The sequence below is a fragment of the Cyprinus carpio genome, chromosome B7 (genome assembly GCF_018340385.1).
Source record: "Cyprinus carpio isolate SPL01 chromosome B7, ASM1834038v1, whole genome shotgun sequence".
NCBI classification, from domain to species: domain Eukaryota; kingdom Metazoa; phylum Chordata; class Actinopteri; order Cypriniformes; family Cyprinidae; genus Cyprinus; species Cyprinus carpio.
This window is the reverse complement of record NC_056603.1, coordinates 46,356,439-46,457,607: the sequence shown is the minus strand read 5'-3', so window position 1 is coordinate 46,457,607 and position 101,169 is coordinate 46,356,439. Positions and strand designations below refer to the sequence as shown.

The 101,169-nt window shown below is 36.8% G+C and overlaps 1 protein-coding gene across 1 annotated transcript; it reads left to right on the top strand.

Moving 5' to 3' along the window:
* Positions 1–19,927: 19,927 nt before the first annotated feature.
* On the top strand, positions 19,928–89,003 carry LOC122133858 (arf-GAP with Rho-GAP domain, ANK repeat and PH domain-containing protein 2-like). The gene is given in 29 exon segments (XM_042728871.1): positions 19,928–20,065; positions 26,943–27,734; positions 29,083–29,156; positions 30,478–30,554; positions 31,231–31,295; positions 31,700–32,089; positions 33,500–33,569; positions 43,025–43,145; positions 46,464–46,642; positions 51,364–51,470; positions 59,067–59,167; positions 59,170–59,265; positions 61,354–61,439; positions 62,002–62,187; positions 65,467–65,641; positions 68,132–68,257; positions 76,016–76,160; positions 76,625–76,727; positions 77,248–77,446; positions 80,954–81,017; positions 81,606–81,769; positions 81,926–82,138; positions 82,810–82,915; positions 84,088–84,235; positions 85,481–85,549; positions 87,382–87,425; positions 87,427–87,455; positions 87,813–87,934; positions 88,809–89,003. Coding segments are annotated over 28 exon segments (4,107 nt in total). The 5' UTR covers positions 19,928–20,065; positions 26,943–27,045; the 3' UTR covers positions 88,968–89,003.
* The last annotated feature ends 12,166 nt before the right edge of the window (positions 89,004–101,169 follow it).

Genomic DNA, 101,169 nt, shown 5'->3' with positions numbered 1-101,169 from the left:
ACAGACCACTTGTGCTTGGTAATGTGGAGGGGTTTTTCTCTACTGAATTTCACTGACAGACTCAATCTACACTCAATTTTTTTTTGCACTTTTTGGGTAAATAAAACTACTAACAACATAGTTGTCCCTGCACATTAAACTGGAAAGGGGAAAATAATTATGCATCACTTTTAATTTCCAGTACAACAGGAAGAAAATAACTACCAAGTAACTGGGACTCGAAGACTCAAATCACTCAAATGTGAATCTAAACCTAATAATCTCACTTTTGCTTTGATATGCAAAGAATGTTATTATAGACCTGAGATAGACCACACATTTTTACCAAACTGTCACCTAGTCTCTACATAACCAAACTTTCAGCTAAAAACATAAAGTCTGGATCCACTCTGCAGCATATTTTGCCAAGAGCTGCACACTTATACAGAAATAGACCGCCTGGTGAACATGTACAGCATGAATAGTCTGTCTGTGTTTTTACAGGTCATTTAGGGTCCCGGTTTATCTACAAATTGTTCTACAGTAGTTGACTTGAATAAGAAACTCATCTAATGGGACGAAAGTCCTAGTCCATGAACAGCTGCACAGAAAACACTGAAATAAACAGGAGAACAGAGACATCATGCCCATTCATTTTTGAGCCGAGTGGATTTTGAATGCAGCTTCCAAAAGCACAAAAATAGCCAAACAACTCTCTTTTTTTTTTTACATTTCATACAATCACACTGGTGTGATTAGAACGTTAAGTGTGCGGCACAGCATCAGCTGCTAAATTCAAATCTTGGCACAAATCACTTTGGTTGGCACAATGAGCCAGAAACAGACCACGTTTTTACAGCGCTTTTACAGCCCATATAACCAATCACGCACCATTCTGTTGAGCTTATGAATGCAAGTCCAAAGGCATTCACATGAGTCATCGCTAAAATTCCGGCGTTTTTCATCAGAAACAAACAAAGTGCATTGATGTGGCCTACGATGCAAGTAGGATATTTCTTTCACAGTGTAAACAGCTTAAGTGATTATAATGAGAGTTTTTGAGAGTGCTTAAAACGTTCTTTGACAATGTAAATGTTTTCTTTGCTTTCTTTGTGCAAATGAAACTGGTATAATTAGTAACTTACAATGTTTTTATTAAATTCACATTAAATGCAAAGTCAGTCGTGTTAAAAATATTTTATGGCACGACAACCAGGGTTTGTATGCATAGTTAATAGATTACACTATTAGACTACTTTTCCCATCGCCCATTATAGACCAACTAACATAATCTACAAAGGTGCAAAAAAATGCATTTACTTATACATATTTGAGAATCAAAAATTTTTCAGGATATAGTTAACAACATTGGGGAATATTTCAAATTAAAAAAAAAAATTAAAAAAAGAGAAATAAAACATAGGCCTATATCAGTCATACTTATATATTTTGAAAACCTCCCAGTCAAATACAGAGAATAAAAACTGGGGAAGTGGAGTACAGTAGGCTATATTTTGATTGTAATATTAATTGTCAGTTTAACATTTTATTATTTATTTAATATGAAATCCTTGAAGAATGACATCAATATCCTTCCTCATTAATTCATCAAATTTTGTATAAATAAAAGGTGTTACAAGTTAAACGAGAAAGTATCAAGTAGAAATTACAGATTGTAGCTTTAGACCAAGAAGTATTTTATTTTGATTTAACATAAAACTTATGACAAACATTTAGGATACAATGTCCTAACAAAAACTATGAAACATAAAAGAAGATCAGGTTCAGAAACAGCTCAGTATTTTTTTGTGCATACAATGAAAGTCATTGGTAACCAAAACAGCTTTCTTACAAGCACTCGTTCAAAATTTCCTTCTTTTATGTTCCACATATTCGGCCGACAAAAGCAGAATACTCGGGCACAATGCTGCTCTTCCTGCGTGACATCTTATGATATAAATATGAGACAAAATCTAATTTTTTTGGCACCAATATCTTGAATTTTAGGGCCATAACTGCATTTTTTATGGATTTGTTTATTGCCCTGCATCATATTTGTAAACATCAAGATGATGTACTAGGTCTGGGGGCGGGGGCCAGTGCGTTAACTGATCGCGTTTTTTTTTTTTCATACACTAATTAAGCTTACGCGTTTTAAACTGACAGCCCTAATATATACATAAAACAATTGATCTATTTTGGCACGTCAACATCCCCCTGCAGTCCCTTCATGAACCCCTAGGAGTCTGTGTAACTAATAGCATCACGATTTCCAGCTTTGTTAGTTTCAGGAGGTCAGTTGTGAATGCTTTACCACCTTACCACATAACAATATTTTTTTGTGACGATCATGATGATTACTTCAAAACACCCGAATGTAAAGATTACTCCATGGACTACAGGCCGTTTGGCCTCACTCTTTTCACACGGTTGCCCTTCTATTTCTCATATAAATACTGATTTACAATGTAACTTTCATATTCTTTTAACAAATGGATTTTGGGGGAGTCTGATGAAATACTAAAAAGCCAAATAACACTGTGTTTACTCCATGTATGCATGCTTCACAGTTTCATTTGACCTGTATGCACAAAGCTACGTCATCAAAAAAAAAAAAAAAAAGGTGGATAATCTTAAAGCAATGCATGGTAATTTAATAAGTAAATTAATTTTAAATAATTAAAAAAAATACTAATTCAAACATTAGTATGATGGTATGACCCAGGGTATAATGCAACGGTCAATTGCCTATCAATTATCGCTTATAATTCTACAATTCATCCAAATCAGCACCTTCTGTTGGACAAATGTAACGTAACCTTGTAAACATGTGACTAGAAATGCAACTCCACACCCGTCAGAAGTATAAGAGGTTAAAATCTAGACTAATCTTAGTGCTGGCCTTACCTTGTAGATCTTACTGTTCCGTTTCTCTTGAACAAGACGACAAATTTGTCATTCGGAAGAGTACTGCAATGTATTTACTGATCTTATGAAGTCGGCGGAATATAATGGGTCCAGTCCACTGACATTGCGCTTTACTATTGTGTGCTGGAGATTTGTTTCCTCAAGACATCAGACCACACACGAATACACGTGCTTTCCAATCTGTCCAAAAATCTCTTGCATCGCGGAATTTCTATTGGCTGTGCTCGTAGAACAACCACGAAATTTTAATTGGGTAACCCCGCCCATTCACGCGCGAAGTGTTTCGCTGATTGGCCACTGCCAAGGGCGCTCGGCACATGTTTATCTGCTGGTCACGTTGCAGCGCGCCTGTTGTTCTAATACATGAGCGCGAGCATGTATGGGCAGTGGCGACACTACATCTTGTAAGTGTTGATGTAGATTCACATAAAAAACAAGGATGAAGAACCAGTTTATCCCATGCAGCAGACTGAACTAGATCAGACTGAACGAGATCACATGCAGTTATATTCATGTGATAGTTAAACACCCTTATTATTAATAAAAAACATCCACAAAATGAAACGTACAGCAATGTGTGACTGCGTTGTTTTTTAATGAAGGTCCCTTTTAAAACTTTTCCATGGTCCCGGGGTTTCAGGGACACTACGCACGTGTCGCGACAGGTGGGTGACTTGAAGAGTACAGCTCTCGCTGAAACGGTTCTTTGAAAACGAGTGGATGCTATAGCAAATCACCCGTGGGGGGCACTTCCCAAAAACCGTAAATACACCTGTTCATGATCTCCCACACGCAGACACAGCGTGCTCTGCACAGGGCTACGATTCTGAAACTCCCGCCTCGTCACCTGGTGGGCGCGAACATGTGGAGCCAGAGCACGTGCCAATTGGGGCAGTTTAGCCCCCGAACCCCGCCCACGTGCCTCAGAGGCAGCCAGTTGGCTGACGGTCAAGCAAGCTTCTGCGACGCCCTCGAAAAAAAGAAAAGCAACTCAAGCGTGGCGGGGTGGCGTGGCTGGGGCTGGTGCTGTCGGTGCGGATGAATTTATCACCTTCGTCAGAGAAGCGGGCGGATGCATTATTAGGCGTCAGAGTACCTCCAGTTTACGGACCTCCATTGGGTACAATTGGGCCGTCTATGTCTGTCGAATAGGTATAGTTGGGAGGCCAGGCAGCCTGCATTAAATAACCCACAATTTGGCGGTTTGTAAAATTTGGCAGCAGGCAGCCAGCACAAAGCAAGATTCATTACTTTTCCAAGTAAACATACTATGTGCATTTTATATATATGGACTCTTGCCTAGACCACAAATATAGCTATATTTAACACCCACAGCATGGCAGTTTTCTTGTGCAAATGCCATCTAAGGGCTCAAAGGTCAAGCACATTCAACTGAGGTTTCCTGCTTTGCCAAACATGTACTGTGATTTCTCTGGACTCCCTGACCTTGTATGGTGCTTGATGAAAGACCTAATTTTTTTTTGCAATTTGCAGTGTGAAATGTGATTTTTGATTTTGTTCGACACTTCTTGTGAAATCTGGCACAAAGGTGGGGAGCCACATGAATCCAGCTTTTGCTTGGAAAGACTGAGATGCTCCTTTATACCCAAACATGATACCCTGACCCCTGGACCTATTTCCAGTTCACCTGCTTGCTGTGAACTTTTTTTCAAAACAGTTTAACGTGGATTTTCCTTTTCACTTTTATTTGGCTTCTGTCCCAACTTTTTTGGAGTGTGTGTTGCAAGCTGTCAAAAACAGAATTAGTAAATATATTACAAAATACATTTTACGTTGGTCAGTGTAAACTTTGGAAATCTTTTCTTTGTACTTTTTTGTTCAATTCAATAAAAGCTAAAGGAGAACGAGCAAATCACAGATTCTTGATTTCATTTTACAAATATCCCAACTTCTCTGGAATTGGGGTTTGTATATAATATATATACACTACTGGTCAAAGGTTTGGGATCAGAATGATTTTTTATGTTTTTTTTACAGGAAGTTTCTTATATGCTCATCAAGTGCTGCATTTTATTTGATAAAAAAATACAGGGAAAATATGTAATATTGTCAAATATTATTATGATGTAAAAATAACTTTTTTCTATTTTAAATATACATTAAAATCTAATTTATTCCTGTGATGCAAGGCTGAATTTTCAGCATCATTACTTCAGTTCTTCGCAGTATCACATGATCCTTCAGAAATCATTCTAATATAGCTGATTTATTATCAGTGCTGGAAACTGTTGTGCTCCTTCATTCTTTTTTGGGAACCTATGATACTTGTTATTCAGGATTATTTGATGAATAAAAAGTTAAAAAGCAGAGCATTTATTAAAATAGAAATATTTTCTAACAATATTACACTACCATTCAAAAGTTTGGGGGTCAGTACATTTTAGTTTTGCTTTCTTTTTTTTTTTTTTTTAAGAATTAAAACTTTTATTCAGCAAGTATGTGTTAAATTGATAAGAAGTGATTAGCAACGATTATATTGTTAGAAAAGATTTATATTTTTTATAAATCCTTCTTGTTCTTTTTTAACTTTTTTATTCCTCAAAGAATCCTGAAAAAAGTATTGCAGTTTCCCAAAAAATATTGTGGGCAGCACAACTGATGCCAACATTGATAATTCTAATAATCAAATTTTGAAGCAAAAAAGTATTAAAATGATTTCTTAAGGATCATGTGACACTTTATACTGGAGTAATGGCTGATGGAAATTCAGCTTTGCATCACAGGAATAATTTCGATTTTAAATCTTGTAATTGTAATTTTAAATTGTAAATCTTTATATTGTAATAACATTTTGCAAGATCACAAGATTTTTTTTTTCTGTATTTTTGGTCAAATACAGCCATGATGAACAGAAGAGACTTCTTTAAAAAAAAATTACAAATCGTACTGATCCCAAACATTATTGTATAGGTAGTGTGTGTATATCATATATATATATATATATATATATATATATATATATATATATATATATATATATGTGGTATTGATGTGTTACATGAATATGTGATGGAATATGAATATGGCATAAATCAGAGATAAACTTAGCAAAACCTAATGTGCCTTAAGTCTTTTTTTTTTTAAATTGCAGTTACTTTTATATTAACAAGTAAAATAGACAAAATGTACGCTAAACCTTTTAAAAATACGTCAAAGTACACGTTATTAACAGCATAATAGAACATCAATTACATCAAATGCTAGAGTGAAAACGACTCTAGTGAGACATTTTGTGCTTTCTTTTCTTCTATAACCATCCACCTCTCATACACACAGGGGCATAATAATTAATCACTTTTCTATGTTCTCTACCTTTACTTTTTGAGAAATGATTATTACTGCAAAACCCAGTAGATTAGGGATGGACTAAATCATCAGTGAAAAATGTTACAATTGTTCAGGGATAAGTGAGCATTATTTTCCATGTTCCCCCACCCTCCTGGCTCGACATTTGTAATGTTTTTTCTGTGATCGTGGAGCGGGAAAGTGTGTCCTCAGACTCCCCGGTATCCTTGCATTAGACTCATTCATCCTGAAAAAAAAGGCCCATTTGGTCTTTTTGAACATGTTTTTCTGCCCCAAAAAATGCTTTTTTATTTTATAGTTACATTACTACCTTTTTTTTTTTTTTGCTTCCATTTAGCTGCAGCAGATCTTCAATATTCTTTTAAAGCTTCTTTTTCATTGAAATGTCAGTGCCATCTACTGGTTACTTTCCATTCATACATTTCTGAAGAACATGGGTCTTCAAGGACCTCTTGGTGGATGGAGAAACAGTTATGTTATTAAATTCTAGGTCTGTTCTGTAATAAAAAAATCCTTTTGAATTTTAATTGTAGTTCATACACTATGTTTAAGCGTTTGTGGTCAGTTAGAATTTTGAAATAATTTTATATTTTTATTCAGCTGTAATGTCTGTTTTGGGGTTTGTTTCATGTTTTTGTTTTCATGTCTTTTATTTTGTAATTTGATTTATGCTGTTAGTGTCAAGCTTCCCTTGCCCTCTTGTATTCTTGCTATGGGTCCTCTGTTCAATGTGTCATGTTCTGATTGGTTATTGTCCTGTCATGTAACTCCTCAGTTCTGTTTGCTTATTGGTTGATTCTTGTCATGTGACCCATGGTGTTTGCTCATAACTATAGCCCTCTTGTTGCTATTGTTGTCTATATTGTCTCTTGTCATGTATGAATGTATGTAACCTGCTGTTGTGAATCTAGTCTGGTTTTCACATTTCTCCTGGTTTCTTCATTTTGTCATCTGCAGCTTCCCTGAGCAGTAGCTCTCTGGCAAGGTCAGGTCCTCCCTGCACGGGTCACAGCGGGCCAGCATGGGGCATTTCAGACTCGAGGAAGGAAGGCCCTGCCCTAACACGCCATCAAAAAATGTGAAAGGCCTGTTGTGAGAGGCTGTGTAGTACACGAAGTGGATTGATTTGAACAGTGGAGGCAACTGAGATTGAGAAACATAAGTGCTGCATTATCCTTAGTGAGCTCATCACAGAGCCATGACAACAGCTCATCTGAGAGAGGCTCTGGAAGACAAAGACTGTTAGTGTGAGTCCACACCTCCATAGCCCACCTCACTTATTTTGTCATTTTTAAATGATAGAAACTAGGAAAAGATTTAAACTAAGATTCTAACACTAGACACTTGATTTAAAGAAATGAATACAAGATTTGTTATTGCAAATTATATTCCTGCTGAACCGGTGCAGTAGCTGTTCTCTCTCCTTCATGGAGAGTTCAGACCCGGGCTCTGGAGGGCCCACAGTAATACAGGGCCTGGAGTTCACACAATGCCCAGCTAACATCTCTTGCTGGGGAGAGGGTGGCCACAACCACTCTGCTGGGATGCAGCCACTCATAATGGAGCACAATAGTCACAGATAAAATTTCTTTATAGCTTCTTCGCAGTTCTTCAACTAATGAAATCAGGTAGCGAAGATTTTTACAGAGGACTGAAGGCAAAGGACTATTAACCTGAGAACAGAGGAAGCAAAATGTTAATTTTTTTTATTTAGTACTTTTTTTTTTTTCGTTCTTTTTGAAAACATTTTCAGATTACATTTTGGTTTGGTCACACTATACCTTTCATTTAGCTCAAAACAGACCAAGCTGTTCTGTAGGTTCTTTATAGTGACTTTATCCAGAACCTTCCAACGGTTCTCTGTCCAGCCCAGCAGAGTCAGCTGCTCTTCGAGTCTTTGCTGAAGCACCATCAACCCTGTATCAAGAAAAAAAAAAAAAAACTTATTTTGTTTCTGCACTAATTTCAATACCATTTTTCCTCTCAAGCTCTGAATGTGACCTTGCTTGATCTGCTGGTGTGAAAAAGTGCTTGATATAAGAGTGGGTCTGTCAGTCTTTTCCTCCAGCTCTCCTCTTGTCAGAAATAGGAGGACAGGGAAGGATAAGTGTCATCATTAGTCATCTGAGTTTAAGAGTTGATAGATGGCTTAGGTAAAGTAAGGGGGTTTGAGGGTGATTAGGCAGCATGGGTAAGGAATCATTTTGGGTTTCAGAGAGGATAAAAAAGTCTACAATACACAGTATGCACTTAAGCTGCCTTTTCACTTTCTCTGACAAAACAGATAGGAAGTCATTTCATTCAAATCGCCATGGTTCCTTCGAGATCTTCGAGATTTTGTTTTTTTTTTTAATAGGGGTTTTATAATGGGGTTTTTTCAATTTATGATTAACCCATTTAATCCCACCGGTCCACAATAGTGACCGTAAAGTTTTTCATTTGTAAAGCTCTAAAACCTTACTGACTGATGTTTTAGTTGTGCACTTCCTGCAAATATGGAAAATATAAAGGGTCTCAATTAAATGTGTTGCAGTTTTCACATGATTAGTGGAAATTGTCACATGACCAGAGCAGTTTAGTTTTTCTGTTTGCACCACGAGAAGATGATGGCTGCATCAAAGCTTCCAAAACGCGAAAGGCTAGTAAAGCGTTAACAAAGATATTGACAAAGATTTTTGATACGCATTAACTTTAGGGTGTCTAGTAGTAAATATATGAATTCACATAGTTTTTTTGAGTGTGAGTCACAGAATGAGTAAACATTTTGATGGTCACATTTTTCGTGACCGGTGGGATAACTGAACTTAGGTATGGCAATATAAATCCAATTGCAGTTGTTAGTGAAAATGCACTAAAATGTTGCAATGACAAAATATTGCACTAAATTAAAAATTCAAATGTAAGATAAGTTAAAATATTAATGTTGTAATACTGGTTGCACTAATATAAAAATGTTATGATGTATGCCTGGAAAATGGAGCACACCTGGAGGAAAACAAAACTAGAAGTGATTTCGTATTGCTTTGGTGGGAAAGTAACCTATCCTAAAGAAAAGCATTAAAAAAAAAACTGCTAGATCTGATTACTTTTAGTCTCTTTTAGAAGAAAACAAACATAACCCCAGGTATTTATTCAATACAGTTGCTAAATTAACGAAAAATAAAGCATCAACAAGTGTTGACATTTCCCAGCACCACAGCAGTAATGACTTTATGAACTACTTTACTTCTAAGATCGATACTATTAGAGATAAAATTGTAACCATCCAGCCGTCAACTACAGTATCGCATCAGACAGTGCACTATAGATCCCCCTGAGGAACAGTTCCACTCATTCACTACTATAGGAGAGGAAGAATTGTATAAACTTGTTAAATTATCTAAACCAACAACATGTACTATATGTTAGACCCTATTCCATCTAAGCTCCTAAAAGAGGTGCTTCCAGAAGTCATAGATCCTCTTCTATTATTAATTCCTCATTGTCATTAGGATATGTCCCCAAAACCTTCAAACTGGCTGTTATTAATCCTCTCATCAAAAAAAAAACAACAACTAGACCCCAAAGAACTAGTTAATTACAGACCGATCTCGAATCTCCCTTTTCTTTCCAAGATACTAGAAAAGGTAGTATCCTCACAATTATATTCCTTCTTGGAGAAAAATGGTATATGTGAGGATTTCCAGTCAGGATTTAGACCATATCATAGTACTGAGACTGCTCTCCTTAGAGTTACAAATGACCTGCTATTATCATCTGATCGTGGATGTATCTCTCTATTAGTGCTATTGGATCTTAGCGCTGCGTTCGACACTATTGACCACAACATTCTTTTGCATAGACTAGAAAACTTTGTTGGCATTAATGGAAGTGCATTAGCATGGTTTAACTCATACTTATATGACTGCCATCAATTTGTAGCAGTGAATGAAGAGGTATCATATCGATCACAAGTGCAGTATGGAGTACCTCAAGGCTCAGTACTAGGGCCGTTACTCTTCATGCTTTACATGTTACCCCTGGGAAATAGCATCAGGGAACACGGTGTTAGCTTTCACTGTTATGCTGATGATACTCAGCTCTATATTTCTTTGTGGACCAGTGAAATAGACCAATTTGAAAAACTAATGGAATGCATAGCCTCGATTAAAAAAAATTGTATGATGAGTAATTTCTTACTGCTAAATTCTGAAAAAACAGAGGTGTTAATTATAGGACCTAAATACTCTGCGTGTAATAGCCCTGATGGCTGCTCTGTCAATTCTTCATCATCAGTTAGGAACCTAGGTGTTTTTATTTGATAGCAATCTTTCCTTAGAAAGTCACATTTCTAGCATTTGTAAAACTGAATTTTTCCCATCTCAAAAATATATCTAAATTACGACCTATGCTCTCAATGTCAAATGCAGAAATGTTAATCCATGCGTTTAAGACCTCAAGGCTAGATTATTGTAATGCTTTATTGGGTGGTTGTTCTGCAGACTTAATAAACAAACTCCAGCTGGTCCAAAATGCAGTAGCTAGAGTTCTTACTAGAACCAGGAAGTATAACCATATTAGCCCGGTTCTGTCAACACTGCACTGGTTCCCTATCAAACATCGTATAGATTTTAAAATCTTGCTTATTACTTCTAAAGCCCTGAATGGTTTAGCACCTCAGTATTTGAACGAGCTCTTGTTACATTATTATAGTCCTCCACGTCCGCAAAACTCTGGCAATTTGATAATACCTAGAATATCAAAGTCAACTGCGGGCGGCAGATCCTTTTCCTATTTAGCACCTAAACTCTGGAATAACCTACCTAACATTGTTCTGGAGGCAGACACACTCTTGCAGTTTAAATCTAGATTAAAGAACCATCTCTTTTAACCTGGTTTACACAAAACACACTAATACACTTCTAATATCCAAATCCGTAAAAGGATTTTTAGGCTGCATTAATTAGGTGAACCGGGAACACTTTCCATAACACCCCGATGTACTTGCTACATCGTTAGAAGAATGGCATAGACCTTGACAGCCCTGAATGTCAGTGGAGACCAGGACAACTAGATGATCCCCAGATACAGATCTCCTGTAAAGACCTTGTCTCAGACAACCACGAGGACAAGACCACAGGAACCAGTTGAGTCCTCTGCACAATCTGACTTTGCTGCAGCCTGGAATTGGAACTGCTGGTTTTGTCTGGTCAGAGGAGAACTGGCCCCCCGACTGAGCCTGGTTTCTCCCAAGGTTTTTTTTTCTACCTTTTGTCACTGATGGAGTTTTGGTTCCTTGCCACTGTCGCCTCTGGCTTGCTTAGTTGCGGACACTTCATTTACAGCGATATTGTTGACTTGATTGCAAATGACTTGCACAGATACTATTTAAACTGAACTGAACCTTGTTTACTGTCATTTTGCATTATTGACACACTGTTTTCCTAATTAATGTTCAGTTGCTTTGAGATGAGCTGTTTTGTTTAAAAAGCGCTATATAAATAAAGGTGACTTGACCAATGTTACAAAAAAAGTAACAATTTTTAAATATTTTGATGGTTGTATTTTTTTTGTCTTTCATCTAAGTATTCCTATCAATGTTGTATACTTTTTTTTTTTAATTCATAATTGTAGCCCTAGAATGTGATAAAACAGTTTAAAGGGGTCATATGATGCAATTTCATTTTTTCTTTTCTATTTGGAGTGTTACAAGCTCTTGGTGCATAAAGATCTGTAAAGTTGCAAAGACTAAAGTCTCAAATCCAAAGAGATATTCTTTATAAAAGTTAAGAGTCAACCACACCCCCCTAAAATGGCTCATTCTAACATGCCCCCACATCTCAACATCACTATGTGGGAAGATTTGCATAATGCCGCCCAAATGTTCACGCAAAGAAAGAAGGCATAGCTTTGATTCTCACTGTAGTACTGGAGACGCTGTGTGTTTCGTTGTGAAAGCGAAACTACTTTGTTTGGCCTTCCAAAAGAGGACACAACTAGAAATCAGTGGTTAAGTTGTATTTACTACAGTTTTGGAACAGTTCAACCCAAATATACAGATGTGTGCTGCACATTTAATGGAGGATGAGGACTGTTTCCTGTGAGAGCCTACAATGCCGGTGTCTGTTTCTATAAAGTGGGGCAGTTCCAACTTTGCAAGGACAGTCTGGTGCTTCTGACTCACAGTCTGTAAGTATGTTTTCATATTTAAAGGATTTGCCAATGATGATTCAAACGCGAGTTTTGAGCAGTGTAGGGTAGCATTTTATGTTTATGCAACGTGATATGCAACGCAACGTGTAAAAAGACAGTACAAGTCATTATAATCAGTATTTATGTCCCCCACTTTATGCAACAAGTACCTCGTTTTATAATGGGTTTTTATAGTTTTTGTTCTGGTCGCGCCGGGACACGGGCATCACAGTATTATAAGGGGCGTAACATTTCCATCACACGCTTGAGGTATTCGGCCAATCACAACACACTGGATAGCTGGTCAATCAGAGCACACCTTGCTTTCGGAACAATGAGCTTGGCAAAAATCGATGCGTTTCAGAAGCCGGGGCATAGAGGAGCAACAATAATGTGCAGTATGTGGAAAATAATGTTTTTTTCCCCTTAACCTTAAACCGCATAAACACATTTCATTTCACCAGATACACAAAATAATGTTCTTTTTTAGCAGCATCATATGACCCCTTTAAAAAATAGCTGGGCTGAGATATATAACAATTTTTATGCCTGCAGAAATATGGTAATTCAGAACACACATTATCCCACCGGTCACAATTATAACTGACCATAAAACACAAATTTTCATACACTTTTGAAAAAAAAAAAAAAAAAATCAGAAAAAAATTATTGATTGATTATTTCAGAGGGTTACTAATGACACATCATTTGGATATTTTCATGTCTGGGAAATAAATTAGGATTAAATGGGTTAAAATAAAGCCTGTGGACGATTTAAAAAAAAAGAAAAAGAAAAAGATTTTTTGTTTTACAACATCTGCACATAATCACACCCTAAACTGTCTTATCTAGTTACTTACTACAAACATACATTTTCAAAAAATAAACATAACTTCTTCAAAAATCATGTTTTTGTTTGGGTGTGTGCAGTTTACACTGTAGAACAAAATGTCAACGTATAAAATTTCACAAAAATTTTAAAGAAATGGCATATAACACATTGAATAAAAAATAAAATTGACGAAAAAACGATGACAGTTAGCAATATTTAGGTGGTCTTGAATAAATATGCCAAAATAATTGTTCTGTAATTATTAAATAATTATCACTAGAAAACCTACTATGCTTTCCTTTAAAACATGTTAGTGTTCATTTGTTTTGTGTGGATATATTCATTCATTCATTCATTATTATTATTATTATTATATTTTCATGGTGAATAACGTAATAGTTGTTTCACAACCAATTAGAAAGTTTTGAACGACTGCCACAAAAATGCAAGAATCTTATGAAAAGGTAGTAGTAGATAGTGGAAAGGTGGCTTATAAACAGCATCTTTGCAAAACATTAAATAATTTTAATAGCCAAATATCTTAGTGAGAAATTCATTCTTTTGGTAAGAACACTTCTGCTCAAATTTGTAAAAGAATGACGTTATAGGATGTAAGCAGACAGAAGAATCACACTCCTCATCTTTGTCTCACTACACTAATTGTGTTTTTGTGGAAAATTATCTTTCATTACAGATTTGGTTTACTTGTAAGCCATCACATATGGCAGCAATGTAGCCTGGTTGAAAAGAAATTCTGAATGTACCATAACTTGAGCGAGAACTGGTGCGGAAAAACAAGGCCAGGCAAGTAGTCAAGGCATATCCTTGGAATCCAGACTGAGTTTAAGAGACAGTCCTGACATTAATAAATGACATCAGTCACATGGTCTTGGTAAGAGTGAGTATTTTTTATTAACTAACATTAACGAGTATACATTTTGTTACAGAGTTTATTAAGTCTTGTTCATCATTATTCATCACCTAAAGTTAACTAATGGGACCTTTGTTTTTAAGTGTTACTGAATATTCAAAATTACTATATAGAAATTATCACCATGTCCAAAGGATCAATGAAGCGTTGTACTGTTATCCTAAAATATATTCTTTCTGGAAAAATGTAACAAAATTACACTAATATGTAACACTACACTAGTAAGGAATGTTGCAATCAAAGGGATGTGAGTTCGTGTGCCTAATGGTTAGAGAGTCGGACTCCCAATCGAAGGGTTGTGAGTTCGAGTCTCGGGCCGGCAGGAATTGTTGGTGGGGGGAGTGCATGTACAGTTCTCTCTCCACCTTCAATATCATGACTTAGGTGCCCTTGAGCAAGGCATCGAAACCCCCAACTGCTCCCCGGGCGCCGCAGCATAAAAATGGCTGCCCACTGCTCCGGGTGTGTGTTCACAGTGTGTGTGTGTTCACTGCTCTGTGTGTGTGCACTTCGGATGGGTTAAATGCAGAGCACGAATTCTGAGTATGGGTCACCATACTTGGCTGAATGTCACGTCACTTTCACTTTTTTTTTTAACAATGTTGTCGTCAGCGGGAAACCCAAAAGTTGCCCCATGTATCATCAGCCTAAGTCTTTTGGTCATGAAAGCTGCATTTATTTGATCAAAAATACAGTAAAAATTTAATATTATGTATTACAATTTAAAATAACTGTTTTTAATTTTTTGTAATGTATTTTAATTTTGTAATTATCCTGTGATTGCAAAGCTGAACTTCCAGCGGTCATTACTCTAGTCTTCAGTGTCAGAAATCGTTCAGAAATCATTCACTGATTTAGTGCTCAAGAAACATTTATTATTATCAATGCTGCAAACAGTTGTCTGCTTAATATACTTGTGGAATCCAAATACGTGTTTTCCCCCCCCTCCCCAGATTTTCTTTTTAAGATTAAAAATTAAAGCATTTATTTGAAACAGAAATCTCTTAAAACATTGTAAATGACTTTAATGTCATATTTGATCAATTGAATGCATCCTGCAGATTAAAAATAGTTAATTTCTTAACAAAAACAAAAACAAAAAACACATTAGAGTTTGTCATTTTAAGGGAGTCCCCTTGATTTAAATATGTATATATACAAACCCGATTCCAAAAAAAGTTGGGACACTGTACAAATTGTGAAAAAAGGAATGGAATAATTTACAAATCTCATAAACTTATATTTTATTCACAATAGAATATAGATAACATATCAAATGTTGAAAGTGAGACAATTTGAAATGTCATGCCAAATATTGGCTCATTTTGGATTTCATGAGAGCTACACATTCCAAAAAAGTTGGGACAGGTAGCAATAAGAGGCAGGAAAGGTTAAATGTACATATAAGGAACTGCTGGAGGACCAATTGGGTCAATTGGCAACATGACTGGGTATAAAAAGAGCCTCTCAGAGTGGCAGTGTCTCTCAGAAGTCAAGATGGGCAGAGGATCACCAATTCCCCCAATACTGTGGTGAAAAATAGTGGAGCAATATCAGAAAGGAGTTTCGTAGAGAAAAATTGTTTGAGTTTGAAGTTATCATCATCTACAGTGCATAATATCATCCAAAGATTCAGAGAATCTGGAACAATCTCTGTGTGTAAGGGTCAAGGCCGGAAAAACCATACTGGATGCCCATGTTCTTCGGCCCTTAGACGGCACTGCATCACATACAGGAATGCTACTATAATAGAAATCACAACATGGGCTCAGGAATACTTGCAGAAAACATTGTCATTGTGAACAATCAACCGTGCCATTCACTGTTGCCGGCTAAAACTCTATAGGTCAAAAAAGAAGCCATATCTAAACATGATCCAGAAGCGCAGGCGTTTCTCTGGGCAAAGGCTCATTTAAAACGGACTGTGGCAAAGTTGAAAACAAAATTTGAAGTTCTTTTTGGAAAACTGGGACTCCATGTCATTTGGACTAAAGAGGACAAGGACAACCCAAGTTGTTATCTGCGCTCCGTTCAGAAAACTGCATCTCTGATGGTATGGGGTTGCATGAGTGTGTGTGGCATGGGCAGGCTTACACATCTGGAAAGGCACCATCAATGCTGAAAGGTATATCCAAGTTCTAGAACAAAATATGCTCCCATCCAGACGTCGTCTCTTTCAGGGAAGACCTTGCATATTCCAACATGACGATGCCAGACCACATACTGCATCAATTACAACATCATGGCTGCGTAGAAGGATCCGGGTACTGAAATGGCCAGCCTGCAGTCCAGATCTTTCACCCATAGAAAACATTTGGCACATCATAAGGAGGAAGATGCGACAAAGGAGACCTAAGACAGTTGAGCAACCTAGAAGCCTGTGTTAGACAAGAATGGGACAACATTCCTATTCCTAAACTTGAGCAACTTGTCTCTTCAGTCCCCAGACGTTTGATGACTGTTATAAAAAGAAGAGGGGATGCCACACAATGGTAAACGTGGCCTTGTCCCAACTTTTTTGAGATGTGTTGATGCCATGAAATTTAAAATCAACTTATTTTTCCCTTTAAACAATACATTTCTCAGTTTAAACATTTGATATGTCATCTATGTTGTATTCTGAATGAAACTTCCACATCATTGCATTCTGTTTTTATTCACAATTTGTACAGTGTCCCAACTTTTTTGGAATCAGGTTTGTACATATATATATAATATATATATATTTTAAATATATTTATTTAAACTGGTTTTATGCACTTAGTACATAAGAATGCTATGCATGGCTACACCGTCACAGTCATGCCAACAGAGCTTTGAGACAAAGCAAGACACACACACACACACACACACACACCACACACACACACACACACACACACACACACACACACACACACACACACACACACACACACACACACACACACACACACACACACACACACACACACACAGTTTGGAAACACTCCTTCCTTCACAAACATCTCAAGCTTCTCGTGAAGCACTTACCCACATCAGCTGTTGTCTCTCGAGACTCAGTGTCTGGGTGTGTGTGCACCAAATTAGAGTACATCCTACGCTCAGTGAGTGTGTTTCCTGTACTGCAAAGAACCTCTCTCAGCACACACACTCTCTGGGTGTGTAGCTCACAAAATGTCCTGAGGACCTAGAAAAGTCTTCTGAAGAAAAGTCTTGTGTGAAGTCCAGCTGAATGTCTACGGCCATTAGAGGATTGCTCAGGTCCTGTTTCTTCTCCTGCTTTTACTGGTTGTAAAACTCTCAGTTCCTCAGCAGTTTCTTGTAAGAGGTCTAACAGATTGTTCTTATGTGAGAGTATCAGCTGGTTGGCTAAATCTACCATATTTTCAAGTGTTTTCATCGAGGGCCTTGGAGCATAAACTGAGGATCTGATTAGCAGGTGATACACAGTAGCTCTTCTCTCCGTCTCTCCTTCTCTCACTTGTAAACCACCACTCCAGGCCTGTAACATAGGGTCGTCATGGCAAATAGAATTCGTCACTGGAAACAAAAACGTCCCTTAGAGATGAGCAATTCTAAAGAAGAGTAATGTCTACATCTGTGAATGTATATACAACTACTGCATTGCTACTATGTATTGTTAAATGTAATGATATGTTTAAATATATATATACTGTATGTTCACCAAGGCTGCATTTATTTGATTAAAAAACAACCTATAATTTTAATATATTTAAACTGTAATTTATTCCTGTGATGGTAAAGCTGAATTTTTAACAGTTAATAATCCAGTCTTAAGTGTCAAATGATCCTTCAGAAACAATTCTAATATGCGGATTTGATGCTCAAGAAGTATTCATTATTATTATGTTGAAAACAGCTTTCCTGCTTTATATTTTTGTGGAAACTGTGATACATTTTTTGAAGACCTCACAGTTCAGAGTGGGCTTCTGATCATATTATCTAATATGTAATCATATTATTTTCATAAAAGCGACTGCAGAAAATTTACAAATGTAATAAGCCCCACGTAAATATTGGCAGTATTTACTGAAGGTAACAGAATTAAATGTTTTACATGTCTGAGAAAAAGGTTTTAAATAAGCCTGCAGACTAAATCCAATAAGTACTTGAAATAGCTTTATTTCTAAAAAAGCTACAGAACTTTAAAACCATCATGTGGTCAAATATATTGGACATACGACTGTAGACAACCACCGTAAATATTCTCTGATAGGACACCAATAGGACAATAAGAATATTGCACACAAAATTGGCAAAGGCACTCTTAAAATGAAGTGGTGGGATTTAGCTCCATCATGTGGTAAAATTGTTGAATTGCACAAGGCGTTTCTTCAGACGTTGACAAAGCTCTCATGACCGCTATTGTGAGTCAAGCTTGTTCTTTTATATTTTTAAATGATATATTTTATATCTCGGTCATGCATCTACATGTATGCACTTTTATATTTGAGTTTATGTTTATGCTTTTTTTCTTACTGCATTATGAAAGTCGCATTAAAAATATTTTGTTTTTCTACTTGCCGCATTTGTCTTTTATGTAAATTTTAATCTGAAAATGTTGAGATTTAAATAAATTTTTATACACAATACAGTACAAAAATACCTAAAAATGAATCCCTCAGCTGTCTCAAGTTTTTTACATCACAACCAACATATTTTTTTCCCTTTGAGAGTTGTACTAAAAAAAGAGACACCAGTGTCAGTGAGATTCTGTCAGATAATTCCCAATCATGCTGTAATTATTTTAAATGCAATTGTCAAATGTTTAAAATGTATTTTACACTGCTGTGATTTTGATCACAGAATGCTGTATAACACAATAAATTATTTAATTATTTATATAAATTATTTCTTGTGTTATACAGCATTTTGTGATCGATATCACATCGGTGTAAATTACGTTTTTGGTATAAATGCTGATGATGTTTGCCAAAAAAGCACAAAAGTACAGGACAGCATGCTTCTGGGATGCATGTATTGGCATTGTTAATACTCAAAAGCAAACAGGGCCAAAAGTCCCCCTAGTTGAAAAAACACTCTCATAACATACACTACATGGAACGCTGACACATAATATAGGCCAGTGGTGGTTCTCAAACCTGTCCTGAGGGATCCCTAGCCCTGCACATTTTGTATGTCTCCCTTATCTAACACACCTGAGTCAACTCATCAGCTCGTTAGTAGAGACTGCAAGACATGCATTGGGTGTGTTAGATAAGGGAGACATACAAAATGTGCAGGGCTAGGGATCCCCCAGGACAGGTTTGAGAACCCCTGACATAGGCTACCACACATTTCTGAATTCTGTCATCTCTCCGTGCTGAACTGTTTAACTGTTTTATATTGTGCTTCCAGGAATATAAAAAGATGCAAATAGTTTCTATGCTAAAGAAATATGTTACCCATGAAATAGAAATGTAAATGTATTTGAATATCCCAGCAGTTGTGTTATTGTGCGCTGTGCTTGGGTTGACTTGACATGAATCCTGCAGAATCCGTCGCTGGAGGCGTATCAAGCTGCAACATGCAGAAGAGTGGAGAGAAACGGTGTTTTACTGATTCAGAGACCGAGAAAGAGACATTTTTGCAAATTGAGCTAATTACCAACATTATTATATTTTGTCATGTTATTTGAATTGTAACTGACTTTACCTCAAGCCTGGGCATTTGTCCCACATGTCCACAGCGGTGTAGCAGAGGCGCGGTTGGCGTGGCCCGCCGCAGGTAGGCGTGGAGAGTCGCGCGCCTAGACTCGAAATCCGGAACGACCGCTGGATGGAAAGAAACTACAGCATGAAGACAAGCGTTTTCAAACTAAGCAGACAGTGGCAACTTCTCGTCAGAACTTTACAGCGACATTTTGACAGCAAGAAGGGTGGTTACAGTTTGAGGTAGGCTACGTTTCGAGAAAAGAACCTTAACAACAAGATTTCGCTTTGAGCGCTTCACTTTCGTTCATGGCGTTATGTTATTGTACTTATATTGTCATACATCAGTTTACTTAGCTAAAACAGACTAACTGGGATACAATCTTTTGTTTTGTACTGCGTTTTATCCAGACACTCCTTGAGTAAACACTCCCTCAACTTGTTAATATTGCACTCTTTCATAAAAAAAAAAAACTAAATCATAAAAAATGTGCCAAAGCAATGTTTTTTTTTTTAAATAAGTGTTGAAGTATAACAAGCACGAGAGCAGTGATGTGTGAACTGGATTTGGTGACACTACAGCGTGTTACTGTGAAGTTATTGAGTATTTTATTAGACACGTTTCGCACTTTGCAGACGGTCCCTTCGGACTCAGACGCCAGCGCATTGAGATCAATGTGTTTTGTACAGAGTGGAGGAATGCTTGTTTTGATGAAAACTCGCGTGTAGCTCGTTTTCTACATCACTACAAAAGAAAAGAGGCGTCAATTGTGTAGTAAAAACGTTTTGGCCGTGATTTATTGATCCGGAAAAGTCGAATCTTTGAATATCTTGCCCACTTTACCGAGCTCTCATTCACTCGGGCTGTCAAAACAAAAAAAGTGGCAAAAGTTAAAGAAACGCACTCTTTCACTAAGCGCAGAGTTCTCACTTATCCTCTACAAAGTTTTCATGCAAAATAAATGTTTCTGCAATACTGATAACATTTATCATAAAAGATAGCCTAACAAATAGGCTACATGTTGGCGGAAAAAGATTTACTTTGTTGTTTAAGTCTGTGCTGCTTTTAAAACTTTTTACGTAGGCTGTTTTTTACAAAAACAAATAATAGACAGCTTTATGCTGTTTATCATGTGCCATGCTGAAGATTTGATTATATTGTGACACCGGATATATTTATGTTGTGAAACATTTCTAATAGCTGGACTTTGCTCTTTAGTGGTGGATTTTTATGGGAGAGAAATGCTTAGTATATGACTCAAGAGTAAAATGGGGACAACAGAGAAGCCATGCAAAATATCTTCAAGTGAAACTCCTGTCATTATTTACTCACCCTCATAATGACTTTCTTCTGAGGAACAGAAAAGGAGATGTTAGGCGGAATGACAGTCTCAGTCACCATTCGCTTTCATAGACTGTCGTTCTGCCTTACATCCCTTTTTGGGTTTCACAGAATGACATGAGGGTAAAAAAAAATGAATTTAGGGTAAGCTGCTCCTTTAAGCACATTCTTTGTGTACATTCTTTACACTACAATCACTGTGGTTTACAGTGGAAGTCAGGCACGGGCCTACATGCTTATGCTTGTTATGAAGACAAGAAGATAGCATTGCAACATTTTTTGTAGGGTGAAGAGGAACATTTGTGTAGAACATAACCACATCCAAATGAATGCAGTTTGCAACAATGTTTAGGAAAAGTCTATCTGACAGATTAGCGTTCATGGGTTTTGTGAATCATTTTGGGTGTTCCAGTCCATTTAGAGTAACATTTTCTACTTGAAATGATGAGCAATTGATTAACCTGTCTGTACTGGTGGCATGAAGTTCAAATGTGCAAAGATTTCAAGGCTTTGAAATTATGATATTCTCATGAACTGCGTATGACCAACAATATGCAAAATAACAGAAATGGATAATTCTGTGAATGCATACATAAGAACAAATGTGATTTATGGTTTTTGTTGATTTGCTGTGTGTTGATTTACCTTGGATAGTTATTTTTCCATTGTTTTCGGAGATGAAAGCATGTCATACAGCCTGGATAATCTAAATAATTTGCCTGCTTCTGCCAAGTGACAGATGAATTTTCAGCCGAAATAACAGAACTGGTCTGAACTGGTAAAACTCAGATGCATGTCAGTGCAGGTTTAGAGGTTGTGAAAGCATTGGTTTGTGCCAATGCTGTGATGTTTTAGCCAGTTACCCAGACACAGATTTTCAGATCTGAAAAATCTGATTTGTTAAACAAGGCTTAAACTGATCTGAACAAAAGCAGCCCTTTATGCTCGTTAAACAATACCTTGCAGTTAGTCTGGTAGAGTTACTTTAATTATTTAGGTACACATGAACTGTTTTTATTGAAGTAGCCTATATTTAGTAACCTGATCTAATGAATTACTGTATTGCAGTAAATGGAATCTAATTTCCATCTTATTACTTTTTGGATTTCTTTTCTTGTTGAGGTTTTTATATCCAAATAAGGATAAGGACATTTTTACATAAGTTTCAATAATAAATTGTGAAATGTGCCTCATATTATCATTGGTTTATCTTGGGATAGCTCAAAAGTCTTTATTACAACCTCACAAAATAAAAGTTTGGTCTAACTTGAAGAAATTATGATAGAAATATATTACTGTTGTACAGAAGAATGTACTTCTCAATTTAAGTAGTGATAACAACAACAACAATAATAATACAATCTATAAAACAATATCACACAATTTTATCAGTGTTCATCACTGTAAACTTCTGTTGTGCAGCACTTTGTTTGCCAAAAAAATACAAATTTCAGTTTATTGCATTGAATTAAAATGTTAACGTTTTATGTATTTATTCGATTACTGTCATATTTTATAATACATTTGTATGGAATTATAAAACAAAGAAACCAGAAAAAAATAAAACATAATTTCTGGAAAATTAAACACAGTTCATAGGGCAGTATTATTGTGATATGTAATAATTTATTACATTGTTAAAGTTTTATGCATTTAATTAAATAGAAATATCTTTTGATTATTAAAACTTACCTGCCATTGCAGCACGGCCTACAACAACTCTGACAGCTCCTAAAATATCCATATTAATATCTGCAGCCTATTCTGTAACTTAAAGCGGTCCTATTATGCTCTTTTACATAGTCTTGATTTTGTTTTGGGGGTGTACGAGAACAGGCTCTCATACTAGGTAGTTCAAAAAACACATTATTTTTCACATATTTTACATTATTACAACACATCTCTCCCCAGTCTAGCATGATCGGCTCGAATAGTTCCTGTATCAAATGAAGACCCGCCTTCTGGAATACGAGATGGGCTGTGATTGGTTAGCTGGGCCAGCGTGTGTTGTGATTGGCTCCACTCGGCACCTGATCTGGAAATGTCATGCCCCTTACCATACCGGCCTGCTGCGAGCTTCACTGTAAATATTATGTGAAAATCAAATCAATTTGAGCATGATTTAAACCCGGGGAAGTCGTGGCCTAATGGTTAGTGAGTTTGACTCCTAATCCTTGGGTTGTGGGTCCGAGTCTCGGGCTGGCAATACCACTGAGGTGCCCTTGAGCAAGGCACCAAACCCCCAACTGCTCCCCAGGTGCCGCAGCATAAATGGCTGCCCAGTGCCCACTGCTCCGGGTGTGTGTTCACAGTGTGTGTGTGTGTTCACTGCTGTGTGTGTGCACTTTGGATGGGTTAAATGCAGAGCACAAATTCTAAATATGGGTCACCATACTTGGCTGTATGTCACGTCACTTGTAACCACTGTAAGTTCGCCTGCCTTGGGAAAGCTAGTGTTTCTCCGACATAGTGATAACACTCATTGCCTTCTCTAGTGCAGCTCAACCAGGTCTTGTCCCATTCATTGATATTTGTGATATCACAGATCCCAGAATATATGCATTGTAGTCCAAACGAGCCGTTCATTGTAGTTTTTCCTTTTTGAATTGGAGTTTGAGCTTTGTAACTTTGCAGATCTTTTTTTTATGCTCAAACAGCAACATTACAGACTAACTAATGTTCAAAAAGTGAAAAATCATAATAGCACCCCTTTAAGCTATTTCTCATTCTGAAAATTATAAGCTTAAAAGCAAAGGACCATGTAACAATGTGAACACGCAAGCTATGCTGTCTTGTCGTTAACATCTATTGTTATATTTATCTGGATTTAAAACATTTTGACAAAGAACAGATATGAATTTAATATTATCAGAATATCTTCCCAGTATACAGAATCCGTTTATATTTTTAAGAAGCAAGAGAAAGACTGATCCTAATGTAAGTATGCTAATGTGCTAATGACATGTTGAGGGAATCTTGATATTATAGATATACTTAGACACTTGTCCAGGATTGATAAAATGACTAGAGAAATTATCGAAAAAAAAAAGTGTTGCAGTTCTCAGACATAACAGTTGATCGTACACCATGTATGCAATGCATCAAAAGATAATAGAAGCCAATAATCATTAATTCTGTCTACACTGGATGTGGTGCGACACAACAAAATTGTATATATATATACGTTTACAATATATATATACAATGAGTTTAAAAGCAAAATACCACAAGACTTTGGTTTTACACAGAGTATGTATATATTATATCTTTGAGACTGGTGTTGTTGTTTTAGCTAAATGAAGAAGTATTGCTGAGAAAAGGAGAAGCCGAGAACACCATAGAGTACTGAAAGAACTCTTTAAATGCTGTGGAAATAATATTCACAACACTGATAAAGTTTACTGTCACTCTATTTTAAACATCTCTGCAGTGGAAGAACAAGTTGAAATGAAACTGTTAATTGATTTTTAATGAGGAATGCAGATTAGGGTTTCAAAGGGGATTTTACTCATTGTCATTATCTTTCTTGTCATGGGAATAATGTCAAAAACCCATATCATCCTGAAATGTGCTTTATTTTTATTAAGTGTTTAATATATACAATTCATATTAAAATAAAGCAGCTAAAACCAGAACATAGCTCAGTGAAATACCATTGTCTTGTTTGGATTAATAAACATGGTTATCTTGTGCATAATTTGGTTTTGAAAGACAGCTGCAGTCATTTTCCATAACCAAAGGGACTACCTGAAATTTACAGGAGTGAGAAGCAAATTTTGAGAGTGAATTCATTTGATAAATGCTATATGAACAGATCACAATGGACAGATAGTCATTTATCATGCCTTTGCACCTGTCAACCTTCCTTCACACATTTATCCTGTGATTATACAAACTATTTCTAACATGGCAGAAAATGGATCTACTTTGTGAGTGGGACAAAAAGGGTTTGAGCAGTGGATGGCTAGTTATCTGATTATACAGACACAATCCAATCTATTTTTGTCTGCTGTATCATGTGCAGAACTATTTGAGGGTGACTTTTGCAAAGTGATGGTCAGTTACAGTAGCTGGTTGTGTTGAGATTTGAGGATGGCATGCTTATTCTTTTCATACATTTCAGAATGGAATAACAAAATACACTGGTGCTTAGCCATTCAGAGATCTAGAAGCTAGCAAAATAACAGAGATCTATCCATGATACTATGAAATGAGTGAAGCAGAAACAAAGATGATATGTAAAGCCTTCTTGTTGTTCTTCGGATCAGTGCTTTTGCAGTTCATTCTGAACAAGATGCAGAAGATTTATTGTTTTTTAGAGAACCTTTAAAAATAACAACAATAATCAATTCTGCTTCCAACAAAGTGTTCTTGCATCGTCTTTGTATAGAACTTTGTATAGAATTTCAAAAGTTATACATTTTAAAATACACCCTTTTATGAGTAACGTAAGGTCTAAATCTACATACAGTATAAATACTCAGATTCAGCTTTTGAAGCAATAAACCAAATGTTTTATATTTAGGGTTTTATATTTATAACCACTATCTACATCTCATTCCCATCCTGATTTTATTGTAAAAAATAAAATAATTAGCAGAAAATAGCTGGTAACTATAAACAGAACTGGTTTTTGTTGTAATTGCCTTATTGTTCAAAATGTTGCACCAAATAGAAGAGTACAGAGACGAGAGCTGAGCCTGGATTTTTTCTCTGCTATTCACTGTTGCTTAGCAAAATGTCTATTTGTGTGTGCCACCAAGTCACATTTTTATATAACCGCAGCGTCTATGGGTACATGACTAAAAGTGGCCAGTTGATGCATGCAAATTTTTGTGTAAATTAAATGCTGTTCATTCAAATTAATGTTTATTGCAATAAAGTTTCAAACTTAATATTTGTCTTGGTGTGAACAGACATTAAGCGTTGATTCGTGTTCAGATGACACAACCATGTCACACATCGCACACAAAATTGGAAACTCTTCAGGAGTTTTGAAGACATTGTCGGATTGTTGAATTATACAGGATTTTTGTGAGACGTGTGTTGCATTCTTTAACATTCTGCCTGGAAACAAAGATGCCGTGATGCCAAACCCATTCATGGAAGAAGAAAGCTGTTGTGTTTACAACTGTGACGATGAGGGCTTATTAAAATCAACTAAACACTGTGGAATATTTAAAGTTTGCAGCAGAAATATCTTTAAAATATGTTCAAGAGTTTTACACACCAGTCTGTTATTGTGGGAACATTTCAACGCCCCTATACAATACATGACGCGGCACAAAACTAAACATGATTGGTTGCTTTAACTGTCAGTCATATGGCCTCTTGGGAGGGCCTTGGCCATTCAAAGTGACCAAGGTTCTCAGAACTTCTGCCATCAGTCTGAAGGTCTGGCTATCTAAGACTAATTCTTTGTAGATTCAGACCTTATGCTGCTCATAAAAGGGTGTATTTTATAACTTATGAATCTTTGAAAACTGTTGGTCCAATTCTTGTTATTAACAAACCATTAACTATGACGTTTAACTCAAAGTCTTAATCCTAAGCACTAGTGTATTGTGTTATGCCATTCTTATATGTTATGTATGTGTGACCTCTGCAAATACCATGTTATACAGACGCAGGTTTTTATGCTACAAAACTTTCAAATGTATCATATTTTATTAGTTTGTAAAGACGATTCATACTTAAATCAGATAATGGTTGTTCAACTCCTAAACACCAGCTTGTTTGTTTTATGCAAAAATAATTTATTTAGTTTATTCTCCCTAGGGTGTGTTCCTACATCTTTTCAACTTGCCTCAGAGTTACCTGGTCATCCAGTGGCATATGGTAGACTTCATGACCACTGAAGACCCCATGTGTCTACTCTTCTATGGAGCCCGAACAGGAAATTACTCAGTGGCTGACCAGTCTGCACCTGCTCCAATATGCCTCCAGCTTCGCCCGGGCTGGCTACCATTGCTTTAAGGACCTCAGGAGCCTAACTGAGGAGGAGCTTCTCAAGATGGACAATATTCCCACAGGACACCGGCGGAGAATCCTAAGCAGTCTGGAGACCCTGATGATCAAAGTGGATGGAGGTGAAGTGCCAGTGAGGAGAAAGCCGATCCCAAGACCTAGAAAGGTGTTTCCCAAGGCTAAGCAGAGAGGAACATCTTGTCAGCATTCTCAGGGCAGTAACATCCAGATGACAAGGCAAACTCTTCCTTCAAGGACTATTGCTGATTCAGAACGGATGGCCATTGGTTCTGCTACACTTCCTCATACACTTCCTAGTGTTACAAGTCACACTGCTTCCTCCAGCTCTAGCTCCTCCTCTGATCAAGGCAGCAGCGAATCACTGGAGAACTTTTCAGAAGAACCCATTCCAGATGAGAATGATGACTTTTCCTCAGAAGGAGCTTCTGTAGGGTTTCAGGGAGAAATGGTCGAAAATGAAATATATGAGCAGTGCACCTTCATTAAGGAACCCTCCGAGCCGAGGTCCACCCGGTCCTTTAAACTACGACACAGGCCTGTACCAGAGATCCCTGAGCATCCCTTCATACCTCCTTATGACTGGTGAGTAAATGAATGAAACATTTATTTGTTTGTCATTAGTGATGCATTGAATTATTTATTTATTTATTTTTTTTTTACAGAAATCAAAGTTTTCATTTAGCCAAACACAGAAACCAAAAATAAAGTTTCGGTAATTCAATTTAGGGTAACTGCATTACATGATTTTTCTTAGATCATAATTTAAACCGGTTGTAGTAAAGTTCTTTGGCCATTTTTGGTCATGGTAAAGTGTGTTCAGAGTGCTGCCATGTTTACCTGTTGTACCTTTTCCACAAAATAGCTGCTGACACAGGCAAATCGCGCCAACAGAGCAGCACTAAAAGTAACCGTTTTGGTCGATGATTTCATCACTCTAAAACTATTTTGTTTTGGCCTTTTTTTAAATTTGTGTTGAATATTTTTGGTTGCTGACACAGCAACACAGACTTGGTGAACATGGTGAATGCCAGCATATCATAAATAGGGGTGCGGCGATACACAATATTGGGTTCACGAGAATGAGACAAGACAATATTTTCACACTATTTTTAAGAAATCTTCAATCATGAAAAATAGTCTTTCATTTAAATAAATGTCACAAAATGCAAAACAATGGAGGTGCATTTTGACTGCACCTGATTTGTTCAAACAGTTGATTCATTCAGTAAGATTTTGTTTGGAACTATTTCCTTGGCGAAATTTAGTACATAATGTACATAAAGCCTCCTATATCACATTATACAGGCTAAGTTGTGCTGGTGGACAAATTAAAGTGTTTTGAGAGACCGCATATGAAATAGAACAAAAGCAGTCTGAAATACTGCGGCTAAAATTTAAGCAACCTAATATTATTGTACTTGCTTATTGAACTGTTTATCGAACTACTGAATGTTGTGATGGTAAAAATATGTTGTAATGTTGCCTATCTAACTGTATTTTAAATATAAAAACATTCCATTTAGAACTTTTACCTCAGCGTGCTGAGTTTCTTTGTGTTGTGTGTTCTGATTTCTCTTGGAGAGGCCGCTTGAACCTCGCCTCGCCTCAGCAGCGCAACCTTATACCATCAGTACATGCATTATATACAGTAGCTATATCCACTATTCGCCACATACTCTAAATGTAAAAAAAATCTGAATAATACTTGCGTTTTGTTGATTGCCTATTTATTTTTGGTTATTAATGTTTTAATCAGGTTACTTGTGTGGTGTTAATGAAGCGTTAATGTCTAGCCCTAGAGTCTATGTTCCAGGGTTTAACCCAGTTTAAACCCTGGATGTCACTGAATGGGACAGCAAAATGTTTATTTTCTATCCATTCAGAAATGCAGAAAACATTCACACTTTTCTCCTTACAAATATGTGTGCAGGAATGCGGCAGCAAACAACAATGACCACCTCACAAAGTCTGAGGGACTCATCTGCCCCACAGGCAGTCAGAAAGGTACACTGCACTTCACTTTATTTCAGCTTCAGCAGTTTATATCTTTTGTTCTGATTTGTGATTGAGTCAATGAGCCATTTTTACCCTTTTAAAAAAATGGGATGCAGTCTTTTAGAGCAATATGTTCTTATCTCCTCATGCATGCATGTGGAGAAGCCTAGTTTGCCAAACTTACAGCAGCTTGCTTGTGTGTGTGTGTGTGTGTCTTTGAAACAGCCTTTGGCTTTGAAATGCTCCATTGTGTCCCCGTTCCGAACATGTCGCAGTGTTTGTAATTGTGACAAGAAAGGTGCTTTTAGCGTCCTAGAGGAATAGTTTGGAAATTGTTTCAGCGAGATGTGTGTGTGTGTGTGTGTGTGTGTGTGTGTGTGTAGTCGGGAATTGGGAGTTACACTGAAGTCAGAAACCAGGCTTAGGTGTAAAAGAGGTTTAATAAAGTCTATATCTACTAGATCTACAACCTAATTCTGTTCTTATTCTCTGGAGACTAAAATGTAATAGAAAGGTAGATGTTTTAAGTTCCAAAAGTTTTAAGTACTGGGAACAGGGAATTAGTTTGCAACAGAGAAGAACTTGATGATCAGAAAATACGATGAGAAAAATCGATGTTTAATCAACAGTTTTAGAATATTTTGGCTTTCAAGTTAAGGATGACAACAAAGAATGGGGCAAAAAAGGACTGTGGTGTCTTACGAACATTTCCAAAATGCTCAGTGAGCGATTTACACAATTATCTTGAAACGGGTTCTTGTAGAAGACAGATAAAACAGGACAGAGAGAGAGAGAGAAAGAGAGAGAGAGAGAAAGAGAGAGTGAGCGTATCATCTGTAGTTAGAAGGTCAACACTTGATGATGATAAATGATGACACAGATCTGAAATGACACCTTTGCTACTGGGTTAAGATGTGGTACAATACAGTACAGTTCTATCATAGATAACATAGTGGCGTCTAGATCAAACACCCTACAGTAGGGTCTTATCTAGCGGGGGGCCCTGTCTATTAGCGCTATATCTATGTGTGTGTCCGTCCAGAGGGAACAGTCTGGAATTCATGCTGCCCCTTACTGTCTCTGCAGAGATATGGTGGTCATTTGTCACCTTGACAACCAGTCACCCAAACTGCTCCCTCTTTGGTACATTTTTCAAGCTGGCTACGCTAAAGGACAATGTGTGGGATCTCATTTTATGCTTGTTCTTTTCTCTCTCTTGCCTTGTTCTTTCTTTGTCTTACTCTTTCTCCTTTGCCCTCCTCATAGAATCAAACCACAAAACCACAACCTGCTTTGTCATAATGCTTCATTCCTGTTGTGTTAATTACAGCATCACTTCAAAGGACCTTGTCCCCCATTGCCCCATATGGAGAGCTTTTTCTGTACAATTCAGCAGAAAAGGAATCGGTGAGTGTATACAAAACCTGCCTGTGCTGGATTTTAAAAAAAAAATGAAAGCTACATATAAAGTAAAATGATTTACAATGACCTCACATTTAGAGCACGAGTTACAGTTTTAGTAAAGACATTTTCACATCTGTAACATTTGTTTTTAGAACCTGCCTTGTTTTCTCGCCTAGTTCAATTTATTTAGCCATATATGAACATGGCAATTGCACTTGGATATGCACCAAAAAAAAAAAAAAAAAAAAGTGGTCTTAGCTTGATTGAAAACAAATTCTGGAGTGGTTTGCTTGTGAGTAAACAGCAATCTGACCCAGCAGTACATTGAAAAAAGCTGTGTCATCAGTGTCGTAATTCAGAATTGAAAATGTGTTGCGTAAAAAGCAGCAGTGTTTATTCCTGTAGGTGAGCACATTACTTACTGCACTTGAAAACCAAAGAAAAAAAACATCATAAAATGTCATTGCTCTTCTCTGAAGCAAAGCTGTGATTCTCCCTCTTACTGATAAATTGTATATACATTACTGTATGTAACACATTATGGTATGATTAAGTCCCTTTAGCCTACAGGTCTTGAAAATGCCATAAGACATTCATAACAAGGGTGAATGGTATTTGAAAGCAGAATTTAGAATATAGACTTGCTTTTAGTTTCATCTTGATTGCTTTTATTTTTCAGGATGTGGGCAACGAGGTTATGTCTAGTCAAGGAGTAAAAGAGAACCTGGATCAACAGAAGTTAAGGTGAACAATTTGGAGAACTTAAGTGTCCTTTAGCCTGTTTTTTAGCAACCTAATTCTAAAATAATAAACTTGTACGTGAAGTCCTCCAATTCTTGATGATTTCAGTGATTTTAACACGGTTTGTAGATTTTCATATGTCCACTGTGGTACTTGGAGGATCTCTGTAGACAACATTGTTGTTTGAAGGATATGATGGCCAGGTGTAATGGGCAATCAGCATCAGCACCTTGGGTGTGAATTCATATTCATTGATGAAAGTGTTCATTATCAAATATTCTTCACATATCCTCTATCTATTCTTAAAGCGATAGTTCACCCAAAAATAAAATTCTGTTGCAAACCTGTATAACTTCCTTTCTTCTTCCTTCCTGGGTGGGTAAACAAAAAGTTTTTTTTTTTTTTAGAAACAAGCAGACACAAAACCAAGAAAGCACACACAATAACAAGAATCAAGACCTTTCCAAGCAACATTATATCCATGATGATGATGATGATGATGATGATGATTACTCCACTGTCCAAGAATACACGCTTAGTCAGCGATTGGCTACTGAATGCTCTTTTGAACATCCTACACTGCCTGCTCTTCTCTCGAGCACTGGACCATCAGCTTTGGCCAAGCCTCAAACAGATGTGAAAGACATATACAGTATGGCACAAGATGACCTACCAGGCCTACTGAGACCAAACCTTCATTCTCTAACAGAAGTTTCCATTTCTCCCTATGCCTGCTTCTATGGGACCAGTAATGCTGTCACCAAAGCAGGCTGGCTAGACAAACTCTCTCCTCAAGGGTAAGGACTTCGCAGGCCTCTGGTTGCTGCTCTGCACTCTTTGTGTATACTCTTTTTAAGAATAATAAGGATCATTCTTGAGAATACTGTAAGTCAAGCACTAAAGCACATAAATGTTAAGGAATAGTTCACCCAAAAATGTTGTTCTCCATACACTGTTATTTTATATTTTGAACACAGAAGATGCACTTCATGCAGCTCTTTGCCATTCGGTTCATATGACCTCATGCCCACGATAGTAGTCTGCATGACTCATGCACTATATTTCAAGTCTTCTGAAGCCACACAACAGCAGGAAACTTACTTCACATTGCAGTGAGCTGACTGCAATGAGCCCAAACCTTTGAAGCTTGAATCTACTGTAATTCTCATGTCACAATACATATTTCACATTTAGCAGATCATAAAAAAATGTCTTCTGCTTGATATATAATTATTTATTCAAATTCAGAGAATCAAATTGTGTTGGATTTTTGTTATCTTTATTAGCTTGACATCACATGTTGAGTCTGTAATTGCAAAGTGGCCTTATTCTGCTTAGGTTTTTAAAATGAATGAAAATTTGTCATTAAACTATATAGTACATGAATATAAATTAAGATGAAGGTACCACAGCTGTTTCTGGTTTTTCTTTTATTTGTATTTCCATTTGTATTTTACAACTTGGATTTTAGTTGTAACATTTCCCCTTTGTTCAAAAGTTTAGTGTCTTTTTTATCAAAGAATCCTGAAAAATGTATGACTGTTTCTTCAAAAATATTAAGCAGAACAACTGTTTTCAACTGATGATAAGTTTCTTGAGCACCAAATCAGCATTAGAATGATGTGATACTGAAGACTGAAGTAATGGCTGCTGAAAATTCAGCTTTGCATCACAAAAATTAATGTAATTTCAAAATATATTCAAATAGCAAACAATGATTTTAAATTGTAATAATATTTTACAATATTACTGTTTATACTTTATTTATTTTTATCAAATAAATGCAGCCTTAATGGGCAAAAGAGACGTCTTTTAAACCATAAAGAAATCTTGCTGACCCCAAATAGTAGAGTATGAATAATTTTTGAAAGCAAGTGTACAATGGTTCAGTAGAGGCGGGCCTTAACTTACAGCATATTTCACACTTTATTTTCGTATCAGTTCCCATACATGCTAAACCAACTTGTGAAAGTGGCCTTCCTGTTTTAGTTTTTTTTTTTTCCTCTTCCTCTTCCTCCTTTTGCTTGATGCTTTATTTTGCTAGTTAACACACCACAATGCCAGTTGGTCAGCACTGGCCAAATTTATTCATTTTGTTTCAAATGGCCCTGATAATAAACCCTCACTGATAGTCAGTTTAATATTGTAACATTAAAAATGATGTGTTTTGACTTTTGTCAACATGACACTTTATTTTGTACTTGTAGAAACTGTGTCTTTCAGAGAAGATGGGTGAAGCTTGAAGGAGGAAATCTGACTTACTACAGCAGCGATAAGGTGACACACACACACACACACACACACACACACACACACACACACACACACATTTTCGCAAATTCTCACACACAACATGGTTCTGCCATGTCATGTTCTTATTTCAGTTTGAATGCGGAGAGCAGAGACAAGCCTAAAACCCTGGTGTCAGTTTCTAACTCAGCATGTACAATCAGTTTAAAGTTATCTCAGTGCGTCCAAACTGCTGCAAATCCCTCTCTTAATTTCCACTTCCAGTGGGATAAACCTAAAATGTTCTTCCATAGCTGTCGACAGTCACTCACTCTTTTTGCAGATATAGTATTATCATCACAGTAGGACAGAAACAGCACTGGTTGCAGGAACAGGGTGATATCATCAGTGTAAAACAGTGGGGGTAGAGGACACTGGAATAGAAATGGAGGAAGGGGCATTGGGTGAACCTGCATGTACCATGCTTTTGTCTTTCTTTTAGACCTTTAAGCCTAATCAAAAGAGGAGCATCAGTGGAGCGGCCTGTTGTGGCTTTCAAACATACCAGTTGCTCTTTACTTTCTTTTTCATACCCCGTTTACTTGTTGACATATAATTGGGAGATATTATTACAATTTAAAGTAACCGTTTTATGTTTTAATGTTTTTTTTTATTTTTTTTATGTAATTGATCCTTCGGAATTCATTCTTATATGCTGATTTGCTGCTTGAGTAACATATCTTATTATTATCAATGTTCATTTTTATGGAAACGGGGATAAATATGTTTTGTAGATTCTTTGTCGATCATAAAGCGCAAAAGAACAGTATTTAAAATAAAAACATTTTATAACTTTATATATGTCTATGCTACCACTTTTGATCAATTTAATGCAGCCTTGCTGATTAAAAATAAATAATTTCTTTAAATAAAAATTGGGTAACACTTCAGTATGGGGACCGTTTCTCACTATTGCTTATTAGAATGCATTTTATTAACATATTGGCTGTTTATTAGTACTTATAAAGCACATATTCTGCATGACCATATTCTACATCCCTACTCAATACCTAAAGTTAACAACTACCTTACTAACTATTAATAAGAAGCCAAGTTGGAGTTTATTGAGGCAAAAGTCATAGTTAATGGTTTGTTAATAGCAAGAATTAAACCTTAAAATAAAGTGTGACCAAAAATTGCATTGCCCCTAAACATTTGAACGATAATCCAAATATATCTTGTAAATACAGTTAGGTCCATATATTTGGACACTGACACAATTTTCATTATTTTGGCTGTGTATGCCATCAGAATAGAATTAAAATGAAACAATCAAATTGAAGATCAGACTTTAAGCTTTAATTCAAGGGGTTGATCAAAAATATAACATAAAATGCTTAGGAATTACAACCATTTTTATACTCAGTCCCCCCATTTTCAGGGGCTCATATGTAATTGGACAACTAACAGTAATTATAAATAAAATGTCCTTTTTTTAATATTTTGTTGAGAATCCTTTGCAGGCAATGACTGCCTTAAAGGTGCAGTAGGAGATCTTGGAAAATGCTAACTTTAGCATGATAGCACTGAAAGCGAACATCCCTGCAAATCGCCGTCCAAAGCCACGCCCCCTGAACGCATGAACGTGAACTGATCAGACGACCAAAGACAACATTACTACAATACATCATGTGTCATTCACCGGTGGGAAAACTTTATACAGTAAGGAAAAGTACTACAATACCAGGGAGGAAGGTCGGGTTGTTGATGTTTGTTCTCGCTCTGTCTGCATTGTGTATGTGAATGTGCTGATGATGTATCCTGTCTGCGTGAACCTGGTGCGCAGAGGTATGCAAATACATATGAGCGTTTTGATTGGACAAACATTTCTTGGTCCTACGCCTTCCACAGAATATATAAATACATATAAATACATTTAGACCACTGAAGACTGATGTGAAGAGAATTTCAACCAGAATAACTATAAAAAATTTTCTGAAGACAATCACCTATGGCACCTTTAATGGACATCACCAGAGACTGGGTTTTCTTCATTTGTGATGCTTTGCCAGGCCGTTACTGCAGCTGACATCAGGTGTTGTGTGTTTGTGAGTCTTTCTACCTTTTTTTGTCTTCAGTCTTGTCTTCAGCAAGTGAAATGCATAGGGCTGTAGTCAACCAAAGAAATGCTTAGTCGACTAAAGTCCTGTCCTGCGCAATGATCAGTCGACTAAAAAAAAAAAAAAAAAAAAAAACGCGATGTTTTGCATTTTGATTGCCCAGTTATTAAAAAATTGTCATAGAGCATTTACAAAACAACAACGAAAAAACATCAATAATACATAAAACTATAATAATAATAATACAATTCTTTGAAAATTAAGTGATTTTTTTAACTGCAAAGTGAGGAGCTCTGTACTAGGTCTATAGTGACAGTCACAATCATGCACCTGACCACACCACACGCTACAAAAAAATATAACTGCTAAAACTGCCAAATAATGAAAAATCCTAACAAAAGCTCTCGTTTATACAGGCTGTATATTCTTCTTTACTTTCAAAGCTATAGGTTAACTTTTGTCCAGCCGATCTAACGTTAGGCGTTTTCAAACAAACAAACAAAAAACCCAAATAGCCTAAAACACGCCTGTGGCAATAAAATATATAAACTTTTCGACATTAGACATAGCAAGCTGTCTGACACATTTATATCTCGCTTACCACTTTTAGGTGATAGGTCATATTGGTCGTTGAGCTATGGTAAGTTAGCTTTAAACCGCATAGCTTGCACTCCACAGTCGTGTCGTCTTTTTTTGTAAAATGCAGCCAGACAAAAAGATTTAGATTTTCTTGGACATTTTGTCAACTAAAGCCAAAACAAGTAGCATTCTAACTGAATGAATACAGCAAACCTACCTTTATTCCTTACTGAGCGCGAAGCAGCAGTGCTGCCAGACACCGGTGCGGTTCCCGAGTGTTCACGTGGTGGAAAATTTCTTTATTGGTGAAAAGAAAAAAAAAAATTATGCAACTGGTCGACCAATGAGAATGTCAGTCGACCAAGACGGCATCGACCGATTAGTCGACTAAACGACTAAAGTTGACAGCCCTAGAAATGCATGCTCAGTGACTTTGACATTGCAGAATAATACTATTTTTTACCCACAAAAACTCCTGGGTTGCTTTTGCTGTATGTTTTGGATCTTTGTCCATTTTCACAACATCACAAACAAATCAAAACATGCCCTCCCACTCATAATACACAACCACAAGTAACACAGAGCCATACATGCTCATGCCATCACACTGCTCCACCATGTTTCACAGATGATGTTGTATTATTTCGATCATGAGCTGTTCCAAGCCTTCTCCATACTTTTTTCTTCCCGTCATTCTGGTACAGATTGATCTTAATTTCAGCCGTCCAAAGAATGCTTTGTTACATGTTTTTTGGCAAAGTCTAATCAGGCCTTGTTTGCACCTTGTGGTGAACCCTCTGTAACTGCTCTCATGAGGTCTTCTCTTGATTGTAGACTTTGACAGTGACACACCTACCTCCTGGAGAGTGATCTTCTCTTGGCTGGATGTTGTGAAAGGGTTTGTCTTTACCGTGGAGAGGATTCTCTGATCATCCACTACTGTTGTCCTCCGTTGACGTCCAGGCCTTTTTTATGTTGCTGAGCTCACCAGTGCGTTTTTTTTTTCTCAGAATGTACCAAACTGTTGATTTGGTCACTCTGAATGTTCCCGCTATCTCTCAGATGGATTTGTTTTGTTTTTGAAGCCTAACAATCGCCTGTTTCACCTGCATGGAGAGATCCTTTGACCACATGATGTGGGTTCACAGCAACAGCTTCCAAATGCAAATGGCACGCTTAGAATCAACTCTAGAACTTTTATCTGCTTAGTTGATGTGGAAATAACGAAGGAATAGCCCACACCTGTCCATGACACATTTTTTTGAGTCAACTGTCCAATTACTTATGGTTCCTTGAAAAAGAGGGAGGTACATATTAAAGAGCTGTAATTCTTTAACCTTTCCTCCAATTCTGATCAGAGAGTGCACTTTAAGCCTGTATTCATAATATAACTGCAACTGCAGTTGCCCGGACATTAAAAAGTTGGTCCTCTTAGCAGTTTTTATTGCACTTAAGTTTATTTGCTTGGTAGTTGCTTACTGGTTCCTTCTATATATTAAAAAATAAAGCAAGCAACAGAATTTGCCTTAACAAGCATCACTTATCAAGAATACTACGGAAAGTTTCAAAGAAAGTCTCCTCCAACTTATTGTCCTCAGCGGGCACATTCTCTCCTCAGTCTCTTTTCTCTGATTGAAATGGTTAATCTCAATCACTGCTCGCTTCTTGACATCAGATAATGATGTCATCAATCAGAGACCTCCTTAAGCGTGGGAGAGAGGCAAGCACGGCACTCACACTGGATCTCTGTAGGACCCACGGGGACAGAGAGGCATGGTCTCCCCCAAACTTACCTGATGTTTCATCAACCTTGCGACCAGGTCTGTGACGTCTAGGGATCCAAGTAACACTTTCATGAGTTTTAGTTTGTATGTGTGAGTGAGAGAGGTTTTAGAGTGTTACCTGTCAGTAGGCAGGGTGTGTGGAGATGTTTGGGTTGGGATCAGTTACCTTGTATCTGAAGTACAACTGTGTGGAAAATCCAGAAAAGCTCAAAAGTCCCCTGGGAGTAGAGCCCTGCGCGGGACTGTTTTCTTCATCCCACGCTCGCCGAATTTCTGACCATTACCGCCCCGAATCCCCGCAACGTATGTGTTACACTCCCGCCCGCTCCCGCAATATGTATGTCCACTCCCCCCTGCGCACCCGCAAAATTCTGAGAATTTATTCCCGCACAATAATAGAGATGCATTGATTTTGTGTCTTCTCCCGTCCCGTCCAGCAGAAAAAGAAAAAAAAAACAAAAAAACACGTATTTGTATTGATATTATTAAAGAGATTCATGGGGTTGTTTGTTTAGTTTCCCTGGCCTGCATGTAAAAAAAACACACACAATACATTCAAATATAATTTCGTTTTTATCAAAAACTTTGCACATAAAAATAGACTGCTTTGCAAAAAAAATATATATATATATATACATAATATGATAAACTAGGCTACATGAAAAACAGCAGTTTTACAATTATTAGCCAAATGTCGCAGGTATTCTGTTTGAAAAATACAAATAAGAATAAAAACATTCAAACTTAGGCAGCCTGCTCAATAAAAACTGGCATCATCACGCCTCTTGACCTAATTAACAAATGGCAACGAGGGGCTGTGCTCAAAAAACAACACAATAATAAATAACATAAAAATAAACAACGTTAACGAATGAATTTAACAAATGAATCACTTTGCAATATTGCTGTGGAGGAAGAGAATGTTGCTGATCGACTGCGGTCCCACTCCCGTGCGTCTCTCTCTTCCAAGATGCGCCCACAGACACTAAAGGCCCGCTCTGAAGGCGCACTGGATGCGGGGATAATGAAACGTGCCAGCTTTGATAGCGCTGGGAAGCGCTCTTTGTTGAACGTGTGGTTCCTGTTGAAACTGTAGTCTCACATAATTTAGGGAGCTGTCAGCTAAGGTGTTTTCCATGTGTGTGAATACCATGTTTGAGGTTCTTTTCTACATCATCTATTTGACTTCTTCTCCATCATGTCGCTAGGCAACCTCCCTATCCCCCGCGGTGTTTTTTTAGCCGCCCATTCCCGCCCGCAGCAAAATTCAAACCTCCCGCGAGATTTGCGTTGGGTCCCGCGGGACCCGGCGGGACTCAATCCCAATGAAGCACTCCCCTGGGAGCGCCAGTGGAAAGCTTTCTCATCACCCACCCCCTGGTTTTGATGGTTGTAGTCCATTCAACGTAGGGCAAAAGTGAGCTTCCCATGTTCTGCAACTTATATGCTACCTGTCAAATACAGGCAAGAAGCCTCTTATGCTCACCAAGGCTGCATTTATTTGATCAAAATACAGTAAAACAGTAATACTGTAAAATATTACAGTACAGTTTAAAATAACTGTTTTCTACTTTAATATATTTTAAATGTAACTGAATTTCAGCAGCCATTGCTCTAATTTTCAGTGTCACAAGATAAAAATAAATAAATAAATAAAAATTTAGCAAGGTCAAAATAAATTGATCAAAAATGACAACAAAGATTTTTACTAATTTCTTTTCAGATTTCTATTTATCAAAGGATCCCACATGACGGTTTTTCACAAAAACATTATGCAGCAAAAAAATAGTTTTCAGCATTAATGACCATAAGAAACAGTATTAAATAATTGACCACCAAAATTAATTGATAATAACTGAGAATCAAATCAGCGTATTAGAAAGATCTCAAGGATCATGTGGCACTGAAAACTGGAGAAATGGCTGGAGTATTACATCACAGTAATACATTAGTTTTTAAATATTTTAAAATAGAAAAGAGCTTTCAAGACATTTAATTTTTTTTAAATTATTTCAGACTTTTGACGGTAGCATATGGCAAAAGATCTTCTAGAATGCTACATTCAGCTGTCTGCTTTTGGTTAGTATAGGATATTGCAAAAAATGCAAATGCCTCCTGCACACTATACATTTACAAGTAATTTTCCACACTCAAGTGCATTAGCTGCCCTCTGCCAGGTGGTGTCCCCATGGCTCCACTGCAGAACTAAACCAGTGCTGGTAAAAACAAAAGCTAATGGCATTACAGGCACTCTCTGATTCTCTCTGAACGAATGCAGACTTTATCAATCAGTTCTATCATACATTCGGATGTATGTGTTCATGAACATCAAAGTGCATATATAGAACAACTGCTGTGAGCGTGACACATCGTCACAGATTTGCGCAAGCCATACAAATAAATCCTGCTATAAAGTACGTCTTATATGTGTGTTTGTATAAGCACACACCAAAGTGCTTAAACCATCTCTAAACTCTTAATGGATGCGCTTGCGTTTGCACATGTACTCTTTAAGCCCCCTTCATAGTTCCGACCCTGAAAATTGTAATTATAATGAATAATTAACGTCAGCTTACAGAGCTCCTCATTATTGCCACTTAGCTTCCTATAAACATGCACACCTCTTCACTTTTATCCCCCTTTCCTCTCATCCGCTGCTGTCCAGATTTTAGACGAAAAATCTAGACTTTTAGAGGAAGTCTCATTAATATGCCGGCGAGTTCGGCGGTGGGAAGGATGCAGAATTGGAGAGAGTGTGCAAGGAGTGAAATCCCGGAGAGAGGTGATGGTTGCCCCTACCATAATTAGGGTTAGCTGCAGCCATCGTTGTTAACATGCTGCCTTAATTTGAGGAGATGGTGCTCTCTCTGACCCCTCTTTCTCTCTCTTTCTAGCTCGCAATCTTACACTCTCTCTGCTTTTGTGAGCTTCTCTTTCATGATCCCTTGGTTCTTCACTCATTCTCTTTCTATCAAGCAATCCCCAAGCTATCATATCCCTCTCTTTCTCATTCTCTCTACTTTCTCGCTTTCTCTCCCTCATCGGCTCTCGTACTGTCTATCTTTGGCATTACCTCTTCCATTTGCAGCAGATGAGGAGGGGGTCCCTCACTAAATCTTCTCTTCTATTTCTGTATGGATGAGTTCTAGAAATAGTGCAAGGTCATCATAATAATTAACAGCCAACTGAAATGGACAAATGAATCTTTCTTTTTTTCCCCTTGCATTTTTTCCCTGTCTTTGTCGCTCACTCTAGCCTAAACCCAGTGAACTACATCACTTCTTACGGTGAACATAGGCAGCTCTTTTCTAAGGTATGCAAACTGAAGTGAAACCTCATAACCGAGTGTTTTGGAATGACCTACACAGGTGCAATTTATGGATTATACAAATAACACTCTATGGGCCAGATTTACTAGCAGCTTACGCCAGTGCAAACCTTCTTTTTACGTTAAAATAGTACTGTCAGGATTTACTAAAGATGCGCAGTGAAGAATTAGTGCTAAAAAGGCATGGGCACAATTATTTTTGCACCTGATCTTATTGAATATGCATTTGTAGGAGTTTCCCCTTGAGACGCAAAATTTATGGGAGGAGAGTATAGAGTAATGAATCGCGCAACGTGATTTACTTATGTTTGCACTAGTCAAATTACTGGTATTTGCACCATTATTTAACGCCTTAAAGCAGGCGGTAATTTATGCTGCTCTTGGTAGATTGCACTGCTCATTATAGAAATATATTCTGGCTGCATCTATATTCTTTAATGTGCGCATTGTCAGTAAATCACCCGTAGAATTTTCCCCTCCCGTCTGCGCTTTTTGCGAAATTACACTCTTAACGCTAACGTACACTCTCAAGTAAATCTGGCCCTAAAAGTTATCATGCTTTTTATCATTTTGCAGTGCATTATGGAATTGCCTTCTGCACAAAGCAATGTATGCAACGCTACCTTAATATTCAACCAAAACAGGAGTACTTAATTAAAATGTCTATCTTTTAGAACAGACTTGTCACCTATGTTGCCTAAAATGTTACCTGCGTAAGCAACACGCTAGGTTTCGGAACAGATCTCCTGTCTCCCTTTCCTCCTCCCTCTTCATTTTCAGCTCTCCACAGTGTTTGCCCTTTTCTATCCATCACAGTCTGCTGTTTCAGAGCGGCTGGAGTGCTGTGTATGAGTTCTGTAGACTAAAGGAGGTCTCACAGAGCTCTACTGCTGCTTTGGAGGCTTATGTTGGTTTGAAGCACACAGAGAGACCAAACACAGCTTTCTCTAAACAACTAGCTCTGTTTCCCTCATCTCTCCCTACAAAACATCAGACTATAAATACTGGAGTGCCGAGCCTGTTAGCTGGGGACTGGTATTAGCAATCAGGCCTGCTTGAGTGTGTGAGTGTGTGCTTGACTCAATCCCTCTTTTCTTTTTCTTTTTTATATAAAGCAGATGCATTATAACTGGATTGAGGTCCCTGTTGGAAACAGTATATGAGAGTGATGTTGCAATATGTTTGTACACTATCAATCAAGTTTATAAATGTATATATATAATTAGTTTTTTTGTTTTGTTAGCTTTCTGTTTGGTTTTGTTTTGTTTTTTTAAGCTTGCTTTCGTTTTTGTTTCATTTTGTTTTGTTAGCTTTTTTTGGTATTTGCTTTGTTATTTTTTAATCCCTTAGTTATAACCAATCCATCATAAATAACCAATTCATCCTAAATGTTTGTTTTTCTTTTTTTTAATTAGTCCCTTTGTTTTGTGTTGTGTTTTGTTTTGTTTAATTAACTTATTATTTGATTTCATTTTTTTGAGTTTTGTTTGCTTTTTGTTTTATTTTATTTTGTTTTGCGTTGTTTTTTTTGTGTTTTTTTTTACTAGGCCTTTAGAGAAAGAAGGAAGTTTTTGAGATCATGAGAGACATAAATTCAGTCAAGTGTGTCCAGACTTGTGACTGGTAGTTTGTAATCTGTCCATATGCACTTTGTGCTATGAATTATTTTTCTGTCTCCCTCACTCTTTGCAGGAGATGTACTCGAAGGGCCTGATACCTATTTCAGCAGTAAAACAAGTCCGTGCTCTTGGTGAGAATAAGTTTGAGGTGGTCACGTCTATAAGAACCTTTGTGTTTCGGGCAGAGAAAGAAGGTGAGCCTCTTTGCTTTTCTCTCTGTCTCATGTTTCGATCCCTCTCTGCTAATCTCTTTTAAACCAATTCACTCCCACTCTCACTCTTGATCTTTTATCATCTTTTGACTCATATTTTTATCGCTTTACCATCTCTGCTATAAGATAAGATGTTCTGAGTAGATCTTCCACACTGAATCAGAGAGAGTGAAAGAGAGAGGAGAAGCCAGCCAGACTCAGGGAGATCACAATATTATGACATAGAGCTGAAACAACCGAGACGACGAAGATGATGACAGCTGTAGATTTAATATGTACAGTAAACACCCTGTTGGTGCATATAGTTGCCACACCATTGCCTGTGTATTTTATGGGATATTATTCTTAATATTCATTACTAAGCTGCAATGAAGCCTGATTTAAAGACTGTGAAATGGCTGATTATGGTTTTAATGGAGAGACTCGTGGTGTTTAAGGAGTATTCTGGTACTTTAGCTGCAATTCAGGATCAATTTAAAACTATTTTAGCATTTAGTGACTCTGAAGTTTAGTACTAGTCAGGATTTATTGAGATTTTACGTTAATATTACAGCTAGTTCATTAATAATAGCATTTTAGCATGATTTTGTTCTATGTTTTGGTGAATATGTTTGTAGTTTTGTGTGCCGTGAATCTTTAAGTACTTTCTGTGGCCACTGTATGTCTGTAGACCTAAGTATGTCATATATTGTCATTATTAGTAAATGGAGCAACTTGACTTTCTCATTGCCATTAAGACTTTTTCAGACATCTTGCAGTAAAATGAACAATGTAAAGGTGGGGAGTTCACCATGAGCCAGTCAATAACCATGGTATTGACACAGCCTGTGCTTTCCCCATTGCAATTACTGTGGTAAATCTGAGGGTAATAGCACTGCTGTGTGCCATAGTGTCCCAGAAAATCAGCAAATAATGGCCTCCTCAGTACCTACTTTATCCCCAGCTCTTGTGTAATGACCTCTGACCCATGGTAAGTAAATACTCTGAGGGAAGTCAGTTTAGGCATGCATTTAACTGTACTTTCCACCATCAAAAAAAATAAAAAAATCAGAGACTGAGAGAGAGCGCTGGTCCAATCTGCTCATGCATCTTTAAACAGCTTTATAGCAGTCTGAAAGAGTCATCAATCTTAAGATAAACACAAGCGAGGAGGAGAGAGAGAATGAGTGAGTGAATGAAAGAGCTGGAAGTGGGTGGTCATGGGATGAGCACAAAAGATAAGAATGAGAATTAGTGCTAGAGATCGAGCACGCTGGGATCATTTAGATGAGAGAGTGTGTGAGTGAGCAAACATTCATGGCTGTGTACTCTTTCTGGGGCAGTCTTCAGCTGTGCAGGCCTCTTCTTTCAAATAGAGTGTAATATTTTGGGAATAACAACTTTTTCATGGTTAAAGGGGAAGCATATCTTTTGCAGCCACCAATTTTTGAGGGTTGGAACTTTGTAAGTAATGGCAAAGTGCAGTTTTATAACTGTATATAAGTATGTGTTGAAGCCATGGTCACTTTCATTGATAACTGGTTGTCAAAGTAAATTAAAATGGTTTCTGTTTTGAGGAAGTCTATGTAATCTGCCATCTTTGCTCATGGTGACTCGTGGGTGTTCAGTTCTGCTGTCAGGTTGTTTTGAATCAGTCACCTGAAACTAAATGTGATTTTGACACTACCATTCAAAAGTTTGAGTCAGTACAATATTTTTAAATGTCTTTGAAGGATTCTTGCACACTAAGGCTGCATTTATTTGATCAAAAATACAGGAATATTGTGAAATGTTACAATAAAAAAATTATTATTTTTTTTTTAAAATGTTATCATCTTAAACACTATTGATTCTCGTTATCAATATTGAAAATAGTTGTGCTGTTTTTTATTTTTATGGAAACCATGATACTTTTTTAGGTTTATTTGATGAATGGGAAATGATAAAAAGGAAATGATTTATTTGAAATAGAAATACTTTATTACATTAACATTATAAATATAGCATTATAAATATTTTTAGTGTCATTTTTGATCAATTTAATGCATCCTTGCTAAATAAAGTATTAATTAAAAATTGCTTATAAAAATGGGATCATGCTTACCAGCTAAACTTTTGTCTTTGAGAACTGATAATAAACAATAAAAAAATAGAGAAAATGTTCTTAATGGATTTAATCATATTTATAAATATTTATAAACCCAGGTGGAATATTTAACAAAAGTAAAGTTATTTATACTTTTTTTTATGGTGTTATTTAATTATCACCTACGAGTGAAAGTCGCAAGCAGCAGTCTTGCAAAGCAACTTTACACATGTCCATAAAGTGTGAGCAAAGTTGTTATATTATCTCATTATTGCAGGTTTTTATTTCAGTCTTTGCATTTCCTGGGTAGTGTGAGGAATACAGAATGAGATGTGCGAGTGAGACAAGTAAAGAGCACCGTTGCCAAAAAACTACCTCCTCTCAGGTGTCTTAATTTATACATATGCAGAGCACATATGAGTGTAGTTGTTTAATCCAACATATTTACATATTGTGTTCTTTCCTTAAAAATTAACTCAGTTGATTAACAAATAATTATGATTTTGTCACGATTAAAAATGTTGTCAATTGACAACCCAAGTATTAACAAAAAATTGAGGTAGTACCTAGAATAAGTGGAATTGGTAGATATTGTTACACAAACTAAACTTAAGGAGTGAAATGTGGTTATATATCTGATGCACCAACACTTAAATTGCACCTGAAAACTCTTTTGCTGACTACAAGCACATTTTAGTGTTGTCCAAAAGACACTGTACGCAAAAACATTCACCTTCAATGAAATGAGTTCTAGCTCTCTCTCTCTCTCTCACCCCCCCCCCACCCCTCTCTCTCTCTCTAGATGTGGCAGGTGCTGTAGACCTGCAGAGGATAAGAGTATCCAGCTGTTAATGTTTTTTGGCTAGTGTGTGTGCTTGCAATGAATTTGTGCAAGCCCCTGTAGCCCTATTTAAACACAGCACAACAGAACCCTCACAGGCTTCCTTCCCCCATCTCACATGCGCATACACAAACACAGGCAGACACAATGCAATGAGGCACAGGGGCTTTTGCATACCTGCTTTGTTTGCAGATTTGAAAGTTTATAAAGTATAACAATAATATTAGACACTTTTTCCTTCCCTTTTATTCCCATGGCATGGCGTCTCTCCACACACGCGCACGCATACCTGCGCATTCACTAATGTACTTCAAACAGACTGCAGCGTTCCTCCACAGACACTCACACACACACTTCTTCTTCTTACCTCCCTCCATCTTCTGTCTTCCCTCAGGAGAACGTCAGGATTGGCTAGAGGTTTTCCAGTCTGCTGTGAGCTCCCAGCCCTCCATTTCCCTTCAGCCTCGCAAAAATAACACAAACAAGAGTGGCTACGTTGAGCTGCGTGGCCTCAAAGGAAGAGTCTACCTCAGCCTCATGGGAACCAGCTTCAGACTCTGTAAAACAGACCAGGTAGATCTATACAATATATGCAGTTTTTTTTTTTAATATTGGGTCTTTTTGACATTGTTAAATGTTGATCTGGATTCATACTGCTGCTGCCCGCATGAGTTTAAAATAAGTACCACACCTCAACAATCATGTCCAAGGTCTCCCAACCTGTCCACCATCAAACTTCACTGTGCTAAGCAATTGCTTCGGCCAGCTTGTGTGTCCATCTCTCTACTTCTTGTCTGTCTGTCTCTTTATCTGTCTGTTTGTATCTGTGAGTCTCAGTGGCTAAACCGTTGCTTCGACCAGTCTGTTTGTCTGCCTATCTAGCACTTGTCTATCTATCTATCTATCTATCTATCTATCTATCTATCTATCTATCTATCTATCTATCTATCTATCTATCTATCTATCTATCTATCTATCTATCTATCTATCTATCTAACTATCTATCTATCTATCTATCTATCTATCTATCTATCTATCTATCTATCTATCTATCTATCTAACTATCTATCTATCTATCTATCTATCTATCTCTCTGCCTGTCTGTCTGTCTGTCTATCTGCAAACTCTTATTACTTTATTACTTTGTAAATTGATCTTTGTCTGCCTTCAAACTTCACAGCTCTAAGGCATTGTTTTGACCACTCTGTACATCTGTCTATCTGTTGTCTGTCTGTCTACCTTCAAACTTCGATCAGTCTTTCTGTTTATCTCTCTACCTTCAAACTTCCATGTTTGCAGTTTGAACTTATCTATCTCAGCTGTCTGTCTCTCTCTCTCTGTCTGTCTTTAATGTCTGTTTGTGTCTACAGTACCTTCAGACTTCACTGCTAAGCCTTGACCAATCTGTATGTGTGTTTGTAAGTCAATCTCTTGTCTGTCTGTCTCTGTGTAAACTCTGTTTATATCTATTTAACCTCTACTGTGTTTAATTACTTACATTTTCCTTATACACCCTTTGTGTGGAGATAGTTTTCTCGCGGTAGTGAAATAACTGAAACTTTCACACTTCATGTTTTAAAATATGTGACGTCTGTTTTGTGCTCTCTTCTATGTGAATGAGCCCATATGCTGAGAGTATAGTTATTACAATGCACACACAAGCCCTGACATTTCGCATGCATGTTTGTGATCTATGCCCAATTGGTCTCAGTTTTAAACGAGATTAAGCTGAGAATGTTATTCTGTATGAATAGGCGGCACACACGCTCACACACACTTTATCATCTCTGTTTGTCTTTCATTATTTTCCTTATTAGCACAAGCAAGCATCTTTGTCTTCATTCTGCAAGGAAATTGTTTTTCGTCAGGCGATTTAGCATGCGGGAGAGAGAAAGAGAAAGAGAGCAGTGAAAATGGAAATTGATTGTATTGTTTTTGCATTAAATCCTCTCCGTGGCAATCACTCCGACAAGTGGTGAGAGAAACGGGAGGGAATGGAGGAAAAGAGGGCATGGGGGAAAGAAATGGAATGGAATGAGGGAAAGACGAAGTGGGCAGAGAGACAAGAACGGAGGGATAACAGAAGGAGGTGAAGACAGCAGTGGCTGTTGAGGGATGAAGAAAACACAAAGGAGCATAAAGATGGAGAGAGAGGAAAAAGGTGCGGTGCTGGGTAGCTCATGTTCAGTGAAGTGGAGTATTTAATTTAACAAGATGAACGAGCTGCCCAGGACGCAGGTTTTTCCCCCTTTCCCATCTTGGTTAGGATGAAGTGTGCTGCCCTTCTCTCCTCTGAGGTCAGGCCATGATGTTTCCCCAAGGTAATGAAAGTCAACCTAACAGGCAAGCCTAAGTCACGTGACATCACTACAGTTTAGTGCTGCATCGATTTTTGATTTCCTTACTTCAACTATTTGCTCCACAGCAAAGAACACAAAAAGACCAAACACATGGCCACTTCAGAGGGTCTCTGATGGCTAATGTCTAAAAGGACAGTTATTTGGTTTGACATTAGATGTTTATTAGAAATGCATTTAGTTGCATTTAATTTGATAATTTCACTGCAATGGAGTGTAGGCTGCATGTGCTGCAGTTTTAATATACCATTTCAAGTTAAAACTAGTTCAACCTTGAGATAAAGACCTCTGTCAAGACCCCTCTTCTTTTTTCCATTTTGTTGTGCTGTTTTTAAATCAGGGCTATGCAACTTTCAGAATGCGTGTACTGGGACAAACAAAAAGTAAAGCACATGCGCATAATGGATTGACCAACAAACTTTTTTTCTTTTTTAAATCCAGGTTGCTAAAATGCAAATGGAACTCCTAGAACACGGCATGCAAACCACTTGATCTGTGAAAAGTTTTAGATACCTTATTTTGGCCAAATTCTAAGTATGCTTGAAAGAGAAGGCAATTCTATTGCTATGAGCTTAGGGGAATGAAAAAAAAAAGAAACAATCCAGCACAAACAAAGACAAAATATTGTCTGTACTCGTACAAAATAAATATGTTGTGTCTACATAAAAGTATTGAGAAAACTGGTTCAATTGAATTTAAATGTACCGTTAAAAGTATAAAACCTTCTGTATGGTTTGTGTGAGAGTTTCTGTTTATATAGAACATTCCAAATGGTCACTTATGTTACTTTTGTTGTTTTATTTTATTTACAATGCTTAATGGGAAGGCAGCAACCTTTGTTGTAATGTGCAAGCCATTCTGTTAACAGAGGCTTGTAACAGAGCCTTTTATTTTGAAATAAAAGACTGGGTGCTGTTTTTATTTTTTTGGACAGCATAAAAAGCAAGAAATTTTGAAGAGATAAAAAGTTATTATGTAACATAAGTATGTTGTCTTGCTCTGGTCATGAACTCACTGCCGTTATGAGTTCATCAATGCATCGGTTTCACACTCTCGTTTTTACCTTTATCTGTATTCACACCTCCTGTTCACACCAGACTCCGTCTTGTTATATTAGGCATGTGAACCTATACCTTTCTGAAGTCTCTCTGAAGGAGTTTTCCTTTTAATTAATGTAACAGAGGACCTACAGTATATTCAAAGTATGCACTTATGATTTGAACAGAAGTTCATTATTTCCATCCGTAAGACATTTTTCAGAAATATTCTGAGTTCTTAGTAAAAAAACAGGTCTTAAGGCTAAGGATGATAACTGTAATGATAACTATAAATTATTAACAGTTGTTCTTATTCTATAAGAATAGGAAAGTTCACACCATAACTATAATGATATCATTGGGATCACTTTTAGAATGACTTTTTCTAGCTGATAAATGATAAAAACTATGACAGCCAATAAGAAACCACACAGCTTTAATGAGCTCGAGCATTTAAAGAGGCAGGTGACAACACTACAGCTTGTGTAATACTGTTATCACTGTTATTGTTAGTGTGGACACTAATATAGTTGTCATTACAGTTGTTGCTCTTGGTATAAACAGGCCTTTGCTTCTTGCATGTAAAAGCGAGTGTGTCTTAAATGCTGTGATAGACATCACATATTCACAACTATACTTGGTCAGTCCAATTGAGTTTATCTTTCACAGATCATTTGATTTTACTAAAAAACTGGCCTTTATGACACTCAAAACACAAAAGGATTCATTATCAAAATGTCAAATGCTGATCTTTTTAACACAGCTGTCAAGTTCAAATGCTGTTTGGCTTGGTTTACTTTAAAGGCACCCAGGTCCCCTGTACACCAAAGAAAACTAGACTAACATTTTATAATATTACACAATTAACTGAAGAGTTGCTTTAAAAAAAGTATTTTCCTTTCTTTCTTTAAAATATTGTCTTGAAGTGGCCCAGGACATAAATTTTATGTAAAATAAAATAATAACAATAATAAAATAAAAAGGCGTACCTACACTTTCTCAACATGCTGTATATATGTGACCCTGGACCACAAATGAAGTGTCAATTTTTCGAAACTGAGATTTATACATCACATGAAAGCTGAATAAATAAGCTTTCCATTGATGTATGGTTTATTAGGCAATATTTGGTTGAGATACAACTATTTGAAAATCTGAAATCTGAGGCTGCAAAAAAATCTAAATACTAAGAAAATCGCCTTTAAAGTTGTCCAAATGAATTCTTAACAATGCATATTACTAATCAAAAATTAAGTTTTGATATATTTACAGTAGGACATTTACTAAATACCATCATGGAACATGATCTTTACTTAATATCCTAATGATTTTTGCCATAAAAGAAAAATCAATAATTTTGACCCGTACAGTGTTTTTTTGGCTATTGCTAAAAATATACCCCAGCGACTTAAGACTGGTTTTGTGATCCAGGGTCACATATACAGTAGGGATGTATATTAGACTTTATCTGTTGTCATCTCCTTTTTTCTTGTCCTATATTATTTCCTTCTAGAATCATCCCTTGTTCCTCCTACGTTTGTTGTGTGTTTCCTGCTTGTTCTTGTGTGAATAAACAATGGATCAGCAGCTATTCACTCTCCAGTGAGCTCAGTGTCTGTTCTGTGCTCCCTTTGACCCTTCTCACACAACATGTCCTTGCATTTGTATGATTTTTATAGTTAGAATTTGTTTTCCTTTTTCACTTCATTCACTACAGCTACAGTGTTCTAAACAGACACGCATAATGTCTGACTGTGAATGCTTTGGGCCATTCACATAGCAGTCACTTATCTGCTTTATTTACTCTACTGTGCTCATTTCTTTATTTCAGTTCCTGATGTCGGAATTTTCTTGGATATGAAAAACTGAGTGTTTTGATGTCTATGCTGGTTCTTCACAGGACTTTAATGCTGGGCTGGCCATCACTGTGGTGGACCTGACGGCTGCGTGTGTGAAACAAGTTGAGAGGAAAGGATTTGAGATCACTACACCTTTCAAATCCTTCTGGTAAACTGCTAAAATATTATTTACTATATATTAGCATAAGGCCAGAAAAGGGAAATCTCTTATCAAAATAAAATATTAGCATAAATTGACTGGTAGATGTTGTTTTAAAGAGATTTCAGATCACCTTCAAACAGAGTTAAGCTTCTTACCTGAACGTCCTTAATATCACTTTATGCTAAAACATCATCAAAGTTTCACTCAAGGTCATACTTGGAGGATAAGTTTTCTTAGTGTAAATAATTATTTATAGAGTGCCTCCAGATTATGAGATTCAGAGATGCTCTAAATTTCAAATACAGGTTCTGATTATATAAACATTTCATTTCATTTGCTGAATTGTTCTTTGGGAATTTAACTTCTAATAAAAATCGTATCATTGCTTGTATAATATAGTATATAGACTTCTTAAAACCATAGTGTGCTACTTATCTACTTAACTAGAGCATTTTATCCTCTAGCCAAGTGTTATGTTAATTATAAAAGTATTTTATTCAGTTCTTTCTCTATAAAAAATACCATCTAATATAATAGACATTTCATTCCAAATTTGTGTGTATTGTGATAATGTTACGATAATGTGTGTGTGTTTTGTTGAAGAGCACTATTTTTGAGATGTGTGATTGAGTGTTAATGGAGTTGCTGCTTATAGATCATTTCAAAAGAGTTACCTGAGGATAATATGCTACCAACACTCTTAAAAATCTTTCTTAGCATAAATGGTTCCATGAAGAACCTTCAACATGGAAACTTTTCATTGCACATTGGTTCTTTATTGTGTAAAAAAAAGATATTCAGATTTTTTAAAATGTTCTTCACTCTATAAAAGTAGTTCATTTACGAACCTGACTGTGTAGACATTAGCAAGACAATTAAATATTGTTTGGAACATATTCATATTGTAAGAAATTAAAAATAATTGACAAATAATATGCAAATCTCTGAAATTGGTGAGTTCTAAAAAGAATGCGATTGCTTTTCCAGTGTGGGATTGACCTATTCTGCCATTGAAAGAAAAAACTTTGTTGATCTGCTTTTCACAACTGCATTGTATTCAAGTGCAATGTGGGTGGATCAAAAGAGATTTCAGAGAAACTTAGGAGAAGAGTTCTTGAAGCACATAAGTCTGGGAAGAATTATGAAGAGATGTTTTGGGCCCCCATAGTCCAGTCAGGCAGGTTACTCCTTGATCAAACTCCATTTCTACATTTCCTAGGAGTGGGCATTTTACAATCCTAAATTCAAGAACATGCAGGAGAGTCCTCAAACAACATACAAAGAATATAAAATATGTTGCTTGTAGAAAACAAAATGCTGTATTTACTCTTATTCAAAAGTTAAACTATGCTGGAGGATGTATAATAATGATATTTAGGGTCAATATAGGGTGTATAATAATGAAGCTGCTTTTCTGCCTCAGGGCCTGAAGTGTACACTGAACAAAATTATAAACGCAACACTTTTGTTTTTGCTCCCATTTTTCATGAGCTGAACTCAAAGATCTAAGACTTTTTCTGTGTACACAAAAGGCCTAATTCTCTCAAATATTGTTCACAAATCTGTCTGTGTTAGTGAGCACTTCTCCTTTGTCAAGATAATCCATCCACCTCACAGGTGTGGCATATCAAGATGCTGATTAGACAGCATGATTATTGCACAGGTGTGCCTTAGGCTGGCCACAATAAAAGGCCACTCTAAAATGTGCAGTTTTACTGCATTGGGCAGTCCGGGGGGTCCGAAAACCAGTCAGTATCTGGTGTGACCACCATTTGCCTCACGCAGTGCAACACATCTCCTTCACATAGAGTTGATCAGGTTGTTGATTGTGGCCTGTGGAATGTTTGTCCACTCCGCTTGTGAGTGCGAAGTTGCAGGATATTGGCAGGAACTGGAACACGCTGTCGTATACGCCGATCCAGAGCATCCCAAACATGCTCAGTGGGTGACATGTCTAATCAGCATCTTGATATGCCACACCTGTGAGGTGGATGGATTATCTCGGCAAAGGAGAAGTGCTCACTAACACAGATAAAGACAGATTTGTGAACAATATTTGAGAGAAGTAGGCCTTTTGTGTACACAGAAAAAGTCTTAGATCTTTGAGTTCAGCTCATGAAAAATGGGGGCAAAAACAAAAGTGTTCAGTGTATTTAGGCACTAGTGAATTCCAAGTGACTTCATGAACATCCAAAATTACAGCAGATTGTCAAAATATTCAGAAGCATTCAGTAGATCGGCTTCTGATATTTACATTTTTACATAAATTATTAGTTGTTTAATGTTGGTTCTATTGTTAAATGACCGCATTTAGTGAAGGAATGTCACCAGAAGCTGTGTTTTACAGGTAAAGCAACTTATTTAATGTATTGTTTGCTTTTTAAGTCACAAGTGACCAATGTCTATAGGTTAATAAATAAATCATATTAATCACATCCTAAAAGAAAGTACTGTGGAGGTAATTTGAGTATTGTGATATCATTGTCGTGTTAAAAAAAAAACAGTTTGACTTTAAAGTGTAGCACATGGTGTGGTCTTCTGCTGCTGTAGTCTGTCTGCTTCAAGGTTCAATATGTTGAGCATTCAGAGATGCTCTTCTGCATACCTTGGTTGTAACAAGTGGTTATTTGAGTTACTGTTGCTCGTCTATCAGCTCAAACCAGTCTGGTCATTCTCTGACCTTTGGCATCAACAAGGCATTTTCACCCACAGTACTGGCACTCACTTGATATTCTCTCTTTTTCTGACCATTCTCTGTAAACCCTCGAGATGGTTGTGCGTGAAATTCCCAGTAGATCAGCAGCTTCTGAAATATTCCGACCGGCTCGTCTGGCACCAACAGCAATGCCACATTGAAAGTCACTTAAATTACATTTCTTCCTCATTCTGATGCTGGGTTTGAATTTAAGCAGATCGTCTTGACTATAGCCCTATTCGGATAGGACTAGTTTTACCGGGAGAAATTATAATAATAAAATCAAGAGCCAGATCATTTGAACTGGTAAGACTGGCTGCTGGCTAGGGATACTCCACCCCAAAATGAAAATTTTGTCATTAATCACTTACCCCATGTCGTTCCAAACCTGTAAAAGCTTTGTTTGTTTTCAGAACACAATTTAAGATATTTTGGATGAACACAGGGAGGCTTGTGACTGTCCAATAGACTGCCAAGTAAATTACACTGTTAAGGTCTAGAAAAGTATGAAAAGCATCGTCAGAATAGTCAATCTGCCATCAGTGGTTTAACTGTAACATTATGAAGCGACGACAATATTTTTGTACGTGAATAAAATGAAAATAACGACTTCATTCAACAATTTGTTTCCTCTGTGTCACTCCACATCAGCGTAGCGCCATTTTGGCGAATCTGAGCAGTACGCAGGCAGCTTAAGCTCTTCTGTGTCAGCCGCGCCACAAGGATACGTTTCCTATGTATATTTACGCTTTGATTTAAAAAAAAAGGGCATCCTGTGTTGCGGCTAACACAGAAGAGCATACTATAGTTTAGAATAATAGGGCCAAGTCTGTCTAAATGCTTCCATGTAATTGGCTGATAATTTTTTTTTTTTTTGCATTAACAAGCAGTTGAAAAGGTGTACCTGATAAAGGGGCTGGTGAATGAATGTTTGCAACAAAATAACATTTACTTAGCCATTCCTGCGAAACACCAGATTCCTAGAATGCCAAGTATTTATTAAATTTTCTCACAGCTGTATCTGGAATTGTACATGGATTGTTTTAACCAAATCTGAATTCAGTGAGTTAAAACATTTTTACTTACTATTACATTTACTGCCTAGTTTGTAACATTTCAAGAGAGGTGAAACTTTTTGTCTTGGTTCATTTATTAAGGCGTTCCTACTTGGGAGATTTACCTCGTAGTATAAATGATTGCACAAACCAAAATATAATATGGATTAAACGGCTGAACTTTGCAAAAGGATTAGTGTCAAATAGTTGAAACTTTTGTGGCTGTTTATAATGAAATTGAGTGCTTGTATAGCTGGACAGTATGAGATTTATTAAAGGCAGAGGAAACTCTGTCGATTTCTTCTTTTAGAGCCTTTTTCAGTAACATTTTTTTCAGAGATTGTTGCCTGCTGTTATTTTCTAGCAGCCACTCTCTCATTATGACTGTCCTGCCACTCTGATACTATCCATCTGAAGCACACTTGTTATTGATCTGTTTTTTCTTCCTCTTTCGTTCTTTTTTTTTCTTTATAAATATCAGCTCTGTTATAACGGCTGTACAGTAGAGGCATCGCTCACCTGTGACCCCACACAAGCTGATGTTTCCAACAAAGCAGCCATTTGCGGAGGCCTAATCGATGAGATGTTTTTGTGTTTGTTTTTTAATGATCCTTTTATGGCTCATGCAGTTCCCCCGCTAAAAACAAGACACAACAATAACAACAACAAACAATGAAAAGCTATCGCTCTCTTTCTGCGCGTTGTTAAAGATTTTTCCTCTTTATCTCCTAGCTTTGTTTTTGTGGACAGGACAGAATATTGATCTGTTTGTAGTTGCGTTCTAAACGCTGAGCGATATGAGGCCAGATGACTATTTAGTATTAGTTGTTGGCAAAATAATTTGAATTTTTCTCAGAAATGACGTATCAAGGTCTCTGTGCTCATTTAAAATAATGGGCGCAGAGGGTGTCATAATGGAAATGGAAAGCAGATTCGGAGCTATTACTGGTTTTTACATTTGGGCTGTACTGTGGCTCATCACTGCCAATCAGAATGCAATAATGAACAAACAAAAAGTTTTTAACACAATTTTAACTTAAAAGGTACTTGACCTGGGCCCAGTGGGACTCAAACTGTCGGGTTTTAAGCCAGGGTGAACTTAAAAGTTCTATTTGGTTATGTTTAACATATTTTGTTTATGCACACACACCGACTCCCTATATTTGAGTCAGTGCTAAGAAAACAAAGCTGATGGCAAGGCATTCAGGTCCTGTCTTAAAATTTGACAGTTACGGATTTGGGCTTCAACTTAAAGGGATAGTTTACCCAAAAATGTTGATCCTGTAATTCATTTACTAACCCTCATATCGTTCCAAACCTATAGGACTTTCTTGCTTTCATGGAAGACAAAAGAAGACATTCTGAAAAATGTGTTAATTGCTCTTTTCCATGCAATAACAATGAATGCTTTTAAGTAGAGGTCGACCGATATATCGGTCGGCTGATATATCGGGCCGATATTTGAAATTTTTTAATATATCGGCATCGGCCGATATCCGTGTTTAGTAGCGCCAATTTAAATTCAGGCACGTCGGCGGGCAGCCCCGTGTTATTGGTGCGGTGGAAAGTGCTGCTGCCGCAGGTGAAGGAGCCCAAGCCAAAACTTTTGGAAGATTCAACAACAGTCCTGGGAGATAAAGGTAGTCAGAGAATTTCACTCTGTAAATGGGGTGGAGAAGGTGGCAGCTCTCACAAACACTGCAGCGTGATTGAGGGCTACGTTAGTCCGCCCCGCTCACAGACAGCACCGTGCTCGGACAGACAGCTGTCCTGGAGTAGTCCAGAACGGTGAATGACATTTGTTCGGAAGCATGGTTTGATGCAGACAATAGCCAGGTTTCCATCCATTTCCATCCACCTCATTTGCATTTAGGGATGTCAATATTTGATAATTTCCATGATCGATCGTCATTTAAATTAACAATCAATGAATAACCTTAATGCTACAAAATGCGTCTACAGCGGTATTATTATTATGTACAAAAGCCACTCGGAAAAAAAGCTTTCTCACCCGAATTAAAGGAGTTTTAGTCTAAATAAAATGCTAGTAGCAGGACTGTAAAATGAATAGATCTGATTATGATCATTTGATATATGAAGAGAGCGCGCCATACGTTTGAGATCATTTTACTTAGTTTCCCGTCAAGGAGACCGCTGAATGCGCCTCTTTAAATGGTTTCGTGGTGCTCGTTGTTGTATTTTAAAACACAATTGCAATGTTTTCAAATGACACTATAGTATTAAAAATAAAATTATCCTAAACGTAACTGTGGCGCTTGTGGCTGTGCTGCGCAGTCAGTGAACCGCTTTTTTCACATCAAACATTTTATGCGAGCATTATGACCAGTACTTTATTTGATCCTGTTCTGTAAAATGTTCGATTTTGAATTTTTGCGTTCCGGTAGGCCTATTTTTAAAAAAAAATCCTGCATTTACAGTGCATTAGATCGTGACAGTGCATGCGTGCGTGCAGACGAGGACGAGCGAGCGCAGGTTTGGCTAGATGTATTTGGAGGTTATTGCTCACGTCTCGTTCTGCACATATCCAAATGTTTCCATATTCGCAATGTATCTGAATGTTAAACTATAATATATATATTTTTTTTTTTATGTAAACTAGATGAAAAAAATCATCCTCTTCACATGAGCAAAAACGTCCTTGGCATAACAGCAGATTGGTCCGGTATACTACGGTCTATTTAAACTGACCAGTGTAACCTTTTATATGTTTGGTTGACTGTACTTTATTTTAATAATGAACAGACTGCGATGTAATTATGAAATTAGAATGCACTTTAGATGTTCTGTGTCATTTATACCAAACACAAATGTTGCTGGTTGCATATATTGAATTTTTTATATTTTTCAGTTTAATTGATTTTTATTTATAAAATGTTATTTCTTTTATTCAAATGTATATTTAAGTTTACATTTATGTTCCAACAAACTTGAAAAATTCTGCTTGATAAATGCTCTAAAATTTTTATGTAAATAATTGACACACATATATATATATATATATATATATATATATATATATATATATATATATATATATATATATATATATATTACCTGTTTTATATATTTAATACTTGGTCAGTTTATTGATTTGTTTGGTTAACTTTAGATAATTTTGTTTATCTTTAATACCGTGCAGTGCACAAAATTAAGATTCGAGAGATGGTTCAAGTCAGTGCTCAATAAATGATGATAAGTTTAGAAATGTTGTGCATCCACTTATTATTAGTGTGACATTTTAGCATGCAAATGAATGGGAAAACTTCAAGATATCGGCCCTAAAAATCGGCAGCACATATCGGCCATCGGCTGACCCTGACCGCTAAACATCGGCATCGGCATCGGCTATAGAAAACCCATATCGGTCGATCTCTACTTTTAAGTTTCAAAAAGGACAGAGAAGCACCATGCAAGTCTCATAAAAGGGCAATACTATTTATGCAAATTCATATAACCAACTGAATCCAATGTGAAATCTGTTTGGGGCAATCTTTCACCCTCACAAGAAATTCCTGATTGTGTAATTTACTTTAAAAATGACTAGATTTTGCCCAGACAATAGTGAATGTGACCACTCCTTCAGGCCTGTTCACACACAGGGCAATCACTATAATGATAAAAGTATATTTAAAAAAAATATGGCACAGAGGAGCAAAGTGATATTGTTGGAATCACTTTCAGAACAATTGTATTCAGCTGATGAATGATAAAAACTTTGACAGCCAATCAGAGTCAATATTGATTGCCTTTTTTTTAAATCACCTTCTGTAATACTTAATCTATAATCAGTCTGATACAGTGTATGTAAGAGTTTTGTATCATTTGTGTCAGTTTCACAGTGGAGTCTGAGCGTGAGAGAGAGGAATGGATAGAAGCAGTTCAGGAGTCCATCGTAGAGACGTTGTGCAATTATGAGGTGCTGGAGAAGGTTTGGTTAACATGTCAAACAGGAAGTGCGCTGATTGTCAGGCTCCTGAGCCGGAATGGGCCTCCATCAACCTGTGTGTGGTCATCTGCAAGAATTGTGCTGGTAAGAAACCATTATGAACACAAAGAACAGATCAAAAACAAACACAACAGCAATGGAACAGAAACACACAATGTCTTAACCACACACTCTAAAGCACGAAGCAATACAAGTTTACATGGTTCCTATGTCTTCTGTTGAAAAGGATCAGTAGGATTTTGTTTTAAATTTTTTTTATAGTTTTATTAATCAAAATCAAACAAAGGATTTTCCTTTTGAACTTCTTTAAGTTAAAAAAATATTGAGCACCTATTTAGAGTATTAGAATGATTTCTGAAGGATAATGTGACATTGAAGACTGGAGAAAAGTCTACTAAAAATTAAGTTTTTCCAACAAAAAAAATACAAACATACTAAAAAAAAGATACTTCAATCAAGCAAAAAACAAAAATCTTACTGAATGTGTTTTTGATCAAATAAATGCAGACTTGCTGATTATAAGAGACTTCTTTCAAGCAACAAATTAAAATCTTTTTGACCCCAAATTTGTTACTGGACATATTAAATATCTTCTCACTGGCTGTGAGAAGAAGAATGTGACACATTACACCGTTTAGTGTGGATAGATAAACAGCTTGTCGCTAAAAAATAGACAAACCTGTGGTAAGGAACAGTTGTTACATCATAGAGAGAAACAAAACAACACAAACAGATTTATATTTATTCATTATTTGTCTTTTACAGGTACGGCCTAATGTTCATAGCCTTCTTACTCCATCTTTTCTCAGACAGTTCCTCTGCTCTTTTTCCCGATATTGTGGTTGGTTAGATTATTGTGGCCACCCTCCAATGTCATAAATTAAGTCATTATCTCAGTTACGCAGCCATGTAATGTTACATTAGGTTACAATACAGGATGAACCAGTGGCTGAATAAGCCATCGAGTGGGGAGACACTTTACCTAAATGTGCACCGCAGCTTTAATGGGATCTATGGCACAGACACTTTAATTAGCTGCGCTTCTGCAGCCGACAATTAGGAGCGCAAAAGCGAAATACTGGGAATATAACGAACAGCTAATGATTAAATGAGAGCAAATCGTCTTCGGTGGGAGACAGAGAGCGTGTGAAAGAGAGAGACAAGTGAGGTGACTTCCTCTTTCTCACGATCTATCTTCACATTAATAATACTTATCTAACGTTCCAACTTTTTTTTCCCCCTCATTCAGTCCTGTTTTTTTTTTGCCCCGTCTTTTATCTTCCAACACACTTTGATATCAATCAGCATCCCTGGCTGTGTGACACATATTCCGGTATGTCTGTTTCTTTACACGTGTAATTGCAATAAGCTCTTTAAATCGAACTCGTGATTGGAGACATTCCTCAAGTGAGGCTACGGTTACCATAGAAACTCCTGCTATGCCCATTTTTCCACTCTTCCTTTCTTTCAGTAGTTTCAAATAAGGTAACAAAGAGAAATTTCTCCACCTTTCTGATGGTTTTGTTCTCTTTTGATGCTTTAAATAAAGTTTCATTGAAGCAAACACTGTGTTTAAGGTACTTTCCTGTCTTAGAAGTTTTCTTAGATGGCACTACAAAACCTTTAACGAGTGCCCTTAATGCACACACACTAACACATACACAAAGCATCTTTAGTCCCGTCGGCTCTCAGGCGGCTCTAATGATCTTTGATGGCAAACTGGTACTCTAAAATGCTACTAATTATGCCGGAAAATCACACACTCCATATTCAAATATGTGTTTCTCCCTGCCATGTTTAATTCATCTGTTTTTCGCATAAACAACGACTACGACGGTGCCTGGAGTTCAGCGAAATTAATGCGTAGACCAACAAACACAATTAATTACTTATGATTCATTAGCAATTAATGGCTTTTTCGCGCCTTTCATTTGCAATTATAGCTGTGGCAGGCTGGAGAAAAGAGTGCTTGGGAAGGATACGATGAAATGTATAATGAGTGTGACTTTGTCTGTACGTGTGTCATACGAGTCGTTGCTTTCTACCATTTAGTGTGAAGCTGGCTTAGTTTTGAGGTTAAGCAGGACACTTTTAGTTAACAGAAAGTTTTGACTATTAAATTAACATTGTCTGTTTTAGATGTGTATAGTTCAGATCAGTATCTGTTTCCAGGTCAGCATCGATCCCTGAGTCCTGGGATCTCAAAGGTCCGCAGTATGAAGCTCGACAGCAGCATATGGACCAACGAGCTCATTGAGGTACCGATCTGTTGTGGTAGTCACTTCTTACAAATTGATTTTAAAAATCAGTTGATTTACAGTTACTTGTCCTGATGTCATTCAAAACCTTAAGAACAAAGGAAGATATTTTAGGTCCAGTTCTCGCCATTAACAAGCCATTAATTGTGACTTTTGCCTCGATAAACTCCTAAATTGCTGCTTATTAATAGTAAGTTTAGGTATTGGGTAGGATTAGAGATTATGCAGAATATGTGCTTTATAAGTACTAATAAACAGCCAATATGTTAATGATAAGCATGCTAATAAGCAACTAGTTAACAGTAAGAATAGATCCCTATACTAAAGTGTTATTGATATTTTTAATCAAACCTGAGAGATTTCTGTCCCTCCATTGAAAGTCCATTCCATGGAGGAAATAGAGGGATGGAAAGGTTTCATTAAAAATACCTTAGTTTGTTTTTCGAGCAAAAATCAGGGTTTAGAATGACATGAGGCAGAGTATGATGGCAGAGATTTCATTTTTGGGTGATCTAACTTTCTTGTGAAATACATTGTCCTCACGTTCTGTCCCTCTCTTTAGCTGTTTTTAGACGTTGGAAATAAAAATTCCAACAGCTTCTGGGAAGCAAATCTTCCCCCAGAGGAGGAGCTATGCATGCAGCCATCACTGGAGCAGCGTGCAATCCTTTTATTTCGCAGGAAGTACAAAAAGAGAAAGTACAAGAAAGTTCTAGAAGGTCTAAACACTCAAGAGGAACTCAACAAGGTGTGTGTTAGAGAGCCTGTGTGCTAACGTTGGCCTTTGGCTTAGTGTTATTTTTTTTCTACCTCATTAAAAGGCCCATTAGGGCTGGAGATGCTGGTCGCTGTGTGTGTGTGTGTGTGTGTGTGTGTGTGTGTGCATCTGTTGTTGCTCTGGCTCACCTGGTAGCCCAGGTGTAAATTAGGGTTACCATGGTAACTGGCTCTCATCAATTTTCAGAGCTGGTTGCCAGAGTTATGTTAAAACCAAGATTCTGCATTGAATCTTTTTGCACAGCACTAAATAATGCAACTACAATCAAAGTGCTTTAATGTTACAGTCGTAAAATGTAAAGTATGTTAAAGAAACTGAATGGATGATAATGGGTGTGTTATGAATTAACACAATTTTCTGTGCATAATTCATAATTATGCTGTATTTGTGTGTGTGTTTGTGTGTGTGTGTGTGTGTGTGTGTGTGTGTTTTGATTGTTCCTACTGAGTTTGTCCGCATTACTCTTTCCTAAGCCAAAAGATGCTGTTTTTCCTTACCATCAGCACTAACACAGATCAAGCCTGCTTTTGTTTTCTGGAGGGGGGGGGGCAAAAGAGAAGGAGCGAGAGGATTGGAACTGTGGATTACGTGTGTGTGAGATGAGAGCAGCACTGGGGAGTTTTCAGGTGTTCTTCTGAAAAAGTTATATGATTGTGTGCATGTGTCAGAGAGAGACAAAGAGAGTGAGAGGAAGATAAAGAATATAGTGCAGGTACATACAGAGGTGAGATTAGATTATAAGTGGAAGGGTACGTCTGGGACAGACAAACAACATTTTCCAGAAAAATCCTCCCTGTTCTCAAAGTTTTTGTTTAAGCCCTGATGTGATATATCTCTTTAAGTTTTCATTTGAGTTCCTGTCTGATACTTTTCGTTCAACCTGAAGTTTCGAGCAGTAGTCAGCCTGGTAGGCAGTGGTTTTGGGTTTATGAGATTTAACAACAATTCAGAAGAAGTTCTTTTTTTTTGAAAAAAAGTAAAAACCTGAAAGTGCTTGTACATCGTTGGGACCATGCACCCAAAGTTGAACTGCTTAATAAACATGCACATTAGTGTGAAAATGAATATGTTAAAATGCAGATTTAGCAGATGAGAATTATAATTTGCTCAGTGTGATAGAAGTCCCCACCACGATATAGATCTTAATGGCATTTCATGTAAAAGAAGCCATCTTAATGGCATCACACACGCACATACATTTAATCAAGAAGTGACAGTAAAGAGATTTAGAATGTTACAAAAAAATCTAGTTAATAAAGGCCGTTCTTTTGAACTTTCTGTTCATCAAAGATTGCTGTAAAAAATACGCCGGTTTCCACAAAAATATTAAAGCACATATATTTTTTTAATAATAATAAGTAATGTTTCTTGAGCACCAAATCAGCATACTAGAATGATTTCTGAAGGAGCATGTGACACTGAAGATTAGAATGATGGCTGGAGAATTGTATTTCAGTCTTTGCCACAAGTGGCACAATTTATCATTAAGTTGTATTTGTAGAGTATGTATATATGTGTATGTCTTTATCTGGATTATAGTCAACAACTCCAATTAAAATCAGTGACCTCCAGAAAGTCTCTTCAGAAAATGTGACCCAGAGAACATGTACACACAAACACACGCTAAGGGACGCCCTTGGGTTTGATGTCATTGGAAGAACATTATAATGTCACCTAGACTCCAAATGAAGGGGAACTGGTGTTTATACTTTTTAATGTTGTACAACAAATACACAGCAAATAAAAGTTACATTTACATTTAGTCATTTAGCAGACGCTTTTATCCAAAGCGACTTACAAATGAGGACAATGGAAGCAATCAAAAACAACAAAAGAGCAATGATATATAAGTGCTATAACAAGTCTCAGTTAGCTTAAACGCAGTACACGTAGCAAGGGAAAAGTTATGAATAGAAACTATTAAATTATCTTTATTATTAGTCTAAATTAAATGTAGTTTTGTCATTATTTTCATCAAGTAAGTAACAGTCACTGTGCATACAGTACATCTCACATCATGCTGGAGAACATGATCATCAGGATGGCACAAAACCTGTGGAGTTAAAGCAGGTCAAGTGTTGCTATCATTTAAAAAGAGACAAACGCGAGGAGATACCCCCTGACAATGTAAAGCGCTTTGAGTGCCTAGAAAAACGCTATATAAATGTAAGGAATTATTATTAAACCAAAAGAAAAATGTTGTGATATTCATGTTATTTATTTTCCAGTTCAACTTTTTACTCATTATGCTTATAACACATACTATCAATCAAAAGTTTGGGGTTGGCAAGATTTGTACTTTTTATTTTTTTAATAAATTTTTTTTTGGGGTGAGCATAAGACTCTGCTTTAAAATGTAATTTATTCCTGTCAAAACAAACATTAATACAGAAAACATTACTCCACTAATCACCTTTACTGTCACTCTTGATAATCATACTAATAAACTAACATATGCTCACAAAACAGTCTTATTATTATTATTATCAGTGTTGAAACTGTTGTTGTGCTGCATAATATTTTTGTAGTAACGATGATACGTGATTTTCAGGTTTCTTCAGTGAGTCATTCAAAGAACAGCATTTATTTGAAATAATTTTTTTTGTAACAGTTTAAAAGATCATTTCAATGCATCCTTGCTTAATAAAAGTGATTTCTTAAAAATAATCGTACTTACTCTTAGAATGGTAGTGTAATTTAAAAAAAAAAAATAAGAAAATAATTTGAAATAATATAATACTTTTCACTAGTAGTCTGAGATGTTTTGATTCTTCTGTACATATATGTGTGTGTGGTTTACTGTCTCACTGTCCTTGTTCTCCAGCGGATCTAGCTTGTTTGAGGAGGATCGATAGCTTGGCTGGATCGGACTGTTTTAGATGAAAGCAGTGTTCGACTGAATTACTCCCGCCAACACTCTCTCTCTCGCTCTCTCAGAGACACACTATTGTATTTATTGACTCTTTCCCCCTCCATCTCTTTTTAATTGGACTGACTGCATTCTTTCTTTGGATGCCTCGCTTCCTGTCAATGTCAATGTTATTCCGTACCAAGATTCCAAGTAAAGCTGCATGCAACAAATGTTTGTTTTTCATTGCTGCAAAAGGAGTGGTACTTTGACAATGTTGTTAGTTAATTCATCATGTGCTGTCAGTTTCAGTGCAGTCTTTGCTTGCTGTTGTGCTCGTCCCATCACTGATGCTCAGTCGTGTTCATACAACATGTTTTGTTGCATGTGTGTGTTTCCGGGCGCTGTGTGCAACAGTAGTTCTCCCTGACATCCTGCAAACCATGGCGCTGGTTTTCAGCGGGGCGGATGTGATGTGTGCAACCGGTGACCCTCAGTACTCCACCCCATATCTACTGGCTCAGAAAGCAGGCCAGAGGCTGCAGATGGAGTTTCTCTACCACAACAAGCTCTCAGGTGTGTGTGTGTGCTAAAGAACCTGTCACTTCATCATGATGTGTACAGGCCGCCGTACTTTGCAATATCCCGTGAAATGCATGCCACCACATATACACTACATTTCCAATGTTCAGTGTCAGTAAGATTTTTATTTATTTGGTTCTTATTTTTTGAAAGAAAGTAATACTTTTATTCAGCAAGGACACAGTAAATTGATCAAAAATATAAGTAGCAACATTTATAATGTTACTATTACAAATTCTGTTCTTGTTGGCACCGATAGCCTTGTGGGCAGCACGCAGACATATGGCGCAGTTGTGCTTCAAGTGTCCCGAGTTCAAATCTTGCCTCATGGACCTTTCCCGTTCCCAATTTTTCTCTTCAACTCACTTCCTGTCATATCTCTACTGTCCTGTCATAGAAAAAAAAATCTGTTCATTAGAACTTTCTATACATTAAAAGATTCCAGAAAAAATGTATCACTGCTTCCACAAATGTTCCAAAAAAAAGCACTTTTTTTCAAGCATCAAATTATATACTACACCATGATTATACAATACACAATTCAGATTATAAAATCAGTCATCTAATATGACATTGATTATTCAGTCTAATAGCTGGCAGCTTTTTGATGGAAAAGGAGATGAAGTTGTATCAGAATTGAATGTTATCAAATATGCATGAAAGTGTGTAAAACTTATATTGAATGCAGATAATGAGATGTACAATACATACAGTAAAAACAGTAATATTGTGAAACATTACAATTTAAAATAATCTAATTCATTCCTGTGATGTCAAAGCTGAGTTTTCAACAGCCATTGTTCCAGTCTTCATTATAAAATGAACCTTTAGTAATAATTCTAAAATGCTGATTTGGTGCTTAAAAACATTTCATATCATTAGCAATGTTGAAAACAGATGTGCCGCTTAATATTTGTATGGAAACTGTTAAGCTAATTTAAAAAGTTAATTTAGTTTTTATTTAAAATAGATATTTTGTAACATTATAAATGTCTTTATTGACACTTCAATTTAATGCATCCTTGCTGAGCAAAAAAGTATTAATTTAATTACTTTTTATGAAAAACAAAACAAAAAGAAATCTTACTGACCCCAAAATTTTGAAGGGTAGTGTAGACCATAAATAACATGCTATTTAAATAAAAATTTTTATGTTTTCCTGTTTTGCATTTAAATACACACCGTCTGGTACTCAGTCAAATTTTCATTACAACTAGCATTTCTTACAGGCTAATGGGCGACTTTAACACACACACACACACACACACACACACACACACACACACACACACACACACACACACACACACACACACACAGAGAAATCCTTACCTCAAGACGGCATTGCCCCTGAAAGTGTCTATAATTAGCTGTAGATTGTGTGTGTGTGTCATTACATTCCTCATTTGGGGCCTTTACAGGAAGTGTGCCAACGATCCTAATTAAGCCATCCTCCAATCAGCACAGTCAAAAAAAAATGTTTTACAGTGTTCTGCCAATGTTTTGTTAAGCTTACTGACATCGTAACAACAGCAGGACAACATTTGCGTAACCTCTAAATCCGTGTGGAGCTATGGCCTCATTAACTTAATGGCTTGTAAATGTGATTCTCAGTCAGATAATTCAGTTATCATCTTACACACATACACACACATTCCACTTGCAACAAGTTCCATTGTTTCGCTTAGATTACTACAGTCTAATGGAAAAAATACACATACACATACATTTGAATATATTACTTATGCAGGTTCTCATATTGCATGTTGGAGGCACGTGTGCAGAGATCGCCAAATTGGACTTCCCTCCGTCCCATCTCATTATCACTTTTAATACTTCTCGTTCAAACAGAGAAGTATCAGTAGCTGGAGGGAAGAGATGGATGGATGGAAAGATCCCTCAATTAAAAAGCTTTTCAATTAAAGTTATTTGAACTTTTTCCATGTTGGCGACTGGAAATGTGTGATAAAATCTCGTCTGTACTGCCGGCCTTCCCGAAGAAAATTGAACCTGAGCATAGTGGCTAATTGAATCAGAACGTGATAAGGTAGTTGGCGGAAAAAGGAGTTAAAAGTGAAGGAGGCAAATAGGGAGAGCAGATGAAGAGGTAGAGCAGAACGAGGGGAGCAGAGTCAAATTCTAATCTTGAGCTTCTATGTTTGAATGGAAGTTTTACAAGCCTACTAAATAAATAACCTTGCAAAATGAGAAATAAACATATTAAAATGGATGAAATTTAGATGTTAAAAGCTGTTTGACACCTTGCAGGAAGACTGACTGGTTATCAAGAAGCTTCTGAGGTAAATAGTTTTTAAAAACTTTGAATTTCACTTGAAAGCAGCAGGAATAGCAAACTGTGTTTGCATATAATGCGACTGATCTCCATATAAACAGCATTTCTCGTCCTCACCATATTATAGGATTATTCCTAATCAGCTGTTCTCCTTTTTCTTTTTAATCTCTCCCTGTTTTTTCTCTCTATAGATTTTCCTAAGCTGGAAGCAGTATTTGACAGCAGTTTTTCGGCTGATGTTCTGTCTTTTATGGATGGATTCCTCTATTGCTCTGTGAACGCCGGCAAGGCCACTCTGGACCGGAAAGGAAGACCCGGTGAGTCCGTCTGTCCTTGCATTCATCCATCCAGACACCCACCTCCTCATTTATCCATTCATCCAAATAATTACCTATGAATATTCATCTGCGCTTCCTGTTTATCCTCACCCATGGCTGGAAATGGTTGCACCGTATTTGTGTAATATTATTATGCCCCCTTCATTTGAGTACCCCATTCTTCTTATACTAAATCCCCCCAAAGATGTTATTCTTTCAAGTATGTTTCCCCCTCGTCTCTCTGGCACCCATTGTGCTCACACTGTTCTCTTCCAAGCATCTGGAGAGGACTGTTGGTGGTTAGACAGAAGTTCTCTCTAGGGACGGGGCCAGGAAAGGGCCCTACATTAAGCTGGACTCTTGGTGGAGTAGCACAAGCATCTGGAGCACATGTTCCACTGTAGAAGCTCGTTTGTTTTTTTCTTCTTTTTTCAGCTCGTCTCTATCTTGTATCCCTAGGGGACATCTGTCTCAAGCTGTGGTAGCCTGCTTTGGTCCTCTGCCTGTTTTCCCCGATATCACTGTGTGTGTGCGTGTGTGTTTATGAGTACTGGAAATAAGCAAGCTGTGTTTTAGAATTAGACTCTGATAGTTGAAAATGGTTTAATGCAGTTCTAAGTATCTTAAAAGTAAATGTGATGACTGTTTGAAAGTTTAAAGAACGTCTGTTATGATAATAAACAGATGCCTCATTATTCTTAGCACAAAAAGAAACTTCAGCAAGTGGATGAGAATCTGAAAAGTTTCCTGAACTTCCAGTAACGTCATGACCAAACTTTGGAGTGTTCTTCAGAACATTCTCAAATAAACCACGGTTGCATAAGATGAGAAAAGAAAAGAAAAAGATAAGAAGTGCGCTTAATTGTATTGAATATGCACTTGTAGAGCACCGTTTTTTATTCTTACAGAAAAAATTATATTTATGAAATAATGGACCACTTAAGAAACTTAAATAGAGTTTTTCATGACTAAGTTTCATAATATTTCATAACTTTTAAAAAGTACACTTTGTAATAACTTCAAAGTAATGTTTAACTTTGAAAGTACATTTGAGAATAAACTCTTAATCTTTTGACATGTTTTTAAGTACACTTATTTTGATGAGATAAAGCACATGTAAAATACTCGTTTATAAATACTGCAGTGTTATTTGATATTACATTTAATATATTTATAAGTATTAAATACATATATTCAAATACAATAGTAGTTATGGAATTCCAAATAAATATATACTTAAGTGGAACCAAAAAAGCAGTAATACTTTATTTTACAGCCCTTTCCCACGTGTACTTATGTACATTTTATAGTAATTACAATAACTGGGTAATAACTAGGTATTAACCCTGAACCTAAACCTAACCCATGTAGTTACCTTTTATCATCCAGTCATTTCTTAGGTAAGTTCACTGTAAGTACAGGTTAGTGCACATTCTGTGAAATAAAGTGCAACCAAAAAAGTTCAGCTAACTATGTAATGTAAATTTATATCTATAATAAAACACACAATTAACATGCGTGTGCCTGAAAGCATTACATTCAGTTTGCTCTTGTATATTCTTTTAAAGTATGTTATTTCTGCAATAAGGACTCTTTTTAAAAGTATGCTAAAGTGTACTTTTACACAAGGGTGTTTATGGACAAAAATATCTTACAATTTTGGCCTAGGTAATGTTACAGCAGTGAAAATGGAGGAGGGATGTGAGCCATGTCAGAGACCAGAACATCGTAGTGATGTAAGACTGGCTTCTTTTAACTTGGGCCAGTAATCAACCACCTAGTACCCACCCAAGCAACCGCATTGCACCTTTCTAGAAAACACTCAGATCACAGAACACTCTTTGATTCTTTAGAAATAGATCTCCACAAAAATATGAAAATATTTTGGTTCTCTTCTGCTTAGAAAAATAGGTCAGATAAAAAAAAATATTATTGTCTGATTTGTGCTGATTTACAGCTCTAGAGAATCATCAGCTTGCTGCCCCTACCCTGCCCTTTTATTATTTACTGATTTACATTGTATACATATCTTACATGCCTCTTTAAAAGAATTTTAATGTCAAGCTGAAAATACCTTATTTAATTTATTATAAAAAACATTGTGCAGACACATTAATGGTGTCGTAATAGTAGAGTCCCTTCTAAAATATTCAGCAGTACTACTTAAACAGTGCATTTAAACTGGTTTAATCAACAGGAAAATGTTGCTTGTGCCATTCCTAAAAAAAGGACTTTTTAAAGCTCTTCCACTAAAGGTTGCCTTAAAGCCTTTTACGCTAATGGTCTAAAATGCTCTATATAAAACCTAATGTCAATAATTTATGGTCTCGTTCTGGGGATTTTAATAAAAGCACGGTCTGTTGGATTTGAGGCTGTCCGGTTGTTGCACTGACTTCACTTTAAAGCTGTAGCAACATTTTTTGCTACAAGGAGCAAACACCACACGCTACTAACAAAAAATAGCCAACCACACTGAATATACTTATGGTCCAGTATATTTTTTAAATAGATAACTATCCAGTGATTTGTGTTTAGGATTTAATCTTTTAGTTGTTCCCTAACACTGCATGATCAGAAAACACAGATCAAAACCTCTGATTTAAACTTGAGCATTTCAGTGTTATTTCAGTGTTTGAAACTTTCAAGGTTCACAGTTTGTGGTCTTCATCTCTCTCCTCTGTTTCTGTCCATAGCAATTCTGTTCTCGTATACTTACGGAGATGGGATTTTTTCATCCAATCCTGTCTCCTTTGCTCTTTCTATCTGTTACACTACTTAATCTCTCTAAATTTTAAATTCCCATTTATTTGGCATTGATATTCTACAAAACAAGGGTCTCACAATTCATTCACAGCAGTATTCTGCAGCATTAATGGATTACTAAAATACTGGATGTCATTGTAAAGGAAATTTTTTAATGTGGGTGTGCATAAATTTAAGTGTTTAGGATTTAAGCACCATTCAGAATTGAATTGATAATGTATTTTAAATTCCAATTCTGTTTCTCAGTGAATTCAGCCAATTGAAATTGTAACTGCTCAAACTAGATGTGAAATTCTAACGGAATTCATAATGACAATAAAGTGTTGTGTTTAATAATACATAGGCTAATAAAATAAAACAACATACAGTGTATTTCCAGAAATATTATTTAAATAGACAATGTTTGAAATACTACATATAGAAATTTATGTCTAATAATGTAATTCTATGGACTATGGTGGAAGATTTTACTCTCTTACTCTATTATTTATTTATTATCACCATAATTTTCCCAGAAGGCAGCCAAATAGAACAGAGTTATCTGTTATTGTTGGGCTGAACCAAATGTAAATTTTAATTCAGTAAATTCTTCTTCCTGTCACACGTCCTATGGAGTGTTGCCAATTCGTTTGAAATGTACATTCATAAATTGAAAGCATATTCTTAAATTCCGAATTTTGCCCAACCCTGATGTTTGTGCGCGTTGTCAAAGAGTGTTTTTCTGTGTGTCTTTACTGAGCTTCCGCTGACACCCGCAGAGGAATCGTGCTTTTAGGGGAAGAGGAGAAAACAACCACATCTGCCCCTTTATAAATCATGCAGCGGTATTCCTCCGTGTGTGTGTGTGTACTTGTGAAACGCCCCATGCTCTAAAGGGGATAATGCATCTAAAACAAGCTCCCATTGCCTGTCACTGCTGGTAGCTGTGTGTATCAGAGCCGGGGCAACTTCTCAATCGAGACTCATTCATTTCTTTCATCTGGATCAATGTTGCGATCCTTTCATAGCAAACAATGTCCATCCGCAATTGAAAGAGGTTCCCCATGAGGTTTCCGCCTGTGTAAATGATAAAACAAGATTATTTTGAGGCACGTCCATTGATGACTAAGCCTCTGAACCGTGCTATGCTGGGCTCCAGACACTAAACTCACATGAATATGAGTCACTTTACTCGCACATTATAAATAAATGCTCACAACGATTTGACCTTTAGATTTTTTCAACAGTCTCTCAACAGTTTTACACTATGGTCTGTTTCACACTGCATGTGAAGCAGCTCATATTTATTTTTGCATCCATGTTACAGTATTCACACTGCTAGCAAAGTGCTTCTGTCTACCGGGAACATAAGTGCGTGTTTTGGTGCTGGGCCTTTTTCTGCTCATACTAAATTAAACTCAGCAGAAAATGCTTTTTAAACCTACTTTTCAGAACATTTGTTGCATTATATCGGTGCTTAAAGCAATATAAACTACTTCAGTAAACTACTCTTCTGTTGTTTGAAGACATTTGTTGGGCTCCATGCATACAGTGACTGCATTGACAGAATCCAGCTGATTCAATTAGTTTATAGCTCCAGTTTGAGGTTTAGTGTCGTTCTGTGTAGATTAATTATCATCTGGAAATAAATGTGATTCCACTCCTCATGTTACATATTTTCTCATAAATGTCATTTTGTGACCATTAAGTTGTAATAATTTTCAATGGACAACCCCTGATTGTGATGTATGGTTGTTATTAAAGAAAATTAGCAATACAGTAGCACAGAAATCATTTTTTTTTCTGCAGCATAAGCAGCATAATCTGCTGTTGTAGATACATTGTTGTTTTCCTTATGCATTCACTGTGAAAAAGGCCAAATTTTATATGAGTGATAAGTGTTTTGGTTAAATGATAACTTTTTGTTTTGTTGCAGCATCTAATTAATGTGGAATTTGAAAAATTATAGTTTTTATATACACCACTGGGCTAACGTTTGGGGTCAGTAAAATTATTTAATATTTATGCTCTTATGAACATCAAGGCGGCATTTATTTGGGTAAAAATACAGTACTGCTTAATATTTTTGTGAAAACCATGATACGTTCTTTTCAAGATTCTTTGATTAATAGAATTTCAAAACTACAGCGTTTATTTGAAATATATTTTTGTAAAAATGTAAAAGTATTTTCTTTCAAAACAAAACAACAACAACATATCTTACTGACTACCAACTTTTGAACAATAATGTACAGTTGATAGTTGTTTCTTGTGCACAAACAACACATTACAAGATGTACATGGATTGTAATAGTAAGCAACTCCAAGGGGATATGCACATCTTTCAGGAATGCTCCAGCCTTTTCAAGATTCAAGCACATGTTAGATGTGTATGAAGTAAATGTGCAACTTTGCTTGTGAAAAGCCTTTCAAATCTTCTTTTAATCATTTTGAATTTTGAGGCTTGACCCCAGCAACCTGACTTGTATTGAGATGTTGATGTGAATTTTTAAAAATGGTTTCAATTCAGTTAAAGACCCTGATGAAGTTGAAGTAGACAAAGACCCTTGTCCACATGATGTGCAAATTCAAATATAATGACTAATGAAAAGGACACCTCTCCATGTTTCCTGAGAACACTGGTTCAGAGATTATATATCCATACCCTTTGTAAACAAGAAAATGAAAAGACAGTGACAAGAGGGTTTTTGTGCACTTACTGTGGTGGCATTTGAGCTGGAGAGGTTCAGACAGATGAGGTGAAGAGGTGTGAGGGAAATAAATACCAGCAATTTATTGTATTACACCACACTCGATACTGAGAGACGGCCACGTCGGCTAGTTGTTGATAGTAAATGCCAGCTGCCTGTGGACTTGTGTGCATGTGTATGTACACACCGCATTAATGTGTTGTGTTATTGCCAAACAGTCACCAATTACCAACGCTGACACCTGAAGTTTCTCACTGATCAACATTTTGTTTCATACCATCAGTTTAAAGGTTAAATATCACTCTGAATGTCACATGGATAACCCCTCTTTGCCCATAATTTAGTGTCTCTTAACTCTCATCTTGACATTGCCGACAAAACAGTTTGTTCCCTCACAAAACCCAGCTAACTGGATTAATGAAGTGCCAGTTTTGTAGATGAATCAGGTGAGGCATTGTCAGGAACAAAACATTGTGTCACTGTAACACGAGGATGGAGTTCAGATCCACTATTTTGTCTAATAGCTCCCCTCTGGAAACATCACACAAGCCTTTCCGCTGAGAAAGAGACCATCAGCATTTTCACAAGACAAATGACAGTTGTATTACATGAAAATGACTTTTGCTCTGAATATTTTATATTGTGTTGAACAAAGCTAGTAATACTTAAATAACTTAATGTAATAGTTAGAAAAAGAGTGTAACATCTTATTGAAATATTTATGAAGCCCTCTCAGATTGCGGAGAATCTCTTGGATTTTAGTACTTAATGTGCTGTCTTTACAGGCCTTAACATTCCTTGATGTATCTTTTATAGATTCAAACTGCACTTTTATGTGATGCCAAATGGTATAAAAGGCTTTTAGTTAGCATTAATTTTTTTTTGTTGCATTTTTAAACACCGCTTTAAAGGCATTCAGACTCATAAAATTAAATATCAGTGTTTCTGATATTTCACATAATGAAATATCAGTTTGTTTTATTAAATCCTTTTTTAAATGTTTGCTTTGGGAGGAAAGGGTTATTTGTTGCTTTGGTTTTATTAAAAATGGTCTTGTCAGATTTACTTGTGCTTTGTAACTCAACACACTCTCAGTGTTGAGTAAAGCAGTTGTAAAATCATACAGTTTTGTCTGATTTTACAATTACATATAATTTTGTCCCGACATGTACATTACATATCACAACCTGTCCTGCACCCAGCAGGTGGCTTTGTACAGTAAAAGTGGTGTTGAGGGTAATACTCAATCAGAAAACTGCTGACTAAAAGGACTGAGCCAATAAGTGAACTGTACTGATAGGACACTAGGGATTTAAGTCTCTGATAAATTATTTATTACTTGAACAAAAACATAATAAGTTAGATAAGCTTGAATTCATTAGGTGCATTTGAATAATGTATGGCTAAATCACTTGGCATTTTTAAGTTTCTTTTTTTTCTTGAGTAGATAATTTCCATTTAAAAAAAAATGTAACTGTCTCTGGTTACTCGTTATGGATCATACCTGGTTTATATTATTATAAATCCTTTAAGGATATTTTAAACCTTTTTTAATGTCTTTAAAATAGTAGTAGATAAAGATTTCATTATGTGGTAACTATTGGATAATCCACCATAAGGGGCTGTGAATCTGCTCTGAATTCTTAATAACATTAATACAGTATATCCACTTAAGAAAATAAGTTGTTCACCCTTTGTTGCCACTGGCCTTCTTTAGAAACTCTCTGGTTTCTTTAAATTGTATTGTGATAAGCAAATCCTAAAGTACGCTGAGTGAATAGAGAGCCTACTATGAACACATAAAATTGTAAAATGTAGTCTAAATGTTTTTAACACATTGCTATGTGGTTGCTAACATGTTCTGGATATTGACCACATTTATCCTTCAGAGCAACTCTAAAGGTGCAGTCATGTTACCAAATTTTGGTGGAAAAAAAAGAAGTTCATTGTCAAAATTGCATGCTTGAAGCTCTATTCAGATAAAAGTCACTTTCAAACTGAGCAGCTTTCTGTTGGTAAATTTGCCTGACCAATTTAATTACAAACTACATCTGCATAGGGAACTTTTTTTCACCTTCATGTGAGACTCCAGTCATGTGGATTCCTGTTGAAATGGCTGGATTTTACCTGTGGAATTGTCTGTCGTTCATGTCTGTAGTGCAACAGTGCAGAATTTATGCACTAAAGTTGTTTAAATCTGTCTGTGTGAGCAATAACAGCAAGTTCCACTAAGTGCGATAAAGAATCTGTAATTGAATCTAGTACCAGTAGTTAAATCTCATGTTTTTCTATTTGTATGTTTCAGACCTGGTCCGCCGTTGGTGTACATTGGAAGGTGGATTCCTTAGTTACTATGAAAATGAGAAGAACGCTACACCCATAGGCCGGGTTGATGTCAGCGATGTGGTGAGCCTGGCCATCAGCAACACTGAGAACATCACTGAAACAGGGTACATGTTTCCCCCTCCCACTCTGTCTCTCTCTCTCACACCCTCTTGTTAATGAACTCATTCTTTTGACCAACTTTTTGTCGGTTAGTGGTTATGGAAAGTGTTTTGATGTGACCCCACCAACACTAACAAGAAATAAGAGGAAACCGACATGCTGGCCGACCTCTAACCCGATTAAGCCTGAAATCCCCCTTTTTCTTGAATTCGTTTGCTTTCACTACTGTAACAAAAATATCCCCCTGTCCAAAAATGTGGGCCACAAGTCAGAGCTGTTAAAGCCATTAAGAGAGTGACCTTTCCTCCTGGATTAATCTCCAGCGTTCAGCTGTTTATTGTAAGAGCAAAAGACTAACAGAGATTAATCACCATCCTTTCTGTTTCACAGCTGTGAGCATGTGGGCATGTGTGTGTTTCAGTCACTTAGTGTGTGTGTGTTAATTGTGCTGTTTCCACACCTCCCTCAGGCCAGTGTTCACCTTTGAGTTGTACCTGCTCTCTCAGAGAGTGTTGGTGTTCGGAGCGGAGACCTCAGACGCACAGCAGGAATGGACACATGCCATCGCCAAGGTTACACTCACTCGAACACATCAAATAGCTCTTAAAAGATATAGCGCAACTTCAACGTTGCAGGGGTTCAGCATATGTGCGCAAATATGAATTGCAGCGTTTGCCGCACTGTGCTGTATGCATCGACTCTTGAAGGTCATTTTATTGTGTCTTTGTCCCTGTTGTGTCGGTGTGCGTTAGTGTTTTTCTTGTGCGAGTGAGTGTATGCTATTACTCCTTCAAACAGATCCATCTCACTTGCCTCTCATCCCTCACTCACACACACACACACACACACACACACACACTTGCACGTATTCCCATTTATGTGAAGTGTGGAGGTGCAGCTAGGAAATGTTCAAAGGGTGTTTGTGTTTCATTCTTTATATGCCGGTTTAATGCAACTCCAGGGTTAGCTGTAGTTTGTTTGGCAGAAAACACTAGATACTTCTTTGTGTCATCTGCACAAGCCCCTGACTTTTAAATGTTTTTTTGCATCTCACACGGCTCCGCTGTTTAATGTTTTTCTCTTTCGTTTCAGCGTTTTGTCTCTGCAAGGGCAGATGCTCTGCTGAGGCAGGACAGTGAACTTATTGGCCGACTGCACTACAAAGAGGGTCATGACCTTTATCATTGGCGAATGGGATGGTTTGCTCTAGTGGGCTCAGAACTCTACTTCTGTTCTGGAGATGAAGATGAAGAGGAGGGAGTTCTTCAACTCAAACGCCTACAGGAGCTTAGTGAGGACAAAAATGCATGCATATCAGTCGAATGAAAGATATTAAGGGAATAGTTGATTCATGTTTTTCCAAACCTTCTTTCTTTTGTTTAGTTTTTGAAAAATTATCATGGCTATTATTTTTAATATAATGAAAGTAAATGAGACTGGGATTGCCAAGCTCAAAAATTACCTAAAAAAAATATATATATATGTTTTAGCTTCAATTACAAATTTTCAGTGATTTTCATTTTTTTGTAGTTAACAATAACAACACAGGTGAGGAACAGTTAGAAATGTTATTTTATTAATTTTTCAGTTATTCATTGAAAATCTTGTCAACTGTCCTCGCTCCTTTCAGCCTTTATGAGAGTCCATAGAGAAGCTATAATGTCTGACTTGCAAACAAACAGTTTTTATGACCCAGACCTTGGATCAATTCAATGGTTTGTTCTCAAATCAATCTGGTCTGATTCTCAAGTTCAGTTTACTGATTCAGTGATCTGATTGCAGTGGTTAACAGGTCACTCGAGACAAACATTAGCAGTAAATAATGGCTAACATAGCATTAATGATACATTCATTGTGTTATTGCATCCTTTTTGGAGCTTAAAAACGATCTCAGTAGGCATTTTTAGGATCATCTGTTTAAAAAGATTGCCCATATTGTCTATTCTTTTAATGAATTACATTAGTGATTTCTTAGGTAAAGTTTCTCAGTATTATTATGAGACACCTTGAGCCTCACAATCATTTTCTTGAAATCTTGTCTGAAATACTAGACCTAGTCTTCTTCGCCTTTTCTGTCTATTGCTAGTATGTCCTTGTTGGCATTCAGTGTGCTAATGTTTGATTCTGTTCCCACGTCTCTAAAAGACTCGTCTGGTCACACGTCTCGTCTGTCTCCAAGGGAGACCGCAGTTGCCGATGGCAATCGTGTTTGGGCGGGAGGTAGTTGACACGAGCTTGGCACCCATGGACCAGATTTGCAACATTTTCAATCAATTGCGCTAGAACGAGGCGGGAAAAATCAATGAATCTCTTTTTTTCCTAATCCTTTCAAGGCCAAAAAAAGGATCAAATCCAGAAAGCCAACATACTCGGGGCAGGATTAAGAGGGTGATGCCTCAACAGTTCACGGAGCCTTGAAATGTAGCGTGGCACGCTAACGAAGCGTCTCCAGTGGTTTAAGATCTCTATAGCGACAGAACATATGGGCCTCAAAGGGCTGCAACTCTGTGAAATTAGATTAGGACACAGACATAGGCAGACCAGCAGTTCACAGCTTGCCCTAGCTCACCCTCTTTTACTCGCTCCTGCCATAAACAGGAGAGCAATGTTAGATTTATTCATTTAGCAATGGAAAAGCTTTGTGTAGAAATGACATCTGAAAGTCATACACAATATTTTGTCTACAAAGAAGCTTTTGAAAGGAATTCTCATAGTCTTTTGTAAGTAAATGCTTCAAAGCACCTCTGAATAGTTTCTCTAAACTTCCTGAATGACAGTATGGTAGTTTTATAGTATTTGTCAAAGGCTTTGCTGTCCATGGTCCTGAAAAGTACATGCAGGTTCTCCGATATAAGGATCCATTTGTTCTTGAAGATCTTAAAAGGTGCCTCAAGTACAGTGGGGTCCAAAGGTCTGCGGCCACATTGAAAATCTGGGATTAAAAAAAATTAGGTTGCGACCATATCCTTATGCATTTTGTTTTGTATCTTTAGACTCAGTGTTAAAATGAACACTGAACAAACGAGGGCTAAATGTATAGTTTTCATTTTTGGTCCGGACCAAAAGAACTAAAGTACAAATGTAAACACAACCTTATATTTGAAAGCCACATTTGAGAAATATTTCAGGTTCTGCACTATTTCTAGTTAATCAAAATAAAATTGTGACATTGATCATGTGACTCTGTACAGTTTGAAGTTCGAGATGCTCTATGGATCATCTCAGATCATGCTGGAGGCCTTTTTTACACAAACTTCTGGAGTGTATACTGCTAGAGTGCTGCTGTCATTAAGGCAAAAGTTAGATAAAAATTAAGGTATTTTTGAAAGCCTCATCAATCCTTTTGTTCAACCGTTGGGTTACTGCAATAAAAAACTGTATGTCCATTGGGAACTTTAAGCATAATTACTTTTAAAATTGACTTCTCTTTCATCTGTCAACATAATCTAAACCCTCACTAAATGGAAAGGAAGCTCGTTGGCCACCTTTAATCTGAAGTCATTCTACCCTTGTAAATAATTTCCACGTATGTGTAAACAAGAAAAAGAGAGCCTAGAGAGGTGTTATTGGAATCTCAATGCTAGCCCCAGCACTACAAGGCTGTTTGGTTTAATTCTGTTTTTTAATTCCTTAATAAAAGTTAAGGGCGTTGTTTAGGGGGGTTAAAAGGATGAAGTGAGTGGTGTTTGTTTTTATCAAAGTGTGATAGTGAATGTTTGCCTCTTTTCAGTAATGGCTTTTAATAAACCTTGTGTGCCCAGTAGCGCTCCTTTCCTTTTTAAAAAAATCATTTTCAATAACATTGGCAAACAAAATTTGCCAACCTTGAAAATGGCTAAAGTGCAACAATTAAAGTGCTTGTTTTTAGCACTTAAAGAGATAGTTCACCCAAAAATTAAAATTCTGTATGTGGTGAAATTCCAAACTCAACTAAAATCAACCTAAACATAGGATCCTAAAGAGATAGTTCACCCAAAAATGAAAATTCTGTCATCATTTACCCAAACAGTTGGTGGTTCCCATTAACTTCCATAGTAGGAAAAGAAATACTGTGGAAGTCAATGGGAACCACCAGTCTTCAAAATATCTTCTTTTATGTTCAACAAAAGAAAGCAACTCATACAGGTTTGAAAAGACATGAGGGTGAGTAAATGATGACAGAATTTTCATTTTAGGTGAACTATCCCTTTAAGTTCCTATGTTTCGGTTGATTTTAGTTGAGTATGGAGTTTCAGAAATAATTGAGCAATTTTGTTCTCACTTGACTTGTTTTGATTTGGTTGTGTTTTTATTACTCTGATATGGATTAAGCTTTGAATTTATGCACAAGTGATTGACTCTATGAATTTGATTAATTAATGAAACATAATACAAAGATTGATAAAGAGTTTTGGTCATTGAATATGATTTGCAGTATTGGTCTGGCACTTGAGGGAAAGAGAGAGGCAAAAGGGAGTGGGAAAAAGACAGATGTGAGGAAGATTAGTTGAAGAATCAATGACTCTGAATGTGTATGTACAACTGTGCATGTGTCTGATGGGTTCAGTGAGGCAGTTTTCTCGTGTACTGCAGTAGAAACTAATGACCAGCAGCACTCCGCTTTCTGCTCCACTTACTCCAGCTGGAAAGTTTACAAAACACTAAAGCTCTCATCATTTGTTTCACTTCATGTTCCTCTGTTTTCTTTCACTCTTAATGCTTTTCATTTTAGTTTGTCTAAGAGTGCTTTTATCATTCTGTCAAGGTAATGGAGTTATGGACTGCTTCAGCAAAGTTTTTCCTATATTTTTTTCCTCAGCTGTGTCCACTCATATGGAGGGTGATGAGAAGATTCAGGTCTTACTCATGGTTGAGAGTGGGAGGTACAGTACACCATAATGCAACATAAAAGACTGCTGATATTAAGTTTTAGTAAACATACACTATCATTCAAAAGTTTGGTATTTTATGTATTTATTGAAAGTAAGAAAGAAATGAATTAATACTTTCTTTTGTGTATTCAGACACATTAAAATGATCTAAAGTGGCAGTAAAGTTAACAGACATTTATAATGTTACATTCTGTTTCAGGTAAATTAATCAAGGAATCCTGAAAAAAATAAGCATAACAACTGTTTTTAACATTGATGTATGAAAGCACCTAGCTTATTAGAAATGGTTTTTGGAGGATCATTTGACACAGGACTAGAGTAATGACTGCTGAAAAATCAGCTTTACGATCACATAAATCAATTATTATTTTTTAAATATATAAAAATAGTAAACAGTTATTATAAATTGTAATAATATTTCACAATATTTCTGTTTTTACTGTATTTTTAGTCAATTAGGTGAGCATAAGAGCCTTTCGAACTGAAGTGTACAGTGTTGTCACCATGCTGTCATAACTCCTCTTTTTGTGAATTATATATTTTAATTTGTAAATGTGTATATTTATTTTTTTAATACAGAACTGTGTACATACATGGCATAACCAAGCAGGATTTTGCACTGTGGCATTCTTCCATCCAGTTGGCAGCTGGGACGGACGGTATGGCTCTCTGCAACCAGCAGTTGAATAAAAATGATGTTCCTATCATTGTGGATAGCTGCATTGCTTTTGTCACCCAATATGGTAAGCTGTTTATATTCCTATGAGATCTAAACAATTGTATTTCATTGTATTCAATGTATCTCATTTTTGAAAATTATTATTATTTTTTTTTTATCATGTCATAAAGGACACTATAAAGTTATCTCACAAAGCTCTTACTGTTGACCTTTCCCCCAGGTTTGTGTTATGAGGGAATCTACCAGAAGAACGGTGACCCGGGCCGTGTGGCCCAGCTCCTGCATGACTTTACCAAGAACGCTCGGGTTGTTAAGCTACGGGCTCAAGAGCACCGGCTAGAGGACGTCACAGACACACTCAAGAGCTTCCTGTCTCACAGTGAAGATGCTCTATTGGCTAAAGAGCTTTACCCTTTTTGGATCTCTGCCCTTGGTTAGTGCTGCCAACCACTTAATCTGTTCCTGTGAATGAACATTAATTTGTGTTCAATTATAGATCAAACTACTCTAAAGTCCAGTTGGTTGTTATTAAAGGTGTGTTCAATAGTTCTTTAGCTAGTGTTTGCATCAGCATTCTTTTTGTACTTTAATTACAGTTACCACAGTAGTGTTAGATGCCACACTGCCATCTATCGATGTGGATCAGCATGATCGTTATTTTTTGTCTTTGTTTTTGTCAGTCTTCTGGCTTCAGATCTTTTTTGCCTTTTCAGTTGTAGAGGTACTGATTCTCATATTTTTTGCACGATAAAAGCAAAAGTGTGTTCTTTTGACGGATTTTCACTCTTTATATCATGAAACACTACTAGCGTATCTACAGAGGCATCAGCTAATGAGCACGTGGATTCTCTTCGTCATTTTATAATGGCAAAATACATTAAGTTGGTTGACTGGCGTCATATATAATTAAAACACTTTTTATAGGAAATTAGTATGAGCGCAGTCTTCATATGGTGTGAGTATAAACCAGCACCAAACTACTGAATGCACCTTTAAGGGGCTTGGTCAAGGATTTTTTTTTGTGTGTGTAAAATGCAAACAGAACTTTATGTGGATGCACATTACATTTCTAGTTTAAATAGTGTTTATTGTCCATACATGCAGATGAACAGGATGAGAAGGTCAGAGTGCAAAAGTATTCAACCTACATTCAGAGTTTACCCAAAGTCAACAGGTTAACACTTGGTGCTCTGCTGCAGCATTTGTACAGGTAATTCCCCCTTTTTACAACAACAACAACAACAACAACAACATTCTGCAATTAAATCCTCTGAAGCCAGTAACATTTCCAGTTGGTATTGTGTTAATGTTTGAAGTCTGGTTATAGCTCACAGTAAACATGGGCGCTCCAAACCCTCACTGGGTATGTCAGATTGTTCGAAATATTCTTGTAATGACTGTAATTGTTTGAAGAAGGCTTAATTGGCCCTTTTGGCATATTTGGAGTGTAGCCTAACATTTCCCTCATGATGTACAATAACCGTTTTGCTGTGTTCAGGTCTACACAGCATTTACACCTGCCTACTTTCTTTTGTTGCTTATATGTGCTTTTATTTAAATCTACTCACTTCCTGCCAAAGCTTTCTTCATAAAACTGCCTTAAAATTCTGCTAACAAAAACACAGTGCCAACAAAAACTTTTCTGATCAAATATGTTTTTCCAATATGATAATGCTGTATTTATTTGACTACAATTTTTTTTTTTTTTACTTGGACATAATAGTTAAGTAAATACTTTGAGTTTAAAGGCAGTGAAGACTTTTGCATTAAAAAGTCTTATTTCAAATAAATACTGTTGTTTTGAACTTTCTGTTCCTCATGATTTCCACAAAAATATTAAGCAGAACGACTGTTTTCAGCATTGATTATTATAACAAAATTTCTTAAACAGCAAATCAAAGTATTATGTTGATGATTTCTGAAGGATCCCATGGTTCTGAAGAATGGAGGAATGGCTTATATAAATTCTGATTTGCATTTACATAAAACATTAACATTTGCATTAAACATAAAAATAGAAAATGGTTATGTTAATCATATTTAATAATATTTTCACAATATAATGGTTGATGAGCATAAGAGACCTTTCAGAAACATTTAAAAAAATCTTACAGACAGCAAAATCTTCAACAGTAGTGTAATTAAATATGTAAATATTAAAATTTAATTTAGGCATCATAAAATAGTTATACTGCTATACTACTTTACTTAAGCTTGAGCTTGCATGCAAGAGTTGCAACAGTTATTACACATTACACAAAGAATTCAGTGAATTCAGAAGTGTATATATTTGTATGAACGGTGTGTGTGTTTACTCATCTATGATTTATATAGGTGTTTTTCCAGAAGTATTCCCATATTTATGCACATATATCTGCACAGGATCCAGAGGTGCTCGCATATCAACCAGATGAACACACAGAATCTGGCATGTGTTTTCTCCTCGTGCTTGTTTCAAACGGAGGGACACACAGCTCAGGAGTCCCGCGTGGTGGAAGACCTCATCAACAACTACACCCAGCTCTTCTCTGTGAGTTAAACATGTGTCCTCTCTCAGGATTCAGACATAGTTGATCTCTGTTGCTTGAGTCCCAAGAGCCTGCTAAACGGGAGACCGCTCCAATATTCACTACCCTCATATTCTCAGTTTGAGAGCCAAAAGTGTTGTTTTCACAGGTGTGTGGGGTTAATGAATAATTTATACCGTTATACCCTTTTTATTAATACACAAGAACTTGATTTCGTAGTCAATTGTGGTGTTTTTATTACTGAAGAATTGGACATGTGAGACATTGATCTTCTTGTCCATTCTAATTATCGCTCATGAGAATAGACGCCTGTCTGTGTTGAACCCCTCATTTGAAGAGGGCTATAACAAACTGGCAAGCTGTGGCTGTTTAACCATTACAGAGTATATGACAAACTCCATGGTGCTATAAACAGTGAAAAGCATTTCCATTCAACACCGCGAAATGCGCAGCTTTAGTGTAAGTGTGTGAGGAAGGGGACGGTGTTCGTGTTGCACTTGGACGCGTGCCTCTGTAATGGGATTTACAGTGCTGCGCTGTGCTAATTCCCCCTCGGCCCGCTCGTACTTTCATAGGCCCCCGGCTTTGCACATACACACGCTTGTACTTTTGGAGAGAGGGAGAACGTGTGAAACGTGAAGTTTAGTGTTGCTAACAACCGTGATCTAGAGAAAAACATGGGAAATTTCATTAAAGTAATATGCAGCATAACAGCAAGGCATGCAGGTGTAAATTAAAAGTTTACTCTATAGGTTAACATTTTTGTTTTGTTTTTTACAAATGTGACAATGTTTTCAAACTGCTAATATCAAATTTAAAGTATTGTTATAAAAATAAAGCATTTAAAGTTATTTATTCTATATCTTATAAATGCATTTAAGCATCACAGCATAATGTGCAGTATGAACATTTCTAAGCTTACATTTAACAGATTAGCTTTAAGTGAGCATTATTTCTTTTACAGTATATTTACATTTACAATCTAAATGCAAAAATAGCTTGCACCATTAGATATCAGTTATTGGCCATTATATATTAAAATCATCTGAAAACTTATATTCCACTTGTGTATGTTATTGACCTGCTTGGGTTAGTTTTCTGACATGCCTTTGCAAACTTGTCCACTTGTGGCTTGCTTTCTGAAGAGTTGAAATGCCCTGACTTTGCTGTTGGGGATGTGAGTAGGACTGTTTACTGTGCACAGGGGCTTTAAATCTGTGTTTATCTGTGTGGGTCCATTAAAACAGGTCAGTGAAGAGCAGGTTAGGCAAATGGAGAAAGAAAACAGCTTTATCACCAGGTGGAAGGACACCACAGTAAGTCATCCCTTTTAACCTTCCTGTTAAATAGGTGTGTATGTGTGTGTTTGCGGGTTTTCTAAAGCATGATGTTACAGTCCATAAATGTGTGCATTTAGCTTTTAACTTCCTTGTGTTGGCATATATGTGTGTACGTTTTTACAGGTCACAGAATCAATTTGATCTGTATTGGTATTGTTTTGAGCAAATTAGAGCAAACAGCAAGCTCTTTGTGCTGCCTAACCTTTCTGTCTCCTGCTTTATACCTCGCTGGCACCATAAGGAACAATTTGTTCAGATAAGCTGAAAAACAAATTAATCTTCCTTTGTTTGCTACTGTCCAAGTTTAAAAAGTTTCATTGAATTTGTTCAAGTTTGGGCAAGGACAATGTTGGAACTGACCCATGAAAAATACTTTTGAAAGCTTAAACATTCACATTCACACTCACACAGTGAAACACAATACAGTACAGGTCAAAAGTGGATTTTAATTCATGAATTAAAAGCATGATCGCCAAATAAGAGATGAATTTAGGTCATTTTTATTTGAAATGCATTTTTAATGTATTTTCACAAACATCATAGATCTGGACCAAACATGACTGTTATGTCACTGGCCCATTTGTGACCCTGGACCACAAAACTGGCCATAAGTCACACGGGTATATTTGTAGCATTAGCCAATAATATATTGTATGGGTCAAAATGATCATTTTTTCTTTTATGTCAAAAATCATTAGGATATTAAGTGAAGATCATGTTCCATGAAGATATTTTGTAAATGTCCTACCATGAATATATTAAAATTTCATTTTTGATTAGTAATATGCATTGCTAAGAACTTCATTTGGACAACTTTAAAGGCTATTTTCTCAATATTTAGATTTTTTTGCACCCTCAGATTCCAGATTTTCAAATAGTTTTATCTCAGCCGAATATTTTTCTATCCTAACAAACCATCAATGAAAAGCTTATTTATACATCTCGTTTTCAAAAATCTGACCCTTATGACTTGTTTTGTGGTCCCGGGTCACATTCATGTATGGGGAAAATCTCATTTTAAGCATAAGTCTTTAGATTAGTGGTTCTCAACCTTTTTGACTCCGTGGCCACCTATTCTCCAACACACTATTTTAAGGCCCCGTCATACTGGTTTATTTATTTAAACACATATATTACATCTGCACAGGATCCAGAGGTGCCTCACATATTAACCAACTAACATAGCATTTAACTTAATTATTTTTAATGTAATGAAAAACCCTGTTTGTCTCAGCCCCCTTGGTTGAGAACCACTGCTCTAAATCAGATAGTAGAAAAATGTATTCAGCTAGTTGTGTTCAAACTTTTGACTAGTACAATTCCCATGGCTACAAAAATAACGTTTCGTTGTATAAGACAGAATATCTGAATAAGAGTGTTTATATATACTGTTTATATACTGTTTCTCATAGAATGTTACAGAAGCATATGTGTCATTTACGCTACATTTAAATACATTTTGCCAACGCAGTTTCATTCGTTTAAAAGAGGAGCTTTAATCTGTGGTTTACATGAGCTGAGATGTTTGCCAGCTTTTGTTGTGTAATGCTGCTAAATGATGTGTGGGACTCCAGCTGTGTGGTCATTTAGTCAGACACACACAGACGCTGGTCTGAACTGAATGGGCTGCTGATTGCTTTTGTATTATATCCACAAAGACTGCTGTACAGTTGGGTGCTTAGTTTCTTAGATAAGCTGTGTTTTCGTTCTTTCCTTCTTTCTTTTTCTTTCTTTATATTTATATGAATTAAGTATGTATTTAAAGTTGTGTTTGTTTGTGTGTGTTGTCTCTCTACCTGTGTTTGCAGTTCTCTCCTGCTGGTGACCTGATATTTGAAGTCTACTTAGAAAAGGCCAGAGAAGTGTTGTTTAATCAAGGTTTGTTTCCCTCTCTCTCTGTGGTGTGTGTGACTGTCTGGCTCTATGTGTGTGTGTGTGGTGGTGCGTGTGTGTGAACCTAGAGGGTATTCTGCCACAGACTAAATCAAACCGCAGTTAATCAAAGGCATGTTTGATTCAATTGTGAGAGTAATTGTGTTTTATCAGTAGTCAAGGAAACCTCAGTTAATAGAGGTTGCTTCAGAGTGTTTTATCTCTTGACACTTTGATATCTTTTTCCTATTTTCCTCTCTCATTTCTCCTCCAGCAAAAGTAGATAAAATCCTTTTGCACAAGGAAATGAAGTTTTGAACATTTAAAACACAGAAAACAGAATAATACTGATGTCTGTGTCTATAAGTGTCTCCTAGCATGAGGTCAGACGAGCTTGCCATCAGCACTCTGGAGATGAAGGGGATGGAGGTCAAAGCTCAAGATCTCTGGACCACTTTTGAGGTCATGGAGAATGGAGAGATGGGTAAGGTTCCTGCTGCTGTTCAATCTTACAATAAAACAATAAAAAAACAGTTGGAATCCGTATTTAAATGTAACTTGCGAGTGAATTCTAACATAAAGCATCTTTTTAGCAAGTGTATAGCAAATTATTAGAGCATTTAATGATGTTCCTCTAAGGCTTACACACACATTAAAATGCTTCAATAGCTAAGTGAATGCGCATGATTAGAACTATTATTATTTCATGAGGGTTATGCGAAACTATTAGCAGATTGTGATGCAGTTGTGGGAGGAGAGCCAGGGTGTGTAAGGAGTGATTTTTGCCAATAGCGTGCATTGTGATTTCCTTTTTAACAAATTACAACTTGATAATGGATCTATTTTGCACTTGAGTGTGTTTTCTAATCATAGTCAGATTGGCTGGCGATAATTACAAATTTGCACCACATAATTATGCTTGTGAGGAGGACAAACCCAAAGCAAAAACAGCTTTACTATGTGAGAGTCATGGGTTGGTGATGATGAGGAGGATTGTTTTGTTTGTTTGTTTTTTTTCATGTAATCTGTATGTAAGAATAGACAGTTTACTGATTCATTTGTTTTTTTTTTTTAGATTCTAGAGAATGTCTAGAGAGTATGTTTGTCCAGGAACATATTGTATAAATTTACACAACATTTACCCAAATGTCCGCTCTCCACATTGCAACATGCAGTCCATCCAAACATACTTATATGAATTGTGTTTCTGACATGTTTTGAAGGCACATGATGTGGTTAAATCGAGCTTGCGTAGCATTTTTGCATAGCATATGTTTCTGGCCTTTCTGTTCTGTGGAGTTGCAGTCATTTTGTGAAAGGAAGTCAGATGGAGCTTTGCGTTCATCATTCTCTCTGTGCTCAGGAGCGGCCCTTACACTACAAAGAGAAGATTCTGGAGCAGGTATTGGAGTGGAGCTCTCTGGAGGATCCCAGCTCGGCCTTCCTGCTCATTAAGAAATATTCTGGTTCTAAAATGACAGATTCCAACTCAGGTACCGACAATGAATGTCCCAATGCCTAACCCCAGCAGATCGCTCTAAACTATGATCGACAGATTAAACAACCTTATTGTTTTATTACATTTACAGTCAGTCTTTAATTGGAGCCACATTCAAAGATTAGCTTGTGGTTATTCTTAGAGCTGTGCTTATCTCATATTTTACAGCCTTGTTAGTAGTTAGTATACTAAATGAACACAAGGAAGAATGATACTGTTCATTTATTTATTTTAACATTATAACATATTTTAAGAATTTCAGCTGAGGACTAAAATAGATCATTGAAGTAAAAATCAGACTATTAAAGCTATTAAAACCGCAGACACCTGTCTCAGTTCTCTCATGTTTATTTTTATCATGTGAAACATTCCACATGGAGATTGTGAATGTTTTCGTTGATGACCCTAATAAACCATAAATCTGAGTTTTAAATCGATTAACTTGAATTTTGTTGTTTTGTGGCCAACAAATCATTGCAAAAATAGAATAAATCGCCTAGCACTAGTTACTATCAGTCATAAAGTTTTCTGATTCTGGCCTAATTTTTCTTTTTAGAGTCTCTGTACCAATTTCTTGATCAATTTTTCACTCTAGATGATAAATGGCATAGTTGCATAAAAGCAAAGCAGTTTTTTATTTATTTATTTATTTTTTTTAGAAAGTGCATTTACACTCTTTTTGGTTTCTTATTGAAACCATCAGTAACGACAGCCAGAAATCATCATTTTCTACCTGCGCTGAGTAATAGCTTTTCTACATGCCTCACTAAAGATATTAATATATATTAAGCAGTCCTGTGATGCAAAGGTTTATTCATGTGGCAGGATGTGTATGTAAAAGCTAGTCTCTCAATGTGTTAAGCTGGAAATGTGTTGCAGATGAGATTTCACTTGCTTTTCAGTACAACTTTGAGCCATTTTTAAAATGTATGACACCTTGCTAGGAGTTTGAAGTAGCGGGGGCTGCGCTGGTGGCAGTGCTGCAGTAGATGCATAGTTATGTATGGTTTTGTCTCATAAATAGTTCATGGTATGACTCAATATGTTTTATTTGTTTGTGACAGATAAACGGAAAGATTTCATTAAAGGAGAGCAACTCAAAGTCAAGACGGTTCTTCACAAACTGCTTTTGGGGAATAAGTTTCAGGACCGATACCTGGTACTACAAGAAAAACTGCTAGTATACAAAGACATAAAAGTAAGTCTCCTACATTTCCACTCTTAATTCCGAGTCAAAAATGGTTCGACAAGGTCTTTAAGTATCTCTGCCCATGGTAATATTTAAAATATGTCCATCCCTGCGTTCATCGGGGTCAACTTGGGGCGGGTGGGGTGATCAACCTCTGCGCAGTATCGTCGTGTTCACGGGGCAGTGGCCCTGCAGCAGTCGCCAGTTTACCAATTTAGATTTTTCCACCGTGGCATTCCATATTAGCTCTGTTTGTTTTCTTAGCATGCGCGTTTACAGATGAAACTAGTAATTAAAAAAACACAGCGGATGTGAAAATTACCTGCTTTGGGCCAATCGCAGGGGCCCGCTTGTAATAAGCGTGGGAGGGGAAAAAAAAAAAAGGAAACAAATAACCCTTAATGGCTATTTTCATTTTGAATTAAAGTAATGTGGGTGGGGGATTCCATACCCTCTGAAATGAGTACAGTGATTTTAACGACTGCAGTCTGTTAGGTTCTCTCTCTGTAATATCTCCTCATACTTGCTTTATCACTCTGTGCACACGCCGGTCTGCTCTCTTCCTCAGGGGCACACGCTCCATGATCTAAGACACAGTCTCCTAAAGAGTGCAGGATGTGTTAATAAACTGATATTTGAGCAAAGGTGGATGTGTGTGTGTGGGTGTTGTGTGTGTGTGTGTGTGTGTGAGAGATGGAGGGGAAGGCGGAGAGGAGAGGCGAAGGCACTCTGAAGAGTGAAGGCTGTTTCTTTCCTTAATTAGTGTAATTTTCTGGCTGGTGCGAAATATTCAGGAACGTGCGATTATCAAGTGAAGAGAAGGTGGGAATTGGCTGTGAAGCAGAAATTTAATTGATATTCTGTTGCCTTTGTTTTCTGTTTCTTGCTTTCTTTGTAAGTTAGGACTCTCGTTTAGATCTTATTTTGCTGTCTGTCGATGTGTGTTCGCCTGAGCCGCTTGTGTTTTGCAGTGCATTACACTACGACAGTACATCCCTTCCAGGCAACAACAACAGTGTTGTCGGCACATGTGCTAGTTCACACAATGCCCTTGGGCTCCCAACAGCTGGTAAGAGGAAATTGAAGTTTTTTCCCTTTTGATTCAAGTGAATGAGTTGTGGGAAATAAAGCAGATTGTTTGGAGAGGATTTTGATAGCTATATAGCATTGTGATAAAGCAGCATAAATCTTGAGGCTATGTACTTTTAAACTATGTGTAGAGACAGAATATTTTTTTAATAAAAGCCCTGTGTTGATTTTGAAACATGCTGGCTTATTGTTTCCACAGAGTACCAAACCAGAAAGAGAGGCTCTCATTAAGTTCTGTTAAATTGTTACTTGGGGCTACGAAGGACGTTGAAAACCAACAAGCAGGTAATGGTCTTTTCGTCTAGTGCACTAAAAACCATTTGACACAATTATTTATCTTTCACATTTAAAAAAAAGTGCTACCTAAAATCGTGACTTTCTCAAGTTCATCAACAAACTGGTGCTTTTTGTAACAAATTTATGATACTTATTTGAATCCGGAGCACGTAGAGCCCACAAACACATTGGTATGAAACAAATTATTCAAAATTAGTGTGGCCACACCTGAAGGATTGATTAATAATCCTAAATGTGTAATTAGATCGATTCATAAATGGCTCTGACATTAACTCTAGGTTTGGGCTCAAATGAGCTCCGAGTTCAGTCTTTTATCTCTTGTGCCAAACACACAGAGCTGCTTGGATTAGTGCCAAATCCCTCCTCAGAAACAAGGACAGTCACAGTCAAATCTGAAGCAGATTTATATCTCACAATTACAAAATTCATTAAACGTATAATTTAGCAAATACACTGTACTATGTTTTTTCTCTCTCCTGCTGGGAAAATTGTGAACTGTGGATTTGTTTCATTTCAATAATGTTGCGTTTTTGTGATTTATGACTGTGATGTTTAATTTATTGAGTGCGTGCGGTTTTTTTTTTGCTAAATGAATCATTTATTCATAATTTTCCTTGTGAATGTATCCACGGCATGATTCTTACAATAGCATTGTAGCCCGGTTAACATGACTTGCAATCTGTTTATTTTGCACATTATTTTATTTGAAATGTTAGTCAATTGAGGGTATTGACATTCAAACTGTTTTAGTCTTGTTTCATTTTGAGAGGTGTTTCTTCAACTCTAGGCACGTTTGTGTCCTGGACTAGAAAATTAACTCATTTTCACACTCTCATGTGTTACTTTGTCCTACAATGGACATACGTGGGGGGGGGTGTGTCACAGGAACCGTCCATGAAACATTTCTACTACAGTGACCTATTTCACCCGACATTTCAAGATGAGGAGTAGAAGTGGTGGGGTTTGATAACGTGTGGTTGGGAAATGACATTTTACACATTGCTGGAGCCTTGCACATGACATGCAGGGGAAAAAAAAATACAAACAAAGAATAAGGCTGATCATTAACATAAGAATCACCTGTTCCACAAAAGTAGGGCACCACGATTTAGCTAATTTACTAAACAAGGGGAATAAAGTGCCACCCAATACCCTCCAACCCCTTCATTGCCCACACTGTTTAACTAACACAAATTCAATAATATGTGGCCCCCGCACTTATTAGAAAGGGTGTTGTGGGAACTGTACATTTAGTGGTGGCCATGATTTAAATTAAATTAAAAACAAGGGAAAACAAAATAATTAATATAACATGGTGCCATGACTCTTTATCCTCTAACAAGAAAAAAACTAATAATTTATCACCCCAAGGTGGCCAACATTTTAAATAAGTCCTGTGACAGGTTCTTTTCTTGTTAAGGATAATTTTATAGAATGGATTTTTTTGTAACCTAATCTAAACCACAATTGGTAATATTTTCACGAACTTATGACAAAATGGACTGCTTACAGCTTAATTGACACCAAACAAAATTTCGATGCCTTTATTACGGATGTAATATTTTCCCTGCATGATCATGATCAGTTTCACTCTCTATCTCAGTCTTTGAAGAAACCGTAATTGATAGCAAAAGTATTTGTTGTGGTTTTTCGGGTGGATAGTGATGTGATCAAAAGTGGGGAGAACTTTGCACATATAGTTGGGGTGCACATTATACATTATTGAAATGTTGTATTTTCATATTTTATAAGATTAAGTTTTTGAATAAATATTTTATACTGGGTGTTTCAGAGATGAAGCAACTAAAATTGATATATAAAATGGCCAATAAATGTTGTTTGTCTTCAAAAAAAAACAAAAAAAACCAACAGCAACAAACTAACATAGATGGACAAGGAGTGCCTGCTAGATGGTATGAAGAAGACCAGCATTTTAACGCTCATCAAGTCTCTCCTGGTGACCCGTTGTGTGGACTAGGAAAAAATAACAGGCTGTTAATGTCAGCCTAGCAGCTATTAGACTACAAAATGCTGGATGGGTAACGAGTCAGAATTTTCGTTTTGAAGAGCCATTTAGACCAAGAAAAATGAATTTTAAGTAAATTAACGAGAAGTAGGTTAGCAAAACAGTTCCACATCCTCTGTAAGGAGTGTAAAGTATAACCGGCCGTGTAAACACTGATATAATTCTCTTACACAAGCAAACTAGGTCATCTTTTCCTAAAAGATGAGTGCTTGTCAGCTGGCTGTGACAAGTTAATGCTGCTATTTTTCTAATGGTATCTTAGCACTTTAGAGGTTCTCAAGGGTGTCAGAACTGTGGCGCCATCAGGAGTCAGAAGCTGGAAATACGGGGGTTGGGCAAATTGATGTGGAGAACCTGAATGTAATGCTCTGCCGAAACTAATGGAATACTTTCTGTTGTGGGTTTTTCTTGACTCATTTTCACACAGTTATGGGGTGATATTACCTGTTTAGTAGCGTAAAAAGCCACAGGGACGTGGTAAGTGCAGGGATTACGTGCATAAATGTTCGGGGCGGTCTCGCTGTGCGTCCAGTCATCGTAACAACGGACTTCAGTCGAACGGGTGTTATGTAGGAAAAAACATTATCTGGATCTTAAATAATAGACATTTTTTTCATATTGTCATGCCGTGAAAGTACTATCTAAGAGCCTTTGTGTACAGCTTAGTACTTTGAACTACCTGATACGTGCATGAGTCTGCTGGCACTCAGTGTTCTGAATACTTAGGTGCCTCATGTGTCCTCCACTCAAAAAATGGTATTTTCGTGCTGCTACAGGGAATAAGAATGCATCAGCAGAGACCCGAGGGTCCACCTCCAGTTATTCAGAGTGGAAGGTGAGCTTTCTTATTCATGTCTAAGTGGCTCATAATGTGCCAGTTAAAACATTGGTTGACCCCTTCATGGGTCATGGGAAGAGTTTTTTGTTGCTGATGCGTGTTCCACATCCTGGCACTTAGTTGAGGGTGATCTTTTGAATTTAGCAACGAAAAATTTGGGGCATTCATTCTTGTAAAAGCTGGCATACCGTTCCCTGATATTATCATGTTGTTTTTTGTTTTTTTTTTTTTTTGGAGATTGAAGGTATTCTGTAAACGTACTTCGGAGTACCTTTGATCAATACATGGTATTGTTACCATCTGAGACCATCATAGACTCATGTCATTGTAAAAAAAGATACAAAAAATTGAAACGCGTGCTGTAACTTGGATCATTTATGTGCACTTGTAACATACTTCAAATGGAAAGAAATTTTAAAAAAGTACATATTTAAACAGTGCACGTTACCAGATGTAATGTTAATAAAATAAAGGCCAGAACGTACGTGTTTCTTAAAGATACACCTACACTTTCACAATTCTGCTTCAAATGTTTTTATTGTTTAAAAAAGTGCAGTTTGTAAAATGTCAAATCTAAGATATTTAGCTTTAAATTACATTTAAATCATCGCGCCTTTAATGAAGCACATTTATTTGATGTGTTGAGGAACATTGTAGCTAAAGCATATGTAAAGCATTGATTTATCATTTAAATTATACTGTGTTATTTCAATATATCTATTTTAAATTAACTAAATTGTAACTTTCATTATCTTCTTCTCAAATGTGTATTTTGTAATTACAATAGTAACTTAATAAAGAACCACATACCTGGTTTCAGTAAAAAATGGCATTATTAAATGTATATTTAGTGTTATAATTTAGTTTCCATCAATGACTTGCCAGTTACATTTGGCATTAAAAGTTGTACCATATTTACGAAAAACATATAAAGTGGTAATTAACATATAAAGATGTCCTCACATCAATGTGGGTCAAAAGGCACCCCCCGCTACACCCCCACCACCCTGTGTCCTAGATGGAAACCCCTTATCCCGCCCGCTAACTGTACCGTTGTGAATCCCTACTTTTTTGCATTGTATATTGTCATGATTTTTAAGCGCATGGTGAATAGGAATGCCGATTGCATCCCTTTTCACCACTTACAGTAAACTCTCTCCAGGCTTACTGTATCTATTTTTTTGTGACTATAAATTTTAGATATCGCTAAAGTGTGCTGCTTCTTTGTTCACAGAGGCGTCATTGAAATACTCCCACTAGTCCCTTATTTATAACACTTGGCTATTCTCCGTTTCACCATATTAGAGAAAAGGCTAGACGAAAACCTACCCCTAAGAAATTGATCAGTAACGTGTTTTCAAGGTCATCCCTCCATCAGTGAGATAAAATCACATTATCCGGATAAGGTCCTTTTAGCTGAAATTAAGGTCATCAAAGACAGACTGCCACAGTACACCTGTTCCGCGAGAATCTTCTTTAGACAGCCCTGCTTGGGCCGAGCTACCGCTCACTACACATCACGATAGGGCCTGCACTCAGCTGATTCACTATTAATAACGTTAAAACCAAAAGGAAAAAGAGATGCCAGAGAGAGCTACTGTAGTAGATGACGCTAGCCTTTGTTTAGAATCTCTCCTCCAATACTCTAACCCTCTCAGTATTTTCCTGCCCTCTCGTTCAGTCCATGCTCATCCCTTTCTACTTCCCTACAGGGTTCACTTGTTTTTTCATTGTCGAGGTTTATTCTTAGCTTTGTGTGGCTTTGAACTGATACGAAGGAAGAAAAATAAAGCGCTTCGGTTCTTTAATTTTTTTCCTCTTCCAGGGAGGTGGGTCGGAGAGTTTTTTTCGAGTTTCCTCTTCAAGCAGTAAAAAGCTAACCATAAGGAGTGGAGGGCATGTATTTCTTAATTCAGTTTACATATTGTTTTTGTCCACACCTAGTTACATGTACTAAAAGCGGGTTGTGCAGTCCAAAAGCAGTAGATATCAATTGATAACTCCTTTGTGCACTGCGAAACTTCTTCTAACCTCTCGCTGCTTCCATTTGCACACGCATTTCTGCTCTGGCATGGCGCGTTCGCCATAGAAACGGCGAGGCAGTTGCTTGGGTTTGGTAAAGGAAGCAGGCAGATGCGGACCGTGCGCTAAAATGAGGGAATGGTAGACGTGAAGAACAAACTCAAAGGCCATAAAGTCACAGTGGAAGTATGAGCTGTCTTAGTGAGTGTTCATCTCAGGAATAGGTCCGGAAGTGGTTCTCAGCACCATTTGTTCCTCTCCTACATCATTAAGGTCAGAAAAGTTTAGTGTTAGTTAGAAGCTGCTCGAGAATATCATGGAGCCTGTTTAAAACATTTTCACTTGCCTAGACCTTAAAGCTTAAAAAGTAGGTTATTCATGTTTCTGTATGGAACTATTTTTTTTTGCCTATTCGTTCCTTGCTCCATTTTGTATACTTATCCCTTCTCATTCTTACTCTAACAGCGAATTGGGTGATAAATGGGTAAGTGATTAGATGTGTTTTTTTTGTGTTGAGTGGTACTGATTAACCAAATAGTTAAGTGAGTTTAGGGCCCCATCAAAAATACACACATGTTCATTTTTGATAGTGACTCATAAATTACAGATTTTTTGTTTGTTTGTGTTTGGATCAAATGGGTACATAAATGTATGATTGTGTGTAAAACGTTTTTCAGATATTTTACAAGGTATTGATTGGTTGATTTAACTATTGGTTGAAAACATTAGAGAGTTTATTGTGCACATGTGTTTGCGATTAGGAAAAGTAATTTTGCAATGCTTTGTAATTTGTATGAAATGAACCAGTGCAAACGTTCAATCTGTTTTTAGCCACAGACATTACAAAGTATTCCGAATCACTGGTGTTGAACTGTTTTGACGAACAGGGATCCCTGAGTCTTAGGAGAATATGTGTCCAAATTCGACTCTTATATAACGGTTATTATATATACAGTGCTTGGAAACAAGTAATGATACGTTCCCTTAAACTACATTATTGATAAAGCATTTTTTCCTCTAATAATTTACTATTTACTCAAACTTTTGTTGTCTGGAGTTTTGAAAATATAGAATGCTTAGCATTCAAATCGAAGAGATGATGTCCACCATAATAATTTGCATACTAAATTACACTCACTTTCCTGCCAGTCTATCATCTATTTTGCACACTTGCATAGTTGTGAATGTGTTTTTGTGTTCTTGCATATGTTTAACAATTGTATAGCTTTAGGGTCCAAAAGTGTTAATTATTAATGTTCAGCTCTGGCAGAATTAACCTAGTCGTTTCACCACACGTTAGCTGTCATTTAGATCGTTTCATGTTTTTTGAATATAGATCTTGTATGGCTTCATTAAGGACTGCATTTATTGTGGAATATATTGCCTCGTAACTGTTTTTTTAATTTTCATATAGTTTAAATTTTAATTTATTCCTGATTTCAAGGGTGAATTTTCAGCCTGCTATAACTCCCCAGTCCTTCAGTATCCACAGGATCCTTCAGAAATCATTCTAATATGCTGATTTAGTTGCTCAAGTAATATAAATAAAGTAATAAAGTAGAAATATTTCTGTATTATTATTCTTGTTTTGAAAAACCAGTTGTGCTGTAGTCAATAATTTATTGGTGGACACCATTTGTAAACTGTGTTTCCCCAGGCTTCTTTGAAGAAGCAGAAATTGTTTTGAAAATCACAGCAATTTATGTGCAAGATATATATTTTCTTTTTGTTAACATTTTAAATGCCCCTTACTGCGTTCACTTTGTCATTAGTGCTTCATTTCTTTAATTATTTTTTTATGGTGGAGTAGACATTATGACAAGTGTTTCTGTACCTTTGCTGTCTTGCAACACTGTTATTTTCCTATTGGCTTTTCTTAGTAACCTTCGCACCTCGTAAATAAGTCGTTTGATATACCTAGAAATTACCTGTGTTTTCTATTTAGCCCTAAACAATAGAGCATTGCATTGACCTCAACAGCTATTGATTTCTGCGATAGCCTGATAAACACGTAAAGTCTATCTTTCAACACAAAGTAGGAAAAAAAGCAACTTGTAAAATGCTTAAATCTAAGCGGCTGTTTCGCAGCATGGCCGAGTGACTTATGGCCTAAAGACTCTAGGCAGAGCGCAATCGTTACCCTTATAGACCTTGAGCAGAGGAAGACATCCACTGACAGTTCACTGCAACAGACCAGCACAGCCAGACACAGAGAGAGGATCACACTAAAACCTTGTTCTACACTCACATAATGTCACAAATATTCAACAAACCTTTTTGCATTTAATGTTGCTTAATGACTTTTGCTGCTTCAATGAACAACTTCTCAAAGGGCCAGCACAGTTGGCAGTAGATCCGCTCTTGATCTTCGCCATCTTTTGTTGTCAGTTAAACCGATATCCGTCGTCGTCTTGTAGCAGAAAAGCATGGTTGTTGGAAATTGGGAATCAAGTTTAGATCCACTGCATAGCAAACACCGTTTTGACTCATATACCATGTATATCCAGTGTAATTTTTTCTTTTCCCCCTGGTATGCATGGGGGGCAGGGGGGGTGGTGGGTTAAAGGCAAGTCAGTACCCTCACTACAGTATAGAAGGTTCAAATACAACAAAACCATATGACCCTCACTGTGAGCAACCTAACCGGACTTGACGCATAAATTGGCAAGCTGTTGGAGGAACATCCAAGTGTCTCGGGCTTGAAATGGGGTGATTGATGACACAGCTCCAGTCCTCATCCATTCTCTGCGTAAGACCATCACTTCATCAAACCACCCCCCAGTGCTCTTACCCAGCTACACCACAAGAAGGCTGTGTTTTGCCCAGGCAGAGGTGCGCACGATTTTCCCACAAAACCTCATGTCAATGATCTAAGTACTAGTTCTCAACAAAACAGGACGCTTTCCGAAAGAAGACATTAAGATAGACATAAACAGAGACAGAAAGACAAGGACTCTTGTCTGTATGCTCTTTCCATATGTGCAGCACGGAAAAAACCAAGACAAGAATCAAGCCATCAAAGCTCAAGACATTCCTCAGTACTGAGGAGGTTTGTTGTACTTACTTTTTTTAGTGCGCACAACTACAGCGTTTTTGCCATAGGTTTGCTTTATCCTTTAATCCTAAAATCCTATCACATATTAGAGAACTCATATAATTCAGTTTTATTGAAGCAGTAAGGATTGTTTTTAGGCCTTTTGCATTGATAACAGTGCATATTCCCTCTTTTCGTTCTCATATCTTGTTTATTAAAATTTCTCAATGAGGTGGAAAAAGGACACTACGCCTAGACAACCGATAGTTCCAATATCATCTTAAATCTTCATATTTTTGGGAACTGGTTGTTCTGAATGAGTGGAAATGGTAATACATTCGCAGTTAGTTTAAAGTTTGGCATTAATAGAATTTTACCCGTTTTTGTCCTAAATCCTTTATTACACATAATTCACATTGTGAACAATTTCTCTATGCATCTTTTTTGTTTGGCCTCGCTAATTTTCAAATAAAGAAAATCAATAAATTGATCTTCCAGTGAAACAACAGTTGTTTACACATTCATAGTCAGATGTGTCATTTACAATCCGAAAAAAGGATCTTGTGCGTCTCCAGGAGGACAAAAAGTGCACTTCCATAAATGTACTTACAACACTGTAACAACTAGTAACTGGCTGTGTAGGTATAATGAACCGTTTACCACATACTGTTGACGAGCTTCAGTTGTAGTCCTAGGTTAAAGTTAATTTCTAAAGATTTAACACATTTTTTACAATTCACCGTTACATTAATTAATGAAAGTAAATATGAAATGAACAGATTGTAGCTGCATGTTTATAAATCAAAACACTAACAGGTTGTTTAGTTCATGATACCGGGTAAAAAAATGGGGGGGGGCATTGGCTAATGCTAACGAAATTGAACCTTATCTGTCAAAGTAATCTCAAGAGAGCAATTTCTAGTTCAGCTTCTAACTATTTTGTGTTCTAATTTTGATCCATTTTGACATACTGATGTGCTTCAAGATCTACCAAACATGTTTTTGACTCCAGAGAATTGTAATGGCCTTTTTATTGAGTTGGGTACAAAAATAGCCCTGCTGTTTTCCCTCATTCTTCATTCCTGCGGTTTTTTTGGGGGTGCCCGCGAGGTTGAAAGACTCTATCTACCAGACCATGGATGCTCCAATTGTCATTTGATCTGTTTAGAGGTACTTATCGAACCCTACCTGTGGTTAAAAGTGGCTAGTTTAGAAAGTTGAGCTTGAATTAAGTCCTTACAAATCCTAATGGTCTACCCAGAGTATCTCTGTGCCTATTTATAGTTGGGATACAAAGTACTGAACCCAGCATTCCAAACACTCGCAGAGTTGATTGAATAATGCATAGACTAAGTAGGAAAGCATACACTCTGAATATTGGTCTCACCCAGTTTATTGACTATGAAATATTTATAGCGTTGACATTTTATGTAGATTAGAGAATCACTTAACAGCCAATCTGCATTCATTGGCTGTTTTTTTAAAATGGTAACATCCATGCACTCCTACCTGTCATCAAAACTGTACCTAACTAAAGTCTTTGTGACTGGCAAAGTAAAGTAAATGGTTCATATAGTACACTACAATGTCAAAAGTTTGAGGTTGCTAAGATTATTGAATTTAAAAAGTCTTATATGCTCACCAAGGCTGTGTATATTTGATAAAAAAAATATAGGAAATAATGTGTTCTCTTATTTTAATATAGGAATTAATTAGTTAACTAAAACCATA